This window comes from Miscanthus floridulus, chromosome 12, assembly GCF_019320115.1.
Source record: "Miscanthus floridulus cultivar M001 chromosome 12, ASM1932011v1, whole genome shotgun sequence".
Taxonomy (NCBI): Eukaryota; Viridiplantae; Streptophyta; class Magnoliopsida; order Poales; family Poaceae; genus Miscanthus; species Miscanthus floridulus.
The window spans coordinates 58595867-58738215 of NC_089591.1; the positions used below are offsets into that span (position 1 = coordinate 58595867).

The 142349-nt window shown below is 46.6% G+C and overlaps 10 protein-coding genes, 1 long non-coding RNA gene and 1 pseudogene across 17 annotated transcripts in view; 6 read left to right on the forward strand and 6 right to left on the reverse strand.

The window, feature by feature from the left end:
• The window catches only part of LOC136496594 (protein root UVB sensitive 2, chloroplastic-like), a 5489-nt gene extending 2578 nt beyond the window's left edge, over positions 1 to 2911 (reverse strand). The window contains exons 1-6 of the mRNA XM_066492312.1: positions 2182 to 2911; positions 1640 to 2030; positions 1382 to 1519; positions 448 to 536; positions 276 to 360; positions 55 to 114 (exon numbers count right to left, since the gene is read on the reverse strand). Coding sequence (XP_066348409.1) covers positions 55 to 114; positions 276 to 360; positions 448 to 536; positions 1382 to 1519; positions 1640 to 1651 — 384 coding nt within the window. The 5' untranslated portion in view covers positions 1652 to 2030; positions 2182 to 2911. The remainder of the gene's footprint in view (positions 1 to 54; positions 115 to 275; positions 361 to 447; positions 537 to 1381; positions 1520 to 1639; positions 2031 to 2181) is intronic.
• Positions 2912 to 4172: 1261 nt separating this feature from the next.
• Positions 4173 to 12383, forward strand: LOC136496593 (inositol phosphorylceramide glucuronosyltransferase 1-like). 5 transcript variants are annotated; one of them, XM_066492308.1, is made up of 11 exons: positions 4700 to 5285; positions 5722 to 5842; positions 5949 to 6134; positions 7108 to 7256; positions 7871 to 7978; positions 8087 to 8224; positions 8516 to 8653; positions 10487 to 10763; positions 10832 to 10955; positions 11488 to 11624; positions 12365 to 12383. In XM_066492308.1, the coding sequence occupies exons 1-10, from the start codon at positions 5046 to 5048 to the stop codon at positions 11621 to 11623; spliced, it is 1617 nt and encodes a 538-aa protein (XP_066348405.1). In that variant the 5' UTR covers positions 4700 to 5045; the 3' UTR covers position 11624; positions 12365 to 12383. The 5 variants fall into 5 exon arrangements, with proteins under 5 accessions (XP_066348408.1, XP_066348406.1, XP_066348407.1 ...); XM_066492307.1 differs by lacking the exon at positions 12365 to 12383 and adding an exon at positions 11728 to 11860; XM_066492311.1 differs by lacking the exons at positions 4700 to 5285; positions 12365 to 12383 and adding an exon at positions 4173 to 4359 and having other exon boundaries at positions 11488 to 11848.
• Positions 12384 to 21403: 9020 nt separating this feature from the next.
• On the forward strand, positions 21404 to 22908 carry LOC136496979 (phosphoenolpyruvate carboxylase kinase 2-like). The gene is made up of 2 exons (XM_066492761.1): positions 21404 to 22310; positions 22480 to 22908. Exons 1-2 carry the CDS (start codon positions 21455 to 21457, stop codon positions 22533 to 22535), a joined length of 912 nt encoding a protein of 303 aa, XP_066348858.1. The 5' UTR covers positions 21404 to 21454; the 3' UTR covers positions 22536 to 22908.
• A 16275-nt stretch (positions 22909 to 39183) lies between these two features.
• Positions 39184 to 51927, forward strand: LOC136495418 (uncharacterized). Its single transcript, XR_010768994.1, has 3 exons — positions 39184 to 39532; positions 50631 to 50789; positions 51790 to 51927. It is a non-coding gene; the product is annotated as an uncharacterized lncRNA (long non-coding RNA).
• Positions 51928 to 52314: 387 nt separating this feature from the next.
• Positions 52315 to 53971, reverse strand: LOC136496723 (F-box/LRR-repeat protein At3g48880-like). Its single transcript, XM_066492473.1, has 2 exons — positions 53466 to 53971; positions 52315 to 53375 (listed from the first exon to the last, which is right to left on the reverse strand). Exons 1-2 carry the CDS (start codon positions 53831 to 53833, stop codon positions 52907 to 52909), a joined length of 837 nt encoding a protein of 278 aa, XP_066348570.1. The 5' UTR covers positions 53834 to 53971; the 3' UTR covers positions 52315 to 52906.
• An 8282-nt stretch (positions 53972 to 62253) lies between these two features.
• Positions 62254 to 62975, forward strand: LOC136496726 (auxin-induced protein 15A-like). The gene has a single exon (XM_066492478.1). The coding sequence runs from the start codon at positions 62571 to 62573 to the stop codon at positions 62973 to 62975; it is 405 nt and encodes a 134-aa protein (XP_066348575.1). The 5' UTR covers positions 62254 to 62570.
• A 109-nt stretch (positions 62976 to 63084) lies between these two features.
• LOC136496727 (adenosine kinase 2-like) lies at positions 63085 to 67853 on the reverse strand (annotated as a pseudogene).
• A 774-nt stretch (positions 67854 to 68627) lies between these two features.
• LOC136496725 (adenosine kinase 2-like) lies at positions 68628 to 71038 on the reverse strand. 3 transcript variants are annotated; one of them, XM_066492474.1, is made up of 7 exons: positions 70724 to 71038; positions 70107 to 70160; positions 69741 to 69787; positions 69616 to 69660; positions 69422 to 69523; positions 69289 to 69356; positions 68628 to 69214 (listed from the first exon to the last, which is right to left on the reverse strand). In XM_066492474.1, the coding sequence occupies exons 2-7, from the start codon at positions 70138 to 70140 to the stop codon at positions 69106 to 69108; spliced, it is 405 nt and encodes a 134-aa protein (XP_066348571.1). In that variant the 5' UTR covers positions 70141 to 70160; positions 70724 to 71038; the 3' UTR covers positions 68628 to 69105. The 3 variants fall into 3 exon arrangements, with proteins under 3 accessions (XP_066348571.1, XP_066348572.1, XP_066348573.1); XM_066492475.1 differs by lacking the exon at positions 70724 to 71038 and adding an exon at positions 70272 to 70305; XM_066492476.1 differs by lacking the exons at positions 70107 to 70160; positions 70724 to 71038 and adding an exon at positions 69946 to 70079.
• Positions 71039 to 73289: 2251 nt separating this feature from the next.
• Positions 73290 to 74975, forward strand: LOC136498409 (L-type lectin-domain containing receptor kinase SIT2-like). The gene has a single exon (XM_066494342.1). It carries the CDS (start codon positions 73504 to 73506, stop codon positions 74698 to 74700), a length of 1197 nt encoding a protein of 398 aa, XP_066350439.1. The 5' UTR covers positions 73290 to 73503; the 3' UTR covers positions 74701 to 74975.
• Positions 74976 to 80802: 5827 nt separating this feature from the next.
• Positions 80803 to 83602, reverse strand: LOC136496600 (phenylalanine ammonia-lyase-like). The gene is made up of 2 exons (XM_066492320.1): positions 83135 to 83602; positions 80803 to 82821 (listed from the first exon to the last, which is right to left on the reverse strand). Exons 1-2 carry the CDS (start codon positions 83497 to 83499, stop codon positions 81075 to 81077), a joined length of 2112 nt encoding a protein of 703 aa, XP_066348417.1. The 5' UTR covers positions 83500 to 83602; the 3' UTR covers positions 80803 to 81074.
• Positions 83603 to 95115: 11513 nt separating this feature from the next.
• LOC136496868 (phenylalanine ammonia-lyase-like) lies at positions 95116 to 97932 on the reverse strand. The gene is made up of 2 exons (XM_066492636.1): positions 97407 to 97932; positions 95116 to 97263 (listed from the first exon to the last, which is right to left on the reverse strand). Exons 1-2 carry the CDS (start codon positions 97802 to 97804, stop codon positions 95517 to 95519), a joined length of 2145 nt encoding a protein of 714 aa, XP_066348733.1. The 5' UTR covers positions 97805 to 97932; the 3' UTR covers positions 95116 to 95516.
• A 41532-nt stretch (positions 97933 to 139464) lies between these two features.
• LOC136495953 (uncharacterized) lies at positions 139465 to 139998 on the forward strand. Its single transcript, XM_066491721.1, has one exon. It carries the CDS (start codon positions 139465 to 139467, stop codon positions 139996 to 139998), a length of 534 nt encoding a protein of 177 aa, XP_066347818.1.
• Positions 139999 to 142349: the final 2351 nt, after the last annotated feature.

Sequence of the window (142349 nt, forward strand, 5' to 3'; positions counted from 1 at the left end):
GTTTCATAGCAGTACCTGCTTAAACTTTTAGCATCTCTGTCATCGTATGCTTACCCAACTTACAGCAGTTGCTTGCGCCGGGGTAGGTCGTAAACCTGCAGCAAAAAGCAAGGACTGAGCCACAGCCCACTTGGGCAGTAAGTTGACGAGCATAAATTTTTCCATAAACAAAGTGAACAGAACTCAAAGATCTCAACATGCTTAGCAGTCTGTAATGAAGACCAACTGGAATTTATGGAATCAACGCACACAAGATATGAAAAAGATTTACTGACCTGTGTTGACAGCACATGTAGCATAGCACTAGAGAAATGCTGTAGTGCTCGGAATCTGGTATAAGTTAAGTAACCCTCATTCACACTGCATGATTAATAGCAGAGACTTAACACAATAGGATGTATCCCAGAAGAATTATCTAGAATAGCAACGAGCATAGGAACTTCATACCTGTATGGATAACCTGATGGAAAAAACTTGTTCAAGAAAGAATCAACAACTTTATCATGTATAGGTCTAGACTCCTGAATAACTTTTACCTGCAGGAAAATAAGAGCTACGGACTTAAAGAAAATTAAAAAAAAACTTAAGATATTGATGAAGTAAGATTTTACTAATTTCGCTACAGAATCATGCTTGCACACTTAGCTTATATGATTTTCATTTGTCCAAGCAAACATATAGAGGTTGTTTTTCAGGTAACAACTTGTACATTTCTGAGGTCTGAGGTACAGCAAGAGAAATCAAGTCCTGTAGATATGTGTGCCATTGTGGCAAATCATTACAACCATCAAAATAAACAGCCTAGCAGCTCAGATACTGTGAGTAGTATTTAGCTATCTCCATGATCTATAGTGCAATGTTCAAACTGCAGATGGCATAACCATACCGAAGTTATATAACTTATAAGAGGGGTGACAGGATACGGGTTAATCAACATCTTGAATCCCAGCTGTAATTCAAGCAGGCAAATCATTTGACTACCCAACAAAAAATGTTTGAACTGTTGAGATGGTGGTCTATCACAAGACTGATTGCAATCTGTAAAAAATTAAAGGTAAAACACCGACAAATCAAAAAACCTTTTTAACAGAAAACAACTGTGGCAATCAGGAGAATGCTAGTGCCTAGGTGAATCGCACTGGTGACTGGTCCCATTTCCCCCCTTTACTCTTCCATTTTTTTTAATAAAATAGAAGTGCTAGAGGGGAACACCTACTCTGATACATACTGAAAGAAAGTAACGCTTCTCAGCTGAAACTAGTGTGTTACGTTATCCCATGGGCAGATTTTTGTTCCCCCACAGGAACGATAAAGTCTGCGATACACTAGAACGACATGTGGTGGGGGATTCCGGAAATTCCAAGTAAAAGAGAAAGCTTACAGAGATGCTACCGCCACCACTACCAGCGGCGTCGAAGCTGCAGAGCCGTGAGACGGACTCCGAAATCTCCACCCAGCACACCGGCTGCGGGGGCCGCTCCGTGGCGGCCGCCCGGTCGCCACCTCCACGTATCCTCTCCTGTGGGATATTTCGCGCAGAGAGGGGGAAGAAAAAGTGCGGTTTCATTCAGCACGAGAAAACTATGCACGGCGAACAAGGCGCTGGAGCAACTGGTAGGATCGAGGCGCCTCTGCTTACGAGTATGTTCATCTAGGTTAGCTCGGAGCGCGGCACAGGAGCTCGAGCCTCGAGGTCGCCGCCGCTTCAGCGCTGCCTTGACGTCACCCCTTCACGGCTGGTGCCTGGTGGTTGTTGTTCTACCTCTCTCTCCGCCCGGTCACGGTGAAGACCGAGACGCCGCCGAGCTCGGCGGAAGGGATATGGGGGGTAGCAGCAGAATCACAAAGACGGCGGGGTGGGTTCCTCCGCCGACTCGCACGTCATCCGGCCCGGGGCCCGTCAGCCGCGACTGGATTGGGTCTGTGTGTTTCTTTCCTCCGAGGCGGCCCAGAGTTTAGTGAGTCAAGTTGGGCCGCGGGGTAGGAGGCCATGACGCGGCCGGGCAGCCCAGCCGTTTTCTTTCCTTTGCCTGAAAACAGCGAGAAAATTAGAATTCTACACCATTATAGAAAGTGGGGAGTGGGCTTTACTGTTCTGTCATCCCACAAGGCTTCGCGGGTTTACCGTTTGGTGACTTTAAACTAAAAAAAAAAAAAAATCTCTTCCAGATTTGCCCCCACCCTTTCCTTCTTCTTCCTCACTGCACACGGATGGACGGAACGGGGAAGAAAGAAACGGATCAAGCGGGCGCTCCTCCGCTTCGTCTTCTGCACGCCGGAGCCGAGCACCACGGCGGCGGCGGCGGCGCCACCAGCGACTCCCGCCGACCACCGCGCTTCTGACCCGAGCGTCCGGTGGACGGTATATTGAAGGATTTGCTGCCGGATTTGGAGAGGTGGAGTTCGGCGGACGTTGGCATCGGGGTGGTGGGCATGAGCGCGCCGACGCCGGCGCCGCCGTTCACCTTGCTGTTGGCGCTGCTCTGCTCTGCCGAAGCAGCCGTGACGGTAGTGTTGGCGCTCATGGCGGGCTCGCGGCGGACGACGAGGAGGCGACCGGCGACACAAGCGCCGCCGTGGAGGAGGCGGTGTTGGGCGAGCTGGCGTCGTCGCCTTCCAGCGTTGTTGCTAACTTGCTGAGATGAGCTACTTGTTGTAAGGAGGAAGGAAGGAAAATGTCCATGTGAAGCACAGCACCATGAGACCGGAAGCTTCGTAGCAGCTTGGAAAATCAAGAAAGGGAAGTTAAAGAGGAAAGAGAAAGGGAGAGATGCGTATGGAATATGGATGGATGGATGGCTATTTGACTCCCGTGGTGGGCGATGGGAGTCGCTGGCGCCGCCGCCGCCGCGGCGCTCGTCTCCGGCGTGGAGAGGACGAAGCGGCTGAGCGCCCGCTCGATCCGTTTCTGCTTTTCCCAGTTCCGTCCGTCCGTGTGCACTGAGAAAGGAGGAAAGGGCGGGGGCAAATCTGGAAGAGAATTTTGTTTTTTATTTTTTCTGAGTTCTAAAGTCACCAAATGACATTTTAGCGGGCTGCACATATTTTATAATGACAAAGCAGCGAAACTCAGGATGGCAAAAGAACAAAGCTCACTTCTCATAATGGCATAATTCCTATTTTCTCGAAAACAGTTGTGTCTGTCAACAACTCAAAATGAAACCATGGTGTGAATAAATCGAACATTGCAAATTGGAGCACTCTAAACATGGGTATCAGAAAGAAAATCGAATTTCAAACTTAGTTTGACTAGTGAGAATGAAAGACACTATTCAATTCAAATTGTAAGTCGTCCTAACTTTTCTAGTTATATTGTACTCCCTCAATTACAAATTAAAAGTCGTCTTGACTTTTTTGGTTGATCCAATTTACTATCTATCTAAATATATTATTATATCTAAATACATAGCAAAATAAATATACTAAAAAAGTCAAAGCGACTTATAATTTAGAACGGATGAAGTATATATCTTTATATATGTAAATAGACAACTTATATCTAGACATGTAATAAAAATTAGAGCATGTCAAGAAAAGTTTTTATTTGCACACTGCAGCCAGCAAATAACAGATATTGCAGGGCATCACTCAGACTTTCTTTAAATGGGTTCTAAGACAAATGACACCTGAAATGGAACCATCCTACAATGAAGAAACACTTCATGAGACACTAAGGACAGGAAAGGGCTTGAAAAAAGTACACTAGTTCAAAGCTCATGGTCCCAACCTAGAACATGCTTCCTGTCAACTCTAACATTCTGCTCAGCATTTTCTTCTACGGTAGCAAATTAAAAGAACATATTCTGCCCACCATTTACTCGACTACATGCAGCTCAAGTACTAAGATGAATATCACAAGCATTTTCTGAATATTATCAACGAAAAAGTTTCTTAATAAAAGAACACCTGGTGTCCTGGACGATGGAACTTGGGAGCACGAGTGCCTGTGCACTATGATCGATGGAAGCTGGACGGACTGACGGGAAACTGAATCGCCGAGCGCCATGTATGCAGAAGCTCTTCACCTTCCGCCTGGGCCTAGGGGCGTGCTCTTCCATCACGCGGACGCGGCCCAATAGGGCTAGCTGCGGTACCCCTTCGGCTTCACTCGTCCACACGAGGTTCGTCTTCCTCTGTCCATCTGTACTCGCAGAAAACAGAGAAACAGACTTAGAGAAACAACTGCAGATGTCGTCGGCCATGGCTGCCAGATCCGGGTGCAGGCGGGGAGGCTAGCCGGCGAGGAGGTCTGGCGGCCGCCAGAGATCGTCATATTGGTGGATCCACCCCTGATCTGAGCAGGCTCGCCCCTGCATTGATGGATCCTCTTGAAGAGATCCAATGATCCAACCAAAATCAGTAATATCCTTTCTATTGTTTGCTAGCAAAAATTCGGAATAGAAGATAACTTTGGATGACCATTTGAGTATAGTTTTTCACTACGATCTATATTGCTCACATTTAGGAAGGATACGGAGAGTATCAGAGTATCTTTAGACATCCTCTCACCGTTCGAGTTCCGACGACCTATCAACGCAAAGCTTGCACTTGGACTAGCCGACTTTACACAAAAGACCCGAGAGGCAGCTGCACCGGCCCAGCCCATTAGAAACTCTGACAGGCGCGACGGCGCAGCCTCATCATAGGCACTTTCGTGGTTTCTTCGATGAAAACGCGCACGCTTTGGTGAGTTTCGTCTAGAAATCCCGCCGGCCTCGGCCGCTTTCCTCCTTCCAGTCCCCCGCCCGATCCCATCTGTCGCGAAACGACGACCCGCCTGCCGCTCCGATGACGCGATGAGAGTTGAGACTTAAGAACTCCAAGTTGGACGAACCGTTTGACCGAATACTACTAATCATTCCAGCGCTCGAACACCACCTTTTGGGCGGCTGCGCCCATCCGGCCATCCCCCCCAAAGGCTCTTCCGATCTGATTCCGAGCCCCGCCAGGCGGGCGCCAGCCATCTCCCGCTGCGTCGCACGTGCGCCCCACCCCATACTCGCGCTCCCCGCCCTCTCGAGCCGCGATCCCATCCGGCGGCCCCGATGCGATCGCCGGCGCTCCTGGTCGCCGGCCTCCTCGCGGCGGTGCTCCTCGCTGCCGGTGCCGGGGTCGGGGTCGCGGCGGCCGCGACGGAGGAGGCCTACGTCACGCTGCTGTACGGCGACGAGTTCGTGCTCGGCGTGCGCGTCCTGGGGAAGTCCCTCCGCGACACCGGCACGCGGCGCGACATGGTCGTGCTCGTCTCCGACGGCGTCTCCGAGTACTCGAGGAAGCTCCTCCAGGTCTGCGGAAGCTCCGATCGTTATTAATTTCGTCTGGTTATTTTGTCTCTTTGGCGAATTGAGTACCTCCCTGAAGTGTCTGCGCTGGAGTGCTTAGCTGCGCGGGGTTATTGTTGAGGCTGGTGATGCTCATTTTAGAGCTGCTCACTGATCTCGCTGCCCAATTGGTTAGAATTTTGCGAAAACTTCTATTGAATTTTGTGTCACAAGTGCTGTGGAGCTGGATGAGGATCTCTCCTTTGTTCCTATTGATTTCATGATGTGATCCCCGTACATCAACACATACTTTTATCATCTAAAAAACATCAACACATACTAAAATTAGTTTCAGGACATTAGTAGCATTTATGTTTCCTTGAGTTTGGACATTCAAGTCATGTAGATCTTGTGCCAGTCTGATCTGGTAGCGAAGCTGACCTTGCGTATATTTCATCAGGCAGATGGTTGGATTGTGAATCGTATAACATTACTGGCTAATCCTAATCAAGTTAGGCCAAAGAGGTTTTGGGGTGTCTACACCAAGCTAAAGATATTTAACATGACAAGCTACAAAAAAGGTATGGTTTTCAGTGTCTTTTCTAGTTCATCGTTTTATCTTTCTGTATCACACATGGCTTTGATTTCGTTTTTGTTCATTGTTCTGATAGAATGCCGCTTTCCCAGTTGTTTACCTTGATGCAGATACTATAGTTGTGAAAAGTATCGAGGATCTTTTCAAGTGTGGCAAGTTTTGTGGAAATTTGAAGCATTCTGAAAGAATGAATTCTGGTGTGATGGTTGTTGAACCTTCTGCAACTCTTTTCAATGATATGATCAACAAAGTGGGTCAATTGCCTTCTTACACTGGAGGTCAGTGCTCTTCTTTTCCGGTTCTCTATGTTCCATTTTTTTGTTAACATAATTCCTTTATGAGAAGGCCATAGTACCAGTAGTCACTATTCCCTTTATTTAGTCTCTTCTGGAAAACATATTGATTAAGATTAATGATAAGCAGCTTTTTAAGTGCATCAAAATATAATAGTACATGTCTAAGAACTTATGATATGATGTTAATTGTTACAAGACATATTTTGTGGAGTATAGGAAATAGCTAATTATCTTCAAAGACTAATTACATAGCGATGATAGAATAAGCCATCACTGCTTATAGAACTGGCCTAAGGGCACGGCGGTAAATGAAAGTATGCAAGCACTCTACGGCCTGCCACACCAGCTTCCATGGCGATCTTTCTGCAAGCTTTCCAGTGGCAGCACTTCTTCAGACTTTAGCCCTCTGTTGTGCCATTGATGATGGAGAAACATCATTTCCAGTTATTCAGTCCATGGCTACACATGTACATTTTCATGCTTTAACAGAGCCTACATCCGTTGTTTTTATGCTGCTACGATAGCCACTCCTATCTTCATTTGTTCTCTGTCCAAACAGTTGCTCCAGGCCTGCTGGTACCAGACCGTTGCTCTGTTCTATTTCTTTCCAGTGACGCTGAAATCCCTGGGAGCCTGGAATTTTCTCTTGATCAATATCTGTCTTTCCTTGGAATTTTTTAGGACAGAGGCTTAGGGTAAGATGGATCTTTGAAAACAATATTTCACATGTCCATTTGACATTTGCTTAGACAGGTCTGTCTTATCTAGAAGACACTTATGTGGTGGATCATTTTGCTAGGGTTGAATGTATTACTTAGAAATTAGAATAGACTGGCTGTAGTTACAAGTTTACCACTTATGTATGGCTTGTTTTCTTTTATTGTTTTCAGCATGTTGGCAATTCAGCATTTTCAGTCCAATAGTTCTGATTTGGATTTTGGACTAATTCATGCAGGGGACCAAGGTTTTCTAAATTCATATTATTCTGATTTTGCCAACTCCCGTGTCTATGAGCCAGACTTGCCTTTAACTCCTGAACCGGAGACACAACGCCTTTCTACCTTGTATAATGCTGATGTTGGTCTTTACATGCTAGCAAACAAGGTAAGGCCTCTTATGTGTAATTGCATACTGATCGGGGCTCAGTGTATTGGCCAACTATCATGATTAAATGGTATATAAAAGCATTGCAATATGTTAACCCACTACATGATTGTTCCATTCACTTGATTTACCATCAGCACTCCTGTTTGTCAGAGCATGCCAACTATCAAGGTTAACTAAAGTTTTGTCAGCCTTGTACGTTGTCAATCTTATGCAAGTTAATCATCAGAAAATCATTATTTTTTTTTGTGAGAGAAAATCATTATTAATTGTATTGACCTTGTTCTGCCAGCCTTATCTAAGGAATATTACATTTAATCTACCTTCTTGCTCTCTCTAAACAGGACCACCCAAAATATGGTTACAAAAGTTTCTATTGCTTGTCTGGACTGTATTAGCATGATCATTTTAGCATTTCGAATTTATTGAAGGTCTTTAGTTTCACAACCCCAAACACCAGCATTTATTTGTGTTATTACATTTTGAAATAGTTTGGTCTTCTGTTTAGAGTACAATTTTCAATATTTTGAGTACCCTTTGATTGTTTATTTACATGTACTATAGCTTGGTGCTTGGGCCTGGTTATGGATCTGACTTTCTATTTTCTGTCATAGTGGATGGTTGATGAAAAGGAATTAAGAATCATCCATTACACGCTGGGCCCCCTAAAACCCTGGGACTGGTTCACAGCGTGGCTTGTAAAACCTGTTGAAACATGGCAGGTAATATGTCATTTTATAAACCGTTTCCTCACTTTCATACGCAATTTTCTAAGTAAAAAATAAATGTCAAGCATGTTAGCAATAAATTTATGCTCTCCATCGTTGCAGGATATTAGGCAAAAACTTGAAGAATCTCTTCCAGGAACTGGTGGGGGAAGGAACCCTCGTGACCAGCTGGTTGTCAAAATATTGTTCATTCTCCCATTTTGCTTGCTGTTATTTGGTTATTACCAGTCATGTTTTCAGGTTATATAATCTGTTCCTTGTAGAAATTATTTTTATTGAACATTTGTACACACATGAAGGGCGGGCCTGGTGCAAGCGGTAGAGTCTTACCGCCTGTGACCGGAAGGTCCCGAGTTCGAGTCGCGGTCTCCTCGCATTGCATAGGCGAGGGTAAGGCTTGCCACTGACACCCTTCCCCAGACCCCGCACAGAGCGGGAGCTCTCTGCATTGGGTACGCCCTTTTAACATTTATACACACTTGATTTTGAAGATTTCCTGCCTTCTCATTCGTCTATATGATTTTCTGACAGACAAACAAGGAGTTGATAAGTATAAGATCACTATGTGCATTTGCTAGAAGAGCTCGCCACAAATACAAGTCTGAAGAGTCACTTCCATCTTATTCAGTGGTGGGTTCATCGTCTGTATTTGGTATTTCAAACCAAAGGGTTAGCTCTCAACCTCTTCAGTGACAAATCTGCATTCCCACTTGAAATTTGCATGCTACTCAATGTTGTCAATGTGCCACCTTTAGGAACAATTATGAAACCTAAATACACTTTGTTTCATATTTTAAGTGCCTACTTCAGTCCTTATTCCACTGGCAGATCTAGCCCAAAGTTTAGGTAGGGCAAAGAGTTGTCATACAAAAGGGATATCATACAGTTGTTCTGTGATACACAACTTTACAAATATAAGGAATTAAGGATATTGCAGATATGGCGACCATACATGTACACTTAAAATTTGGAAAAAGGGGTTGTAAAGAGTTTAGAAAGGTCTATAACATTGAAAGCTGTGCCGTATGTATTCCTTGGCATGCTTCCTAATTTGAGCTCCAAACGACAATCAGTTTTCTCAAGTTTTATTACATGTGTCAATAGAAGGTACTTAGTATTCCCAACTTTTTCACCAAAGGCAACGATTGCAAGGGAGTTTTTATCACTATGGATCTGTTTGGTTGCCTGCAGTGTAGTTTACTTGTGTTTAGTTGTCTGCAGCACAGTGCTCAAAGCAGGTTTCGTGCAGCATTAGCTAGTATGGCAGATTTTGTGCACAAGCCAATGTGGCGCACAAAAATGAAATTTCTCACCTTCCCCACCTCTACTAGAACATGGCACAATGTAAGCAATCAAACGCAATCTTAAAAGACACAGCTTGTGTGTGTAGGACAACTAAACACAAAGACATTGCATATGTTTATGCAGGCTTGGGTTGTGCTGCATGCAAGCAACCAATCACACCCTATTTGTACTATCTCCAATTCGCGCTTGAAAAGTTTTCAACTGAAATCAGTATAATGGAGTAAAGACTCGGCATTTTGTCTAATTTTTTCTACTTAAGAAATACATTGGCATTTTCCCTAACTATTCAAGGGCAATGCACCAAACTGAAGAGATTCATTGTCACAACTAGAGACAAAGGCACAAAGCAAGTAGAATTTTTTTACATGTGAGCGTAGCAGAACAAGATGCTATCCTCTTTTGCCTACATGCACACCTTGTGCTAAGGCATGGCTGAGACTCAATTAATAGAATGGAATGAAAGCTATGAGCCAAATTTAGCCATATGGGGGTGCTGGCGGCTGAGGCGCTACTCTAGGGATATCTTTCAAGGCGAGAGCTACAGAGAGAGAAGTGGTTGTGTGCTCAGGCAGTACAACTATACATTTTGGCCCAGGCCCCCAACTCCCCAAGCACGCACCCTTCGATTCACGTGTTTTCTTTTCTCTCATCACCATCATAGTTTTTTTTTTGAAACAATGGTAGGAGCTCTGCCTTTCAATTGAGACGAATGAAGTTTATGTACAACAAAGGGTAGCCAAACGTGGTGCCTACCACCACGAAAGGCTAACTCACCCATGCGACGCGGCAGAGTACAACACAGCCGACCCACCCTACGATACCAGACAGACAGGCAGGACTACAGTGGTGCCTACCACCATCATAGTGGTGCGGTCTGGTGCTGCTTCTCCGCCTCCAGTGGTCCAGCCTGGGAGCAGGACTACAGTGGGGAGTGGGGACAGGGCCTTTGGAAAGAAGGGAGAGGGTCAGAGGGGTGTTACTGGTCGCCAGGCAGCTGGGGCTGCTTCCTGATCCTGTCGTAGGGGCTCCACCTCTGCTTGATTCTAATATTTTTTTACTAAACTTGGCTAGGAGGATGTCTTGTTCTATTGGAATTTTTAATTCTGGTTCTTTTTCATCTTTGTATGATCTCCTTACCGAAACATTATTGATTATACTATATTATATCGACTTGATGGTTCCTTGGCGTTCCTGCAGTTATCAAATGGAAATTTGAAGCTACCTTCTTATTTTGGGGCAATCGCGGTGCTAGTCTGCTTCATGTCTGCTGGTTTCTCTCTTGAATTTGCTTTCATTATCATTCCACGGCAGGTTATGCCATGGACAGGTTTGCTACTGATGCTTGAGTGGACCTTTGTGGCATTCTTCTTATTGTTTGGGAGTTATCTCCGTTTTGTCTACCGGTGGGGAAGTATCAGTGCAAACCATGTGGGCTTTAGCAATCCTGATGCATCAGTGAATCATATGGGTCCAGGTATGTTGAACTATGTAGCCGCTCAAAGGGTTTCATCATCCTAGTATTAAACAGTTGGTCTTTTGCAGGCCATCAGCGAAATATGTCTGACTGCGACATGGATGCAACATTTTACTGGATAGGGATGGCAACTATAGCTACTATTACTGTATCATTACCAACTATCTTGGGCATAACTGCATTGTTCACAAAGTAAGGCACCTGACTAGCCCCTCTGTATAAACTCCTGGCATATGATTATATAAAGAATGTAGGAAAGACTCAGCTGTAGTAGTTTCTTGAATATGTAGATATAGACCCTGTGTTCATCATTTCCTGTATTATGATGCAAGAGAAGGGGTCTGGAACTTAATATTGGGGATTGAGGCGATCTGAGGGTGTTGGTATGTAGGGTTTGGCCTATGGATGACGGTTAAGGTTGTACTTGTGAACTTAACACATCATATATTTAGTTAGGGGTCATATGTAATATGCTTAGGACAAACATTACAACCTAGTTTCAGAAGGTGAGTTTGCTTCTTCCATCCTTATGATGGCTTTGTAGTGTAGAATGCCAAATTCCAGATATAACTTAGATTCTAGCTTATGAATACAACTTGAGTCTAGTAACTAATGCACATAATTCGTCGAAAGGGTTGAGTTATGTTTGCCAGTAAATGATGAGACTTATTTGATTTTTTCATGCCGGTAAGTGATGAGTCCAATATGTTCTTTCCTTTGGCAGGCTAGGATTAATGGTCGCTGGTGGTATTGTGCTGGCATCTTTTATGACATATGCAGCGGAGCATCTTGCAATCTCAGCCTTCAACAAGGGTCAGAAAGATAGAAATGCGTCAAGAACTCGAAGCTTTTGTTTTTAACGTAAGTTTGTACACAAAAAGAATGATGATTAATTTTTAACACGTGGCTTCCTGCCCATGGCCCCTTTTGTAGCGCTGATGTCACGTTAACTTGTGGTAAATAGGTTTCCGACGTTGTTTCTGTAGCACAGTTGGCATGGAGTCACAGACCTGCACAGTGCATCTTGTTTATATTTCGGAAAAAAAAAAACATCATCTTGTTTGTAGAAGCATTCACCGCAATATATTGCTCATTACTCTAGTGTATTACTGTTATGTGGCGGCTAGGATTGAGAGGAGAGAGTTGGAGGGGAGCGATGGCGGCTGCCGCGCTACAGTACCGCAGCACTACAGTACCGTGTGTACTGTTCACGGCTAGGGCTGTGAGGGTGAGAGAGCCGGCCGCGGGGCGTTTGCCATGGCCGGGCAAGAGGGAAGGGTTTTCCTTCTTAATTCTTGCTTGATTAGATCGATACATCTCCTCTCCTTATATAGAGAGGTTTACTTGACTCCTAAGCAAGTGACCCTTATCTCTAATTAACCCTAACACTAATAGGCTATACATCCAGCCCAGGCCTAATAGGCCCCTACCATACTCTAACACTACACCCCATCTGGACATGTAGCTCGTTCTCGAGCTGCAACCTAACCAACTTATAACGATGTCTCGACACAACCTATCATTTAAAAACAAGCCTTTTACATCTCGGCTTATTTTATTATTATCAACTGAAAATAGATGTGAACTCTTTATTTTTGCAGCCTCTTCAATTGATGGCGGACACCAGCCCGACGCATAAGCTGCACGTAGACAACCTTGTGGATCCCATGGACACCATCTTGACGAAAGGGGTGCATGTATATGGCCACCTAGAAGTAGTCGCAACAACGGCCAGCGAAGGCGCCCTCGCGGTGGTCGGTGGCGGAAAGCGGCGGTGCTAGGCAGAGCGCTCCCGCCGGTGACACCATGCCTTCTCCACGCCGGACGGATGCTGGTCTGCACCACACAAAGAAGAGCGGATGGCTTTCGACGGAGAATGAGGTGGAGGGATGCGCCTCCCCAACTGCCGCCCGCAAGGAAAATAGCATGCCCGCCGTCCGTGGGGGAAACCGCATGCCCGAGATCCCCGACGCAGCGGATGAGATCGAGGTCCTCCGCGCAGCTAAGCACAACTGGCGGCGGGTCCTATGAGGAGGCTGAGGGCGCCACGCCTGTGCTGTCCAGCGAGGGTGACGTGGCGGAGAGCGTCGGCATCAGGTTGCCGCCGTCCACCCCGCCGTAGAGGACACCCGAAGCCGGGGCGCCGCCATGCGCCATGACAGCCCCGGTGGTCGGGAGCGGCGGTAGGTGCGGCTGGGTACTGGGCGTCGTGTAGATGGGTTTCGACAAACCGGCGATCCAAGCCGGAAGCGGTGGCGGCGACGGCAGCTGCTGCTGCTGGGACGTCAGCGGTGGGTTCGGCTGCGGCCCTAGCAGGAACCCATGAATCCCGGCCACCATCTTGCCGAGGTCAAGGACAGCCGCCGTCAACTGCTCGTTCGTCATGACGCCCACGGCGGAGGACGACGGGTGGACATGATCGAACCAGAGATCTCTGATACCAGATTGTTATGTGGCTGCTAGGATTGAGAGGAGAGAGTCGAGGGGAGCGACGGCGGCTGCCGCGCTACAGTACCCACGGCACTACAGTACCATGGGTACTGTTCACGGCTAGGGCTGCGAGGGTGAGAGAGCCGGCCGCGGGGCATTTGCCCACGGCCGGGCAAGAGGGAAGGTGTCGACGAAATATGGTCGGCAGTCCACCGAGGGGGGTGCCCGTGGTGGTAGATTATCGGTAGACGGTGCGTGTAATCAGGAACCAGATGGTGACACAAGGCGCAGAGACAGCGATTTAGACAGGTCCGGGCCGTCTAGTCGACGTAATACCCTACGTCCTGTGTCTTTGGTGTATTGTATTGAGATGTTTTTTAGAGGGATCCCCTGCTCGCCTTATATAGTTTGGGGGGCAGGGTTACAGATCTGGAAACTAATCCTAGTTAGTTACAATTGTCATATGTGGCCGGATAAGGATTTCTATTGTAACCGACCAGGATCCTGCCTGATCGCCAAATCCGCCTTGACTCTTTGTGCGGGACTCCAATCAGGTTGGCTAGGCCGCACGTCGTCTTTCGGGTGGACCGGACCCATCGATCCGGGCCGGCCCAAGCTTAGCCGTAAGGGTATAGGGGTTAATACGCCCATAGCTAGTCCCCGAGCACCATGTATTATGCTGAGACACGTTATTTTAACCTTCTCCGACAAGTAAGGCTTGAGTTCTTGACATTTCTGACCACCGTCATCGCCGGAGAAGTAAGTTGTCCGAAGAATGTATGGTGCTCTTAAGAAAAAAGAAAAAGATTTCCGTCCTGAGAAGTGTGCCCACTTGTATTTCTGGAAAGAAATGTAAGTGGTCTTGAAGCATAGCGTCCTTGAACGTCAGAGGCGTAGGGGTCGAAAAAACCAACACATTCACCGCAAGGTTAAGTGTGCCCACTTAGTCCCCGAGCCTGGTAGTAGGTGACGTAGGCACGTGGTGCCAGGGTCTAAAAAGAATTCCCAGTTAAGTTGAGAACCCAATTGTCGTACAAACAAAAATGAGATGCACCGGCAGATGCATCGTACCGACGTAGTCCCCGAGCTTGCTGGAAGGCGAGGTATGAGCCTTGTAGCAAGGTCTAAGTGCGAAAAAATATCCCCAACTGTATGCGAGTTGCCAGTCGCATGTAGTCGAGACGCAAAGTCCCCGAGCCGTGGTCGGAGAGTGGTCGAGGCAGTCCCCGTGCGTAGGTCGAGAAACGAGCGACGAAGTCCCAAAGCTGTGGTCGGAGAGTGATCGAGGTAGTCCCCGAGCACAGATCGAGGAGCGAGCGACGAAGTCCCCGAGCCGTGGTCGGAGAGTGATCGAGGCAGTCCCCGAGCACGGAGTGGTCTGGCGAGTCCCGGAGGGTCCCAGAGCACGGAGTGGTCTGGCGAGTCCCCGAGCACAAGGGTGGTCTGGCCAGAGTCCTCAAGCACCGTAGTGGTCTTGGCGAGCCCCAAAGCGTGAGCTTGTTGACCGAACTATGTTCCTGAAAAATAAACACGGAGAGCGGTAGTACATGATGATGTACGAAATATATTGATCTCTCTGTAGGAGGTGAAGTAAACACTTGGTGTTCGGTTGGCGATGAATTATACTTGGTGTAATATTCGAAAAATAACATTAGCTGTTTTTAGCCCTTTTTGTTATGTAGCGACGTAGCGCGATGTATTAACCTGTCCTGGAGAATGCGCCAGCCCTGGGCTAACCAATATCTCGTAGCGCGAGGTACGGAACACTGCTGCGCGTAGAGTGCCAGTGTTACCAGGGAGCGACTGCCGACTACCCGTAGCGCAGAGGGCGGACTCTCATGCACGCGTGGGGTGGAGCCGGAGACAGTGCCGGCTCTGGGATTCTCAAGCAGGAAGGAAAACGTATCGGCGAACCGTTGTAAAAACTTATACATGTTTTGGATTGTATGTATGGAGAAAATTCGACGCAGAGCGCACCCTTAGGGTGGTCAGCGGAGCTGTACGATGATCGAAGAAATTTTCAATTAAAAATAATACTTAGCTTTATTGACGACCGGTGGGAGTAGTCGGCGTGTTGTGATGTTCGAGAGATGGCTTGACGCGGCTCGCTTGTGGCTCGGCGCGGCTCGCTCAACGGCTCGACGCGACTCAACGCGGCTCGTCGTGACTTGCTAGACAACTCGGACGGCTTGTTTGACGGATCGACACGGCTCGCCGATGGCTCAACATGAGTTGATCGACGTCTGGCTTCCGAGTGCTCCAGAGCTCATGTACTTGGCCTTGACGTTCCGACCTGTGTCTGTACACCCTCTCCTCCAAGCTCCAGCGGCAGGCGTGTGCCTTGAGTCGATGATCCCATCATGCACGCATCTTGCTTCGGTCATCGCGAGATGCCGCGCGAGATGGTGCATGAGGAAAAATAAAAAGATTTGTGTGTCATTGAATAGAAATCAAGTAATAAATATTTAATTGAGAATTCACTTAGCTTTTGGGCGTGTGAACAGATCGTCTTGGCCTTCTGCCCAATGAGATGGCTTGCATGTATACTTGTGTAGATGTATACGCGTATATGCGTAACTCTTGGCTAGCTTGCGTTGTCTTCATGCTGCTGTGGATTGAGCCGACGCCTGGTCGGAACTTTGGCCTCATGACGGACGCACATGAGGGCCGTCGTGGACGATATGATGGAAAAAACCGCCGTCACAGATTGACGCCGAGTTGCCACAATTTTGACGAAACTCCACATGTCGTCGCCTTGATCTTGCTGGATTGCATGTCCGTCGTGCATGAATACGATGGATATACTAGTTGACGTCACCTCTTGCATGTATCCCCGGTACAGTGATCGTTGAACGCCTGCCGCGAGAAGCTGGGTTGCCGCGGATGGTGTTGTTGAGGAAAATTATCTTTGGATAGACATCTGGTTGGTCGCGATGAAGTTGTCCGGACCTCGAGCTTTTTGGCCTGTCGCCATGACTGTGGTCGCGATTGTCGTAGCGCCGTTCTTCGCGGCGATCATTATTGCGACGTGGTCTGGTGGCCGATGTGGTCGGAGCTCGGCGGAGCTGCTCGGGACGTGGTCGTGGTCGACGTGGTCGGAGCTCGGCGGAGCTGCTCGGGACGTGGTCGACGTGGTCGCGGTCGACGTGGTCGGAGCTCGGCGGAGCTGCTCGGGACGTGGTCGACGTGGTCCGTGGCTCGACGCGGCTCACCGTGGCTCGCTCAGCGGCTCGACGCGGCTGTCCAGACAGCTCGGCGCGGCTCGCCGACAGCTCGGCGTGGCTCGCTTGACGGCTCGAACGGCTCGCTGAACGGCTCGCATGGTGGCTTGACAGCTCCATGTGTGCGTGTGCACATGCAAGTGCCACAGCAATCTGTAGTTGGCCTTCCTTCCATGTAGACGTATATACGTAAGCACATACAATTAGCTTTGCATGGTTCTAGTAATTGGCATGCAGCGAATCGATCTCAGTAGACGGACTGGAATCTTGGAACCGCACAGCGGCGATCTGAGCTTCGCTTCGATTCACGTGCAACAGCAGCCAGCAAAATAATTCGTCGCTGCCTTCGGTACAGGTACAACACCGCGTTTGATTATCTGATCCGATCCGGTGGCTCCGTTGGAACTTGTCGCCGAGTAGCCGATGCACAGAACAGAAAGCTCCGAGTAGTAGACTGATCCTTGAACACGACGTTGAATTCGACATCGAGTCTCGTTAGGTTGTCGGCGGACGCCATCGTAGCAGACCGAGTTGCCTGCGTAGCAGATTGATTCCGTCGCCGACTGATATCGAGCCTGTCAGGCTAGTACACCGCCGCAGGAAGTCAAGTTGCCACGAGCGGCGTCGATCTTTAGATCCCATCTGGTTCGCCGTAGATCAGCGCGCACGATCCCTTAAAGGGGTCCCCTACCTGGCGCGCCACTGTCGACGAAATATGGTCGGCAGTCCACCGAGGGGGGTGCCCGTGGTGGTAGATTATCGGTAGACGGTGCGTGTAATCAGGAACCAGATGGTGACACAAGGCGCAGAGACAGCGATTTAGACAGGTTCGGGCCGTCTGGTCGACGTAATACCCTATGTCCTGTGTCTTTGGTGTATTGTATTGAGATGTTTTTAGAGGGATTCCCTGCCGCCTTATATAGTCCGAGGGGCAGGGTTACAGATCTGGAAACCAATCCTAGTCAGTTACAATTGCCATATGTGGCCGGATAAGGATTCCTATTGTAACCGACCAGGATCCTGCCTGATCGCCAAATCCGCCTTGACTCCTTGTGCGGGACTCCAATCAGGTTGGTTGGGCCGCACGTCGTCTTTCGGGTGGACCGGACCCATCGATCCGGGCCGGCCCAAGCTTAGCCGTAAGGGTATAGGGGTTAATACCCCCACAGAAGGGTTTTCCTTCTTAAACGCCCCGCGGCCGGGCAAGAGGGAATGGTTTTCCTTCTTAATTCTTGCTTGATTAGATCGATACATCTCCTCTCCTTATATGGAGAGGTTTACTTGACTCCTAAGCAAACGACCCTTATCTCTAATTAACCCTAACACTAATGGGCTATACATCCAGCCCAGACCCACTAGACCCCTACCACACTCTAACAGTTACTGTGATGGCAGTTTTCTGCAAGAACATAAATTGATCGTTGGTTACAAGTAGAATTTTGGAATCGTGGCCCGCTTTTACTCGCTTATACTGATGTTAGTGGAGACGTTGTAGTATTATTAAAAAAAAGGGACGTTATATCTACCAGATGAAAAGTGTTACATTACTGCAAAAATGGATCAAGTGCGGGTACCATCACAGACCTGAAAGTTAACTGCATATTTTTTTTATCATGTCAATTTCAGTAGTTTTTTCATAGTAACATCACCAAGCTATTATACACCCTCTCCTTCCAAAACAAAAAACAATTCTAGCTTTCTCTCAAATTAATCCATATCAAATTTATTAAATATAATATTAAAAATACAAATATTCATCCTACTAAATAATTATTATCAGATTTATTATGGAATATATTTTTGTAGTGTATATCCATATCTAGTCATAAATGCTAACATCATTTCATATAAACTAATAAACTTAGGGCACATGGCTAGTTATTGTTAAAGCTAAAAATTAGTCTAAATTAGTTATGGTTGGCTAGCTAGTTGGCTAACAACTGGTTGAAGACTTAGCTAAAAAAATTAGCTCACCTATTAGCCCTCCTGTTTGGATGTACTTAAGTTTTTTTTTTTGCTAATTTTTAGCTAGTTAGCAATTAACTTGGTATCCAAATAGAGCCTTAAAAAAGTTTGACTCAAGCTAAATTTAAACGTGCATCTGCATTTTTTTGGACAGAGATAGTATTATCAAACTATTTAGTATTTTTGTATAAGACGAAACTATGTAGTTGCCGAAGACCTTTAGAACCTAGCAGTTAGGTAGTTAACTAGTTATAACAATCGGTTACAAAAGATAAGCTGATATGATCTCGATGTCTATTATAGTTAAAAAAAAAGGATACGAGCCAATAAGATCTCGATATCTGCTTTACTAGAGTAACTAGAATCATATCCCGCACGTTGTTACGAGAATTACGGATTAATGAATTGCGTGGTACGATGACATGAACAATAAAATACTTAGTGTCTCGCTGACGTGGCCATTACAGTTATATGTGTTAGTAGATTTTAATTGTAAATGATAGTGCATTGCCTAGTTGCACAACTTGCATGAGTTGCTTAGTGAATTTTAATTGTGTGCGGTAGTGCACTGTCTGGTTGGACAACTTGTATGTTGAGATAAATAGCTAGTGGGGTTTTGCTTTATAAGAGTATGAGATAAGATAAGGGCAGTGTTCGGCTAACTGGTTGCCGGCTGGCTGGCTGGTCAGCCACCTCACGAAATCACTATTCACATCCTGTCAGAACAGTATTTTTCTCTCACAACAATAACAGTATTTTTCAGTGCTGGCCCAAGATTTGCATCATAAATAAACCGAGCAGAGCACCGCACTAAAGCCAGTTGCGTGAAATGTAAAAGGCCCGGATTCTTTGCAGCACTCGCGTACCGCGGGCAGCACGCCATCGCATTCTATGACGCGGACGAGCTGCTTATATCGCTGCACACCGGTTCGGCCTCCGTTGTCCGTTACCGTCACGTACGGCTGGCTGGCCGCGAACCGGGGAGTGGGGAGTGGGGACATGCGTGGTCCCGCTCCCGCGATTGCCGATTGGCCGGAGCTCGGACTCGGAGGCCCGGACGCTGGAGCCTGGACGCGCCCCCGTGCAATTGGTCGCCAGTCGCCGCCGTACCGTACCTTGGCTGTCCTGTAAGCCCCGGGCCCACTGGCCACTAGTGTGGCATAAAACGGCCGAAACGTTCCCCAAGAGCCAGAGGCGTTACGGTTGGGATTCAGGAGAGGAGACGAACACATCTGCAGCTCCGAATGGAGGGTCCTTCTCTTTACACGGGCCCCGTTGGGTGTCTTGTTTCCGAGGGGGGCCACTGGGCTTTGGAGCGGCATACACGGGCGGGCTGTGTTGAGGTGCCTGGTTGGGTGCTCCTGAAGGAGTGTGTGGTCATAATAGTTCAACCAAAACGGGACCGAAAGACCTAGAAATTGAAACCGAAAGAACCTGAACCAAAAGTTTGAGCCCTGTTCGTTTGTCGTTTGAGCCATACTGTTTCAGTGAAGGAATAATATTTTTCTCTCGCAACAAATAGCGAACATCACTTTGAAAGACCGAAATACATGAATTATACTTCACTTGTATTTTTGTAAGACTATGTCTTATTTATGTGTGATGTCTCATATATTAAATTGTTGTATATATTTGTGCCACTATATTGTTATTGTTACTTTATCAATTATTATTATCTAAAATATAGGTAGTGCAACCTAAATTTTGCTTCAGTATATGTATGTTTTTTTTTTGTCTTTACCTCTACTGAAAAAATAGGTTAGTTTGGTTAGAATCGGAACTGAACTATAATGCTCTGTTCCTGAATTTTTAGAACTGATCGGTTTCTATTTTCTAGGTACCGAATTCTTAAAAAAAAAGACAAGAAACCGAATGCCCACCCCTACCTCAAGTGCTCACGGACTAACAGTGGACTGAAAAAAAGCTGATTGAGCTGGCTCAGTGGCTCCTCTCAAAAGTGCTATGATTGAACTTGTTTTTTTTAAATGAAAAAATTGATTTTGAATGACTTTCAACTTTGGCTCAGCTCATTAAGCTCGGTTGAAGTTGGTTCTCAAATAATTCAGGAGACTGTGATAAATAAGATTATACAAATTTTGAATAGCTTTCATGGGGATTGTCTGCTTCGGATTTCGAACTTCGCTTTCATGTTTGCTGAAATGCTAGCAGGTATGCGTAGAGAAGCTCTTCACTTCTTCAAATTTTTACACTAAAAAACTTCCCAATGTCTATATTTTAGTGTAAAAATACAGAGTAGATATTCGTTGTGCCCATCTTAACATTCAGATCAAAATCGTATTCAAGCTTTTTTCAAAAAAAAAAAACTTGTGGACAAATAGGCCCATGATTGGAATATGGCTCAATTAGTCTTATGAATGGGATGTGTGGGCACCGACATGGACTACTAACTACTGCTTCGTTTCCGTTTCGAATTGTATGTTCTTTTGGCTTTCTAAGTACACAGTTCTTATTATATATCTAGATATATATTGTCTATATACATAATAAAAGCTATGTATCTAGAAAGGTAAAAAAAACTAAAATTTAGAATGTAGGTATAGTATTAAGTACTTCCTTTGTCACAAAAATATATCTCACTTTTAAAAATGAACTAATAAATATACAAAATACTACCATGTTCATTCCAAATTATAAGATGTCTTGACATTTTTAATTACATTGCTTTTACTATGTATCTAGACATGGTGTATATCTAAATACATAGCAAAAGCCATATATATCTAAAAATCAAAATATCTTATAATTTAGAATGGACAAAGTACTATTTATAATACTTAATAAATATATATATATATACACACACACACACACACAGAAAGAAAGATATTGATCCTATCTTTTATAATCTAATTAAATCTAAGAAAAATAAGTTTTTTAAGAACGAGATGTATATTTAATTTTAAAAATAAATGAAGGAGGGAGTAACGTTACAGGAGCAGTCTAGGGACATCCGAATATTCTGCGGTGCGTGCGAGGCGCCGTTAAATAGTCGGGCTCCCCACCTGCTGGTATGGAAGTATCCCGAAGAAACGAACGGACCGCGAAAACAGATCTATGAGTGAGCAACTGAAGCGCGACTACGAGATCGGCGAGGAGATCGGCCGCGGGCGGTTCGGCGTGGTCCACCGCTGCATCTCCCGCGCCACGGGCGAGCCCTTCGCCGTCAAGTCCGTGGACCGCTCCCTCCTCGCCGACGACCTGGACCGCGCGCTGGCCGAGCTGGAGCCCAAGCTGGCGCGGCTGGCGGGCGGGGAGGGCGACGAGAACCCGGGCGTGGTGCAGGTGCGCGCCGTGTACGAGGACGACGCCTGGACTCACACCGTCATGGACCTCTGCACGGGGCCCGACCTGCTGGACTGGGTCCAGCTCCGGCGCGGCGCGCCCGTGCCGGAGCCCGACGCCGCCCGCGTCGTCGCGCAGCTCGCCGAGGCGCTCGCGTGCTGCCACCGCCGCGGCGTCGTCCACCGCGACGTCAAGCCCGACAACGTGCTCCTGGACCTGGACCCCGCCGGCGAGGCGCCCCCGCGGGTGCGGCTCGCGGACTTCGGCTCCGCCGCATGGCTCGGCTCGGGCGCCGGCGCCGGCGAGGGCGAGGGCGGCGCGCGGGGCCGCCGCGCCGAGGGGCTGGTGGGCACCCCGCACTACGTGGCGCCCGAGGTGGTGGCCGGAGGCGAGTACGGGGAGAAGGTGGACGTGTGGAGCGCCGGGGTGGTGATGTACGCGCTGCTCTCGGGGGGCGCGCTGCCCTTCGGCGGCGAGACGCCCGCGGACGTGTTCGCGGCCGTGCTGCGCGGCAGCCTCAGGTTCCCGCCCGCGCTGTTCGCCGGGGTCTCGCCGGCGGCCAAGGACCTGATGCGGCGGATGATGTGCCGCGACGTCTCGAGAAGGTTCTCCGCCGAGCAAGTCCTCAGTAAGTCGTCGGATCTTTGCGTTATCTCGATTCCGTGCTGCTGCGTTGAATATTAGATTAGATTCGTCTTCTTTCCTATAGATTATTGAATCACAATCCTATTGGACGCTAGCACAGATCATGTGCCTTATCTAACATCCGCGGTTTCGTCGGGGGAAAAAAAATGCAGGGCACCCGTGGATCCAGAGCGGAGGGGGAGTCCGAGAGGTGGTGCGGCCAACCTGAGGAGCCCCAGTCCTCAGGTTTCGAACGAGACCTGAACCGATCGAGTATCATCGTAGCGATGCGGTGTGTAGTCCCGACGAGTTTTGTGCAGAAGACGCCTCTGTATATCCAGCAAGTACGCGGCGGCGGCGAGGGGTGACTGGAGATCGTCGCTTCGCCGCGCGGCGCCCGGGTGTGTGTGTGTGACGGTGACCTGGGCCGTTTTCCTCTTTTGGTTTTCGGGCCTTTTTTTTTGGACATGCGTTTCGGGCCTTTTTCTGGCCGCCCTCTTTGCTTGAGAGTAAAATGTAGTGCGACGATGATGTATGCACGTCGGTCTAGTCTAACCGTGCATGTGTTATGTGTACAAATGCATAAGTGTTGGTTTGAGCTTTCTCGATAATCTGATCAGTGTTGGTTGTGGGTCAGTAGTATTAGTTTCGAACAAATTCTGATGATACGATGATAACATATCCGAGATATGGGTTCTGTTCGCTCGAGCTTATTCAGAATTATTCAGAACTACTTTTAAGTCATCAAATATTGTTTTTCTCCTGCAACATTTCACACGATGATGGTGAGTTGGTGACCCACTCCTTTATCGGTGGCCAGTAGCCAGCCATTGCAAACGTTTTCAGGCTTGCCCGTTAGGTTGCTAAAATAACGAAGTGTTGGCAGCAGTGATTTACCTATTACCTTGTTCTCACCCTGAAATGGTGGATGGAACCTGACACCGCGGAATCACTCGACCTCGATTGCTTAGGTTTGGTTACCTAGGCTGTAATACCTCTGTTTTTCCATCGGTTAAGGGCCTATTTGGATTGCGGGAAAAAAAATTCATGTCCCTGCGTTTTTCATGTGAAATTCCTGCGTTCCAAACAAGCCCTAGACAATTATCAGTGGTGTCTCGATGTCAACTTCTAACATCCTCTCCCATTTCCACATCTCTAGCCTCCGTCCCCGCCACCGCCTGCCAGCGCACCGCCATCAAGAAGGGGTAAGGGAGGACCGTGTGTATCTCCAATTTCTGGGGATGGATATATAGAAAAATCACAGGATTAGCATTGTAAGAAACTTGCAATCTTATATGAATCTATAATGCAGGAAAATTTCTAATATAGGCTTTGGATAGAACATAAGAAAAATACAAGAACCAGAAGAGAGAGAGACACAAAGAAAAGTTTCCACCAGGTTCAATCTCATGTTAGTTTTCTTCCAAAATTCCTATGTGTTTCATGTATTCCATGACAATCCCAAGAAATTTCATAGAGTCCAATCCTTTGTTCTAAAGAGGTGTACATGAAACTTTCCTATAGAATTGAAAACCTCTAAAATTCCTATATGTTTCCTTTGATCCAATGGAGGCCTAAAAGAGGAATATTTATCTCTGAAGACGACTTCGCAAACAACGGGACAAAATTATATATCCCACTTCGGCGACTATTCTTAAAAAAAACTATATATATCCTAGGTGTTTGATTTTTTTTTTTGTTGTTGTTCAAGCAATATGTAATTTTTTTCATTGTTTATAGCTATAAAAAAAATTATACATTGCCCCTTGTGACTCGTTTTTTAAGTGTACTAGTTGCCTCTTGTGAGTTGTTGGCTGAAATTTATCAAAAAATCAGGGTTCCCTTTCTTTCTTTTTTTCTGGTGCGCAACACATTCCATCCTGATAAGCAACGCGGATAGGCAGCATGTTCGCTTGGTCGTAAATGATCGTAAATTTTTAGCCAGAACAGTATTTTTCTCTCACACCAAACCAAACAGTAGTAATAATCCACGATCGTATACGATCGTTTGAGCCCCAGCCGAAGAGGCTGAGAGACGGGAGGTAGCGATAAGAGGCGCTCTCCTACGCGCGTCGCGCGCCTTATCACCACCTTCCGTGCTTGCCTCGTGATATTCGCTCCCGACTACCCGCTACCCCCGCGTTCCTCGCTCTAAAGTCTGGAGGAATCCTGTGCCGTGTGGACCTTACCGGACGGCATATCCTCGGTTTATCCGCCGGCCTCGCCTCCGGACGAACCGTACCACCGGCGCACCCAGCTGCTTCGCTTGCTTGGTTTGCAAGCGATCCGGCGGAATGGAATCCACACGAGAAGTTGGCAGTGGTATAGTACTGGTATAAGCGGATAAGCCGGAGAGGAGAAGATGCCCTCATTGGAGGCTTCAAGGCTCGCGCGCGAATCTCACTGATCAGTGGTCACTGCAGCTTTGGGGGTGGTTGCTTCATTGGTTGTGTTTGTGCTGACGTTTAAAAATACCTGATACGAGCTCTTCCTTATGGGCCTGGCTTCTCTTATCTGGGCCATAGAGCACGGAGTACGTACTCGCTCTCTCTATGTATATGTAGTGGGTGGAGAATGTGATACCTGTCCGCCATCGGCATGGGGACCCTCGAACTGTTTCGACCATCCCTTCTACAGAGGCACCTTAAGATATGGACAGTGCAGAACGGGTGGGCCAATTACATTTCTTTCTATGTCCCATTACACTTAAATAGTTTCAATAATTGGTAGCAGTGTTAAAATCCGTAACAATTAGTTATTGCATTAGATATCCATCAATTTTCTAATATTTTTTTTGCTTATCTGATTATAGAAACAATTATAAATTATTAATTGTCGTCATGCCAACATAAATTGGATTCTATCGAGTTTATGGTTTTATCTAATGGATTTTTTATTTTTAGAACAAAAAATTACAGATTATGCCTACGAAAATTATAACGAACTAAAGCTATAATATTAATATAAAAGTTATACAATACCCCCTCCATCCTGGAAAACATGCAATTCTAGCACAGTGTCACGTTTTAGTATCTTAAGTTTAACCAATTATAGATAAAAAATGTATCAATATTTATGATATCAAACCAATATCATTAGATTAATTATAAAATGTATTTTCATAATAAATTGATTTAGAGCCATAAATATGAATACTATTAACTAAAAATTTAGTCAAATATGAACTACTTTTTCTGGCACACAAGCCATAGTTGCATGTTTTTATAGCCGGAGGAGTACACGGCAACTATGAAAAAAACTTGAATTCAGATACCCAATTTTTAGCAACTACGTACTCCGTACCATAAAAATAAAACAAGGACCACGGCGTTTCACTGCATTGAAACCCGAATCCCCACCGGCAGCATCCGGACACATGTTACCTACCTACCCACCACGTCCCGACGGGTACCATCACATGGTGCTGTCTCCTTTCTGCAGGCTGTTCAGTGTTCACTACTCGCGGTGTCGCGGCTGCACCGTTCGTGCTTCACCGTGGCTGCATGTCCATGGCGGACGAGCAATTCTGCATAGACGTGTCGGTGGTGCTGCGTTCATGGCCACCACCCACCAGTAAGATATGAGGCTGTGGTACGCTTCGCTGCTGCTGCTGCTGCTGTGCTACTCCGAGAGCGCTAGCTGATGGGGACCCTCGGATAGCTGTATGTTATCAGGACCAAACTACAGAGAAATAAAATGAAGCTCTCCTCTGATGGAGTCTTTTCTTTCTCCATATTACTAGGCCATATCTTGGTTGCCCGACCAGATAAAGGGCGTTCTACTTACTTTATGGGAACACATCAACAAATCTATACTACTCTATATTTGATTAAAAATAAAGTTGGATAATTTGTCCTAACCAACTGGGTAAAGATTTGCGCCCTATTCGCTTGGCTTATAAGCCATACTTTTTCAGCCAACGAACATTATTTTTCTCTCACAACAAATCAGTCAACAATATTTTCAGCCATGGCTTATCAGCCAAGCGAGCAGGGCATTAGTGGGTGCATCTATTACGCCTCCCGATTGATGGCGACCTTACACATACTCCCTCTGTCCCAAAATAGAAGTCATTCTCATTTTCCAAGAAGTCGGCTTTTTTAAACTTTGACCAATTATATATAAAAGAATATTAATAATTATAATATATAATTACTATCATTAGATAGATCGTTGAATATACTTTCAAAATAAACTTATTTAAAGATATAAATGTTACACGCATTTTCTACAAACCTAGTTAAAGTTGAGAAAATTTGACCTGCACTTGTTTGTGGCAGAGTTTTTTTTTCTGTACATTATATCTCTCTCCTCAATCGCAAGATCTAGAGCAAATAGTAAAACACGGAACGAAACTAGAATTACCTTGAGTGCTAGGAATTTCTTTGAGTGCTAAAACAAAACCCCTGAAGAATATATGCCCTTTGGCAAATTAAGTATGGTTCTAATTTTCTTGGCGGCTAGCTTCTAAGGAAATCATCCTTAGTGCCAAAACCACCAAGAAAATTATTTTCCCTTATCTCTTATTTTTGAGTGAGTTTGCTTGACAGTTTGTGGCCAATGATCATTTTCTTGGCGGTTTAAGCCCTTTCCTTGACGGTTTTTGGCACTCAAGACAATTCATGATTGTGGTAGTGAAACATGTATGGTGTGATGCATCATGCATGCATGTTGTTGAGGCTTCGCTCTCGGTCCATAAAAGAATGCAACTATAGTCTTGTTTGCAACTTAGGGGTATTTGGATCCAGGACCTAATAATTAGCCATTCTGGGCTAATAAGAGATAACGAGGGCTAATTGGTGGTGGAGTCCATTAGCCCATAATAGCTCTTGTTTAATCTATTTTCATAAAGTGGATTAATTTTTAGTCTTGTGATCCAAACAGGCCCTTATAATCGCTTTGATTATAATCATCATATTGCAAGGATTTTTTTTTTGATTCTCGATTTTCGATTGTGCTAGTTCAAAGTTTTGAAACCGGCGGTCCAAAGAATAAGAAATAATTGAAGTGTTTTGTGGTATTCTCGTTTTTTTTCACCGAGAATCGAATTATAAGCGGAAACAAACAGGACCTACGGGGTTTGTGTCAATCAAACTAGTTTAAGCTTGACTAAATTTATAATGAATAGCAGAATAGTATTAACATTTACATCTTCAGTTTACTATAAAAACATACTCAATAATTAATTTAATAATACTTATTTTGCATCATGAATGTTAGCATCTTTTTATATAACTTGAGTCAAAATTCAAACTATTTGACTCGCCTAGGATTCCATCTGTCGATCCCTTTTTATGTGTAGTTTTCACTTCTGGAGAAATCAAACGTACTCAACTTTAACGAAATATATATAAAAAATATAAATGTTTATAGTACATAGTTATCATTTGATAGATCTTTGAATTAGGCTTTATAATAAATTTTTTAAATATAAATATTTTAATTCTTTTTTCTATAAGCCAAATCAAACTTAAAAGGTTTAACCAGCACGCTTGTCACGACGACACTTAATTAGTGATAGAGGGAGTCCTACGTACGATCTCTTTGGCTGTTCTCGCAGGACAACGAAGATGAGTCGTGGCACGTCAATTACTGATTACTGACGGGTACTCAGCCGGTTCGTTTCGTCGTAAATGATAGTAGATTATTTACTGTTAGTTGATTTAGTGTGAGAGAAAAATACTATTTCAATTTATAATCTACGATCGTATACGAACAAACGAACAGGCTGACTACTCGTCTGGGACAAGTTCACACGACACGACTTGTCGGTGTGGCATTGTCGCATTGATTGATCCACGTACGCAGGCACACATCAGATTATCAGAAGCTGAGCACTACTGTCTACTGCTTCATGCTTGCAGTGGCGGATCTAGAATTTTATTGTAGGATATGCCGTACAAAAAAATTATTATATAATTTGGTAATACCATTTACGAAATCTGTAAACAATTGCAAATCCGCAAAATAATTATACATACATCTACTGAACAATATGACAAGTCTTAAATTCAAAGATTAAATCAGAATTCAGAAACTATTTCACAAATTGCGATGACATAAATAGTTCAAACGCAATAAAGATATAGTTAAAATTATAGGCATAAAAGAGAGTAAAATACTTACAATGCTAGTTATTTGACTTTTTTAGGTGATTTGCAATGATTTGAAGCGGTAGTAGTAGCCATCGCTGCCTTCTTGGCTGCGTGTTTCTGGAAAAGAGATATTATCTCCGTTTCTTTTCTTGAATAATTCTAAAAAAATATTGTAACTAATTATGTATGTTTAGAGATTATAAATTATAAAATAATTAAATCTAGCAAACCTATGCAGGTCGTCTGTTGAATTCTCGAAGTCTTTGCGAGTCTGCGTACTTTACAAATTACAAGTACAACAGTGGCAGCAGTAGTCCAAGTAGCTGCTGAATGCTTTCACGGCCAGAAGCCCAGAACGCCGGCAACAGCAGTTGGTCAGCTGGCCAGAACTGCAGAACGTAGGCACCGCTGTCCGCGCTAGCTTCTTTTCTAGGAACGAAATGTGCAGAATCACAGCCAGGACGAGATCGCCAGATCGCGCCTCGTGAGTTCGTGAGGCAGACCATAGACGAAGCGAGAGCGGCGCGGCGGCGTTGTTGGGGATTGGGATCGTGACTTCGCAACGCACCCGGCGGACTTAGCGGGAGGCAGGCAAAGCATCGTGTGTTTTTTTCTTTTTCTTTTTACATTATATACACAGATGTATTACTCTAGTTGGCTGGACTGCAGAGCATGCCGGTGCATACTAGGCATACCCTGTAGATCCACCACTGCATGCTTGTGCTTGTTTGCTTGCGCTACTCCCCTTTCTGTTGGAAGCGAACACCGTTTTGTTGATCTCTTCAGACGAGCTGGACAACGAGACAGGCCGTGACGGATATTAGGATATATATATACGTAGTACATACATACATACTCCTAGGTCCTAGCCTATGTGCGTTTGACGCGTTTCGGTTGATTGCGCTTGGAAATATTGGGTCGATCTCTTTGAGGGAACCGGACAAGAAGGACGCCAGCCACCAGGCGGCGATCATCGATCGATCAGCCTCCTCCAGTCGACGCGTCAGCAGCATCTTTTCGGCAGCGTGCGTGGCGACGACCCCTGGCCTGGTGCACGCGAGCACGCGACGGTGACGGCTCGGCCTCGGCGGCACCACGGTCCACGGCACGATCGGGAGGGGAGGAAACAGCCTCGGTAGTCGTACTCGAGCGGTAGCGCGGCGCCCGCAGCCCGGTAGACAACTGGCCGGGGCGCGGATAGACCTGCACCCGCCTGCTGCCTGCACGCGCGTGCCATGCAGAAGCGAGAACGTAAAACAGCTTGAATCCACTGCATCCAGATCGGATGAAAGAGCGGGGGAGTGGACGACGGAACCACATCAGAAACCTGCTGCTTGCCTGTTGCCTCAAGGTCTTTTTCCTCTTCTGTTCATCATCTCAATTGTGATTGTTGGGACACGGTTACGAGTCGCGGAGGCTAGAGTTCACAACGACGGTAAAGAACTAACAACTTTCCAAGTTTCATGGGCAACTTGCAGGGAAAAGAGACGGAGACCTCCGCTCGGCCGGTAGCTCCGGGCGAAGGCATCAAAGGAGACCTCCGCTCGACCGGTCGCTCCAAGCGAAGGCCTGGAGGTTGCGGCGAAGGCCCACCAATATGGGCGGAGACCACGGTCCGGGCAACGACAGTGGAGGTCCCGGTGAAGGCACCCCAGGCGGAGGACCCAGAACTGGCTCGGCAGTAGCACTGGCCCATGGGCCGATGGTGGGCCATCGGCAGTGTCCCGACGCATAAGGGCGGTTGAAGAAGAAGGCACCCATAGTACCCCTAGTGGCTTGTATTGGCATAAGAATATCTCGAGAGTGTACCGTGGCCGACAAGGGGTAAAGTTGTAAAGAGTAGTCTTAGTAAAACAGGGCCCTATAAAAGAGGGACTCAAACTCTGTACAAAAGGGGGTGGTTGAATACGTTTATGAAACCCTAATCAGGCTTGGGCCCACTTCCACCTTTCACGCCTTCGTCCGGGGCACTCGGCCGGTCGAAGGCCTCCATTAGTCCTTCCTTGTCTCACCTGCTGGAAATCCCCTTTTTCAACATTGGCGCCCACCATGTGTTGGCCGAGCAAAACCCATGATGGCAAGAAAGAGAGCAGCCTCCGCTAGAACTGTAACACCCTCGATGTTACACTGTACAATCTTTTGCTAAAATACTGCATGTGCATCATACTTATGTGTAAATGTGTGTAATATAGGGTGTAAAGCAATATACGTAACTTGAAACGTTCATCGGGAACGTGAAACGAATGTTATATTTCATGTCGCGTTTTATCGCTTAGAGTTCTAAACGAATTTTTATCGAACGAGAATGCTATAGAACGCACATATGAAACTTTAATAAAGTTGGTAGTACAAACTTCGTAGGTGGCGATGAAATACTTGCGGTCGAGAATGGGATTCGCTAAATAACTTACTCAATAGCTTGGAAACCGAAGTTGACGCGAATCCAAACAAAAACTTAGTCATTTTCTTAAGTCGAAAAACGGGTCGACGAAGCTAAGTTTGGGAGTTTTTATAGGAGAATAAGGTTAAATAGTGACGTGGTCTTAGGGTTTGTTTTAGTAATTTGATATACTATCTCAAGCGTAAAATACTTGGTTTAGCAATTGAAGCATTGAGGTGGGTTTTGGGGCAGCTTTAAAAGTCGTGCATGGCACGTTCCGGCCGGTGTCAGTGTCTGGACGCGGTCACTGTCTCGGTTCGGCTCGGCGCCGCGGCTCTGGCTTGCCTAGTCGCGCACCCGCACCACCATTGCTGCACTCGTGCAAGCACCCACACACGCACACGCACGCGCACGCCGCGCCCAGTGACCTGGCCGCTCGGCCATCCCCGCCGTCGTCGCGCGCTCGTTGCCCTGGCTCGGCCACTGGCGCTGCTTCACCGTGTTGCTGACCCCGCGCGTCGCGTGCACTGCGCTGCTGCTAGCCGTGGCAGCTTGTGCGAAGTCACCCGCGTGCGCTCTGCCACCGCCGTCGCGTCCGCCCGCCGCCTCGCGCTCACCTGTGGGGTGCCGTGAGCGCGTGTCCACATTTGGCATTGCCCACACGTCGCCTTGCCTAGTCTGCCTTGCCGTCATGTTGGCGCTCGACGACGCTGCACTGCTGCCTCCTTTGACCGGTGCCATGCCATTGCGGCGCGCAGAGCCGAGCCGCCGTCGTCGGTTTGCAAATTATGGCCGTGCGGCTCACCGTCCTGAACGCGTTGGCCGTTTCCCCATCGCCCTATAGCCATACACGATTGTGCACCGAAGTGACCGCCACGTCCCGCCACGACAGCGATGAGCCACGCCATGCCTATCTCCCCTGTTCTTCTGGCGCCGTGGTCGTCGGACCCGCTCCTCTAAATTCGCCATAGTGGAGTCACCTCAGTCCAATTAACCCCGTCTGCAACTCCGTCGTGTAGACAGCCAACCGTCCGAGCCTCGCCGTGCCATGCTCCAATTCAGAGTTTTCCCTCGCCGGGTCATTAAGACCACCATGGCACACGTCGAAGGCCAGCTCCCTATCCAGTGCAGCTCGTGTCAATTCGTCGCACCGCCAACTTCGCCTCCACCTGCTCCTCACTCTGCGCACCTTTGCCTAATCGCTACCACCGCCTAGCCTGATGAGGACATCACTACTTCATCGCATACAAGCCAAGGAGAGGAGGAGGTCTAGCATGGGCATCCAATTCATCTTTTTCGTGGTGGAGGCCCAGTCCAACTGAAGTTGGAGCCCATCTCGGGTTCCAGGACCAGTCTGCCTTAAACTGGTCACTCAGGACGCATTCGGACTCCGTTTTCGACGATCCACATATGGATGGAAAGCTAATTTGATAAGGAAGCCAATCCAAGTGGTTTCATGTCAAAAGCTATTCGGAATCAATAGGAATCATGGTCACAAGTCGGCGTCCAGAATCTGCCAGTGTGCTGCGACACCATCTTTTGGTCCGTTGGACCGTGTATCGTGTTTGGGCCCATTAGGGGTGCGTCCAGGGGGGTGACGCCAAGACTCTATAATTATCAGCCGTCACTCTCCTTAGGGTTTGGGTTTTGTTTAGTTCTTGATTTTCTCGTGAAACAGACATCGTTTTGCTGCAACTGTGCCACCAAAGCTGCTTGCTGTGAACCAGGGCCCCTGTTCTTGATCTTGTTCGCCTGTGGCGATTAGTCCTTTCGAATAAAGAATTGAACTCTTTTTCGTTATCTTAAGCCTCATATTTATTTTCAATTTCAGATTGCGTTCATCCCATTCTTACTTGTGTTCTCGATTCGCTTGCAGGAAAGCTTCTCGCGATGTCAATCGCGTTCGCGTGGTTGATAACCAATGGAGCTGTGGTGTAACGGTTGCGGGGTCCGAATCAGTCTTGGTTCGAAGCCTAGATCGTGAATATCGAGTCTCCTCCAATCGACGCTATCATACATTTCGGAAGATCGGGCTTAGTCTACATCATAGCCTCCCCTGACGCAGCCTTGCCACCGCCGTGCGCCACTGCATCATCCGTGCGCACGTGGCCAGCTCAGCCCGGGCCACCTCCGGCCGAACCACCGCGTCGTCTGTGTCCGTGGTGAGTTCCTTGAGCTCACTCGCTACCCTAAGTTCTCCGACGTTGTTGTAGCTCACCGGAACATTGTCGTTTCAGTGCAGGAGCTCCACCGCCGTGGATCGGCCTTACCGCGGCGTCTCTGCTCGTGCTTCCTTCGCCCCGTGCTTCGCGTTCAAACCTAGTAAGGTAACGGCTCCGTAGATAGGGCGGGGAGGGACTGGTGTGGCTTTTGATCTCTTCAAGATCTTTTATATATCCCACTTCGGCGACTATTCTTAAAAAAACTATATATATCCTAGGTGCTTGATTTTTGTTGTTGTTGTTGTTCAAGCAATATGTAATTTTTTTTAGCTACAAAAAAATTATGCATTGCCCCTTGTGACTCGTTTTTTTAAGTGTACTAGTTGCCTCTTGTGAGTTGTGGGCTGAAATTTATCAAAAAATCAGAGTTCCCTTTCTTTCCTTTTTTCTGCTGCACAACACATTCCATCCTGATAAGCAACGCGGATAGAGACAACGCGGATAGAGACGGGAGGAAGCCATAAGAGGCGCTCTCCTACGCGCCGTCGCGCGCCTTATCACCACCTTCCGTGCTTGCCTCGTGATATTCGCTCCCGGCTACCCGCTACCCCCGCGTTCCTCGCTCTAAAGTCTGGAGGAATCCTGTGCCGTGGACCTTACCGGACGGCATATCCTCGGTTTATCCGCCGGACGAACCGTACCACCGTCCACCGGCGCACCCAGCTGCTTCGATCCGCTTTGTTCAGAGCTTGCTTGGTTTGCAAGCGATCCGGCGGAATGGAATCCACACGAGAAGTTGGCAGTGGTATAGTACTGGTATAAGCGGATAAGCCGGAGAGGAGAAGATGCCCTCATTGGAGGCTCCAAGGCTCGCGCGCGAATCTTACTGATCAGTGGTCACTGCAGCTTTGGGGGTGGTTGCTTCATTGGTTGTGTTTGTGCTGACGTTTAAAAAGACCTGATACGAACTCTTCCTTATGGGCCTGGCTTCTCTTATCTGGGCCATAGAGCACGGAGTACGTACTCTCTCTCTCTCTATGTAGTGGGTGGAGAATGTGATACCTGTCCGCCATCGGCATGGGGACCCTCGAACTGTTTCGACAATCCCTTCTACAGAGGCACCTTAAGATATGGACAGTGCAGAACGGGTGGGCCAATTACATTTCTTTCTATGTCCCATTACACTTAAATAGTTTCAATAATTGGTAGCAATGTTAAAATCCGTAACAATTATTTATTGCATTAGATATCCATCAATTTTCTAATATTTTTTTTTGCTTATCTAATTATAGAAACAATTATAAATTATTAATTGTCGTCATGCCAACATAAATTGGATTTTATCGAGTTTATGGTTTTATCTAATGGATTTTTTTATTCTTAGAACAAAAAATACAGATTATGCCTACGAAAATTATAACGAACTAAAGCTATAATATTAATATAAAAGTTATACAATACCCCTTCATCGCGGAAAACATGCAATTCTAGCACAGTGTCACGTTTTAGTATCTTAAGTTTAACCAATTATAGATAAAAAAAGTATCAATATTTATGATATCAAACCAATATCATTAGATTAATTATAAAATGTATTTTTTTAATAAATTAATTTGGAGCCATAAATATGAATACTATTAACTAGAAACTTGGTAAAATGTGAACTACTTTTTTCTAGCACATAACCCATAGTTGTATGTTTTTATAGACGGAGGGAGTACGTGGCAACTATGAAAAAAACTAGAATTTAGATACCCAATTTTTAGCAACTACGTACTCCGTACCATAAAAATAAAACAAGGACCACGGCGTTTCACTGCAGTGAAACCCGAATCCCCACCGGCAGCATCCGGACACATGTTACCTACCTACCCGCCACGTCCCGACGGGTACCATCACATGGTGCTGTCTCCTTTCTGCAGGCTGTTCAGTGTTCACTACTCGCGGTGTCGCGGCTGCACCACCGTTCGTGCTTCACCGTGGCTGCATGTCCATGCCGGACGAGCAATTCTGCATAGACGTGTCGGTGGTGCTGCGTTCGTGGCCACCACCCACCAGTAAGATATGAGGCTGTGGTACGCTTCGCTGCTGCTGCTGCACGTTATCAGGAGCAAACTACAGAGAAATAAAATGAAGCTCGCCTCTGATGGAGTCTTTTCTTTCTCCATATTACTAGGCCATATCTTGGTTGCCCGACCAGATAAAGAGCGTTCTACTTACTTTATGGGAACACATCAACAAATCTATACTACTCTAGATTTGATTAAAAATAAAGTTGGATAATTTGTCCTGACCAACTGGGTAAAGATTACGTCATGTTCGCTTGGCTTATAAGCCATATTTTTTTAGCCAGCGAACAGTATTTTTCTCTCACAACAAATCAGCCAACAGTACTTTTAGCCATGGCTTATCAGCCAAGCGAACATGGCATAATAGTGGGTGCATCTTTTACGCCTCCTGATTGATAGCGACCTTACACATACTCCCTCTGTCCTAAAATAGGAGTCATTCTCACTTTTTGAGAAGTCAATTTTTTTAAACTTTGACCAATTATATATAAAAGAATATTAATAATTATAATACATAATTACTATCATTAGATAGATCGTTGAATATACTTTCAAAATAAACGTATTTGAAGATATAAATGTTACACGTATTTTCTACAAACCTAGTCAAAGTTAAAAAAATTTGACCTGCACTTGTTCGTGGCAAAGTTTTTTTTTCTGTATATTATATCTCTCCTCAATCGCAAGATGTAGAGCAGATAGTAAAACACGGAATGAAACTAGAATTACCTTGAGTGCTAAAACAAAACCCCTGAAGAATATATGCCCTTTGGCAAATTAAGTATGGTTCTAATTTTCTTGGCGGTTAGCTTCTAAGGAAATCATCCTTAGTGCCAAAACCACCAAGAAAATTATTTTCCCTTATCTCTTATTTTTTGAGTGAGTTTGCTTGACAGTTTGTGGCCAATGATCATTTTCTTGGGGATTTAAGCCATTTCCTTGACGGCTTTTGGCACTCAAGACAATTCATGATTGTGTTAGTGAAACATGTATGGTGTGATGCATCATGCATGCATGTTGTTGAGGCTTCGCTCTCGGTCCATAAAAAAATGCAACTATAGTCTTGTTTGCAACTTAGGGGTATTTGGATCCAGGACCTAATAATTAGCCATTCTGGGCTAATAAGAGCTAACGAGGGCTAATTGGTGGTGGAGTCCATTAGCCCATAATAGCTCTTGTTTAATCTATTTTCATAAAGTGGACTAATTTTAGTCTTGTGATCCAAACAGCCAACAGGCCCTTATAACCGCTTCGATTATAATCATCATATTGCAAGGACTTTTTTTGATTCTCGATTTTCGATTGTGCTAGTTCAAAGTTTTGAAACCGGCGGTCAAAAGAATCAGAAATAATTGAAGTGTTTTGTGGTATTCTCGTTTTTTTCTTTCACCGGGAATCGAATTATAAGCGGAAACAAACAGGACCGATGAGGTTTGTGTCAATCAAACTAGTTTAAGCTTGACTAAATTTATAATGAATAGCATAATAGTATTAACATTTACATCTTCAGTTTACTATAAAAAACATACTCAATAATTAATTTAATAATACTTATTTTGCATCATGAATGTTAGCATCTTTTTATATAACTTGAGTCAAAATTCAAACTATTTGACTCGCCTAGGATTCCATCGATCCCTTTTTATGTGTAGTTTTCGCTTCTCGAGAAATCAAACGTACTCAACTTTAACGGAATATATATAAAAAAATATAAATGTTTATAGTGCATAGTTATCATTTGATAGATCTTTGAATCTGGCTTTGTAATAATTTTTTTTAAATATAAATATTTTAATTCTTTTTTCTATAAGCCAAATCAAACTTAAAAGGTTTAACCAGCACGCTTCTCACGACGACACTTAATTAGCGATAGAGGGAGTCCTACGTACGATCTCTTTGGCTGTTCTCGCAGGACAAGGAAGATGAGTCGTGGCACGTCAATTACTGATTACTGACGGGTACTCGGCCGATTTGTTTCGTCGTAAATGATCGTGGATTATTTACTATTGACTGATTTAGTGTGAGAAAAAAATATCGTTCTAACTTATAATCCACGATCGTATTTAAACAGGCTGACTACTCGTCTGGGACAAGTTCACACGACACGACTTGTCGGTGTGGCATTGATTGATCCACGTACGCAGGCACACATCAGAAGCTGAGCACTACTGTCTACTGCTTCATGCTTGTGCTTGTTTGCTTGCGCTACTCCGCTTTCTGTTGGAAGCGAACACCGTGTTGTTGATCGATCTCTTCAGACGAGCTGGACAACGAGACAGACCGTGACGGATATTAGGATATATACGTAGTACATACATACATACTCCTAGGTCCTAGCCTATGTGCGTTTGACGCGTTTCGGTTGATTGCGCTTGGAAATATTGGGTCGATCTCTTTGAGGGAACCGGACAAGAAGGACGCCAGCCACCAGGCGGCGATCATCGATCGATCAGCCTCCTCCAGTCGACGCGTCAGCAGCATCTTTTCGGCAGCGTGCGTGGCGACGACCCCTGGCCTGGTGCACGCGAGCACGCGACGGTCCACGGCACGATCGGGAGGGGAGGAAGCAGCCTCGGTAATCGTACTCGAGCGGTAGCGCGGCGCCCCCGCCCGCGCCCGCGCCCGCGCCCGCAGCCCGGTAGACAACTGGCCGGGGCGCGGATAGACCTGCACCCGCCTGCTGCCTGCACGCGCGTGCGATGCAGAAGCGAGAACGTAAAACAGCTTGAATCCACTGCATCCAGATCGGATGAAAGAGCGGGGGAGTGGACGACGGAACCACATCAGAAACCTGCTGCTTGCCTGTTGCCTCAAGGTCTTTTTCCTCTTCTGTTCATCATCTCAATTGTGATTGTTGGGACACGGTTACGAGCCACGGAGGCTAGAGTTTACAACGACGGTAAAGAACTAACAACTTTCCAAGTTTCATGGGCAACTTGCAAGGAAAGGAGACGGAGACCTCCGCTCGGTCGGTAGCTCCGGGCGAAGGCATCTAAGGAGACCTCCGCTCGGCCGGTCGCTCCAAGCGAAGACATGGAGGTTGCGGCGAAGGCTCCACCAATATGGGCGGAGACCACGGTCCGGGCGACGACAGTGGAGGTCCCGGCGAAGGCACCCCAAGCGGAGGACTCGGAACTGGCTTGACAGTAGCACTTGGCCATGGGCCGATGGTGGGCCATCGGCAGTGGCCCGACGCGTAAGGGCGGTTGAAGAAGAAGGCACCCATAATACCCCTAGTGGCTTGTATTGGCATAAGAATATTCCAAAAATGTACCGTGACCGACAAGGGGTAGAGTTGTAAAGAGTAGCCTTAGTAAAACAGGGGTCTATAAAAGGGGATTCAAACTCTATACAAAAGGAGGGTGGTTGAATACATTTATGAAACCCTAATCAGGCTTGACCCACTTTCCACCTTTCACGCCTTCGCCCAGAGCACTCGCCCGGGCGAAGGCCTCGTTAGTCCTTCCTTGTCCCACCTGCTGGAAATCCCTTTTTCTAACAGTGATTGCCCTCAGAGCAGCACAAACTGGACCGCTAAATGTTCAGTCACTAATAACTAATAACAAGGCTCAATATTTCCACCTGCTAGGCTTTCTTGGATATGCTATTCAACTTCAACTAGCCCAAAGAAGCACAGAGGTCAATCAAAACAATTTTGACACGTACTCCATGACATTTTCACACCAGTTGTTTCTGTAAGACCCATATGAGAAGTTGATCTCAATCTAAAAAAAATATGAGAAGTTGATGCTTCTTGAAAATCATGATGACATCTGAGTATCTGACTTCGAGAAACTCAGATTGATTACCAAGATTTAATCACTCATCACTGTGTCAAGTACCTCCAGACTCTAGTCTCAGTTGCCGCCGCCGCCGCAGCGGCAGGTACCGAGTATGACTATGGTGGCCGCTGCATCAACCTACTGCATCATTAGCCGGGCCAGGTGACTCAGGTCAGGCCCAAAAAAACTCAGCGTTTTTGGCCCGCACCTGAACCGACCCGACCCAACCCAACCCGAGCATTAGATTGACAATCGTTGCCGGAGCCCACCCATCACTTGGTCCGATGTCCCGCGGGTTGGCCCGCTAGCCCGACGACACATCAGTACATCACATATCCATCCGTCCGCTGCGCCGCTGCTCCCTTCTCTATCGCACTAGCACAAGCCCGCAACGTCTCCTTGCTCTGCGCCGTCACCACCGTCGGGTCGTTCCTCTGCGGCGGGCGGCGGCCGTTTGGTTGTTCGAACCGCTGAGCAGGAGGACAGGACGACATGTGCTACTACTGCCTGCTGCTTGCGAGTTGCGATGGCTGAGCCATTGAGGTGCGCTTTGCGCTATCTCCTGCCTAGAGCAGTTCTGCTAGAGGAATGGGAGGGCCGGGAGTTAGAGGCAAAGGTCGGAGGCGATGAGCAGCTGCTGCTTGGTGTTTCCTGGAGAGCGGCGGCCACGAACAGAAGAGGATGAGGAGAGGTGCTAGGTCAGACCGTCAGAGAGTGGAGGGAGCCTATTTAACTAAGGTATGGCCTCCAACTCATCTAAACTAAGGTATACCCGATATTAATCCAAATGAGGTGTCCTAATTATAAACCAGTGATCCGGTTTTAAGCACTAAGGTTTAATATTTGGTAGCCAGAGCTGGGCTAGTTCAAGTGACCCTGATTAAGTTTGCTAAGCCTTGGGTGGACCTAAATTTAGATCTAACTAGCCGCGCCATCTTGATCACCGATGTTATTTTATTGCGCTATAGTTAAACAATAGAGCATTGAAGCTCAATAAGGAGCTCTAAGGTGTTTGATATCTTCTCTCGTTTTGTTTGGCTGCTGTGCTCTCATTCTGTAGTTCAGCAATGTCACCCTACAATGACAAATTTACAAAGCATAATAACATGATTACAGATGGATAGCATGGAGAGATAAATGTAGCTTATATAGCGGATAAGATCATAAGGGTACAAAAGCAGTGTCGACAATCACCCTGTTCGTTTGGGCTTGTTTGGCTTATAAGCCGTATTTTTTCAGCCAACGAACAGTATTTTTCTCTCACACCAAATCAGCCAACAGTACTTTCAACCATAACTTATCAGTCAAACAAGCCCAAACGAACATGGCGAATAAGTAATAAGAACTACATCAAGTATTTAGTAGAAAATAAATAAAGGTCAGTTGTTATGGCATTCTTCAATGACAATCTTCAATGAAATATTAGACAAAATAGCATATGTACTTACAGATATGACTGTAGTAGCAGCCAAAGACAAGCCTCTGATTTCTGCTGATAAACATGAGAATGCTGTTAAGAACTCAATTAAGTGTTTGCTATTGATTAGAAGGGAAGGTACATTGCAACTACACATTCAATCCACGTCATCTTCCTTGTACGTAATCAGTATCTGCCAACACTAACTTGGGAACGCCTCCCTATCGCCAGAGCAGAGATGCATTTGACCCTGTTGTTTTTCCTCCGACAAATCTGAGTGTATCCAGCTTTTATATGTCTCTTTGGCTTATGAGTGGCCAATGATAATACCTACAACTTTGAAACCATGAATTGAGACCAAGGAAAACACAGTGTCTAATCGTACCAAGATAAATGTGATGGAATGCCTTAGCTCTGGCTGTAATTCTTAACATGACTTCTGCAGGCTAAATTAACACATTCAGATAATTTTAGGCATGCACAAAGGTCATATTGCCACAAAGCTACAAGCATATGAAGACATATTATTATACTATATCCTAATCTGATAACCATTCAGGAACTCCTCTATCTAGAAGATTTAGCTTTTCACTTTACATAAGACTTTAGTTGATTTAATAAAGTTTGATGCAAAATATAAGTTATAACAGATTTGTTAGTGTGGATACAAGTTAATTTAATAAGTAATATAACATACTAATGCTGATAACCTACTTCTGGGCTCTAATTTACAGCACTGTGTATCACTACATTACGCAGCTGTTTGCATATCCTGATATCAATGCATTGTAAGGTCCAGATGTCCATGTGTGGCAATGCTCTCAAAAGCTGAAAAACATCAAATACTGTCTATTTAATAGATTGCCAGCACCTGGATGCATGATGCCCTTAGTTGATTGACAAATCATTTAAAATCTTCATTGCAATTTCAGATTAAAAAAAGTAATACTGTATATTTAGAACTTCATTAACAAAATTGTCAAAATATGACCTCTTGCAGTGACTGATTTTTTAAGTTAGATGTGCTTGGATATGATTAGTGACCTCCATTATCTTCATATCAAAAAGTCTATGTATTCAAGAAATCATTTTTTTCACCTCTAAACATGACAAGTCTCAATCTTGGCTGTCAGTGGCTGCACCTGAGTGCTATTTTGGCATTTTTTTCGTTTCTACAATAGCTAAAATTCAGATGCTTTTTTTAGTTAGAAACTGCAAGCAGGCAAGGGTGAAAGGCAAAACTTAGAAATATTAGATTAAATCAAAATTGCTTAGAGAAGGAGAAGGGAACCACACTGATTTAAAACTACGGAATCTGAATATGTACACTTTGAGAAGGGAACCAAACTGATTAAAAACTTCGGAATCTGAATATGTACACTAAAATCATTAAGAGAAATCCAGAGGTAACCAGGGACAGGGAGAAGGAAAGACACGGCCATTGCTAACCGTGACATTTGCTGAAGGCAGCGTTGGGCAAGTGGTATCCCCTAGGAAGCAGGAGTGATGGAGCAGAGGCAGTCCTTCACTGTCGATTTTGTTCATGTTCGAACTGAATAATTATCTCACAGAGGCAAATAAAGCATCAACCATTGAGTACTTGGTGTGCATACGTGTTCTGAATAGAACAGGCGGCACATAGTTCCTTGCCTGCGTGTGGGGAGAAGGCAACAGTAGTTAGAGACATGTGATGGAGAGGGGAGTGGAAGGCAGGAACATCGGGGAAGCGAGGGGCGATTAACGCCAGTGTCTTGTCGCATATGCAGCAGGACAAGTGGATCAGGCGGAGACGAATGCTGCGAGGATAAGCGGTACAATATGTGCCTGAGCTCCCATCCTACAGCTACAGGATTGAGTTCTCCTCGGACCACCCTCACTGCTCCACATCTTGTAAGCGCCCAGTTGCCACTGGATGGGTAAGACATGACCGTGTGGGGAGATGGAGGCTGTGCTGAAAAGAAATATGCTCTGCAATAATTAATCTCCAATCCAGTGAATCAAACAAGCGAAATGGAATAGGATTTCTATTGAAGCAAACACCTGCAACTCTACCTTCTTCTAGAACAGGATGTCAACAAATTAGCTTCCTGCCTTCCTGGGATTACCAGCTAGCAGAAACAAAATACTGAAAGGAAGAACAGAAAAAAAGCACACCTTGTGTTCATTTCATTGAACACCTTCAGGGCATCAGCATGTAGGTATTGATAGCTTTGTTGAGGTGCCATGGCTGTGGCAGCAAAAGCAGCTCACTCCAGAAGTGCAAGTGCTCCACGCCGTGTGGCCCTCTTCTCCACGTGAGGCAGCCGGATCGAGCTGCACCTCTGCACAAATCTACAGCGCACAGTGAGGTAAAGCAGATTCTAAATCTAGTAGGAGCCCGCACCGGCGCCTGCGGCAGTGTTGGTGGCCCGGGCCGTCCCGCTTACCACTCGGATTGCTCCCATGCCTCCATGTGGTTTGCTGGCTGAGCGCGCCATGTCGATGGTGAACCAGATCTGAGCCGTCGGCCATGTGCGCGGCCCGTGCTTCGCCGCACCACAGCCCCACGCACAGTAGTGTCCGCCGTACCACAGCCCTCCTCAGATCTCCGGCGAAGTCTGGCAGAGCAGAATGACCTGGTGGCGTGGTGAGCTCCGGGCGTCGTCGAGCCTCGGGCGGGAGCAGGGACGGCGGTGGCGCGACGACCGCGAGAGGAGGCTGGAGGAAGCTAGAGAAGGGGCGGTAGTGGACGCCGCGAAGACAGGGAACCGAGGCGTCGATTTCTGTCTCGGCCCTGCCCTAAAGGCATTGGATCGAGCAGGGACACCGCTCGGGAGCTGTGCTGGTGCCAAGCTCGACATCCGGAGAGCTAGCGGCTGCGAGCAGAGGGGGCGACGCCGTAGGGGAGGCGTCGGCTAGCAGCGCATGAGCAGCAGTCCGAGGCGGAGAGGGAGTCGAGTGGGTTCAGGAGCATTCGTGACGGCCCGCGTAGCTTAACGGGTAGGAGACCCATGAAGACCCTGATCAGACGGTCGACATCGTTTGTTTGCCAGATCGGACGGTCGGCAGGCTAACGGGTGCCATGGTCCTATCCATTAGCCTGCTTTTAGGTGCAGGATTCCTACATAGAGATTAGTGCTACTCCAAGTCTCTGGTATGTTTAAGTTTTGGCTTAAGGCATAATTGTTGGCTTTTGATCGTGTTTACGTACTAATTGTTTATGTTTTAGTCTAATTGTGCCACTGTTTAGTACTAATACCTAGATTAGTAACTAAGTCAATTAGCTTTGGGCCTAATTCACATCGTGTTAGTCAAATTAGGGCTAATTATGCCAGTGTTAGCCAAGGTTAATTGCCAACTCCTTTTAATTGTCTCGGATTATACATGACAACACCTAATGAGGGACTAAGGTTTCAATTTTAAGCATGTAGAAGGAGGGGGAAAGGCGTATTGCAAACTGTAAGATCAAATTCCCTAAATTTCGAGAACCTTGGATTTCGAACTTCTTTTTCCCCAGAATTTCCAAACCCTAAGTCAAATTCCGAAATATGTGAATCCTAAGTTCCTAACCCTACGTCAAAGGTAGTGGGCACTCACCTGTAGGGGACCGTGACGCCTAAGAGGGGGGGTGAATTAGGCAACTTAAAACTCTAACTCTAAACTATGGCCTCTTTTTCTAACCTTAACAAAACATATGCAAAAGATAGACTATCTAAATGTGCAACTACGGTTTTGCTAGTGTGTTGCTATCTCTACCGTAAAAGGAGTAATATAATCAATGTAAATGCGGAAGCTAAAGAGCAAGGTAGAGATATGCAAACTCCCGTCGATGACTCCGGTATTTTTACCGAGGTATCGAGAAGCGCGCAAGCTTCCCCATAGTCCTCGTTGGAGCCCCTCATAAGGACTCCCTCGCAAGGGCCAAGCTCCCGGTCGGGTAACTCCGTGGATAGCCTCGGGCCTTCCCCACGTGCAAGTGGGTCTCCGACATACCTTCCGGCAAGCCTCTCCCGGATGCTCCCCGCCGTCTTCACTATCAAGCTTTCGGTCGAAACGCCGTGGGCCTTGTTCCCTCCGGTACACGGTGGCGGCCACACCACAAACGCGGTTGTTGTGATCTCGCAAGACTACAAGCCTCTTCGATGTACAACAATGGTGCGCACAAGCACCGAGTGGTAAGAGGTATGCAAACCTCACTAAACACTAGGCCTAAACCTAGAGCAAGCGCATAAGTGGTGGTCTAATCAACCTAAGCACTTTCGCAAAGCACCTACGCTAATCACCTAATAAATCACTAAGCACTATGCAAGTGGAGATCACTAAAATGGTGTATCAACACCCTTGGTATGTTTCCTCAGCTCCACTCACTTCATTTGGCCGGTTGGAGTTGTATTTATAAACCCCACTGAGAAAGTAGCCGTTGGGGATGAAATCCCGCTTTTCTGCTACTGACCAGACGCTGATCACGTCCTGACCGGACGCCTCTGGCCGTCCCGACCGTTAGAGCCCGGATAGTCTTGGTGTCCACCCCTGTCGGTGTTTCGAACAAACACCGGCTAGTAAATTTATAATTATTGCACGTTAGGCCTGGATGGTGCACTAAAGGACATAAGGTTTATATTGGTTCGGGTTGAATGTCCCTACGTCCAGTCTGCTGCTGCTCGTGTTATTAGTACAAAAAAGGTTCGTAGTAGGGGGTACAAACGGTCGAGAGAGGGAGAGGTCCTAGGTCTCTGATAGAATGGTCGAAAGAGCGCCAAGAGCTCGGTCGCTGCTTGGCTGTATGTGTGATGCGTTGTGTGTGTTGAACTGGTCTGTCAAGAGTCAGTCCTTTTAGTGGGGAGCTCTGCCCTCCCTTTTATAGACCAAGGGAGGAGCAGGGGTTACAGATAGGAGAAAGAGAAAAATGCCGAAGGTATAGAAGGTCCTTTAAGGGAGCCGGGTCTTCCTTTTTCCCTGTGCCTGCCCTGCTTAACATGGCAGACCGTGTTAGAGGCGGCGTGTTCGCTGATCCTTGTAGGCCATGCACTGGCCTCATTTAGCAAGTGGGTGCGTCCCATCCTACGCCTGTGGACGGTGCGGCGTGCTGGAGAGCCGAGCTATGACCCCTCCGGGAGTAATAGGGGAAGTGACCATACGTCCGTCACTGTAGATAATGTGATTTATGTCTTGGGCCGTAGTGGTTGTCGTATGCCTGTGTTAGTATCTGCGCCCGAGGTCTGAAGGCGGCATCTACTACACTATGGGACAAAAGTCAACACCTACAATACTATTCAGGCATTGTTATGTTGGAAAGGGCTTAAAGCGCCCATCCCATCGTATCCTGACGGTACCTTTCTGCAGGCGAGCAGGGTGCGATCGTCGGGCGAGGCAGAGCCCAACCTTGGACGTTGGGCGAGGTGGAGCTCACCCTCGGACGTCGGGTGAGGCGGCGCCAGCCCCTAGCCATCGGGCGAGGCGGAGCCCGCCCTTGGATGTTGGGCATGATGGAGCCAGCCCTTAGCCATCAGGCGAGGTGGAGGCCAGCCCTCGGGGGTCGGGCGAGGCGGAGCCCGCCCTCGGACGTCGGGCGAGATGGAGCCAGCCCTTAGCCATCGGGCGAGGCGGAGGCTAGCCCTCGGGGGTCAGGCGAGGCGGAGCCTGCCCTCGGACGTCGGGCGAGATGGAACCAATCTTTCGTCGTTCGGGCAAGAAGCATAGTAGTGTTCTTGTCTGACTGAAAGCATCAATGTTCGATGGTCATTAGTCCCACCTCATTGGATACCCCGGTATTACGTCCCCGATGGTAGCCCTCGAGCCCCCGGGTGATTCGGATAGAATCGCCCGGGGGCTATTTTGATTCGCCAGAGGGTGCGCGCGAGCGCACCCGACGGGTGTAGCCTCCGGGTGATTCGGACAGAACCGCCCGGGTGGGGTATAATATAAATATTAAAATTGCATGAAACCCTAAGTAATGACGATTCTTAAGTTGAAAAAATTCGACTAATATATACCGAATCGACTTGAAAAAAAACTAGGAGGGAGCGAGGATACCTTGCTCTTGAAGATCTACGGATCAAATCAAAGTTTCCAAGGTCCAATATGCCGATTCGTGAGGTAGGGCGAAGTGGGGAGAGAAAAAACCCGAGAGGGAGGAAAAAGAAGAGGAAGAAGGCTCGGGCAGGAAGGTTGGGCGCCGGGTTAAAACACCACCTCAGCGCATAGATCTTGGCGCCGTTCTCGACGCCAATAACCACGGCGCCAAGATCTACGGCGCCAAGGTACCTACCAAGTCACCGTCACGTCTACGCCGAGCCCAAGTCAAAATTTATGGCGCCGAGACGTGTAAGCTCGGCGCCACAAACGATGACGCCGAGCTAAGGGTCCAGATTTTGAAAGCATACCTCCAGGGACATATTTATAAAAAAATTTCAAAAAAGGGCTAAAAAACAAAAAAAAAATCAGCTCAAAATCACCACCACGGAGGAATGGCTTGTAGAAGCCATCTTGGAGCTCCTGGCAGCTGACGTTAAAGCCTAGTGACCGCGAGCAGTTGTCACCGATGCCGAATGGGTAATGGATGTCAACGCCACCACACTGTTTTTGGCAACGATGGCTAGGAACCGCAATAGCAGGGGCCTCCTGTGCCGCCAACAGAAGTAGAAGGCCAACAGGGCCAAGATGTACAGAACGCGCTTCCATATTCTCCTTGTCTTGATATATACTGGTACTAGAAAGTAGAAACCATGATATTGCAATGGTCGGCTAAATCGGTGGACTCAATAATTACACCTAAGTCCTGTTCTGTGTACTTCTAAAAATCCCAACCCCGTGCGCTGTGGAAAGAACCAAAATATAACTGAAGTGTCTGTTTATGTTGATGATGTACCCAAATAATATCTTGATTCTTGAAGTCGAAGATATGAATTCCCCTGACCCGAGGAAGATTAGGAGTCAGGTAAGCACAAGATAATCCCATCCAATTTGGGGTGTATGTAAGTTGATTGTGCCATTAAAATCTTGAGAAATTTTACAATGATGTAGGTTTTTTGTTATAATCTTACAATTGTATTAAACATAGATTTTATGGGTTGATCGACCAAATTCAACGGTATATATGTTTTATTTTTCTAATTAATTTTATAATTTTTAGATTCTCTTGACCAACATGGAGCTCATTTTAACACTATTGTATATATACGATAGATACACCACGTACCCATGCATAAACACGGTTGATGGACTAGGTGTTTTTTATCACACTGATTTTAGGTGTGCAATGGTGACGGAAGCACACACCAAAATATTGACATCCGTCGAGCCGATATGCATCCAGGTGTCAACACCAAAAGTCCCTCCGAAAACAAAGGCCGGACTCACTTCTTGTGCAAGTGTGCATGTAACACCCCTGGTATTACGAACTTGTTTAGCACTGCAATTTAGGTTTAAGTAAAATTTTTGAAAACGGGTTTCTCGGATTTTTGGTTTAAAATATACTTGAAACGTTAAACGAATCATGTGTGACTCAGTTTTGGAGACTCAGATAAACGCCCAAGTTAAGTTACTCAGTGCGTAAAGATATTTAGGAATGTCGGACAAAAATTCTAGCCAATAGATATCGAACGGTTTGTTCTATTAGATTAACCACGAAAAGCAACTTTTATAAATAAAAGAAAATCCATTAATAAATAGAACAATATATATAGCTGGTGAATCTAATTTAAATTCGAGTTTTGTTGAAAATCTCCTTATGCCTAGATGTTGCTAATTGTGTATATATATACACACACATGTACTGTTTTGTAGCTGGCCGCAGAATAAGTTATTTTATGGTCACTTTGAGTTACGATAATTACTATACTAATTTACGAGATTATGATAACTCCCTCATAAGCGATTTTACTATAGCATTATGGTAAGTATCATCTTAAATTATAGTAACCTATGTATCATAAATGTGTATTGTCATTATCGTAAATTGGTACAGACATTATCGTAAATCAAGGTGGCTATAGAATAAGTTATTCTGTGGCCACCTATAGAATAGCATTACCGTGTGTATATAGACTCATTTTAGTCCCTACGATAAATTGGTAACGTACCTGCGACAACTGCCCATCTGGCCGCCTCATTAATTTAACGTGATTGGTGTGAAAGCACGTAACATGCGAGAAATAGCGCAGCAGCTTCATTTACTTTTCCTAGCGCGGCGTTCAGCGTACTCGCCTTGCTTTGTAATTATGCACCATCTCGTCTTCCGTCGTGGCTTTGCACCCCGACGCGTCGTTTGGTCTGCGCCACTATCCTTCACTCCCGTCGCTGCTCCCTCTCCCTCGCACCCTTTCTCAGAGAGCGTCCTAATGAAAGTTGACCTGGCTGCTGTGCCTCTGCTTGTCTTTGCCTGCCTTTGCTATCTGCATCTATCTTGTCTCTGCTCGTTTCTGTAGAGCCGAGCACCCAACATGTCTGCGCCTGCATGTGTGCCACCTTGGTCGCGCAGGGGTGTCTGTAAATGAGCACATGGTTCTGCCCCCCTGCTCATGTCGTGTCCTCTCACTTCCCTATGTTCGCGCTGGCGTGCCGTTGCCGGCCATGCTACGCCGTACTGCCCTGTCTCCCCCTCGTCGCGTTTATGTTGATGATGGCGCGCACACGGCTCAGTTCGCTCTCCTCCCTCTGCTTGACTCGGGCCGACGTGACCGTACCGAGCAGACCGGGCCACTCCATGCCGCTGCTACTGCCCCTCCCCTTGCTTCTTGAGGACGCCGAGCTGCTGCACTATGCTTTTCCTAGCCTCCGTCCGCTCTTCCTCTCTCTACTGCGCCGCTGGGCCACGGCCGTCACCACCCGCCCATCGTCTCTCCCCTTTCCCCCTCGTGCGTGCGCGTAATCCTTTCCTCGCGCTGGAGTCGCTGCCCCAGCTCCTGCTCGCCCCCTCTGGTCTACGCCATCCTCCCGCGCCTCTCGCCATAGCGATGTTTCTCCTTGCACTGTGGCCCCTTCCATGCCCTGCACGTCGGCGTCCCCCCGCCGCCTAGGCGCCCTCGTGCGCGCGTTGCTCATCCGCTGGCGCGCCCCCACCACAGGGTCGTTCGGTCGCCATGCCGCGCTGTGACCCGCACGACGTCACCCCACCTCCGTTGCCCAGTGTCGTGCTCCGCCGCCGTGCTGTGCCTGGCCTAGCCCGTGCCTTCCTCCTCTAGTGCGCGCACCACCGCTGCGTAGCCACCGCGCCTGGAGCGCCGTTGCCGCCATCCGTCCGACCGGAGCCACTGCTGCCGATGTGCCGCCATCGTAGCTCGCGCAGGCAGGCTGCCATGGGCTGGCTCAGGTCTTGCCGCGGTTAGGCCATGGTCGCGCGGTCTCCCGTGCCCCCAACCGGTGGGTTTCTGCCGCCGCCGTGCCTTCCCCGGCCGGGATTGACCGCCGGCCGGTGATTCACCGTCCGTGCTCTGCTTTGTGGATGAAGAGAAGGACCATGGGGTAAGGAATGATTATTTCCAGGGTGTTAGTTACAAAATACGTGACTCAAGTGAATAGTGCTCATGTCCTGTGGGCGGATTTAAGAAAAGTAAAGGGACCTCATCGCAAAACTACCACTGCCGTGCTGCCCTGGCCGCGTGCGTCCGCTTGTCGGGCCAGCTACGCCCGCGCGCTTGGGCTGCCCTGGCGCCGACCATGCCCGGGCCACGTGCGCACCTATGGGCTGCGCATCCGCTTTGGGAGTTGTTGGGCCGCTCGCGCCCAGTCCCGCGTTGGGCCGAGCCGGCCGCGCCTGGGCCGCTCTCACTGCGCGCGCCCCACCTAGGCCACCGCGCCCTTTGCCACACCGCTGGGTCGCGTCTGGCCAGTAGGCCGCGTGCGCGCCTGCGAGCCGAGCCAAGCCGCTGGCCCTTTAGTTTCTAAGCATTTGTTGATTTAGTTTCGGAAATAAACTTGTAAAATCAATATAAATTTGTGTAGTTGTTCAAAAATTATGAAACAAAGTTTGTTAAGTTTATAAAATCATGATTTATCTTTTAGTATATTTTATTCACCTAGTTTGATAATATTCTTGGAAGCTATATAATTAATTTGAGACACTTAATATTGTTAAAAGGTGAATTTGTAGGAATTTCCGTGATAAATCGGTAATAGTGTTGGATCTAAAATTTTTACAGTAGTTTTCTAGCAATATAAGCTGCTCACTGTAATTTTTGTAGCTCCAGAATAATTAGTTTGCGAGATAGATAATGATGCACTATTTCGAATAAAGGTTAAAACGATAGAATGCAATATTGAAACAAATTGGGTTGTATAACTAAAACATTGTTGGGAAATAACGCATTATTTGACAACATGGATACGTAGACCGACGTTAGAGCTATCTCATTAGCTTGTGAGACGTGATCAGATTTCTAAGCATTTCGGTTGTCGTTGATTATTTACATCTATGTATTTGCATCAATGCATATCATATAGGTACGATGATGGATCAACGGATCAATTGAAGGATGATTGGGAATCCGAAGATGATGTATGGTATTCTCTCCAGGAGATGATGCTATGGGCTTTCTATTCAGTTGATGGTGGATGATCTAAAGATGCAGATACTAACTTTTTAATATATATCTTACCCAGGCAAGCCCCGGTGCATAATCCCTACTTTTATGCATTTTAAATTATATTTGTGCATTAAGTTTTAAGGAATTGAATGAAACACACTTGTATATATATCTTTATCTTATAAGTCTAACTAGTATGGCAGGATCGTGTAGATTGCTATGCTACAGGATTCTGGTAGAAGTTGAGTTATTGTTTGTCACTCACGAGAGATAGGAAATATATTACTGAATTATTATCACTTAGAAAATATAAATGGTGGAAAGGAAAAATGGTGACCGGGTAGGGATGTGGTATTGGTATTGGTAGATGTAAGAGGTTGTGTCCTACGGCCATGGGGCATAGCTTGGTTACACTGCTTTCCCTGTCTGTGTCGGTTAAGGACTAGTCGTTGCATAAGACTCTAGGAAAGTCACAGACTTATTATGCCGAGCACATACTTGGGCGCTTGGAAGACTTGTTACTCTCTTGTCATGGGTTTCGGCTCTTTTTGGGTCGACTGTTAGGGTGGTTTTTGAGTTAGTAGGTCATTGCACCGCACTGAGTCTAGGACTTAGGGGCGGGGGCATGAAGTCGCAGTTTGGACGGAGACTTGGACCCCGTGACAAGAGGATAATGGGTTAGTCCTGCTTGTGCCTGGGGTACAAACGGGACGTGTGTTTTTGGGGTACCCAGCTGGGGGCATTGATTCACGAATCGCCGGACAATCCGGTACGTCTTGTTTTGGGGTCTAGCATCGTAGTAAGAACTAGAAGATGAAAGATGGTAAAAAGAAAACTGATTGCTTACCACCTGCTTGAAAGTAGCACATGTGCTTACATAGACTGATTGGTTAATGAACTAATGCACTGCTAATAAAAACCGAATATAAAGACACACGCTTAGTAATGCTTCCTGTAGATACAATAAACCCACCAGCCAGATAGCCTTGCATATCCTTGGAGTCTTTTTTTTCTCCTGTTGGGTAAGTCTTGCTAAGTATAATTGAGTACTCAGAGTTTCATTTTTCCTGTTGCAGGTGACAGGTAGAGGCTAGAGCTGACCTTTGTGTGTAGATTCCTCCTGGTGGGTTTAGAGAGGATTTCCTTTACGCTACGATCGTAGTTTTATTTATAACTCTCACTAAATGTTTTCTAAATGAAAGTTTCATAATCTGTTGTCATAGTTTATATATCAATTCTTCATCATGTCATGAATAGATATTTATTTCCGCTGTAATTCTGATAACATGTTTATATTCCGCTGTTAACTTAAATCGTTCATAACTTTGATAATATGATTACATTCCGCTGTTATAACAATAAATATTATACTCTGATGTTGTATTAAAAGTTATGTAAGAAATGGTCAAAAATATTGTAAGCTTTATTCTCTCATTTGTTATCCTGATGAAAAAATATGGATTCTAGGGTTCCGACTTAGGGTGTGCCTGACGGAACCGAGTAATTTGCGAAATATTCGGCTGACATTAAACCTGAACTGTAGCAGGCGGAAACACTGTAGCAGCTATTTTTTGTGAGAGAAAAATACTGCTCCGGTAGAAAAAAAAAAGGTTGCCAACTAGCCAAATGTGGCCAGCCGAACAGCCTCTTGGTGTTCTTCCTTGATACTTAGTCTCTAATAAAAGATGAGTATATCTATGAGACCTTAGATTAGACGATTCTGCCACGGTGTAACCCATCAAAGTACGTACTACTAGACTGAGCATTAATTATGTGTAGGATCTGTCACTAGCTAGCCGCCACCGTAAGCAGCCGGATGATGCAAGGACAGATATCAGATCACGTCAACATAGGACTGAGTCGTCGCCGGCGAGCTCTTTATGCGGTGTCTGTTTGGAACACAGAAATAAAAAATAATGAGTGTGGTAGAAAACAGAGACTTTAAAAATATAGAATTTTTTATAGGAATGAGTGTTTTAAATATAAGAATATAATAACAACATGTTTATTCCTTCGTTCTAATGAACAACGGTTTGCTCAGCTCTCCATTCACGTGTACGATTTTTTTTTATTTCCTCTATTTCACGAAGAAAAGCAAGCCTTTCTTTGTAAGAAAGAAAAACTTTGCTTCTCCGTTCCAAACACCATGTGATATGAGCAAATTATAGGGGTTAGATTCCTTTGAAATTCCTCTCAAATTCCTCCGATCCAAAGGAGTCCCAGGTCTTCCACCAGCTTGGACTTGGACCCTCCGACGTCGAACCGCTGGATCCTAGCCCCGCACCTGAGCACCTCCTCGTCCTCGTCGTCGAAGCCGACGCAGCTCCGTGCGCTGAACTCCCTCAGCTCCCTGCAGCCGGCGAGGATGGCGAGCAGGTGCTCCTTGGGCAGGTAGGAGCGGTCGAGGCAGAGGGAGCGGAGCCTGGGCAAGGAGCGCGCCAGCGCCGCGACGTCCTCGGGTTTGACGGCCCCCGAGGTCTTGAGGCTGGCGAAGCCCGGGCAGTGCAGCGCGAGCTGCGCGGCGAGCGCCGGGAAGGAGAAAGACGGCTTCGCCTCCAGCTCCAGGTACTCCAGCAGCGGCCACCGCGGGACGAGGTCCGGCAGGCGCGCCTCGTCGCCGGCCGTCAGCTGCGGGAGCGCCAGGCGCCGCAGCCTGGGGCAGCTGTGTGTGGGGTGGACATCGAAGCATGTGAGACGTGCAGTGCGTTCGTGTGATCGAGGTGACAAGACGTGTGCAGAGACACGCACTTACTGGAGGGAAATGTGGTCGATCTCGCCGGCCGGGTCGGCGAGGAGCGGCGGGAGCGCAACGTCCTCGGCGCACCCGCGCGCGCGCGCCACGCAGAGCCTGAGGAAGCCCGCGAGGGAGAAGCGGTGCACGGCGTAGCGGCGCTCGAAGGCGTCGGCGAGCGCGCCCCAGGTCATGAAGCGCGCGACGTGGTCCCGGCGCAGGTCGAGCGCGCGCCACAGGGACGGGTCGGCGGCGGCGCGGCGCCAGCCACGGCACACGAGCGGGGCCGCCACCGCCAGGTCCTCGAGGTCGAGGCGCGCGAACACGTGCATCAGGCAGTCCGTCTCCATGTCCGCCCACTGGGTGGACGCCGCCGACGCCGTCTCCATGGCTTGAGCGGTCGAGGAGGCTCCCGACTAGTTGGGAGAATGGTGGGACTCGACTCTCTCAACAGAAGGCAGCCGCCATTATAAAGCAGCCGTGGTGAGACCGGTCGCCGTGCTTCTGCTTTGAGGGCACCTCGCGAGCCATTCTTCGCCCCGTCGCTTTGCTACGCGTCCTAGTCATGGCGGGTGCTATATCACGAACGGAGATGCTAGCACTGGCACCACCGGATACAGGATATTTGTCGAGTGGCTGGGGAACTCGGCGAAGTCCAAAAACACTTACAAGAGGATTTACTGAGTGTTACACTCAGCAAATGGCACTTGACAAACTTGTTAACGGCAAACGCTAGTTTACCGAATGTTTTCTGTCGCCAAAAAACACTCGGCAAACTTTTTTTTCAAAAAAATAAATAAAAAAAGCACGACGGGGAAGAAGGGAGGGCCCCACCACGCCGCACCACCACCATCCACGCCACCGCCACCACGCCGGGGAAGAAGGGAGGGCCCCACCACGCTGCACCACCACCGCGCCACCAGCAAAGCCGCCTCCTCGAGCCGCTCGCCACAACGACGTCGTCCATCCGCGACCATCGCGGGCTCCTACTCGGCCACACCGCTGAGCTGCGACGCCCTCGCCGCGGCCACCTCTGCTCGTCGTCCCCAGGAAGCCACGGTGTCGAGCCTCCACCGCCGTGCCATCCACCTCGACGAGCCTCGCCCAAGCCCGTCCTCGCCAGCGTCGCACGTCGCCTGTTCCTTCTCGTGGAGTTGCGAACGCCGACGAGCACGCCACCGGATCCGCCGCTCCTCCCTCCGTCGCCGCCACCACGCCCTTCACCGCCGGATCTGGAGAGGGAGGGCCGGGAGGGGGGCGACGCCGTTGGATCTGGAGAGGGAGGGCCGGGAGGGGGGCGACGCAGCCGGATCCGGGAGAGGGAGGGCGGGCCGCGCCGGCGAGGGAGGAGGGGAGGGCGGGCCGCGCCGGTGAGGGAGGGGAGGGCAGGCCGCGCCGACGCCGGAGAGGGAGGAGGGGAGGGCGGGGCCGCGCCGGCGCCGAGAGGGAGGAGGGGGTGGCACGTGTGCGGAGAAGGGGAGGGGCCGTTGGGGGCGAGAGGAGAGAGAAGGGGTGGGGACGGGAGGGTGGGTGGGATGCTGGACACGGTTAGGTTAAGTAGATATTTTTGTTGTTTGCCGAGTGTCCCAGATGGGGCACTCGGTAAAGTTTTTTTTTTTTAATTTTTTTCTTCTCCTACTTTTTTTGACGAGTGTTTTAGATCCGTACACTCGACAAAGTTTTTTTTTTCATTTTTTTCTTCTCTTTCTTTTTCAGGAAAAAGATTTTATTTTTGTTTGCCGAGTGTATTTTTTTTAACACTCGGCAAACAACCTCTTTGCCGAGTATTTTTGTTTTGACACTCGGCAAAACATCATGTTTGCCGAGTGTTTTTTTTTGCCGAGTATTTTTAGCGCGGCACTTGGCAAAGAACTTGTTCGCCGAGTGTCCGAGGAAATACACTCGGGCCTCGGCAAACATAAAAGCACTCGGTAAATTTGAGGATTCCGGTAGCGTGGCACTTCTGCGCGTGCTAGCCCGTTTCCTCGCAACATATATACTGAAGTGACTGCTTGCCCTCGTCGAGGTCATGTGATCGACGCCGCCACCGGCACGCACCTTCGAGCTGCCTGCAGCACAGCACCTTCGCCGGCCCTTGGCCATGCAGCTCCTCAGCAAGCTTTTGTGGGTTTGATTGGTCAGCTACGGACTCGATTTGCCTAGCTAGGTGCTCAATTTGGTTTTCTGGATGGTTGATTTGGGCGGCGGCAAGCTCTATCCTGTGGTCAACGTCGACCTCCAAGAGTTTGTTTTTGGTTCGCGTCGATGCCCCGGCCCAGCACCTAGCACCCAGCAAGCCAATGACAAAGGCGGAAGCTCAGGGTGGCCTGCTCGCCGCGCCGCCACTGTCGCTGCAGCTGTGATAACCAGCAGCTGAACGACATCCCGCATTCCCGCGTAGGGAAATCATGTGGTATGTTGTTAGAGAGAGATCAAACATACAGTTATCAATATGCCCTCGGGAATGAAATTTAAACTTTATAAATAATCTTTCTCAATTAAATGCCCAATAAATAGAAAAAATTAAAGTACTTGGAAGTGCCATGGTACTTTTCCAACCATTGTAAAAGAGCTCCTTTATTGGAGTAGTAGTTGTGCATGGTTCTAGAACATTCAGATCCTGCCCACCAGGTGTTGATGCAAAATCCAGTAAGTTTAGGTACTAGGCTCCTCTTGATTCTTGGACATGTGATTTCGCATCAAATTTTGCAAGAGTTTTAAGAAAGTAAGTGACGCTTCAAACGAGCTTAACATATCACTTAAATTAATCTTGTGGCTATGTTTGCTAGTGACTATTAATCCTGAGACTGGATCGCACACATGTGTCTGGGAGAAAAATTGCTGTGACCGTTTGCACCTATTGCTGCTATGCCACTACAACCAAAACATGCGAGGTATGTTTGTATAGAATTGCCCATGTGCGAACCCAGTGTATAACCTAGTGTACAACCTGCAAAGGAGAATAAGGATGTTTCTTTTCTAAAACCAAATCATTTATTTATGTATAACCAAAATGACCAACAAGTAGCTTGCACCTCAGTAGAAGTAAAGGTTTTATATCTTTTCTAAGCACCTAAATCCAACTCCCAAATATATGTAAAATAGTATGAGGGGTTGGACAAGACTAAAAGTTACAGGTATGCAGCGCCGGACCATGGGCAAAACGGCATTCAAAAAGTTTATTTATGTGGCAGAAGCAATACTTTTGGCTGTCATGGTGATTACATTTTGCTAGGTCAGAGCATCTCGCTCCGACAGTATAAAAATATAAACTATAAAATTGGTTTTAATGCCTTTCTAATAAATTTTATAAGGGAAAAATAACTCCATCATTAACAGTTTCTAATAATTTACACCTAAAAGATAAAAAATCAAGCTCACTTGAAGATTTTTTAACGTTGCCAGTGCAACACCGCTGCCCTATAGCCAATCATCTCAAGCGCCTAAATCACACAAAGAACCCGCAAAACGGAATCTCCATTGTCGGTCCTACCTCCCGGTATTCTCAAATTCAAAAATAATGACCGGAGATTTAATTCTGGTGAACCTCCAAGCTGGGGCGATAGCGACCGCCATCCCTAGTGCCCTAATTCATGACTAGAACCTACAAAATGGAATCTCCATTGCCTGTTCTACTTCTCAGTATTCTCAAATATACAAATAGTAGCCAAAGATTCAATTCGAGTAAACCTATGACGGCGGCGGTGAGGCGACAGAGTGTCCGAGAAAAAAAATTGCCGCCCCATGATAAGGAAGTAGCAATTGTCCGTGTATCTTTACGCGTGGATGACTCAGTTTTTCCAAGCGCAATAGTTGGTAGTTGGGTTAGGGAACTACTGAAGGAGGATAAAAAGTTAAGATTGATAATGGCTGGACCAAACTATTGGAGATGCTCTTATCTCTATATCTTGCCCTGTTCGCTTGGCTGATAAGTCATGACTGAAAGTACTGTTAACCGATTTATTGTGAAAGAAAAATATTGTTCGTTGGCTGAAAAAGTACGGCTTATAAGCCAAGCGAACAAGGCATCTATCCGTGGAGACTATAGGTGGTTCCATAATACTCAGGTTATTTCTCCTTCCCTTTCATTCGTCGCAGTGTTGATGGTAAATCCAGTAAGGTACTAATGCCCTCCTTTGAAGCCTGAATTTCGTAGTAACAAATTTTGAATAAAGATTTTGTATTAAGAGTTTTGAAGAAAGATCTCACACTTCAAACGAATCATAAATATAGTCATTTTTGTATACTATTGCTGTAGCTAAACAATTCATTTTCCCGTGGTTACTGTATTTGTGAAGAGTTGTTTTGCTATCATAAATTCATAATTGAGCTGGAATCACACCTTGTCTTGAGGGTGACAGCGGTCGGCTGACATTGGAATCTTCCTGGAATCCTGTGCTGAGGGTGACAGCGCTGGAACTTTGAAATTGAAACAGTCGCCACTCGCCACTATGCCTAACATGTGGCTCAGTTTTACTTCTGTTCCTTTCGCTGGACGATAATGTAAAAGCGTGCTTGTAGAATGAAAACCCTCACCAGGTCACAATCTTGAATGGCCTTGAGTCTCGTGACAGCAGCCGGTTTACAAGAGCTGCAGGGGTGCATCGCAGGAGGACTCGACCTTCTTTAGAGTGTCACCTCTCTAGGTCTCCGCCCCCGAACTGCCGGGTCAGTCAACTTCGTCTGCGTGCGTGAGCGTGTCTGTGCCCGGCAGCGGGTATGGCAGTTTTCTGCCCCACGAGGCCACGAATTCGTTGATCAAATACACATGCTTCCAGCGCCCACCTCACAATCTCACTGGACATGGTCACATCACATGGAGTGTTTATCGGCGATGACGACTAACAAGTAACAATAGCAGAATAGTAGCAAACGTGGCCGATGGCGCAACTAGTCTGCAAGGCTGGATCGTAAAGAATAAAGTCCGATTCACACCCTCAAGTCTCAAGTAGTATTTAGCTGAATTTGAAAGGACGTCAAACTTTAATATCGGACAAAATACACACTTTAACTTTTTAAAACCAGACAAAATATCGACATTGACTATTTCAAAATAGTTTCTCAGTGGTTTTGCTGACATTACAGTAAAGCCCACTATCATTTGGTCTCTATCTGTCTTATATAAAAATAGAGTTAAAATGTATGAGCGGGTTCTGAACTAGTTAAGAGGTATCATTTAAACCCATAAACTTTGAAAATATATTTTTGGATCCTAAACTTGTTGAATGGTATACCATATTGGTGGGTATGATCCATAAATAAATTTGGAGTGTACCATTTAACTAGTTCAGAGACGTACGGTCCACCACTTAACAAATTTAGGGACCCAGAAATGTGTTTCCAGAGTTTGTGAACTTAAGTGACATCCCTCGATAAGATAAGGAGTCACTCATGCATCTAACTCTAATAAAGTCATAACTTTTTCATTGAGCTCGATACTATCTACAACTTTTCAATTGATAATTTTTTATTTAACATATTCTAGAGGACCAAATATTCATTTTAAACTACTAGATTTTAAAATTCAAATTTCTAAATTTTCCAAATGACCTCAGGTACTTTAAAATTCTAAATAATCTTAAATAAAAAAGTTGTCACCTATAAAGTTAGCATCATGTTGTCATCTACAACTTTTAGATCGTTTAGAAGTCTAAAATATCCTATATCATTTAAAAAAATAAAAAAAAATAGAATTGATAATATAAAATGAATATTTGAGTATCTAAGATATATTAAATAAAAAAGTTACCAACTACAAAGTTATAGATCGTGTAGAGCTCTATAACTTTGATATAAAATTTGTATTCATATGATTTCATATGAAAAAGTTATGCTTTTTTATATAAGATACATAAAGAGACCAAATGACAGGCCGGTGAGTTTCAATGCCACGTCAACAAAATCACCCTTGAAACCACTCTAAATGGATCAAGGGAGGTATTTTATCTAATTTTAAAGTTAAAGTGTGAATTTTGTTCAATATTAAAGTTTGAGAAGATCTTTCCAAATTCAGAGACTACTTTACGGAGTGAATCTGACTTTACTCATTGACAAATCATGCACTCTGGCGGAACAAGCACGCACATCCCACTGAGGCCACATTCCACAAGCTTGAACCAGTTGTGATGGGCCTCTACCGAATTGGACGACTATGTTATCTAATGGAAAAGGTTAATTTACTTTCCACAACTACTATGGTCATCCGATTTTTTTTCCAACTTTTAAAACCATTTATTTTTACACCTAAAGTGGTTATTGGTGGGAACGGGGTTCCTGATCTTCCGTTAGGTGGCGATAACTATCGATTTGGTTGGAGAGCGACACACCAATCCGATTTAAGATTGCATGACCCGAACCCTGTCACCTTAGCACCATATCTCCTCTAGTTATCAACTGTATCACAATTCGGTTGACCTCGCCGACATGGCTAATTCCTGTTGTGGATCGAAGAACACAAGCAAGAGCAATATAAAACACAACTCAAGTGAAGCGACAATTGTGGATATATGATTAAAATCTTGAATGTGGGGTTTCACAAGTCAATGATGATGGCCGTTCAATGACAGGTTGATCTAAAGCAAAACTCAAACCCTAACGTGGGCGACGACTACTGAATATATAGAGTAAGTGGTGTCTAAGGACCCCTATTCATGTCCCTAAGGAGTCCCAACACATTATAAAGCCCAAATGGCCCAAAAGATTGTGACGCGGCATCTTGACAGATTCTGGACACTGACTTGTTTCAACGATTCATGTTGGCTCCGATGGAATTTTGACATGAGACTAGTGCCATTGGTTAGTTATGAAATTATCTTTCCATCTATAGGTGGATCATCGAAAACGGAGCTTGCATACGACCTGGGCATCCGTTTTACTAAGGGATCCTCCTGGAGTCCAAGATGGACTCGAACTTGACATGGATTGGGTCTCCAACTTGGCCTGGATGCCCTTGATGGCCTTTTAAGAAGGTGGCCAAGGAGGAGGCGTCCTTTTTTCATCCTTGGGCTGTTCTCCATATGTTTAGGGCGTGCTCCCACTTAGGCTAGGGTCCCAAAGGTGAATAACAAGTCCATGACGATGTCGTAGTACCTAGCTGAAATAACAATAATTTGTTGTGATGATTTGAAGACCTTTATGACATGAAGTTGATGTGGGACTATATCCATTTCAAAGATTATCAAACAAGCTTTTCATCAAGTGCTCATCAACCTTAATCGTACTATAGATGGATGAGCTATGACCTTTCTAATGAAGCACTGTCGGGCTGCCGACGAACCGAATGTTAGGCTTAGTCGCTCAGATGAGTTTGCATTCCAATATCGGTCTTGCGCATGTTGTATTCATGTCCCATCTATTGTGGAGGCCATATAAAGTGTCTTTCCTAAGTTGACATCATCATCATCATTGTTCCTAAGTATATTGAAAGCAATAATATTAGGTAGCAACAAATTCTCATTTATGTCGTTGTGCAAACATAGGAACGAGCTCTCCTTGTTTGTAACTTCATGAGTGTATTCATAGGTGTTATGTACTCACCATCCTCCCTTTTTGGCAGTAAACCGTCCTTGGTTTGAGATTAGTTGAAGGACAGGTCGTAGATAATAGCCAACATTGCCTCTCTTCTTGTGACTTATGTTGTTTCTTTGAAACAAAACTAGAGAAATTCGACATGATAAGATTATAGCTATTGCAGTCATCTAGTTCATCATATTTTTGCACAATAAAATGAGATTTCAGATTTGAACAAAAGTAAGCATGATGTACTGTATACTTTTCTTTACGATTATACTTGCCCGCCAATAAAGTGATGTAAATCTTTTCAACCTTTCGACTGGTTGCCTGAATTCAGCAGCAGCAGGCTCCAGACAGTGAGGAGCAGCTCGAGAACTTCCGCCTTTCCAACGCCATGAAAGCCGTCGTCGCCCCGCCCAATGAGGCTGCCGTGCCGCCCGCAGTGGTCGACCCCATCCGGCCGGCCGTCACTCTCCGTACTCCCGCAGCCGAACGGCCTTATCCTCCTCCCAAGAGCTAAGCCAACAAGACCAAGGCAATGTGTGCAAGAATCTATAACTCCCTTGCCAACTTCGAGGCTGACGGAGTTCGTTTACTCCACTCCCATTCCATTATTGGACAGAGACAGAGAGAAGAAGGCCGAGATTCTTCTGCGTACGTACATGAATCCTTTGCCCGTACGTACTTCATTCCTCCCCGGCCCTTGCAGATAAAACGCTACTCTAGTCTAGCTACAGAAAGAGCTGCGCGCGCTGCCAATGCCTTTTCTGAACAGCAGCTCCATCCATAGTCGTCCCTGGGCCCTTCCCTACTGCGAACATGGGTCAACACATGCCGGCCGCTATTTTAATTTCGCGTCATGCATGCTGAGTGCTGACCCCAATGGTTTGTTCCGGTACACTTCTCCATCAACATAAGTGCAGCTTCATTGCAGCATGACAATATATTGGCCTTTTACATGCATGTCTCCCATTTGCAACCTTTAGTTTTTTTTTTATTAGTGTGCACACCATCCGCTATCGATGTCTTCGATCGGGCTGATGCTGAACGTGGTTTATTTCTCTTCTTCAAGATGACCAATGAACAGAGAGAACGAGTATTCCTACAAGCTAAGCTAGTACCCTCGAAATGACGTCCACCAGGAAGAGCTGCCCACACAACGATGCGTGTGACGAGAGGAATCCCCACGGTTGTTGAGAACCATCAGCAAGTTGCATGGCTAGACCTACGTGTGCATGCCATCTACTTCAAAAACACATTCAAACGACGCTCTGTGTTTTCGAGCTGTTATCCAAACCTCTCCTCTCAATCATGCATCACTCAAGTGTCCTTTCCAGCTCATCCTAACTATATAGCACAAACCTCGAGGCCAGTGGCGGATGCACGATGCGAGATAAGGGGGGGCTAAAACAATGGAGATGTTGATTTACATGAAAATTTAATGGTGAAATCAAGCTTTTGCTACAGTGATTAGGCTCCCTTTGGATCCGCCGCTGCTCGAGGCCAAACCGTCAGCATTTAACAATCCGTGCAAAATGGCATACGCCTTCTTGTCTGCTGTGTATATATACTGTGCCCAACCAAACATTGCCACATATACACACTTGGAGCTGGATGTTCACGAGCAGCATGAAGGCAGGAGCAGGATCCAAGGGGAGATTCCTCAACCTCAAGGCCTTCCTCCATGCGTGGAAGAAGCTCGCCGCGGCTGAGACGGCGACGGCAGGAGGCGCTGCTGGGTGGGCACAGCTCGACGGCGACGTCGAGGGCGCCATCCCCAGGGACGTGCCCAAGGGCCACACGGTGGTGTACGTCGGCGAGGAGCTGAGGCGGTACGTGGTGAGGGTGTCCTCCCTCGACCACCCGCTGTTCCGCGAGCTGCTCGACCGGGCGCGGGACGAGTACGGCTTCGCCGCCGCCGACACGAGGCTGTGCCTCCCCTGCGACGAGGACATGTTCCTCGCCGTCCTCTGCCATGTCGACGCCGAGCGCGAGTGGAGCCTGACACTGTGCAGCTGACCACGGTACCGGCCCGGTCGCCCTCGTCGTTGAATTTGACCGGCTGCCCTGTTCCCGTAACTCTGCTCCAGATGTTCAAAAGTCGAGCATGTTTACATGCTTGTCCTGTTTATAGGGTGTAGGCTGTAGAGCAAGCAAGCAGTTTGTAGCTCCAGTGGTCCATACCCATATTGTGCCCTGAATTTTCAAGGATGCACCGCAAGGTGCTTTGAATTGTTTCAGCTGCAACTGCAACCAGGAGATGCATGAACGCATTCCGGCATTCGAGTGCCAGGTCAGGGGTATACTGCCATTTTTGGCCCATATCGTGGCCTCGAGTATCTTCATGGCTGAACTTACCACCAGCAGTTTTCCTTGCAAGAGTTGACTGACGCATGCACTTGTAAAGTGACATGACACGTTTACACGCATGAACATTTGACATGTACGGTGGCACTAGAATGTACCGCAGACAGATCAAGACGAATCTGCTGACATGACGAATTATAAAGATCCGATGCCATAAGACTGCCCTACGGACTATGGTTATTCCTCTCCCAATTTTGAAATGGTTCTGGTTGAAGTCAGGCTTCTCAGGGTAAGTGCAGCCAGAACGTTGGATGATAACATTGGCGGCGTAACAGGCAGCTCTGACACGCTCATCGATGCTCTTCTCTTGAACCAACTGAGATAGGAAGCCTCCAACAAAGGCATCACCTGCCAGATATAATGCTTAAGTTTGAGGAACAAATACTTATGCGGAACATAAACATGAAAAGCATGTGCACCATATTCTTCTATTGGTATACCAAGTAGATTTTTTGTTTGTGGGGCATATATTTAATGAGTTTATTATGGTAGACTAGAGGATGACACAAGGAAAAGAAAAGGGGCAATGTACAATGCGATATTACTACCGGAAACTATCGAGTTTCAAGTACCTGCACCATTGGTGTCAACAAGCTTCTCCTTGGGCAAGAGGATCACAGGAAAAGTCTTCACCTGAAAGCATAGTATTTAAGATTAACAGGAACCAGGATAAACATTTGTCTCAAGTAGCCAAGGTCCAATAGACAAAAGATGATGTGAATGTTAACTTTATAAAGACATGTAGTTGCCGCAAATAATCCACATCGATATTATTTTAACAGAATGCAAATGTCACAACAGTCAGTGTAAAAATGCAGGACACTATAAGCAGGAGATTTACCTTCCCATCATCAGTCACAACTACTGGATCACGACCTTGAGTGATCACAGTAATCCTCTTGTGTGTTCCTGAAGCCTTCGGTAATTGAGAGATCTTCAAAGCAATCTCCTCAACATTCTCGGTCTGTAAATTTTCATCAGAACCTTTTAGAAACCTTATTAGCCTAGTGAAAATAACGAGGGACATATGAGTAATTACCTCCCAACCACGAACTTTAGCAAAGGTCCTCGCCTCAATTTCATTTCCAAAGATGTAGTCCACGTACCTATGTTTGGCAACATAATAAGGTTTTACAAAGTACAGAAAAATTGGAAAACCTAACATGCACCACGGTTGAAACAAGCTTTGCTCCACAAACTGAACATGTTCGAATAAAGGTAAGAAAATAAAGCATCATTACACATCAAAGTCACCACTACAGTCTGCTTGGTTGTAAACGGGCTTCTTTATCCTATTAATACAACGATATCTACTTAATCGAGAAAAGAAAAGAAAAGCTACGCCAAGGAGATTGCCGGCGGGTCGTTGCTGTGTGGTCGAATGGTGTTCAACGCTGGGGTCATCGTGGGCTGCCGAATAGGGGGGGTGGCATTGGCCCGAGAGGCCGGTAATCGCCAGCGGGTATAAGAGAGATGGGTCGGGGTTCGCCCCGGCTGAAGCCCGTGATCTCGCCGAGCTGGGCTTCCGCGCAGTCAATGGGTGCGCGAGATGACTCGCCCATGCCAGGTCGTTATCGCCAGGCTGTGCGCACCACATGCGCAACCTGCTTTGTGGAGAGTGGGCTCGCAATTTTCTCTCTCTTTCCTATCTTAATTGAAAGGTAGAGCTTCAGTCATATTTTTTTTTAAAAAAAAGAGAGAAGAAAAGCTACACATCCAGATTCAGTACTTATGGAAGAGCTTTCTCCAGGGCATCACGGTAAAACTCGCAGATAAAGGGAGCAGAAAGGTTCATCATAAACACCTAGAAATATTGCAACCAATGGAAATCAGACAACACTAGCAATTTTACCTTGTTAGTTGCAGCAGCATGCTCAGCAACAAGTTGAATAGAAATCGGGGACACCGTAAGGAAAAATCCAGCAATGTAAATATATTTTGCCTTCTCAACTATAATTAATGCATATCATAATCAGTAAAGACAATCCATGATAAAAAAGCATCGAGTGCAAACAAGTACAGTGATGCTATGGAAGAAACCACAAGCAATGACTTGGATAGATGGGTATAGGCTATGTGGTTAACTAGCAAACGAACTATAATGTTATGACAAGGTGCAATTTTGCTATTGCATCCGCGCTGCTCCAGAGAACTATGATGTGCATGAGAGGGAAAAATCAAAAGAAAAATGGTGCAGAAAATAGTAAAAAAAATATGGGATGCTTTATTTACTACTATGTAATATGCTAGATTTTATGGTGCGAACTGAAATATTGTCTCAATTGTTTGCACCACCTGCCCACTTGTACTATAATAGTACATAATAAACCCCAGAGAAATAAGAAGAGTTGGAGACATTTGTGCTAAACTGACCATCCAACGATGTTCATCAACTTAAAAAATGATGTTTGTTATTTTCAGAGCACAATGGACAACCACTCAACCAGAGCAATTCCAAGCAGAGCATTACCAGTAACATTGTGTCCAAAGTCTAAACAGCACGATGAACGGTATTTGTATCAAGAGAAATAAATGTGGAAATTCTTAAAGGTGCTCTAGTGGTTTATTTGCATTACCAAGTGCCCAATTCTCTGGTTTCTTCAGAAGTTCAGACTTGTAGCAGTTTGCCGCAGACAAGTTTGCAATAAGTGACCTGGTTACAGTTTTAAGGGAACTGATTAAAATTAAGACACGCTTGTTGAAGTGAAGATGCCGTAGCAAGCATACCTTTCTCCACCAACAACACAGACAGCACATGTGCCTGTTGGAGCATTCTCATCCTCATAATAGTGGGCCTGGTTGCATAGATGGCAGTGACGTATATGAAGAAGATAAAACAAGAAGGGAACTTGCAACTTACATTAATACCAGCAGCTTGTGCATTTTTCTTCATCTCCTCACCAAACTTATCCTTCCCGATGCAGCCTATGTAACTTGTTGCACCAGGAATTTGAAGCATCCACTGAAAAGTAATCAGGATTGTTACTATTTAGTTTAAGTAACCAATTAGGACAGGTCATAGGCTAATAGCTTTAAATATTTATTATGACTTATCTTAAGAGCTTGCTTGGGCAACCCTGATAGAGTTTTGAGTGGCTCCTGAAAGAAAAGAACACTATAAATAGAAGAGAGAGAAATGAATCATGAAGCAGTACTTCATTCATGTGCATTAACATTACCTCCAGCAATGTATTCGACATTGCTCTTGCTAGCCAATTCATCATACCTGGCAGAACATAGAAATACAGGTCATCATTTGTATATTTGAGCTACTTTTGTTATTCAATTTCAACTTACAGTCATAGAAGGAAATTTTTGTTATGACATCAGGAATGGGCAGTTTCAGATACTCTACTAATTACTAACCTCAAGCCATGTACATACCTGGCTATAAAAACTTAGAAGTCCTACTATGTTTCTCCTCGACCCATGGGTGCTTAATGTGACAATATCAAGAATATGTTTTCCATTCTCCACAGGACAAACAGCATCAAGTAACCAATATTTCAAACTGCAAGGGAAGTTAAAGGGGCAACGAGACTTACATTGGCAAATGCTTGTCCTCAGCAAGAATGGCATTGCCCGGCTTCACATCATACCTGGAGCACAGGTGCAGCGAGAAAAGTATTGATTAGTTCGCAATAACTTCAGGTGTAGCCTAACTACTCAGAACAAGGCAGCCGAGAAAGCATTGTCCCAATCCAACACACATCTTAGACAGGTAGTGAAGCATTGTCCCAATCCAACACACATCGTTCTGAGAAGGCAGCATAATTGAAGGCATATTTTTCGCGGACCCCAGCTTAGACAGGTAGTGAAGAAAGAATAAGGGAATACGATGTGCAAGCAAACAAAGTGAGCCCAAGTGGACACTGATGAGAATGGTACTGGTAGTAGTACTAGTACAGTAGTACTTCAGTTGCATACTACGGACTGGTTATTCAGATTCAGAGTTTCATTCAGTGGTAAAAAAAATGAAACTCAAAAAAAATGTAGAACCCGCGCCCATAAGCCCATAACTGCCGTTGGAAACAACAGAGCGGTGAATTGGTGACGCTCGAGCCCGCATCACATCACTGGCAAAATTACGTACTGAAACTCAGAAAAAAAAGTATAGGCGCAGTTGAGAGATCATGAGATGAGGAGAGAAGTGATCGGGGAGGAATCGAGTACTTGGCGAGGAAGCCCTCGTCGACGACAGCGGAGATGTTGAGGAGGGGGTTCCCCATCCCCAGGAGGATCCCCTCGTAGCCGCTGCCGGCCATTTTCTCCTCTCGAGCTCAAGCCGAGCGCGGCGTCGGCGGAGCGAGTTCGGTAATTGGGAAAGCACGGTCGGACGGGAGCACGGGGCGGCGCCGGCCGGAGAACTGGCGGAGAAAATCGTCACGGCAGGGAAGGAAGAGAGAACCCGGACGGATGTTGTATTTGGGGGGGATTCCTTCAAGTTCAACTGCTAGAGATTTTTTGTCCATCGGCTAGCTTCTTTGTCGTGGCAGCGTGCGTCGTCAGTGTCATCGATCATGTTCATGTGCGTCGTCGCTGCTGATCGATGGGTTCACGGACGGATGTATAGATAGCAAAGCATTTGCATGCCAAACGAAGAAATGCAACGACTTGCATGGTTGGCACGTACGTACCATTGAAATAAATTCGTTCTCTAGTCATTTTTGTCTGCGGTTACCAAGCATAACTTAATTTTGCCGTACATGTTCTAACTACCAACTTGATTGGCACGTACGTATGTCGAAATGAATCAATTATTTGGTCATTTCCGTCTACCCGAAGGAAAGCAAAATTATGGGTGTTTATCAGGACGGGGTCGTACGTTCTCGTTACGTTCATAGGGATTACATGGATATAGATGGAATCACATGCTTGACTCATGACCGACCGCTAGCACGTGCAAGACTAGCTTAGCACGTGGACGACTAGCTAGTAAGTTTAATGCGTGCCTTTTTACGTGTCAAACTACTCGATCATAATGATGACACTTCATTATATATAATAATGCATAGAAACTTGTGTCAAACTACTTCCTTCGTTCTTTTTTACGTGTCACATTAACTTCATCTTAAGTCAAATATTAGTATCTTTGACCAACCATTTTTAAAAACCTTATAGTTTTACAACATATAAATCATATTATATATTATGAAAGTATTTCTCTCATAATGAATCTAAAAACACAAATCTTATGACATGAATCATAATCAGTAAAGACAATCCATGATAAAAAAGCATCGAGTGCAAACAAGTACAGTGATGCTATGGAAGAAACCACAAGCAATGACTTGGATAGATGGGTATAGGCTATGTGGTTAACTAGCAAACGAACTATAATGTTATGACAAGGTGCAATTTTGCTATTGCATCCGCGCTGCTCCAGAGAACTATGATGTGCATGAGAGGGAAAAATCAAAAGAAAAATGGTGCAGAAAATAGTAAAAAAAATATGGGATGCTTTATTTACTACTATGTAATATGCTAGATTTTATGGTGCGAACTGAAATATTGTCTCAATTGTTTGCACCACCTGCCCACTTGTACTATAATAGTACATAATAAACCCCAGAGAAATAAGAAGAGTTGGAGACATTTGTGCTAAACTGACCATCCAACGATGTTCATCAACTTAAAAAATGATGTTTGTTATTTTCAGAGCACAATGGACAACCACTCAACCAGAGCAATTCCAAGCAGAGCATTACCAGTAACATTGTGTCCAAAGTCTAAACAGCACGATGAACGGTATTTGTATCAAGAGAAATAAATGTGGAAATTCTTAAAGGTGCTCTAGTGGTTTATTTGCATTACCAAGTGCCCAATTCTCTGGTTTCTTCAGAAGTTCAGACTTGTAGCAGTTTGCCGCAGACAAGTTTGCAATAAGTGACCTGGTTACAGTTTTAAGGGAACTGATTAAAATTAAGACACGCTTGTTGAAGTGAAGATGCCGTAGCAAGCATACCTTTCTCCACCAACAACACAGACAGCACATGTGCCTGTTGGAGCATTCTCATCCTCATAATAGTGGGCCTGGTTGCATAGATGGCAGTGACGTATATGAAGAAGATAAAACAAGAAGGGAACTTGCAACTTACATTAATACCAGCAGCTTGTGCATTTTTCTTCATCTCCTCACCAAACTTATCCTTCCCGATGCAGCCTATGTAACTTGTTGCACCAGGAATTTGAAGCATCCACTGAAAAGTAATCAGGATTGTTACTATTTAGTTTAAGTAACCAATTAGGACAGGTCATAGGCTAATAGCTTTAAATATTTATTATGACTTATCTTAAGAGCTTGCTTGGGCAACCCTGATAGAGTTTTGAGTGGCTCCTGAAAGAAAAGAACACTATAAATAGAAGAGAGAGAAATGAATCATGAAGCAGTACTTCATTCATGTGCATTAACATTACCTCCAGCAATGTATTCGACATTGCTCTTGCTAGCCAATTCATCATACCTGGCAGAACATAGAAATACAGGTCATCATTTGTATATTTGAGCTACTTTTGTTATTCAATTTCAACTTACAGTCATAGAAGGAAATTTTTGTTATGACATCAGGAATGGGCAGTTTCAGATACTCTACTAATTACTAACCTCAAGCCATGTACATACCTGGCTATAAAAACTTAGAAGTCCTACTATGTTTCTCCTCGACCCATGGGTGCTTAATGTGACAATATCAAGAATATGTTTTCCATTCTCCACAGGACAAACAGCATCAAGTAACCAATATTTCAAACTGCAAGGGAAGTTAAAGGGGCAACGAGACTTACATTGGCAAATGCTTGTCCTCAGCAAGAATGGCATTGCCCGGCTTCACATCATACCTGGAGCACAGGTGCAGCGAGAAAAGTATTGATTAGTTCGCAATAACTTCAGGTGTAGCCTAACTACTCAGAACAAGGCAGCCGAGAAAGCATTGTCCCAATCCAACACACATCTTAGACAGGTAGTGAAGAAAGCATTCTCCCAATCCAACACACATCGTTCTGAGAAGGCAGCATAATTGAAGGCATATTTTTCGAGGACCCCAGCTTAGACAGGTAGTGAAGAAAGAATAAGGGAATACGATGTGCAAGCAAACAAAGTGAGCCCAAGTGGACACTGATGAGAACGGTACTGGTAGTAGTACTGGTACAGTAGTACTTCAGTTGCATACTACGGACTGGTTATTCAGATTCAGAGTTTCATTCAGTGGTAAAAAAAAATGTAGAACCCGCGCCCATAAGCCCATAACTGCCGTTGGAAACAACAGAGCGGTGAATTGGTGACGCTCGAGCCCGCATCACATCACTGGCAAAATTACGTACTGAAACTCAGAAAAAAAAGTATAGGCGCAGTTGAGAGATCATGAGATGAGGAGAGAAGTGATCGGGGAGGAATCGAGTACTTGGCGAGGAAGCCCTCGTCGACGACAGCGGAGATGTCGATCGAGGAGGGGGTTCCCCATCCCCAGGAGGATCCCCTCGTAGCCGCTGCCGGCCATTTCCTCCTCTCGAGCTCAAGCCGAGCGCGGCGTCGGCGGAGCGAGTTCGGTAATTGGGAAAGCACGGTCGGACGGGAGCACGGGGCGGCGCCGGCCGGAGAACTGGCGGAGAAAATTGTCACGGCAGGGAAGGAAGAGAGAACCCGGGTTGCCTATCGCCCTGTTCGCTTGGCCGTACTTTTTCATGCAAAGAGAATTATTTTTTTCTCACAGCAACCAGGCCAACCGACCTAACCCATCAGACACCAGTGCATCAGGTCAGACTTGGGCCAAAGATTTTAACTCGACTATTTTTTTCTGGCTCGATCTGACCCAACTTGATATGATGTTTGATTAGGCCTACTTCTCACCTTCTCGGCAGTAGCAGCCAGCCAGACTCACCATGTGCTGACTTGGTAGTGGAGCAAAGCGATATGCCTTCCGTAATACCAGTCAAATGCGCTGTTGTCTCTGAAAGAAATGAGTAGCCTCAGGGAAAGGATATTATCTCTCCATTTCTGAATAAATCAATTTTAGAGTTGTCTTAAGCTAAATTTTTAAGTTGGACCGAAATTGTAGAAAAGAGCGCCAAAGTTTATGACACCAAATTGGTACCATTAGGTAACCATGAACTATGTTTTCATAATGTGCTCATTTGGTATCACAAATATTTATTTCTTTTCCATAAAATCGATTAAATAAAAAATTTACTCTATACAACTCTGCAAATTAATTTATTTAGAGACGATGGGAGTAATATTAACAGCCCAAAGACCATGGGGGGTCTGCTAGCTGTACCTGGCCATCGCCACGAATTCTAAGTTTCTAACCCTTGCTACCTGATGTATGCGTGGTGGTAAGTGGTATAATAAGTTTGGTTGAGCGATCCCATTTCGCGCTGGTTATTCTTTTAGCAGCAGTTGAGTTCAATAATACCACCAGCCGACCTGACTAACTAGCGGAGCGGTGGTTGGAACCAACTTTCGCAGGTGCAGTGTTGTAACACGGCCTCCGAGAGTGGCGGAGACCTACGCAGCCAGCAGTTCGCAGAGACGTCTCTGATCAACTACCTAAGAAAAGGCTCAGCTACCGCGCCTCCAGACCCAGAAAGAGGACGGTTTCTCAGACTGCTTGCAGGACGCTGCGGTGACCCTGGCGCAACCTCCGCCCGGTTAGCTCGTAGGCGTCTCCGGGCGGAGGGGGCGGAGGCCGCCCCGCTGCAAGGCTAATCAAGTGCCAACGTTACCTACGTGTGTGTGCAGGTAACTAGAGGAAGGCGCTCGTGGACGGCGCGGGCGCACCGGTTCGGCCTCCGCTCGTAGGGGCAGAGACCCAAGCAGGAGGACGGCAATACCGGGCGTCGGGGGTCTGCGGCCCCGGCGTCCCAGGGGCAGAGACCGACGACGGAGGCCCAAAGGCCCTTCGCCGAATCCTGAGGCCAGATGAGGCGGAGACCGACGGCGGAGGCCCAAAGGCCCATCGCCGAGTCCTGAGGCCTGATGGGCCGGCTGATCGCGCAGGCCCAGTACCTGAGGGCGGCATGACAAGATTACTCCCGAGAGGAAAGACGAGTAGTGGAATATTCCGAGAATGTACTGTAGCAGTTGAAGGGTACTATTGTAAACTCTGTAAAAGTGGTAGTTGAGCCCTATAAATAGGGAACACTTGTAACAGTACAAGAAGTTGGAGATTGAATTAATGAAACCCTAGTTTTGCGTGACATTTCTCTACACGCCCACCTGTCATGCCTGTTCCCCGAGCCTCCGCCTGAGGGCAACGCTTGGCGGACGGAGGCCTCTATCTCCTCCACACTGTCTGAGACCGCAAGTCTCAACATGCAGCGATGCATACATGCATGAGCCATATCCTCTCTCGGTCTCTCTCGCCAGGAAGGACACGCGCCAGCAAACTCCCGTCAGGTCCTCCATCACTAGCTAGTAGCTGCTAGCCCCTCTTCGTCTCCAGGTAGGGGCTTAGCTAGGCTTTGTTTGGTAGACGACAGCGATGTGCCTTCTCTCGTAGCTTTGCTTAAAAAGGATACTGAAGATGCAACGGCTTTCAGATCCCAGCCCGTTTGGCTTTTACTACTGATCTCATCTGTATCCGGATGGATCCATGCGACTCTTTTTCCAGCTGCATGCAGTTTACACGCACGTCTGATTGCTGAAAATAGCTGCACGGGTAGACTGACCTCAGAGGCAGCGGGTAAAACAGACGGAGTACGTTGATCCTGTCATCCGTCCTGTGTGTATCTCTGGGAATCATCAATCTGGCCATCCTTGCGGCACGCCACACCACGGCGATGTGCGCTGCAAGCCTGCAAGCGCGCGCGCTTGCATGCTCGCTCGAAAAGTGCCACATGACCATGCACGTTACGGATCGGAATAGCAACATGCCAACGCCCAACGCCCCACGGCTCACATGCGGAGGCTTTTATCTGTGTACCCTTAAAAAAAGATATCACACTCCTGCGTACCCCTTAAAAATTGGTCGTCACCTACATGCCCTCGCTCGAACTTTTCTTTTCCCTCACACCATTTCGTCGGCATTTGCTCCTAACGGTGGGTAACGGCTCTGGAGAATGACTCAGTTGCCCTTGGACTTGTATGGACGTCTGAACTTTTTCGTTTCCCCTGTGCCATTGCCAGGCCAATTGGCTTTGGCGCCAGACACATGGCGCGTACGAGGACCTCAGCAGCCACGGCATGGCGTTCGTGGTCGCCAAGAGCAGCAACTTCACCTCCGCGCTGCCGGGCCAGTTCATGGGGCTCGTCAGCTCCGCCACCAACGGCAACGCCACCAACCACCTGTTCGCCGTCGAGTTCGACACCATCCTCAACTCCGAGTTCAACGACATGAGCGGCAACCACGTCGGGGTCGACGTGAACGGGCTCAACTCCGTCGACGCAGACAACGCCGGCTACTACGACGACGCCACCGGCGCGTTCAGGAACATGAGCCTGGTGAGCCGAAAGGCGATGCAGGTGTGGGTGGACTTCGACGGCCAGACCATGCAGGTCAATGTCACCATGTCTCCCCTGGAGGCGGCTGCCCGGGCCAAGAAGCCCCTGCTCTCCACCACCGTCAACCTCTCCTCCGTCATCGACGACACCGCCTACGTCGGCTTCTCGTCGGCCACTGGCATCCTCTTCTGCCGGCACTACGTGCTGGGCTGGAGCTTCAAGATGAACGGCGCCGCCCCGGCGATGAACGTCTCCGCCCTGCCCACCCTGCCGGTCACGTTCCCGAAGCCGAGGTCCAAGACGCTGGAGATCGTGCTGCCGATAGCGTCCGCGGTGCTCGTCTTCGCGGTGGCCGCCGCCGTCTTCGCGTTCCTGCGGAGGCGGCGCATGTACGCGGAGGTCAAGGAGGAGTGGGAGGCCTCGTTCGGGCCGCACAGGTTCTCCTACAAGGATCTCTTCCACGCCACCGACGGGTTCAGCGACAGGCGGCTGCTGGGCATCGGCGGCTTCGGCAGGGTGTACCGGGGCGTGCTGGCGTCCAAGATGGAGGTCGCGGTGAAGAAGGTGGCGCACGGGTCGAGGCAGGGGATGCGGGAGTTCGTGGCCGAGGTCGTCAGCATCGGCCGCCTCCGGCACCGCAACCTCGTGCAGCTGCTCGGCTACTGCCGGCGCAAGGGCGAGCTGCTGCTGGTCTACGACTACATGCCCAACGGCAGCCTCGACAAGTACCTCTACGACCAGAGCAAGATCGCGCTTGGCTGGGGGCAGAGGTCCCGCATCCTCAAGGGCGTCGCGTCCGGCCTGCTGTACCTCCACGAGGACTGGGAGCCGGTGGTGGTGCACCGGGACATCAAGGCCAGCAACGTGCTGCTCGACAGGGAGATGAACGCCGAGGCCGAGGAAGAGAAGCAAGGCGAGGTGCGGCTGCATGGCTGCTAGTGCTGAGCCTCCCTCGAAAGCCAATTGGCTTTGGCGCCAGAGACGCCGCGTTGCCATTTTTTGCGTTTTGTTTTGGTCTGCGTTGCATCCCGTGGGGATGGGGCTCGTCGTTTGTCTGCTTCCAGTGGCCTCATTTTCTGCGGTGGTTGGAGCTCACTCAGGTCAGGGAAACGCGAGCCATCCTCAGGGCACCCATCAAAAGAGATTCACAGCGGCGTCTCTGGCGCCAAAGCCAATTGGCCTGACAATGGCACAGGGTAAACGAAAAAGTTCAGACTCTCATACAAGCCCAAGGGCAACTGAGTCATTCTCTAGAGTCGTTACCCACCGTTAGGAGCAAATGCCGACAGAATGGCGTGAGGGAAAAGAAAAGTTCAAGCAAGGGCATGTAGGTGACAACCAACTTTTGAGGGGTACACAGGAATGTGGCATCTTTTTTAAGAGTACACATAAAAGCCTCTCACATGCGCATCTGCATGTGTTATCAGGAGCCAGTTGAAAGGTACTCCTACCAATTTCAGTTTCAGAGCTGCATCGATCTGCATGCATGCGCGCGGCTCCATCTCCATCCAACAGCAGCGCTGGATCTCGATCTTTTGTCGTGTTCTCCACTTCGCGGGAGACTCCTCACTCCTCCCTCCTCACCCACTGTTCGACGAAACTGGAGAATCTTGCATGCATGGTATACTCAGCTCCGTAGCATATATAATGTTGTATTTGGGGGGATTCCTTCAAGTTCAACTGCTCGAGATTTTTTGACCATCGGCTAGCTTCTTTGTCGTGGCAGCGTGCGTCGTCAGTGTCATCGATCATGTTCATGTGCGTCGTCGTTGCTGATCGATGGGTTCACGGACGGATGTATAGATAGCAAAGCATTTGCATGCCAAACGAAGAAATGCAACGACTTGCATGGTTGGCACGTACGTACCATTGAAATAAATTCGTTCTCTAGTCATTTAATTTTGTCTACGGTTACCAAGCATAACTTAATTTTGCCGTACATGTTCTAACTACCAACTTGATTGGCACGTACGTATGTCGAAATGAATCAATTATTTGGTCATTTCCGTCTACCCGAAGGAAAGCGCAGAATTCTGGGTGTTTATCAGGACGGGGTCGTACGTTCTCGTTACGTTCATAGGGATTACATGGATATAGATGGAATCACATGCTTGACTCATGACCGACCGCTAGCACGTGCACGACTAGCTTAGCACGTGGACGACTAGCTAGTAAGTTTAATGCGTGCCTTTTTACGTGTCAAACTACTCGATCATAATGATGACACTTCATTATATATAATAATGCATAGAAACTTGTGTCAAACTACTTCCTTCGTTCTTTTTTACGTGTCACATTAACTTCATCCTAAGTCAAATATTAGTATCTTTGACCAACCATTTTTAAAAACCTTATAGTTTTACAACATATAAATCATATTATATATTATGAAAGTATTTCTCTCATAATGAATCTAAAAACACAAATCTTATGACATGAATCTATTTTTTTGAATCAATAGTCAAAGATACAAATGTTAATTTAATTTAGGACAAAGCTAATACGACATCTAATAAAAGAAACGGAGAGAGTACTTGCATCAGCGCCGATGAGCTGTACTTCGACAATATATATATAGTCACAACAACGTACTGTTCTAGTCAGCTGCAAATGTATTTCTAACCTGCTCGACCAAAATCGCCATCTGCTTACGAAGTTGCCGCCGTGATTCAAACATGTGAGAAGAAATCACACTATGTCCTAGATTCCGGTGGATTATTCGGCTCCAGCTGACACATTTCACTGTTTATTGGAGCTAGTTTTCTCTCTTCCCTCTCCCTCTCATAGAGCCCGTAAGAGCCGGTGAAGTAAAAAATTTTAGCTTTCCGGGCTCCTACCGGCTCTATGAGAGAGAGGGAAGATAGAGAAAACAGGCTTTAATGAATAGTGCTACAATAGTGAATGTGTCAGCTGAAGTTGGATCCACAAAAATCCATTCCAAAGACGCCCTACTCTTAACCCTAACTAGCCTATGTTACTCGCTGATTTTCTGATTGGCCCACTGTTTCTGGGTTTTGTCGCTAGGAAACTGTGTCTTCGGAAATGTGGTGATCTGGGAGCTTTATCCTTTCTTTTGACCATGGAATTGCTGGAAGAATTGCCGAGAACACTGTCTAATCCGCCCATAGCTTTTTGTTTTTTTCCATTGGATATGGCATGTCTTATTTCTTATGCACTACTAAAGTCAGATGGTGCTCGTTTTTTACTTCTTGCGTTGGTGATTGAACTGCAGTACTACGGTAGCTATCATGCATGCTTGGTGTGCAGCATTCAGATAGCGACCAAATCATCGAACTACAGTACTGTGGTAGCTATCATGCATTGGTGATCACTCTTTTTAATTTAGTTCTGGCTTCTAATTAAAAGGGCTGGATATGAAGAAATACTTAAGTATTACTCCCTCTGTTCAAAATTACAAGACATTTTGGCTTTTATAGATATATAGTTTTTGTTATGCACTTAGATATACATTATGTCTAGATAAGTAATAAAAAAGTTAATGTATCTATAAAAGCTAAAACGTCTTATACTTTAGAACGAAGGGAGTAGAAGTTTTGCTTACTGCCTATGACTAATAAAAATATTTATCTCTAGGCTCTCACTGTCCATTTTCTAATGCGATACCCCGAGTTTTCTCTTTAGACATGGTACCTACATGTGTCTTCAATACACATTTAGTTAAAACCTTTTGCCTAAATTATGGTGGCTCTTGTTATTATAGCTTATGTTTTGTGATGTCATGATTATAGATTTTGACTTTTAAATTTTGGTATTATAAGTTTTTATAGATTTTTTATCTACATGTTAAGTTCAACCTCTTGTGCTTTTAATGTACATTTTACTTAGAGCACCCATTTTTATATTTTCTTTAGAAAAACAAGGATTGCAAGTCTTAGATTGTAATCTTAGTTACTGTGGTGGCTTAATTGCTTAAATGGTCATCTAGACATACAGTACAACACACTGCTCAAGATCGTGGTGGAGTTTGGAGTGACATCTAAGATAGAAATGTGCTAGCCTTCAGAGGTTATTAATATCAGAATCTAACAATCATTGTTTACTCTAAATGAATTTCAAAAACCAAGGAGGCTGTGTGACGAAACCATAACATAGGGATATGTTAAATCCCGGGGTAGGAGGCTCGCGACCGAAGGACCCTAGACCGACCCCTTCAGGATCGCTCGGGGGCTACACCCATCAGGTGCGCTCGCACGCACCTTTCAGCCAAGGACTAGGCAGAACCCGAGCACGCCCTCAGCCTCTGCTCGGGGCTTGGGGGCTCACCCTAGCCCCAGGCTCCTGATCAACGGTAGCCCAAGCCTGATCCTTATCTCCGCCTCCAGCACAGGCCAAGGGTTGGGCTGAGACCCAGCGCCCCGAGCGCCCAAGGCTCAGGGGCTCCTCGGTGCCGCCCAATGGGCATAGCGCTATCATCCACTCTTCCGACAAAGTCACGCACGGGGCGTGACATAAGGGGACAAAACCCTTCCGTCGGCTTCAGGGGCTCGGGGGTTTTCGGGCGCGCTCGTTAGCCCCTCAAGCCAAACGCCTTTGCCACTAAGGAAGCCTCTAGAAGGTGCACCTGGTGGAGGCCGGTCCAAGTCGACAAGGCCTGACGGTCAGAGCGTCAGAGCAGAGGAGCCGAATGACGCCCTAGGCTTCTCCGACTCCACGACAACTCCGAGGTCCATCCACACCGCAACAGTGCCCTTCTAGACTCCGGTGCACGTAGACCATAGACTAAGCCTCCAAACCGCCATGTACCCAACCTACCTCAGTATATAAGGAGAGTACGAATCCTACAGAGGGGGAATGACGAACAGAAACAGAATAGATCATTCCATCCTCACGATAACTCGAGCTCTGCACCGAGAGCAGAGCCACCCCGAGAGGAGCACCAAGAGCTCCTCCCTCGCCACCGTCTTCTTCCTCTCCGACGAGGAAGAGACCTCACCGTCGACGAGCCTAGGATTAGCACCGAGCGATCTCCTGCCAAATCTCTTACACTCCTCGTTGTAACCCCCGATTTGGGTGCTCTTGAATACAAGGATCAACTACTGCTAGAAGTAGGGCCCTGATAGCCAGAACCAGGATAAACCGCTGCGTCCTCTCTGTGTTCTTTGTGTTCTTGAGTCCACCAAGACACCGGAGACCCACACTTAGTGACATCCGACAAACAACAACGCTTGCCCCGGTTTCGAACCCGCGACACTATGTCACCTTTGGATTACACTAACCTCATCTACCAAAGAAAATGTGTAGTATTACTTTTATTAATGAAGTGCTTACTGTTATAGTAGATATATCATAATGTTGAGCCAAATGTATAAATTTATCTAAAGTAACCACTGGCATAAATTTATTGTCATACTAATAGAATTTAAACGAACTGATAGTGTTACTGATATATGAATCGTTAAGCGAACATTTCCATGATTCCTAAAACATATAAATATATTTTTATCTCCCATACATGCATGTATAGTTGATTGGCGTGATATCATAATAACAACTATAAGTTAGTCTTTTTCTTTATGTTTTGGATTAATAGTGATGTAAGTGGGTAGTTCAGAAACATATATACATGTAAGCAAATGTTTAAAATTTAGATATAGATTTGATAGGATATTAGTTTATTTTTAATAACGACATAAGTCGGTAATTTAGATATAAATTTAAAGGGTTACTCATATTGCAGGGTGGACAGTTTAGATGCATATTTAGTGTGTCTTGTCAGAGTTAACGTGGATATTTAGATCTCTGATTAATAATAGTATAAGATAATACATGTCGGTTGTAATATGCGGAACAAAAGGTCCTCCTATATCGAAGAAGGAGAAATTGAACGGAGGGAGAGAGAAACCAAAATGGAACTGTATAACGTGACATGCAAGATCATTCACTTTAATTAAATGACTAATTCCCTCATGCAGTCAGTTCTTTCGGCTCCACTGACTTAACGTGGGTTAATGAGTCTATGGATTGCAGTCCTATACTTGCATTAGTCTTTCGTTCGGAAAAGGTTGAGACTTCATTTCTTACTTTTACAAACTTTTACAGTACAAATACCGACCATTCCGTAACTTCAGCCTGACCGCACCTACGTACAAGTCAAAGGTGCGCCACATGAATGTATAGCAGCCAGGATGGCATATGTTGGATATGGTTAAATACATTTCCTCTGCCCATTTCAGTCAACGAAGGATTTTGCCATGGCCAGTCAAAGTTTACTTTGATGATCTGCTAGACTTAGTTTAAACCAAAATAAAATAGTCTCACTGATGAATTCTAACGGTCCGGAACATTACAGATCTATAATGATAGATTAGAAATACATGGACAAGTCGTGCCAAAATATATTTCCCACCTTGACTGAATCTCTTCAGATAATGTTCCCTGTCCCATGACTGAAAACGAAGAACGTACTGAGCTGGTAAATAATTTGATATACTTTTTTGTTCATATGAATATTATAGCTAACCCCTGGTTAGTAAGTGCAGGCATCGCCAATTTATTGTCAATGGTTGGTAAGGTGTCGATAGAGTAAGTATCGATCGGTTCGTGGTGAATTGGCTAACAGGTAAAATTTCATATACCTATCCGCACTCGTAGGTAACATTCGGTAATCGGTACACATGTACATGTACCCATCAGGGCATCCATACTAACGGGTAAAACGACATATCCACACATGTATAATTCGTGAGTAGAATCTTATATCCGTACTATAATTTGGTAGCCACACCTCCTTCGGACACAATACCAGCAGATAACCACAGCCGACCCCTAATCATTGGAGACCATACCCTGATGGACATCTGAATTTCCGATGCATATCGAATCGTGTTTCGCCCAGGCCAGCAAGATCACGCGAGAGAGGACTTCTGTCACTCTCTGGACCTCTCTTGCCAAACGCGTTCCCCCCGTCACTATGAATTATGATGAGCCGATGTCCTGATGATAAATTAAACAGTTTTTTCATAGAGTTTGATCCTAACGTAACCAGAAGAGACAACATTGCGATAGAGCGAGGAGCACATGTACTCAATATAGTACTAGTAGTGCATTTTACTTCCAAAATAGTAGTGGTGCCAGGCCATGGCCAATATGACACGGCAGCAAGGTAAGAACAAACAGACAGACTACACGGTTACACGGATCACTGCTACAAGCTCAAACAGGACGAACACAGAGCAACAACATATAATCATCATCTTCAAATCGCAAACGACATGAAGCCTTGAGAATACTGAAATACTCCCTTCTTTATTTCTTTCTCGCGTACGGCCGGCCGGTGGCGTCCGTCCTGCTGCTTAGCAGATGGGCAGGGGCTTGCCGTCCCACTCCTTGAGGCACTCGAGCATGGGGTCGATGAGCTTGCCCTCGCTGAGGGCCAGGAACACCTTGTTGCACTCCTCGCCGGGGGACTTGAGCTTCTCGCCGGTCAGGTACACGGCGCCGAGGTCCTGGCGGATGAAGCGGTACAGCGGGTACGACCGGCTCTCCTTGATCCTGTTGGCGATGGGCGCGGTGCCCGTCTCGAACGCCACGCGGGCGGCCTCCATCTCCCTGGGCAGCGCCTCCCGCAGCGCCTCCTCGAACCTGTTGATCTTGGAGAACACGGACGCGCTGGCGTCCTTCTCGGCCTCGCCGCTGGCGAGGGCGTGGTCCACCAGCACGGCGCGGATCTTCTTCATCAGGGGCGAGTTGGCGCTGCAGGGGTCGTCGTAGTACCCGTACACCGCCTCGCGGTCGATGGCGGTGAGCAGGGCCTTCTCGCTGAAGCGCGCGCTGTGGAGGTCGCCGTCGAGGCTCGTGGTCAGCACCTTCCGGGCCACCGCCATCACGCAGTTCTTGACGGCGCTCTTGAGGTTCTCCTCGAGGTGGCGCAGGTCCACGGCCTGGCACAGCGCCACCATGTACGTGGACGACATCAGCTTGAGGATGTCCACGGCCTCGGCGGTCTTCCTGGCGGAGACGAGGCCCAGGGAGTTGACGTCCTGGTTGTGCTGCTCCGCGCTCTGGACGTGGTTGGTGATGGGGTTCGCCAGGTACTGCAGCTCGGAGCAGTAGGACGCCATGGCGATCTCGGTGCCCTTGAACCCGTAGTCCAGGCTCGGGTTGCGGCTGCCGGCCAGGTTGGAGGTCAGCCCGTTGTTGTAGAACTCGTTCACCAGCTCCGAGAACTGGGCGAACATGAGCTTGCCGATGTTGGCGATGGCGAGGCGGGCGTTGTCCATGGACACGCCGATCGGGGTGCCCTGGAAGTTGCCGCCGTGCAGCGCCTTGCCGCGGTGGACGTCGATGACCGGGTTGTCGTTGACCGAGTTGACCTCGCGCTCGATGGACTTGGTGGCGGCGCGGATCACCTCGATCTGGGGGCCCAGCCACTGCGGCGACGTGCGGAGCGCGTACCTGTCCTGCTTCGGCTTCAGCAGCGGGTCCATGGCGTTCACCTCCTTGGCGTGCTTCATGAAGGAGCTGCCGTCCAGGATGTGCTCCATGATGGCGGCGGACTCGATAGACCCCGGGTGGTGCTTCAGCTTGTGGGTGAGGTGGTCGGTGTACTCGGGCTTGCCGTTCATCACCTCGCAGAAGACGGCGGACAGGACCGAGGACAGGACGGCGAGGACGTTGGCGTCGAAGCACACCATGGCGGCGAGCGCCGACCCCACGGACGTGCCGTTGACGATGGCCAGGCCCTCCTTGGGGTTGAGCTTGAAGAAACCGCCCTCGATGCCGGCCACCTTGAACGCCTCGGCGGCGTCCACCTTCCTCCCGTCCACGGTGACGGCCAGCGCGTTGGGGCGGCCCGTGATGAGGCCGGCGATGTAGGACAGCGGGACGAGGTCGCCCGACGCCGTGATGGTGCCCCGCAGCGGCAGGCACGGGCTGACGCCGGTGTTGAGGAGCTTGGTGATGGCCTCGAGGATCTCGAAGCGGATGCCGGAGTAGCCCTGGAGGAGGGTGTTGATGCGGACGAGCATGGCCGCGCGCGAAACCTCAGACGGGAGCGTGTGGCCGTCGGAGCCATTGCCGAAGATTCCGGCATTGAGATGCCTGGTTCGATGCGTTGCAGGGGAGAAAACAGATCGAGCGAGCTTATGGCAGTTGTAATGTCATTACGAGTAGCATTCAAAATGTTCAGAGAATCTAGTATCGGCCTATCAGAATTAATGAGCTGCTGACAGGCATCATCGGCAGCAGCAATTGCAAGTTGCAACGGTCGGTCGTTGCCAGTGGGCACTCATCACTGACTCACATGAATCATTTGACGCTGCAACCACTCCGTTGACGAATATACTTTACTGGAACAGCAAGTAAGCAGAGACGTACACGTGGTCTCGTGAGATTGGCAGTAGTAGTACAGTACCTGAGCAGCTCGACCTGGAGCGCGGGCCCGTCCTTGGTGCGGCGGTGCGAGGTGCCGCCGAAGCCGGTGGTGACGCCGTAGATGTCGCCGCCGTGGGCGATGCAGTCGAGGATCCACTCGCTGCTGGCCTTGACGCGGGGGCGCGCCTCCTCGTCCAGCTCGACGGCCACGCCGGACGCGTCCTTGGCCGCGGCCACGGCCGCCACCTGGCCGACCCGGAGGGTGGAGCCCTCGATCTTGACGACGGGGTCGCGGAACTGCGCCACCATGCGCTTCACCTCGTCGAGGTGGCTCCCCGTCAGCTCCGCGGCCGCCTTGCCCCAGTTGAGCGGGTCGCTTTCGAGGATGGCCGTGTTGCTCGCCATTTGGACCGGGAGGAGGAGATGTGTAGTGCTAATGCAGACGACGGTGGTGGAAGAAGAGCTCGGGAGGCAGTGGTGGTGGACTCTGGAGCTCTTCTTGGAGGGAAATGGAGCGGGGGCGAGGAGGTTATATAGGTGGCATTAGATTAGCGATGGCAGCCGAGGCGAGGGGGTTTAGGTGAGGCCGGGTGTTGGTGGGTTAGTTGGCGACCGGGTTGGTGAGTTGAGTGGTGCGGTGGATCTCTGATCTCTCATCCCAGAGTGGAGTGACATTCTTTTTTTTTCTTTTTCTCTCTCTTGACAGGACAGAGTATGGTTCCGTTCGCGTTTTCTTAAATGATCCGCTTCTTTTTTTTTTAATTTGAAACGGTGTTTTTCTCTCATAAATTTTTTCACATTTATCTAAATTGTTTTAAATTCTTTCAGAATTTCAAAAGAACGGGGCCTATGTGCGTACAGGACTGTAGGTGACTGTGTATTGACGTTGTTGAGCTGATCGAGGTGCTCTGAAGTCTGATCTAGTGTGCGTTGGTTAGGCCTGAAGGGTAGGTTGCGATGGAGGCAGCCCAACTACAGCGTGACTCAGTCTCCGGCAGCCGTAGAACCCATTGACCTGATTGATTAACCCACGGGCGCCATCTGATCCTTGCAGAATCCATGCTGTTTCTTTAAAAGAAAAACTAAATTTCACCAGAATGTTTTAAGGCTTAATAAAGGAACTTTAATGTCATAGATTCATTACCTCAAGATTTGTGCTTTATGATGGTGAGCACATATGGCAAGGAAAATCAAGTACTCCTATTTTTATATCCTGTGAATCGGCCCTGTTTCGGGCAATTCTTGCATCAAAAGGCACTCTTCTTTTGAAGAAGAAATTGAAATCTTACCTCGTCAATTTCTCGCAATATTTTTTCTATTTTTGGACTCAACCACAAAGGATTCGTCTAAACCAATTAACAAGCTCTTGCTTCGATTTTCTAGGGTACCTTTCAAGTGTACCAATAAATACTTTGTTAGTAAGGAATCAAATGCTGGAGAATTGTTTTCTAATAGATACTTGAATGAAAAAAAAATCAATACCACAGTCCGTGCAACTCCCCTCATTGGGGTCTAAAGTGATCACTTTAGCTCTTGAGCTTCAAACAGGAGGTCTAAAGTTTAGACCACCTCACAAAACTTTAGACCACAGAAGTGAGCTAAAGTGGTCTAAAGTTTTAGTCTTCAACTTTAGTCACTAAACTTTTGACCAATGAATCCAAATAGGCCCTGACACATGAATATTTGTTTATACCATAGTTAGGTTTTTTAAAGAAAATATATCCTTATAGTACTTAGAAAAGTTATTACATTCCGGAGCAACTGTACGTTGCACAAAATCACCATAGTTAGTTACCGTTGGTTTACATTGAAATTATACATAATTTACACATATGTAGTTTTTAGTAAATATGGTGTAAAAATTGTGGTGTCATAACCTCTCCTAGCACTCATTGTTTTGTTAGCACAAAGTTAGACTTAAAACTAATTTGAGACAAAGAACTTAAAATTGAATGGCAATAAATAAAAAAGGGCAAAACACTGTTGTGGAACTTGTTTATTCCACATGAGATTTATGCAAACTTTACATTCATTTCATAGCATGGCATGGAAATGGACAGTTAAGGAAGTGAAACTGCATGCACGTGTGATTGGGGATGCATGTGTTAGCAATGCAAGTGGAAATAGCCCCTGCTAGCACTCAGCGCTCCTCTCCCTTTAGAGGTTGTTTGGCTGCACTCTACTTCATCCCAATTCATATAGATTGAGAGAAATTGGGGTGAAAAATAATCTCTTCGTACCCATGTGGATTGGGGTGAATTAGAGTACATCTAAACAAGCCAATGTATGCGCTCATGTGGATGACTTTTACATCAACATCTTTGGTCATATAGATCAGAAGTACTTTTACATTCACATCAACACTTCCGATCTCTTGTGGCTAAACATCATCTCAACAATCTATGGTGAGTTCCAATTCATAAGCTCACTCTCTTTTGTTTTGCAAAAGAAAAAAAAAACTCAATCTCTTTTGTAGGAGGTTTCATGTGCTTCTATTTATATGTGTGTGAGTATTGTTGGTCATCCTTGTCTTGGTGGTTTAGCTATGGATACCAATTTTCACTTGGTGAACCGGAGAAAAGAGATGCTAAAAGTTGAGATGGACACAACTTTCACTATTCCATCATGGACTTATATTCACTTTGGAGGGACTTCTAGAGCATTAGGTTTTGCGGTGCGTCTCTAAGTATTGGGTTGCTCTATGGTTTTGCTATGAGCATTCTTATTTGTATTGGGTTGCTCTAGGGTTTTGCTAAGAGCATTCTTGTTCGTCTATGGTACCTTGTGTTTTGTCTAGTCTACGGCGCCTTGTGTTTTGTCTCGTCCACGAGAGGCAGCAAAGTTCTCCGGATCTTAGAAGAGCTTTTCTTCAATGTAAGTTCTTTATTTTTTTCAGTTTGGTTCATATTTTTTGTGCACGAATGGGCCATGGTTTTTTAGCTCTAATACTATGGTACTCTCACGGTCGGGAAAAAAAAAAAGAATGAAAGCGAGCGAGCGGTCACGTTTGCAGGTGCATGCGCTCTCTCACCAACCCTCCTTCCAACCCCGGCCCGGTGTGGCGGTGTCACATCGATCAAACAAGCAGCAAGGAGTCTCACTCCCACGGTAGGCCACCGATTTCGGTTTGGATTGGATACCAGGTTTCTACGGTGGTATCACGGAGGCGTTGATTTTTGAACGGGACGCGCGGGGCACAGGCACAGCGCTGCCACTGGATCATCACCACCGTGTCCGTACCCGGTACCGGAGCACGTTCCGGTTGGGTGCCCCGTCGATCGCTGGCGCGCGCGGTCACGTAGCCGCGAAGCCAGCTCGGACGGACGCCGGCGGACGGGGATCAAGATCGATCCACGGGTTCACCAACCCAGAACGAAAGGGTACAACGGGCTGGCCGGGGGGTGGGTGGTTGTTGATGTCGCTGCTGCTGCTGCCCCGATCCCCTTTTCTCGTTGTCGCGAGACGGCCAGGGTTGTTGGGACCTCGATCGGGCGCCCGTAGCTAATAATTGTCCTCGTTCAACCAATAGGAGAGACACTGCCCTTTGCCTCGGTGCGTCGTGGCGGGCCTTTTCGTTGTCGGTCATTTCGTGACCGACTTCGTGCTTTCGCATATGTAGCGTCACGGGCCGCCGTCCTCGTCCTGCTACATAGTACTGACGGTCGACACTGGTGTTTGCTTGTCTGCGTTTAATGCCCCCCTTCTTTTTTTTAATTTTGAATTTTGGCCCCACGTGCTTTTAAACCCGGCTTAAACCGCTTTTTTTTTATCTAGGACAGTATTTTTCTCTCATAAATTCCTACAGCATTCCTCCAAACCATCCAAACTCCTCCAGAATTCCTCAAGCGAACAGGCCCAACGGGTTAGTTGTATGGAGCGGACGAGGTGTCATGCACATGCAGGCCAACCCGGCCGTGCATCACATGTGTATGTAATGTAACTGGTTGCATTGCATTGCATGTGTGTGTAACTTCGGAGCTGTGATGAATCGTATTGACGATCTATGTCCACATGTGCCACCACTAGCTAATTCACTGTCAACTGAGAAAAACCGCAGTAAAGCCACCAGGTATTAGCATTTCTACAGCTTACAGTGTACGCAGATACTACTATAACTTAACACAACTGAGAAGTTGGAAACTATATTTAATTTGCAACTTGGAAGTTGGAACTACTATAGCTGGGTTTAAAAGTTTTGGGTGAGATCGGTTCGGAACGAGACGCCTGCGGTTGGCCTACAAATTTGTAGCCGCGTGCTTTTTTGTTTCCACCGTGCGATAGAATTTAGTGACCATCCCTGGTGTAGAGCGTTGCACCAAACCTCTACTAAAGTACTAAAACTTTGAATTGAATAAAATAAAATAAATTACCAGCAGTAATCCCGTCTTATATTACCAACCTGGATTCTTAATCTTATTTTTTAACCAACATTAATTTGGTACTTACTTTGCAGTTGTTTCCATCTCAAACAGTGAAATGAAGACGGTAGATCTACGAGGGGCTGAAGGAGTAAACATGGGTTTATTGAGCATGTTCGGTCAACAATACATGGATCAACATTGCATAAAAAAAACAATACATGGATCAACATGCTCAAGAACGCACAAAGGAAAGTAGGTGGGCAACGATGGAGAGGGATTAGTCACTTTATTTTGTTTCTATTTTTCATTTTATTTGACTGTAATTATGGCTATTTTTCAGACCAGCTTATTAGAGTTTGCATTGAGCAAAATCTTGACATTACTAATTAGGGACCACTGATAGAGCATCTACATTAATCATCAAAGACGAGCTTAATAAAATAAATATAAATGCCAGAAATTCTCACAAAATCAGAAAGACAAGACGATCAATTCAGTAGACTCTAATCACTGAAAATAATAGCTAATGGATCTATTCTGGTTTCTACATAATAATAAATACACCACTGTCATTCTGGAAACAACATAAAGTAAGCATCTAGTTACATCTAAATTATCCACTCTATCATTATGATATATAATCTAAATAACTCCTTAAATTTACATCTAGATTACCACACTATTATGAAACATTATCTAAAATAATCACCTTAATTTGCATCTAAATTACCCACCTAGCATTACAATAGATAATATAAGTATGTCTTAAATATGCATCTAAATCGCCATTTATGCTATTATAAAAAAAATAGAACATCCTTGAATCTACATATATATAACTTACAAACATGTTATTAAAGATGTTTAAATAACCATAGATTATCTATATATGTTTTTAGAATTACCCAGTTCTATTAAGTGCACATGCATGCATAAGTGATAATTATATATATGTTGTGTTTCAGCAATCTAAAAATATTCCTTAATGACTCATATTGGTACAGTAAAAGATTATTTAAAATTATATTAATATATATTACAATAGTTTATGTATTTTTTATTTATATAAATTTAGGCATCATTTATCAACTTTCAAGTTCTTTGCCTTGGGCCTAGTATCTTTGATAGTTTGTTTGTTGCTAGAATAAGTGGATTGCATTGGTTATTATTGCCTGCCTATTCCATTTATACTCTCATTGGATCCTTTGTTGAAAAAATGTCACTTCCCCTGTCTCCCTCAGCTCTCAAAATCGTTTAAATCACCTTTCTATCCTGATTACAAGTGGTTTTCTATGTAGTTCCATCATTTTATAGTTTAAAAACTATAAAGCACAGTAAACAACTAAACACATGATATTTTTTTAACTCATGGAAAAATGTCTCTAAGCTTCTAGAATTCCCAAGAAAATCATAAAGGTACATTGCAACAAGATAAACCCCAAAAAATATTTATAGTTTGTGAAAATGTTCCTAGAACCTTTCAACATTTAGATTTAGCTCTAGAAAAATAGGAAAATATCCAAAAAATGTAAATGTGTTTTGAAACCTATCAATAATAAAACATAATACGGAGTACAACATACATTGATGTTGAATGTATTCATGGTATGCAATTATGCTAGTTGCCTCTCATGTATTTTTTTGTAAATTTTTCAAAACATTTTTAAACATTGACTATAATCTTTTAGTAAATTTTCAAAAAAAAAATCTAGAGTTTTATTATTTTTCTAGAGCTAGATGTAATTTTATGAAGCTTCTAGAGATATTTCACAAGCTCTAAACATTTTGTTTGGTTTTTATAATCTCCCAATACATTGCTAGGATTTTCTTTTGGAAAATTTTAGAAGCTTAAAACACATTTCATAGTTAAAAAAACTTATCAGATGTTTGTCAACTTTTAGCGAAAAAGAATAAAACCGTCTTGAAAACCGTTTCCAACAGGGTAGGTAAGCTGTACAACATATTGAGAGCTACAACTTTGGTGTAGACCACGTCGGCATCTGAGGTCGTTTGAAAGATTAAAAAAATGAATTTCAAAATTAGAGAACTTCAAATGAGTATTTGGGCCTCTAAATGATGCTAGATAAAAAAGTTATCAATTACAAAGTTATAGACCTTATTGGGAACTACAACTTTAGTGTAGACTATGTCAACATCAAAGGCCCTATGAAAAATAAAAAAAAATTTAAACTTTAAAATCTAATAACTTAAAATGAATATTGAGCCTCTAAAACATATTAAATAAAAATGTTTATCAACTACAAAGTTGTAGATCATATCAAGCTCTATAAACTTGATATAAAGTTTATATTCATACGACTTCATATGAAAAAATTATGCTTTCTTATATATTGAAAGAGAGAGGCCAAGTCATAGGCAGATCCCACTAGCATGTCAGCAAAACATCGAAGAAACCACTTTGAAATGATCAAGGTGTACGTTGTTAGGTTTTTAAAGTTAAAGTGTGTATATGTTGCCTCGTATTGAAGTTCAAGAAATCTTTTAAATTCAACGACTAGATTAAGGGGGTGACTCAGACTTTATTAATCTAAATACTTTTGAGAGCTGAGAGAGGTAAGGTGTTTGGTTTTATAATTTGACGAGAAAGTCTAGACTCCGCTTATAAAGTTCATTCATCAACAGGTAAAATCAACATTTCCCTTCCTTTAAAAAAAAATCCAACGTTTCCCTCCTATGTTTCTGCCCAAAATTAGGCCGACTGTGCCTACTAGGTCGAGATGGCGTTTTTTTTTGTGACAGCCTACTAGATGGCCTTGTCGGCTGTTATCTTAACCAGTTCTTTTCAGGCCTGCGTGGCCACGGCGACAACGCGAGATACGGCCCAGACGCCATGAGGCTCATTTCGACGGCGTCGGCGTGGCGAGGAGGTGCGTCCATACGAGCCTACGACTACGAGGCACGCGCTCCCCTGGCGCTGCCGGCTGCCCCCTGCCGTGGGCACACTGCACCCATGCCGCTGCATCGTGCGGCACGAGCGCCGGCGCGCAGGGACGTACGCCACCTGGGCAACGGATTCTCTGGTGCGCAAGATCCCTCCCTCGCCTAGAGCCCTAGACAACAACCGATGTTCGGGCAGTTATTGGAAGAAAGACATGCTATTTCGGCCACGAGTTGCATTGCTTTATTTTTAGGCCTAAACCATTATATACGGAGTAGTTTTAAAAGATTCCTTTCATTTTAACCAATAGATTTACCCGCTCCTTCTTGTTCTTCTTTGAACTCATTGTTCTAGCTCATCGTCACTCATTCGGTCGTTCCTCAGCAAAGTCACCACATAAAAGCCCCGTTTGACCGGGCTCCCGCTCCTGCACTGTAGCCGGGTGTTGGCCGCCCAGCGGCCGACAGGTGCCTACAGGAGCCGGAGCCGTGGAGCCAGAAAAACGAGCTTCTCCGGTTCTAGTTGTGTCAGTGAGAGAAGAAAGGAGGGGAGAGAAAAACGGCTCCGGTGAACGGTAACTGGGTGTCGGCCGCCCAGCGGCCGACAGGTGGGAGCCGGAGCCCCGCCAAACGGGGTGGTTCAAAGCCAAGAGACAAATTTCACTATCATGCTCTACCTCTTTATCCAAATTAAACATGCATCTTCTAACTACTTTTGGTGAAACCCGAAGCCTACTCATCTCAATTAACGGAACCATTAACTCGCTCAACTGATGAACTCAAAGAAATGCACACATTATTGCTAATGTTTCTGGCAATTTTATCATCAAATGAAAGGAACGAATTACATGCTAATGCCTGAACGTCTTTGGATAATCCCCGAGGTTGTTGCATGCTTTAAGTTTTGCCGCTCGTGAGATCCATTGGAGATAAAAACCACTTTTAAAGTCTTTATCTAGTTCCTTAACTCTCTTATATATTTAAATTTTAGATGATCTTGTTTCTTCTATTATGGACCTAATAATGCTTTACATGACTTGGCGCCATCCTTTAGGAGCCTAACACCACCATTTAGTTCTACGTAATCATGAGTTAACTTGATAGACAACTTATACAATGAATTGTCCTATTAGTTGTATCATGATAACTCACGTTCCTTAATTTGTGCATAGAATAGAAGAAACCTTGTGAGTTACACGACAATCATAACTCGGTGTCAGATTTAAAAGAAAAAATCTTCCGCTACTACTGTGCTCGGCTACCGGTGGGGTGTGTTTGGGACCGCATCCCAGCCATCGCGCTGCGCTAGATCTGTACCGCAGCCTCCTCCACCCTGCCGTAAAAAAATGCTATAGCTAGTTTAATCTCGTGACCTTTATCTTCATCGGTGGAAACAATCATCAATTCTTACGTAGTGTTTGAAATAGTGTTTGGCGGGATTTTCTGGATTCTTGCGGTGGGACGACCACATATTTGATTTTAGAGTTAAATACACCAGAGGTCCATTAACTTATGAAGAGGTTTCAGTTAGGTCCATCAACTTTTAAAGTGTCTTTTTGGATACATAAACTTTGTACGCCGTATCACCTAGGTCCATATCTCTCCACATGGGCTTCTCGTGCTGACGTGGCATGATGCCGTGGCCAAGCGGGCCAGCCGCAGCCCCGCGCGCGCGAGCAGAAGCCGGTGAGCTTGTATCTCTCCAACCAGGCGAATTAGACTTTGGCACTTTAAGCAAAGTTGGAGATCTCGCGTAGCTCTACAATATTTGTTACTACCTCTTGTGCCAAAACTAAACGGATTTGGAGTTAAGAGGAGACAAAGATTGATATTTCCGTGTATTTTTGCGGTAGTATTGTTACTTCCTTTCGGATTCAGAAACGAATGGCGCTGTTGTGTTCCCGGAGAGCTAGGTCGAGCGCCTTGAGGTCGGGCAGCGCGGCGAGCTGCGCCGGGATGGTGCTGGAGCCGTCAGTGTAGTTGACGGCGTAGCCGCACTGACCGCCTCTGGAGCAGCCACTGGCGTACTGAGCACCGAGCCGCAAGGGATGGAGGCGAAGGTGGACGACTTGCTCGGGTCGAAGACGGCGTCCTTCTGTCAATGAGCACGGTCTGGTGGACCGCCGGCGTGCCTAGACCCACGGTGACGACGTACTCCAGCGTGTTCACTGAGGTTCCAACGTCGTGGAGGTCCGTCGTCTACTCCTCCTCCTGCTCCCGGCGGAGTGGGACGACGACGACGGCGAGCATGGGCCGTGCCGATGGTGCAACGGCAACCACGTGACGTTGGAGGGCGGAGACGCTGCATGCATTCGTGCGAGTCGATCATCACAGCCAAGTTAGTTACAACAATTATTTGAAGGAGGAGTGCGAGCTTCCAATAGCTAGCTAGCAGCATTCTTACCCCTGAGTCCGGAGCAGATGCCGTGTTGCTTGAGCGAGTCTCCATGGCGAACTTCTGCGTGAGCAACCGCAGAGTAGTAACTGGCTGAGGGTAGGAGGACGAGTAAAATGGGCGAGACGGGTACCATTGCCATTGGTCGTCTCGGTCACTTGACTGATATGGTTATTATGACCTTACCCTACCTTGCTTAATCACATGCATGCCCACTGCCGACACATCGGTCACTTGACACATCGGCCGACACATCGGTCACTTGACACATCTGCCAGCGTGACGCGTGTCTACGGGATCAATCGCACGTTGCCAGAGGCCGGCTCGTCGGCAGGTCTTCACGCCACACGTAGCAGCAGCTCTCACGATTGACTCGTTGATCATCTCTCAAGAATCACCCATCACTCATCGATCACATATGGGCACATAACATGTGTTCGCAATCTCCAGCGGGTCAGCAGATCCCGGCGGGCGTCGAGGATCCGCGTGGCCTCGGCGTAGGCGCCGCGCTCGGCTGCGGCCCGCGCTAGAGCCATGTCCTCCGCCGCCTCCACGCGCACGCGCTCCCGACGTCCGCGTAGAGCTCGCCGACGTCCACCGTGGCGTCGATGCGTATCTCGTAGCTGCCGGACTTGACCTCCCGGACGCGCACGACGGGGTGCAGGCACTCGAGGGAGATGCACGCCTTCTGCACGGCGACGGAAAGGAGCCCGCCGATGCACTGCGCGAACGCGTCCTGGATGACGTCGTGTGGTTCTCGATGTAGGAGAAGGTGCCGCCTGTGACCTCCGAGATGAAGTGCATGGCCTCCGCGTCGTGGTCGGTGCCGAACCCGAACGTGTGCACCGGCGCGCATCGGTCGTCGCTGCCGGCGGTGGGCCTGATAGACGGTGGCACAAGGACGTCGTAGGTGTTGGCCGTGTTGAATCTATTGTAAGGACGGAATCCGGCATGCTGCCTGCTCTGGTTGTCTTGATCGTTGGAGAGGAGGATGACGCTGGCGACGGCGTTCTTGTGCCGGCGGCCGTCGAGCACCATAGCGGCCACGTCGAGTCGGTAGCGGATGTTGGTAGAGCCGGACGTGGCGAGAGACTCCACCGCGCGCTTGGCCGCGGCCTTCCCGTCCTCGGACATGCGCGCTTGGCCGCGGGCGCCTTGGCGTGCACGAGCACCGCGAACCCGTCGCTGCGCGAGCTGAGCCAGCGCGTGTCCGACGAGAGGGAGTACCGGGAGAGTGGCCGAGCTGCGCGAGCTGAGCCAGCGGCGCTCCAGCACCACCGGCACATATAGCTCCGACACCCTCACGATGACCTCCTCCGGCTCCGGCGGCGTGGTCAGCGGTGGCTTCACGTTCGGCTGCAGCCACTCCGAGCCGGGCTTCTCCGACCCTGACCGGACAGACGGGATCCTCGGGATTGGCGGCGCCGCGCAGTCTCTGGTGTCGCAGATCCGTAGCAGGCCATCACCGTGGCCGGACGGCGGCTCGACGTGGCCCCCTCCATGTTCTCCGCGGGCTCCATCATGGACTCGGGCACCATCATCACCCGGCCGCCGCCGACTGCGTACAGCGCGCTGCGGGCGGCGTTCGGGGACGCCTTCTTCGGCGCGCTCGCGGACCAGCAGGACGCCGCCGCCGTCGTCGGGGTGGACGGCGGCAAGGGTGGCGAGGAGGACGAGCAAGAGATGCGAGAGGCGTTCAAGGTCTTCCACGTCGACGGCTTCATCTCCGCTGCCGAGCTGCAGGAGATGCTCAAGAACATGGGACTCCCCGAGGCCAGCGGCATGGACTGGGCGGCCGACGCTCTCCCACCAAATCCAACCTGGACGTCACGATGGACAGCCACGTCAGCTAAAAAATTGAAACAAAGCGATATGGGTCGTGCATGCGCCACTAACAAAGATTATGAACCCAAAAACCTACTTTCAGAGTTGATGGACCTAAGTGAAACTAGAGCGCAAGTTGATGTACCACCTATGCATTTAACTCTTGATTTTAAGTGGTGCTAAACATGCCCAACATTGAAGACACTGCGTAGCACACAGTGAGCTAGCGTACGTTCAGCAAAACAACTAGGATTCCTTCTGTTCTGTAATCTGTTTATGGCTGCAACCAGCATCGGGAGCATCGAATTCTAAATTCGATGTCCTGGTGTATCTGGCGACATTTATGTTATGTTTTCAGTTATCACCTGCCAGTTTTTGTTACACTCCAGGATGGATGACCTGTTTATTTCTGGACCGCCAGACAGCTGCTTCACAGCTTTGTTTTTCATCCACAATACGAAATGCAGCATACGTTGCCAAATGCCAAGCTACGACTGGTTTAAAAGTATGATGCGCCTGTTCTGCAACAAAAACATAATTTTCAGTCGGAAACAAAAACAATAACTACAATGACAACAGTAGGTGCCAATGCACTTGCTGTACTAGTACTATCTGATTATCTGAAGAACCAGACAAAAGTATAGTACTATCTGACGTTGGAAATGCAAATTTTATGTCACGCAGTACCCTTAACTTACATGAACACTAGTTCCAGGGGCTGCCACTGCAAACATGGGCAATGGTGCTGCAGCCCGCAAAGAGCTTTGCAAACAGTAACTCCACACAAAAACAAGGAACAGGACAACTACACGCATCTGAACACCTTGAGGAGGACCCTGGGTAGGCCTCATCAATCAACACTTTGAAACTCGCTAGTATCTCTGTACTGTCTTCACGTCATCTCCTCGGGATCAGGAGCACGGCCACGGCCATGGCCCCTCTGTTCAGCAGATCGCCAGGGGCTCACCGTTCCACTCCTTGAGGCACTCGAGCACGGCGTCGATGTGCTTGCCCAGGTTCATCGCCACGAACACCTTGTTCACCTCCTCGCCGGGCGACCTCGTCTTCTCCCCGGTCAGGTACTCCGTGCCGAGCTCCTCGCGCACGAACCTGTACAGCGGGTACGACCGGCACTCGGCGATCCTGTTCGGGATCACGGCGGTGCCGTTCTCCACGGCCGCGCGCGCCGCGTCCACCTCCCGAGGCAGCGCCGCGCCGAGCTCCGCCTCGAACGTGGCGAGCTTCGCGAACACCGAGGTGTCCGGGTTGCGCTCGGCCTCGCCGTTGGCCAGCGCGTGCTCGACGAGCACCGACCGCATCTTCTGCATCAGCGGGTAGTTGGCACTGCAGGGGTCGTCGGCGTACGCGAACACCGCCTCGCGGTCGATCGCCGTGAGAAGGTCCTTCTCGCAGAAGCGCGCGCTGTGGAGGCCCCCCGTGGCGCTGGTGCTCAGGGTCTTCTTGGCCACCGTCATCACGCAGCTCTTCACGGCGCTCTTCAGGTTCTCCTCCAGGTGGCGCAGGTCCACGGCCTGGCACAGCGCGATCAGGAACGTCGACGACATGAGCTTCAGTACGTCGACGGCCTCGGCCGTCTTCCTGGACGAGATGAGGCCGAGGGAGTTGACGTCCTGATTGTGCTGCTCCGCGCTCTGGACGTGGTTGGTCACGGGGTTGGCCAGGAACTGGAGCTCAGAGCAGTAGGACGCCATGGCGATCTCGGCGCCCTTGAAGCCGTAGTCCAGGCTCGGGTTGCGCCCTCCGGACAGGTTGGACGGCAGGCCGTTGTTGTAGAAGTCGTTCACCAGCTCCGAGAACTGCGCGAACATGAGCTTGCCGATCGCCGCGATGGCAAGCCTGGTGTTGTCCATGGACACGCCGATGGGTGTGCCCTGGAAGTTGCCGCCGTGGAGCGCCTTGCCACGGGAGACGTCGATGAGCGGGTTGTCGTTGACGGAGTTGATCTCGCGCTCGATGGACTTGGTGGCGGCGCGGATGACCTCGATCTGAGGGCCCAGCCACTGCGGCGACGTGCGGAGCGCGTACCTGTCCTGCTTCGGCTTCATCAGCGGGTCCAGCTCGCCGAGCTTCTTGGCGAGCATCATGTAGGAGCTGCCGTCCAGGATGTGCTCCATGATGGCCGCGGACTCGATCTGCCCCGGGTGGTGCTTCAGCTTGTGGGTCAGGTGGTCGGTGTACTCGGGCTTGCCGTTCATCACCTCGCAGAACACGGCAGACATGACCTCGGCGAGGACGGCGAGGACGTTCGCCTCGAACAGCACCATCGACGCGAGCCCAGAGCCGACGGCCGTGCCGTTCACCATGGCGAGCCCTTCCTTGGGCTGCAGCTCGAAGAAGCCGTGCTGGATGCCGGCGATCTTGAACGCCTCCGCGGCGTCCACCTTCCTGCCGTCGGGCGCCACCGCCGTGGAGTTGGGCCGGCCGGTGACGAGTCCCGCAATGTAGGAGAGCGGGACCAGGTCGCCCGACGCGGTGATGGTGCCTCGGAGCGGCAGGCACGGCGTCACGTTGGCGTTGAGCAGCGCGGCGATCGTCTCCAGGATCTCGAAGCGGATCCCGGAGTAGCCCTGCAGCAGGGTGTTGATGCGGACGAGCATCGCGGCGCGCGTGGCCGCCGCCGGCAGCACGTGGCCGTCGTCACCGGTCCCGAACGCTCCGGCATTAAGGAATCTGTATAAAGTAACAAAACACACAAAAAACGTGCGACACAGGTAAGAAAGTCGTCTTATTAATGATTACATTACAGCAAATAATTTACCGTTGGGAGGGAGTGTAAATAAAAACTAAAAAAAAATCCTTGTCTGATTGCTTACCGGATGAGCTCCCTCTGGAGAGCGCCGCCCTCCTTGGTTCTCCGGTGGGAGGTGGCGCCGAAGCCGGTGGTGACGCCGTAGCTGTCGGTGCCGTTCATCATGCTGTTCATGACCCAATCGCTGCTGGCCTTGACGCGGCCGATCGCGGACTCGTCGAGCTCCACCCTGGCCTCGCCGGCGGCGGCCACGGCGGCAACCTGGGCGACGGTCAGGCTGGCGCCCTCGATCATCACCAGCGGCCTCCTGTACTCCTCCACCATCCGCTTCACGGCTTCCAGGTGGCTCCCGGTCAGGTCCTCGGCCGCCTTCACCCAGTTGAGGGGGTCGGCCGCCCGCGGCGTGGTCAGGCAGACACCATTGCCCCTGGCGGCGGCGACGTGTCCGTTCTCGCACTCCATATCGAGACGGCAACGAACTAGCACGGATGAGGTAGCAAGTTTTGACTGTGTCTGGAGGAGGCTTGGTAGCTGTGGCGGGCGTCTGGAGGAGACGTGGAGTGGAGAAGAAGAGCTCGAGTACCAGAGGAGGCGGAGGCTCTTCTTGGAAGGGAATGGAGCAGGGAGCGGCATTTAAATAGGCAGCGCAGCAGGCGCAGGGTGGGTGGGGGAGGGGGTTGGTGTGGACGTCGGAAGGGAAGGTGGGTCAGAGTTGCCCGCTGGGACTGGTGCGCCCAAGTCGGAGGGAGAGGGGGAGAGCACTGACTGCTGACCACACGGTGGCTGCCGGCTCCGGCTACGAAGAAGAGCTGCGCCGTGGCGACTTTACGGCAACCGGCCGTCGGAGTGAGCGGCGTGGCTGTGATGGGCCGCGCGGGTGGGACGGACGGGGGGTTGGTGAGGGAGGAGGAGCAGCAGAGCACGCGAGCACGCACGGCCCTCGTCTTGGGTTCACAAGACGTGCAGGCTTGCGTTTTTACCGTTTTCGGGACATTTCGTCCGGACCTTTGCGTTACCGTTAGTTGTGTTCTTGCGTGCCAGATGAAAAAAAAACGGTACTCTTGAGGTGGTGGTTGCGTTCAGATTTGCTTTTGCTAACAATTGACAAGCGAACGGTTATCCGTTTCTCCCTTTAAGCATGCGCACCGTGTTGAGAAGCCCGCACAATTTCGGAATCACCATTCTATCCGCTAGTGTTTATGTCTTGTTTTCTACAGAGTATGATTTACACGTACAAATGCAATGGGTTTACAGACTTGATTCGCATTGTCTTTAGCTATTACTACCTCGATCCGTGAAAGGACGTAACTACGGTATGCGTGCCAGTTAAAGTGTTTTACGTTTGATCATGTTTCTAGTAAATAGTATTCATATTTATAACTTTAAATTAATTTATTATAAAAATATATTTTGTAATTAATTTAATAATGTTTATTTGATATTATAAATATTTATATTTTTTTAACTATAATTGATCAAACTTGAAGTACTAAACCATGACACTGTTCTAGAATTGCATTCTTTTGCGGACGGAGGAAGTATGTGATTAGATGATCCTGAGTCAAAAAAAAAAACGTGAAAAAACCGTTTTATCCACTACGGCTTAGAATCTTGCAACATATATGGTCGTAACGGATTTTTACGCTTGTTCTGCGTTGTCTTCATTATATGTCGGATGGTCGGAAAAAGAGTGAATAAACCGTTTTATCCTATAGGGTTTAACTCATGCTACGCGACACATAGCTCTATTGTGTCGTTTGAGGAGGAAAAACTTACAAGCGTAGCAGATTTACACACTCGACTCGCATTGTCTTTATCCTGTCGCACATTTCCACACCTGCTTGAAAACGGCCGACTAACACAACACAACACAAATGACATTCTAGTAGTCATCATAAAAATTGTATATTTAAAAACATGATGCTCCAATCTTATGCTGAGGAACAACTTATATATATATACAGGGCCAGGACTAGCCAAGTTCCATAACATCACATGCAGCAATGATTTTGGTGATCTCCGTCGCAAATTAGTGTTTATAGGTAAAGGTAAGCCATGATATAGCAAAAGTGACATCAATAGCCTTTTAAAACAAAAGATCGATCCCTGCTTATATGAAGTGTACATCTTCAAAAACAGAGACCCACAAACGGCGCATAGTACCCTTTTATATTTTCTTTTCATGATTTCATATATGGATAATTTAGATTAAGATTAAAGGGTTACTTTAGAATAACTTATATAATAATCATCGCCGGATAATTTATATTGAGATTTAGGGTGGTTACAATAGAGTATTTTTATAATGATAGAGGTATGTATTTTTGTTAAAAAAGAATACATTTAATGATTATTATTTATCTGTATGATGGCATACCATATATATTTAGTTTAAGTTATTTTTACACATTAATAGTACCATAAGTGGGTAATTAGAGACATATAGCAATATGTTATGGTTATTTAAACAATTTTCACAATAATAGATGCTAGTAATTTAGATGTGGTTGGAGATAATATTAGGTTATTTTTAATAATGATAGAAGTGGAAATTTAGATTCAAATTTACGGCGTTACTTATATTATCTACCATCATTGCAAGATGGGTAATTATGATCCAAGTTCATGGGGTTACTTAGACCGTCTATCGTAATAGCAGGGTGGGTAATTTGGTACAAGTTTTACAATTACTCAGTTCATCTATTAAATGGCATATGGGGTAATTTAGATGTAGATTTGTTATAATGGCTTGTGTGGGTAGTTCAAATGTAGATTCAAATTTATAATGCTAGAGATGGTTAATTTTTTTTTAGAAAACATAATATATTGTGTGGCTATTATTATCAATCATGATTAGAGTCTATTGAATTGATAGCCAGATCTTTCTATTTTTAGGATTTATCTTCTTTCCTAGCATATCTTGTTAGGATTAATGTTGGACAATTAGTAATAGTAAGATAGGGGGCACATTTGAATCACATGCTGCTAACAAGTATATACTAAAGATTAATTGGTTGATGTTTTGTTTGGATCCTCAGCTAATAAATTAGCTAATCATCTTACCTACCATCTAGCTAACAATTAGTTAATAACTACTTTTTTCAACTAGTATAGCTAATAGTTAGTTGGGTGAAACCAATCAGGACCAAGGTCCCAAACTCTTCTATATGCTTCGTGGAAGAAAAATGCTGCCCAATCCCATCAAATAAGTTTACCGGGCTGTGCTTAGGCCGTGCATCGAGCCATGGACAGGGTTTTCAATTTTGGTATTGCAAAAATTTCGGCCACCACCGAAACTACCGAATTTCGCGAAATTCGGCCGAAATTTCAGCGAATTTTTTTTAGAGACTAGCACATGAAGTATGCTTTTTCTAAAAAAAACATTTAAATCTAAACAAATATTAGTATGATTTATGACTACACATCTATTGAATACAAAAATATGCAATATAAACAATAAAAATTTGAGTCTAAAGTTATATAACACATGTATTAGTGTATTACAAAATTTCGGATTTTTCTTTCGGCCACCACCGAAATTACCGAATTTCGTGAAATTTCGCCAAAATTTTGAACCATGGACGGGCCAGCCGGCCAGGCAAAATATTGATCTTAGACTATAGAGACGCATACCATGATTTAGGTCATGTACAGTAAAAGGTCGCGTACCCAAACCTTTCCCTCTCCAACCGCGCGACCCAGAAGCTTCCTACGGCCGGCCTCTCCCTCTCCTTCCCTGTACCGAGCCCCTGAGCTCCCTCTGTTCCTCGCAAGAACCCACCTCGCCCTCATCGATCTCCCCCTCCATGGCGCAATAGCTCAAGGTGAGCGGCCCATGACCTTCCCCTCGCCCTCCTCTCTCTCCCCATGCTCTCGGTTCCGGAAATGGAGGCCGGAGTCGCCGTCGGGCGAAGCTCCGACAGGCAGCCATGGCGGACGATGTCGGGAGTCCGACGTCCGTGCTCTCTGCCAGTCCATGTCTTTTTCTCTCTCCTTGTTATCTCCGGCGGCGGGGGAGCGGGTCCAGGTCCGGCAAGGCAGCCAAGGCCGGCGGCTCCTCTCCCCACCGGCGGCGCGCATCCTCCTGCCCCACCTGCGGCGGCGGACATGGCGACGGTGCTGCAGCGCGCCTCCCTCATCTCGCGCCTGCGAGCGGGCAAGGCACCCGGCCATGGTGGCCCTCCCCAGATTCGGGGCGGCGGTGGGGGCGCGGCGCGGATCTGGGGCGGCGATGCGGAGCCCCCTCGATGCTGGCCGCGGCGAGGCGGAGCTACCGCGCGGCCGCCGTGTTGAGCCGGCTCCGGTCGTCCCCTTCCCTCGGTGGTGGGCCTGGCGGAGATGCAAAGAGACCGAGGGAGGACGCTTTTTTGCCTTTCGCTTCGCCTCCGACCCAAAATGGGTGGTGTGTTTGCCTACTCGGTTGGAGGATGTTTCTCGCCGCTAAAGTACTGTGCGCGACGTATTTTTAGGTACGGGGTGCGTGATTGGAGACAGTCTTACGCTTCGTAAAACTTTTGGTTCACTTTCGAGTCGTGACCTTTTCAGACGTGCAGTGCAGAGAACTATCACAGTCCAGAGACCCAGACACCCAGAGTTCCCCATGTGTTTCACGAATAGTATGTAGTTGTACGTACATATATTATATGAGACGAGACACTGCGGTTGCAGTCAAGGCAAGCTTCCAGTCGCTCGTCACCGGACCAGACACGCTAATGCTGCAGTGGAAGCTTCTCATCAGGAAAAGGGACACACGACACAGAGCTTTGCTCGTTTCTTAATCGGCAGCTAGTGCTGCTGTTACATTCATGGAAATTGTGTGGGACTGAGCTCGAAATGCGAATGCACTCCGATCTGCTGAAGATTCCGGTCTGTGGCCGCATTATGAGCGCGGTCCTGCTGTCGTGTGAAGTTTTATTCTCGGTGCACACGTGACCTGACTGCCGGAGGAAACTTTGCTTAATTTTCTTGGAAATCTTACGCTGAGGTGTCCTCCGTTCAAGTAAAAATGTGGTCATCAGTAGTTCAGTACGCCAAAGACTGGACCAATAAGTAATGCACTCGAGATTACGGTGCACCTGCAGAGAGTTTCGGTGCTAAGACTGGATGCATTGATCAAGTGAGGCGAGTTGTGGCTGCAATGAGCCCGAAACTAGAGCATAACTTCCTGTGGTTTCAGGGTACACCGGCCAAAGCCTGCCACCACAGCCACCACAACGGAGTCCACGCCACACTTTGTGGCCAGGGTACCGTTTAGTTGGCAAAATTTTTGGCGACATGCCACTGTAGCATTTTCGTTGTTATTTGGTAATTAGGCCATGTTTAATTCCACTTCAAAATGCCAAATTTTTCAAGATTCCCCGTCACATCGAATCTTTGGACGTATGCATGAAGCATTAAATATAAATAAAAAATAAAACTAATTACACAGTTTAGACGAAATTCACGAGACGAATCTTTTAAGCCTAATTAGACTATGATTGGACACTAATTGCTAAATAACAACGAAAACGCTACAATGGCATTTCGTCAAAAATTTTGCCAACTAAACGGTACCTTAGTGTCCAATCATAGTCTAATTAGGCTTAAAAGATTCGTCTCGTGAATTTCGTCTAAACTGTGTAATTAGTTTTATTTTTTATTTATATTTAATGCTTCATGTATGCGTTCAAAGATTCGATGTGATGAAGAATCTTGAAAAAATTAATATTTTAAAGTGGAACTAAACAGGACCTAGCTTGGCTACCGCATCACGAGATGAGCAACCAATCACTAACTCTTTTCCGTGGTTGCCGAATTTTAGCCGTGGCTAGCTGTGGCTGGGAAGCAAACATGCCTTAGGACGTCCCCAACGGCAGTGAAATCGCTAGCAATGGGCAAATTCTATTGGCTGCTCAGGGGAGAGAAGAACGAGCTAGCGCTTCCGTGGGTCTCGCACGTTCTTCAAGGAGGAGCTCTCTCTTAGCCCTGCTGCTTCCCATGCCTGCACTTCCCACTATTCTATTTTTTTATTATTTCCAGCGCTAGCAATTTAGGCCCTGACTGGCTGCCTGAGAAAACAGCTAAGTCCAAATATTAATTTGTTGAGAGAAAAAACTATTATTATATTACTGAAATTATACTGTTGATAAGCTCAAACTAACATGCCCTTAGCCATCCCCGCTGGGAACGCCCTTAGCTTTTCTGATTTAGGCTTTTTAACAGCACCAGTCGTTCACGACTGTCGCTTCATTTTCAACAAAGGTACAGTGCCACGCGGAGCACTAAGCATGATCACAAAGGATTTTGGGAAGATCTGTAGCTTTGGCACCACCAGTGACCCAACGATATGCCATTTCTGCCGATCTGCCAGGTCCAAATCGAGCATACTAGCATTCTTGCGTTCCGTGTTTCCATGCGGCCGTGAGCCCGTGGCGGGTCGCGACCGCGAGCAGCACGGCGCATGTGGGTGCCATTAGGCTATCGTGTTTCACGGCCAGCAGGACGACGACGGTGATCCTCACTCCGGTCTCCAGTCCTGGTTCTTCACACGGCGGACAAGAAAGAAGAAACGCGAAAGGGGAAAGCGACGACCGGACAGACGAGCGAGTGGTACCTCTGGTCTCGCGCCGGGTGGTCGGTCATCTGCATGCACACTATGCATCCACCACCCATTCTAGTGCAAGAGAAATTACCTTGGCTCTGCTGTAAACTCACGCTTTTTTTTTGGGAAATTACTGGCTAGACTAGACTTGAGTGGTCAAGTCACCAGTCACATGTCTGGTCCAGTGCGCTCATCGCTCATGCATCTAGATCATCTTCTTCCGACCTGTCACTTGTGCTTGTGCCGGTGTAGGTGCATGGAATTCTAGATTCATGATGTCATGATAAAATTGCAAGAAAAAAAATCTAGATTCATGATGTCATGATAAGCAGACTTCAACAAGAGTTGATATAAATTAAGCTAAGGTTTCAACTAAACACATTTAAAGGGACATGAAGGTGCGGTCCAAAGGGAAACCTACGGATACTGATGGAAAATATATAGTGTAATCGTGAAGTTTACCACTACCAGATATAAATTACATAGTATCTATATATATCATAGAACGAAAAGTTAGACATAGTAGAGCTAGTCAGAAGCAACAATGTCGAACCTTGTATGAAAAATATACAACTTTTCTATAACTTTATACTTCCCCAATTCTAAATTATAAGATATTTTAGCTTTTCTAGATATGTAGATTTTGCTATGAACTTAAATATATATTATGTCTAAATACATAGTAAAAGCAATGTATTTAGAAAACCAAAACATCTTACAATTTGGAACACAGGGGGTGTCGGGTTCATAAACCCAGGGTCTCTCATGGACCGGCTTCCCAGCAAAGGCTCGACCCAGCAGACAACGTTGCGGACCAATGCGCAACTCTTGGGCCGGCCCAAGTACCTAAACGACGGGCCAGAAGGGCGATCCAATCTTCGACCGGAAGGCCTGGCCGAGGAGGAAAGGCGCCCGCTTCCGACTCCGGCCCGCCTCTCCGACCGGAGCGCTCGCTTCGGTCTCCAGCCCGTCTCCGGATGGCCTCTCCGACCGAAAGGCCTGGCCAAAACACCACTTCTTACTCCGACCCGCTTCTCCGACCAGGAAAACACATAACCCCTACTTACAGCTCCTCTCCGACTGGCGCAATCAGAGCCGACTGGGACTAACCGACCGGGGACCAGGAAACGGACGGAGAAAGTAAGGCAGGGCACTCAAGTCAACCGCAATACCAAGAACCGTACCCTGTACACCTGCATGACAGTACCCTACGATCGACCGAGCATGACAGAACCGAAGCAGTGTTGTAGACGCCGATATTTTTCCTACAGTGTTGTGGGTGCCATCAACTCCCATTCCAGACAAGTACGGTACGTGCCTCTGAGGCATCGACAGTGTTGTGGGCGTCGGTATTTACCGTGCTAGGCGAACATGGTAAAACCCCCTGTATGCCTCTCGGCATCAACAGTATGGCAGGCACCAACATCTGCCATACCAGAAGAAGACAACGCAACCTCACACGTGCATCTAACATTCAACAGTATTATGGGCGCCAACCATCATCTTGTACCCACTGGTGTGGGCAGCAAGACTTAGCAGCATACACACTCTCTTCCTCTCACTTATAAGGCTATCCCCTTCATCTATAAAAGGAGATGTATAGACACAGAATTTTTGTCCCGTACCGAGAACACATGCAGCAAGTCGGAAGGGTCTGCTCGATGGAGCTGTAGATCCGCCTAGCTTCAGCGCAGGGATGGTCGATCCTGCGCACTTCTCCCAAGATGTGCCAGTCAATTTGACCCTGTAATTGACAAGGAGAGAAAGCTTATCAATAATTAAGGGTGGAACTTGCCGCTGTTGCCAGGCAGTCCCGAATGTGCGGCTCTGAGAGCCGATATGAAAGGAGATCGACTAAACAGTCGATTCCAGCATATTCATGAGAATAAATCAGTTAAAGCTCATTGGGTTGTATAAGAAGAATCAGTTATCATTCAAGATAAATGTCGTTATTTGAGCAGATATTAATCAATGTCAATAAGATGTCAACAATGATTGGTTTATGCTGAGCCAATGATTACAAGCAACCAAACCCCTTTTATATAAAGAAACAATTCAACAACATTTAATCATTTAATAAAGATAAATCTAATAAACATGTTAGATCTCATCTATTGCTATGACCAGTGGAGCATGAGGCAGAATCATGCAGGCCATAGAAATAACAATAGACTCAACGACTCTAACTCATTACTAATATCAGTGGGGCATAAGGCAGAATCATGCAGGCCGTAATACAATAATAAGATCATGGGGCTAACATATCGTTCAACCTATCTTTACTTCAACGGTCTCATAATGCGAACTATTCGTGAAAGCACTCGATATCGGCTTAAACAGTCGATTCAGGCATAGCGCATAGTTAAAGTCATGCCTTATCAGGAATAGATCTACCGAATAACGATCCCCACTTCACGGTGCTAACAGTGGGGTGTGAGGCAGAATCACACAGGCCGTGATAACGGGCCATGGAATGATTTTCGCTAGCCAATAAATCTACTCAAGACGCAACATGCTTTAACCGCACGCTATGCACGATCAAGATTGCTGTAAAACAGCCGATAAAACGTAACTCATCGTTTAATGTATAGATTAGATCAGTTTTAGATTAACAAATGATGTGCTAAACAGGATATAAGGCCGATCTAGATCAATCCCAATCAGGCAGAGTGATATTGCTGTAATTTAGATGAATAATAAAAGCAATAAGCAATATCGGTAACTTAATGAATCTACCAAAGACTGTCATTCTAAGGTAGAGCCGATAACTTGACCTTCATCTAGTTCATGCAGTGGGGATCGACCGGATCAATGGAGCCATACTTGAACTAGGTAAGAATTGATAACTAACTTATACCAGAGTCGCAGTGGAGGTCGACCGGATCGATGCAGCCGTACGAACAGAGGTATAAGCCATGACGGTACTTACAACAAGCAGTGGAGGTCGACCGGATCGATGCAGTCGTACTTGTTGAAGAACTCATCGAGATCTACTCTATTCCTACTCCTAAGGGGTGGCCGGAGCCAAAAAAGTAAATGACTTGTATATTAGATTGATTGTTGTCCTTTTTACAAAGCCGGGGTTCGGTATTTATACCCGGAGTCTAAATATGAATCCTACTTGATCACGATTCGTTACAATCTTTGGTATAAAGGAAAACATTCTTAATTTAAGAAAACTTGGACTCTAATCTTTCTCTTTTTGTAGAGTCCATCATGTTTCGTCCTGGCGCCGATCGTAGCCTTTGTCATTATCTGCTAGCGCTGCCTGAAGAAAGCTGATTCCGGTGCTGCATTCGAATCAGCTAATTATGATCTGCACGCAATTGCTTCCTTTATAACATGATCTTAGGAGCTTTTAAGTCTCTGCGAGACTCATTCCAAATTTTGGTATAAACACATGCCCCCCAATTTTGGGATAAAAGTAATTTTATTCTAAAATTATCATGTCTGTATCCCTGATTTGTTCGCAGTCGTGGGCAGAGAATCTTGATCTCCACAATCATGAGTAGAGAATCTTGATCTAGGGTCTACTGTTTGTTACCGTTCGCAGCTCATGAGCCTATGCCTCAAAACTTTTACAAGAGCGTCACTGCTTCACGGGCACTTGGATTCATCTTTCTGGGCCGGCTATAAAATGTTTATCCGACCCTGGTGAGAGCAACTCAACAATCCAGCCATGTTTTTCTTCCATCTGCTCCCTCGAGTGCTTCTAGCTCCGTCGGACCCTCCGTGGTCTATTCTTTTACTATGAAGATCTTGAGTGGTTAGAAGAATCTTTATGCATAGGGTGATTGTGTCGCTCATTCTAGCACCTTGTCGAGCAAGAGGATCAGCTACTACAGCTAGAAGAAGTCTTGTGATATCACCTGTGTCTTCTCACCATGCTCGTAGAGCTATTCTAGTGTTTGCAAGGGCTAAAATGTGTGGACACCATCCCCTTGTTCGTTCCACCAAATGCCCACCGGAAAAGCCACAGGCTTCTTTCCCATAGTTTCCCAGCCATCGAGAATCAGCTGGGCACCTGTTGGGTGGCCTTTCCCCTTTTCCTGGCACAATTCTATCAACGGGCCGATGTGACTCGGTTCATAATGACCTTCGGCCTTGTGGGGATCTGGACTCCCTTCAATCCAAAGAAGTCTTGGTGTGTCGGTCTCTGGTCAATGTAAATTCTTCGTATCCGCCCCACGATATTTTGTAATTCGGGGAAGTAATAAGTCCAAATTTATTATTTCTTCGTTATTTGTCCCTAGAATTTTCGGAGTGTCGATCCATTTCCATTCCTGATTTTAGTTTTACACCCCTGATGAAGCCTATCTTCTTGCCTTCCTAGGCTATATATATGGGCCATGGCTCTAGATCGAAAAACCACCTGCTTCGTCTCAAACTTCCTGCACCCTTAGTATAGTTTCTGCTTTTTCTGTAGACTTGAGATCATGGAGAACAACAATAGATCTGCTGAGGAGGCTCTTGAAGAATCTGCATCATCACGCCAGCGCATCCATCATCAAGAGGGTGCACCTTGTGATGCTCCTGTCATTTCAGAGCATAGGGCTGACTCTGCTTAGCCTTTGGGGTCATCCTCAGCACCAATTTGTCACCAGCTTCCCCGCTATCTGAGGAGGCCAAGAGATAACAACGACTTGACCGCTTCCATTGACCGGACCAGCGAGAAACTTGCCGACTGCCTCCCCATTGTGGAGTCAGCTCTGGCCATAGTTCAAGGCCGATCACCCCCTGAGGCTAACCTGGTGCAGGAGACGCTGGCCAAGGCTGAAGCCAGAATCACTAGTAAGACATTTACCATAATTTTTTGTTTCATCTTAACTTTTGCCTCTAATACCCTGATCACCTCTTCCTTAAATCCTTTAGATCTATTGGCTCAGTTGGAAAGCCTCTGTTTAGCTGTGGACCATGCGGTGGGATTCGTTAATGCTAGGGGCGCTGTTCTGGTAGTTCACTTGTACGACATCCCAAACCACGTTAGAGAAGTTGCTCTTCATGGCGTTCATTATGGCGCTGCCATGGCGCTGGCTGTTGCACAAGTTCACTCCAGCCACGATCTTCGGCTTCTTCCCCGTAGAGCTCTAGCCACCGGATACCCTAGAGATTATGACCGCCTGGTCGAGGATTTCTCCGACACCGCCAACTCTATAGTCCTGACCTCCTAGGCCGATGATATAGTGAACAAAGTGTTTTCTGGTATATAGCCTGTAATAAGTGACATCATCTCCAATGATTTTCCTTTTACTTCATGCACCACTTTTTCCGTGTTTGCCTCACTCCTGCGGGCGACACGTATCGTATCGGCTTTTACCCTTCTGGGTTTATCTTCGTACTAGAAGCGATACCTTTCTTGTATCGGTTATTAGAACTGACAGCTGAGCAAATTGGCTGTCAAGTATTACTCCAAACATTAGGGTAACATTCTTTTAAATATTCCCCATTCTATTGCTCTGCCGAATTCCTCTTCTCCTCTCAGTGTTTCCTAAAATATAAATATTACCAGGCGCATAACGTTTGATCCGATAAGGTTTCTCCCGATTAGGCAACCATACCGGCTATCTCATTTTTGGCCGTCAAGGGTAATCCATCCCTAGCTTTCTCTAGAGTCTCATTGCCATTGACCGTCATAAATACATCTTCGAGAGCATCCATAGATCAGCCGAAGAAGTCAAATAGATCACGGGAGCTAATGCTATTCGACTTAGAAATTTTGAGAGCGACCCATGACATTCTAGACTTGAAATCTGCATGTCAACACGTATCTTGTGTAGAATCGATCATACTCTCCGTTATTTAATTACGCTTCTTTTTTGGCTAAAGAGCCGATTTGATACAGCCGATCTCAGACTTCTAATCCAATCAAGTCTAAAAACATGACTTTTATTAAGAGAACCCTTTGATTTCCTGCCTCCAGTTGCTCAACGCCGTATTCCCATCGGCATTAGTGAAGTGGCACTTCGCCTTCCATTAATTGCGGTTGCGTTTTGCGCGTCCTGGGGTGTCTGCCTCTTCGCTTCAGGTCTTCAAATACCAGCCGGTGGCTTCGGCCTCGAACACATCTCCACTCGCAACTGTTCATTTGCTCTTCTCCGCCTGCCGAAACCCTGTAGCGGTTTTCCTTCTCCCTCTCGTAGATCCAATCATCCCTCTTGGCCGGTGAAGACAACCGAGGCAAGTGCGTGGCGGAGGAAATTCTAGAGGATAACATGCTAATGAACCAGTGTCTCTGACACATGAGGTGAGATTGACATTTTTTGTTTATGATGATGAACAGTTCTGACTCGCCTATAGGTTTGTTGTGAATGATAGTCTCTATCCTCTTCCCAGGGCCGATGGGTCTTCTAACACTGCATCTTCTATGCCGGCCTCATCATTGGATTCTTCTGACTCCTACAATGGCGATGACGCCCGATGCTACCTTCATGAGTGGAGGATGGCTCAGAATCGTTATTCCGAGGCGACTTGGGAGAATGGCCAACTGGAGATTCGCCTCGGGGTGTCTTAGGCTGCCCTTCACATGACTAAGGAGGAGGCCAGCGCCATTCGAGCATGACTGGCTGAGTCTGACACCATAGTGGTGGGTAAGATAAATTCCAAGAAATGCCTCATTCTGATTTCTATTATCTTTATCTTGATAATCTTTTGTTCCTATGACTGTCAGCCCTGACGGTGCAGTTAAAGTCTCTCCAACTAGCGGCGAATGCGGCTGTGGACGCCGTCAATGCTAGGGGTTGCCTCATTGACGCTCGTCTCCAAGACATCCCAGCCCACGTCTAGGAGATTGCCCTTCACGGCATTCGTCATGGCGCGTCGGTGGCGCTAACTGCGACACAGGTCCAAACCAGGCATGATCTCCATGCCATGGAGGTTGACTTCTGGATTGGCGATAGCCCCGAGGGACATGAAGATTTGATAGAAGATTTCACCACAGCGGCGGAGGCCATTGTGGACATCACACCCGCTCAAGATGTGGTGAACAAAGTCTTCGAGTAGATTGTACTTAGGGGAACCAATGAACAAAGACTTCTCTTTCATGAATGCACCTCAGTGCAATACCCTTGTGTATGATTGTTTTTGCTTTTTGGATTTTGCTCTATAGGCGATACATATCATATCGGCTTTCATTGTCTTTAAAGATTTTCATTTTTTAAACTAGAGGCGATACCCTCCTGCTATCGGCTATTAGAGCCGAGAATGAATTAGCTATCTAGTGTTGATCAAAGGTTAGGATAACACCCTGTAGAACTTTTCATATCAAAAGGTCAAACGATTAACCAACCTAGGTCAAGCGTCCTATTAAGAGAAATAGAACTCCTTTGAGAAATCCATTAACTCTGAATCGCGCTTGCACTTTGACTCAGCATTCATATACGTCGGCCTAAATCCATCTCCAAGACTCAATGTTTATCTTTCCTTTAATCCAATGGCCGACATGAAGCCATGACTTTTCTACTAAAATAAACACTCAGAGCCAATCGCTTGGATCGGCTGTTGGCTTTCATTGCTGATCTTAATGAAGCCTCCTTTCCATGACTTGCCAGAAAAACATTCAAAGTCTCCTAGTTCCTAAAAGACTGGATCGATTGTTGTGATGCTCACAGACTCATCAGCACGAACCAGTTCGACATTATCTCCATGCCATTGAATCAAACACTGATGCATGGTTGATGGTATACAACAGTTCGCATGAATCCAATCACGACCGAGGAGCAAACTGTACGACCCTTTTCCATTGATGACGAAGAATGTTGTGAGCAGAGTCTTGCTTCCGATTGTTAGTTTGACGTTTATTGCCCCTGGGTCTTAGATGTATTACCTCTGAAGTCTTTAAGCATCATGTCAGTCTCCATTAGATCTTCTAGTCCTTTGCCAAGTTTACAAAAAGTAGTGTAAGGCATAAGATTGATAGAAGCATCTCCAGCCACCAACATTTTGTTCATCGACTTTCCATCAACAAGACCTTTCATATATAACGCTTTTAAGTGTCGATGTTTGACTGGTTTGTCAAATATTGCTTACTATACAATCGTGAACTTGGCAACTATCTCCTCATACTCTGATTCATCGAAATCCAAATAAACTTTTTGATCTACCAGAGCTCTAAATTCTGATGGTAATAGGAAAGCCATTTGGATATTAGCCATTGGTTGCTTTCTATCGACTGTCTGCTTGGTATGCCATACTTGAGGTTTACCGGATGCCTGAGCCTGTTCCATCTCTTTATTCCTTAGGCGTTGCACCCTTCTCTTCTGGCTTCTTGTTAAACCTCCTGGACACCATTGGCCCTCCTGCCAAACATATTTTCTTTCATTGCCTTTCTCTTCATGATCAGCCTAGTCCAGGTCAACAACTCTTTTTCTAAGCCGATCATAAACACTTTTATTTTTTAAGCGTCGGTCCATGTTATTATGATGATATGCATCTTGAGCATGGATAGACCGGTGGCTGGTTTGAAACTGCCTATACTCCTGATATTGATTGCTACATTCTAGACAGTCATGTCTGGTAGGCAACTTCAAACCTTCATTCCAGCAATATCTGAAGAAAGGACAATTTTAATGTAATTCGGCCTATTTCCTTTCATACCTCTCTTCTTTTAGTTGATGCTGGTACGCTTGATCCTTTAACCAATGCTGATAATCCTTTTCTTTCTGCCGCTGCCACTTATTCAACAGAATTCAAGATGTAATCCGCAGCTTTGTCATCTCTGCTTTTGACATCTCTCCCTACTCATATTGGCTCTTTTGCTTAGCACGACGTCTCCTAATCTCTCTGTACTCGTTAGCCGATATTTGAATCTTAAGATCGACTGTTCCAGCTTCTTTTGATTTGGTTGATGTTAGGATCTTAGTTTTTCCTTTGAATAGCCCAACATCAACCATATTTTGATATACTGGGAAATGATTATCATCAACTTTCATCTTCCAAGGCATATCAAATTTGAGCCTCCCCTGCTGAATAGCCCTCTGTATATGCTATCGGAAAATTTTGCATTCGTTGGTGGAATGAGAAGTAGCATTATGAAACTTGTAGAATTTCTTATTCTTTAATTGATCAGAGGGTAACATGACATGACCATCGAGCAACTTGATCTGTCCTTTCTCAAGTAAGAAATTGAAGAGCTTGTCTGATTTGGTGACATCAAAGTCATAGCTCTCCTCAAGTCCTCCTCCCCAAGGATTTGACACCATCACTATCTTTTTGCCCCAATCCATTCAGCCGCAGCAACTTCTTCTTCTTTGTCATCATAGCCATCATCGATTGAGTATGGATTATAAGCTTCGGCTGCTATGGTACTCTTCTAGAACCGAGTATCTCTGCACATACTCTAGAATTGGCTATTGAGTGTTGTTACTCCTTGAGCCAATTGACCTAAGTTGTCAAATTCTTGTCCTAGCAGCTTTTCTTTCCACATCGGCAGCATTCCTTGAACAGCAAAAGTAGCTAGTTGATCATCGGCTAAGTTTAAGGAGAAGCAAAAGTTCTTAGTTTTTTGAAACCTCTGAAGAAATTCAGTGACCGATTCATTAGTCTTTTGTCTTATAGTTGTCAAATCGGTAATCTTCTTTTCTCCAGTCCTGGTGTAAAAATATGTATGAAACTTCTTCTCCAGGTCAGCCCAATTGGCATTGGAATTGACTGACAATGATGAAAACCAAGTGAAGGCTAGCCCTGATAAGGACAGAGAGAAGAAACAGACTCGATGGGCATCCTCAACTGATGCTTCACCCAATTGTATAAGATACCGACTAATATGTTCTATCGTGCTTGTACTGTCTTGGCCAGAGAACTTAGCAAATTCTGGGAGCCTATAATTTGTTAGAAGAGTGACCAAATCATACCATTCTGGATATGAGCGTTTGTACGAAAAGGTCAGCCCTTTTAGCTTCAGACTAAACTGATTCTTCATCATCTCGGTCACCCTTACCAGTAATTCATCAGCTTGTGGATTTGGATTTCTTTGCACCTACTGACCCATCTGTGAATTGAAATCTCATGTGCCTTGGTATCCTTGATTTGGCATCATATGAAGGGTGTTATAATCTGTGACATAGTGATACCCTTATGGAATCTCAATCTACTAGGCCCTTTGCTGGCTTACTGCTTGAAGTCTCTGATTGTAGACATAAGGATCTATATCTCTACGGATCATTTGAATTGATGGTGCTATTTTTTAAGCCGATGACGGTATGTGGCCTGATATACCGAAATTGATCACCTAGTTCTGACTTTGCCCCATCGGCTATTGCACATGCTGCACTGATGGTCTAGGATTGTACTATATCTGATTTGTAGTAGTTCCTTGAGCCTGTTCAGATGAACCCTGAACTGTCTCGACATCACCACTACCAGTTGGTGCTGCTTCTTGATGGCTGGTACCGACTTGATTAGTCCCTTGGGTTGATAGATCTAAAATGTTGTAATAAGCTGGTCCGCCTTGACCAACTAGAAATCTATGAATTATCTCTCTCATGGCATTGTGGAATATGTCCATCAAAGCTTCGTTATGGCTTGATATGGCATCACGAACAGATTTGTCTACAACTTACTTAAAGAAACGTATGTCTTCATCTTCAGTTGTATCGGTTTGCCTATGTAGTAGAACTCTTGGTAGTGGAAATTTCTGAACAATTGTGTTGTCACGTGTTTTAGTGTAGGACAACAAATATTTGTTCTAAAACTCTTCTGTAGCTTTGCTGATGATACCCTTATTCCCATCAGGTAGATCTTTATAATCCAGCATAAGGATGTCATTATTGTTGTGAACTGCCATGACGATTGTGGGGTCCCACCGGGCGTGCCAGAAACATATGTCGACACAGAATTTTTGTCCTGTGCCGAGGACACACGTAGCAAGTTGGAAGGGTCTGCTCGATGGAGCTGTAGATCCACCTAGCTTCAGCATAGGGATGGTCGATCCTACACTCTTCTCCCGAGACGTGCTAGTCAATTTGACCATGTAATTAACAAGGAGAGAAAGCTTATCAGTAATTAAGGGTGGAACTTGCCGGTGTTGCCAGACAGTCCCGAATGTATAGCTCTGAGAGCCAATATGAAAGAAGATCGACTAAACAGTCGATTCCAGCATACTCATAAGAATAAATTGGTTAAAGCTCATTGGGTTGTATAAGAAGAATCGATTATCATTCAAGATAAATGTTGTTATTTGAGCAGATATTAATCAATGGCAATAAGATGTCAACAATGATTGGTTTATGCTGAGCCAATGATTACAAGCAACCGAACCCCTTTTATATAAAGAAACAATTCAACACCATTTAACCATTTAATAAAGATAAATCTAATAAACATGTTAGATCTCATCTATCGCTATGACCAGTGGGGCATGAGGCAGAATCATGCAGGCCGTAGAAATAACAATAAACTCAACGACCCTAACTCATTACTAATATCAGTGGGGCATGAGGCAGAATCATACAGGCCGTAATACAATAATAAGATCATGGGGCTAACACATCTTTCTACCTATCTTTACTTCAACGGTCTCATGATGCAAACTATTTGTGAAAGCACTCGATATCGGCTAAAACAGTCGATTCAGGCATAGCGCACAGTTAAAGTCATGCCTTATCAGAAATAGATGATCCCCACTTCACGGTGCTAATAGTGGGGTATGAGGCAGAATCACACAGGCCGTGATAACGGGCTATGGAATGGTTTTCGCTAGCCAATAAATCTACTCAAGACACAACATGCTTTAACCGCACGCTATGCACGATCAAGATTGATGTAAAATAGCTGATAAAACGTAACTCATCATTTAATGTATAGATTAGATTAGTTTTAGATTAACAAACGATGGGCTAAACAGGATATAAGGCCGATCTAGATCAATCCCAATTGGGCAGAGTGATATTGCTGTAATTTAGATGAATAATGAAAGCAATAAGCAATATCGGTAACTTAATGAATCTACCAAAGACTGTCATTCTAAGGTAGAGCCGATAACTTGACATTCATCTAGTTCATGCAGTGGGGATCGACCGCATCGATGCAGCCATACTTGAACTAGGCAAGAATCGATAACTAACTTATACCAGAGTCGCAGTGGAGGTCGACCGGATCGATGCAGCCGTATGAACAGATGTATAAGCCATAACAGTACTTACAACAAGCCGTGGAGATCGGCCAGATCGATGCTGTCGTACTTGCTGAAGAACTCATTGAGATCTACTCTATTCCTACTCCTATGGGGTGGCCAGAGCCGAAAAAGTAAATGACTTATATATTGGATTGATTGTTGTCCTTTTTACAAAGCCAGGGTTTGATATTTATACCCGGAGTCTAAACATGAATCCTACTTAATCACGATTCGTTACAATCTTTGGTATAAAGGAAAACATTCTTAATTTAAGATAACTTGGACTCTAATCTTTCCCTTTTTGTAGAGTCCATCATGTTTCGTCCTGGCGTCGATCATAGCCTTTGTCATTATCTGCCAGCGCTGCCTGAAGAAAGCCAATTCTAGTGCTGCATTTGAATCAGCTAATTCTGATCTACACGCAATTGCTTCCTTGATAACATGATATTAGGAGCTTTTAAGTCTCTGTGAGACTCATTCCAAATTTTGGTGTAAACAGGATGCACTCTCTCCTAAAATACAATTCATTAGAGATTGATCGGTTCACCTAGATTGCTTCACCCGCTGTAACTTTAGACACTCTTAAGTTATACTGAGCACATGCTCGAACACTTAGCACATAGCGGGGCTCCCGTCACTCTCGACCCTTCAGACCAGAGTCTGACCAGACCTCTTGTACCCCCCCCCCCCATCTTTCTCCTTCTTGTTTGTAACCCCATTGCAAACTTCGAGCACCTATGCTTAGGAATAAAGTCACCGATCGACTCAAATTGGATGTAGGGGACGTTGCCTGAACCAGTATAAACCATGTGTCATTGAGCGCTAGGCCATCTCCGATCACAACGTACAGCAAAACTACAAATATTTACATGTTCATCACTTTCTACATCGACAGTTGCCGCCATCCGTGGGGAAGACATTGTATGTTCAACACTTTTTGGTCATCAGATGGCCCACTTTTCCGCCACCTTCGCCGTGGTGGGCTCAAGCGATACGACTCGCTTTGGCTCACTGGAGTTTCTCACACTCTCACCTATTGGGATGTGGGTTCCACCCATCTTCGAGACATCCCAGGCCTTCCTCTTCGGAAGCCTGGACTACATCGCTGACCGACTCGGCGTACTACACCTTCGTGAGGAGGCACTTGTTCCAGTGCCTGTCGGAGGGGCGCCCTCCCTCAGCTCCGGGACGCACGATGACTTCAATGACGAGGCGCCTGTGCTTCATTCTGAGCAAACTCTCTACTCAAACCCCGCTGTGAGTAATGTACATACTGTTATTTTCTCACTACTTGCTATCTTTCATCGATTATCCAGAGGGACCCCGTTGTCCCTACCGTGATCGCCATGCAACCGGTTCCCCTATGGCCTCGCGTCCCTATGGACATGTACACCTAGAGGCTCTAAAGGATGCCAGCGCCGCCCCCTCTCATGTCTGAATTCATGGGGATGGCGAGCTATGCTCCCACCTGTTTCCTCGACCTCATGGATGACAATATTGAGAGTGATAGCTCTAGCATCAGCGACGTGGCACCTAGCCACCGTCTGTCCCAAGAGTGCGCTATGACGGATGCTCTAGGACAATCGCTGGTGGTAGCGGAGTCCTTGCAGGCTCACACCCCTCTAGACCCTCATGCTCACACGAGAGCACGGCGAGGAGCTACGACAACGACGGCAGAACCAACCACCACCTGTGTCGACGCGCTCGGCGCACCACACTATGCCCCGTGCGCATAAACCGGTGAGCGGCGCCCGAGGTCACGCCTGCCTGGTCTAGCGCAACATCATGGATAGGGGGAATGATCCCCCACAGTTCGCTCGGGCTGACCAGAACATTGCCGCTACGGTAATGCTTCTACGTGGCCTTCTCGAGCCAAACGACCCCCAGGAACAGGCGATCCACTAGAACCTCCGGGCACTGGTGGAAACCGCCACCGTTCAACAGGCGAAGAGCTCCACATCATGACACCGACTCATGGCCTCTCTCCTCACCATGGGAGTGGGGACACACCAAATGAATCGCTCCACCCGCTCACTGCTACAGCCACCGAGCGCGGCATAGGAGGCCGCATCTATGCCTCGGCTTGACTTGGCACCCGCTCCGCACCAACCGCCTGTACGCGAGCGGCTCAGGCCAAACCAAGACACTCACAGCGTCATCAGCAATCGGCGTCAGTCCTGGTAGGATTATGGCATCCATCGAGCGATGATGATGGCAGGCGACACAAACCCCAGCCGAACCATCGCGAGGAGTGGTGAAACACACCCTAGGCGCAATCACTGATCAGACGATCGGAGTCCCAGCCCGGATGGCCTAGGACCATGGGCCTTTGCCCGACGCATCTAGAGAGCCCCACTCCAACACTTCAACAGAGGCTAAGGCAAAGGCAAGGCCAAGCGCAAGGATCAGGACAAGGGCCCCTCCACGTAGAGGGGCAAAAAGAACAGAAAAGATCGCTGCCGATCGGCCAACTCCACGTTGGTCGCCATGGCTGATCACACGAGCAAGCAGCCCCAGTAGGGCCTTTTGGACCACTTCAACGAGCTCATGGAGAGCCCGTGCACCAACCACACCCACCCCATCAAACACCTCTACAAGGACTGCGAGCTCATCAAGCGCCTTCTATGATAGGCCAGTGGGCCAAAGGAAGAAAAAGGCGAAGAAGCAACGGCCAAGAAAGGGGGCGTAGCGAGCAAGGATCCAAATGACTAAAGGTCAAGGTGATCCGACCGGAGGCCTATCGACTGAAGGACGACAACGACAACATTCGCACCAACGCTTGTAACAGCTATGTCATTTCTTCCCCTAAAATTCAGTCTTACCAGTGTTTACTTAACGTTTGCTCCTATAAAAGCGCCCCAACCCGAACACTTTTGGCCTGGGTCGCTCAGGGGCTCCATGGGGGTGCACTACCACCTCTCTTTTTGTTTACTATCATATGGTAAAACTCCTTCCTACCCAAACAAAAGGGTAGTTCGTTCCTTTAAATTGCCTTACGTAGCTTTGCTTTAAATATTCCGACCGATCGCACCCCGCCTCTACCTACGGTTACGAGCAGCTGAGCCTCGCGGGCCACGCCCAGGCTGCTAAGGTTGCAGCTTACAGGACGAACGGGCAAGTGCAAAAATGAAAGAATAAAAAAAATTATGCTAAGGTAAAACTAAGGAACGAATGGGACAAGCTTCCCCGAACAGAGTGATTCCATCACAAAAAACAAAATTTATTGTGTTCATTGAGTACACATGAACGTTTACATGGGGCTCCCCCCATGAACTTAACTTTTTACATCTGCTAAACTACTTATACTTTACAAGCTATTGGGGCTGCTCGGCAGCATCTATTGTCGGTGCGACCGGCGAACACACGGGCTGCTCGCTCCCTGGCTAGACGACTTTTGGCTCTATCGGAGGTAGGGCGACGTTCATCTCTGACCCAAGCTCCATGCCATCCATAGGTTAGGCGATGTCCTCCTGACGCATGCTTCCAGCCATGTCCGCATGATGAGCATCCATCACCCACAGCATGGAGACTTGCTCGGCCAACAACTTTGCGTGTGGCAGCAAGCTCTCCATGAGTGACTAGATGTCCTCTGTGCTATAGCCGTCGGCATACCCACTGCAGATGGTGGCGAAGTCTAGGTCTAGGTGGTACGTTGCCACCGAAGTCAACACCCCCAATGCTCCATAGAATAGCTCGTGGGTGATGAGGGCCCGGACCTCATCCGGAACCTCCGCCAGTCGAATGGTGGGCGCACTAGTACTTGGCGCCGACCCAAAGATCTCCGAGATGATGAGCTGGGCAACATTGCATATCTGATCAAGTTCCCCCTCGAGAGCACATCGCTCTTCAAGGGACTTAGCTAGCGCCTCAGCATTCTGGCCAAACGTCGCCTTGGCCGTCTCCAGGTCCCACTCCAACGATTCCACCTTTCCACCCAGCTCTAGAAAAAGGACGACAAGCTCAAAATCAAGCTAAAGGAAGAAAGCAACACGTCAAAAGCAGAAAAAGTACTTATCGAGTCAGGTGTTCTCAAGGATAGAGAGTCCCTTCGCCTACTGGGTCACCTGCTCACGCAGCCGGTCGTTCGCCTCCCCTGTCCCCATCGCCCAGCCCCGAAGCATGAGCACTTACTGGTCTGCCTCCGACCGGGACTTTCGCTTTGACTCTAGGGCATTCTGCTCTGACTCTAGGGTCTACAGGGATCTTTAGAGAAATGCCTCGGTGTCCACCAGGGACTTCCACAGCTCCACCTCGGTTTCCGCCTGGTGGGCCTTGGCCGCCTCAAGCCCCCACTCAGCGATGGTCGCCTGCTCCGCCGCGAGTAGCTCCACCACCTGCACCTTGTTCACCTCTGTCGCCCTGTCTCGGGACTCATGGCGGGCGGACTCTAGCTCGCGCTCAAGCCCGGCCATCTAAGCGTGCTCCTCCTAGAGGAAAAGGGACTTGCGGCACGACATCCCCTCTAAACCCTACAAAGCAAGGAGCTAACACACTGAAGCAACCAGCAGCGAACCAATGAATCAAGGACAAATCACAGAGGACTTACCTCTACGACGCGGGGTAGGTCGACCATAACCGTTCGATGGAAGGAATTGACCCGCTCCAAGACCTCCTCAAGCCTCACCCTAGTTTGGGTGAGATTGGACTCCATCAACACTTCACTCTCCATCAGGAAGTGCCAGAGCGCCACCTCCTCCTCATCACAGAGGACAAACCGAGCCTTCCTCAGGTCACTAGGGTAGGGCCACACCAGATTACGGCTCACCCCGAACCCGTTGGAAGGCCTAGCCGATGATCCAGCCACTGCCAGCTCCCACAATGGCACCGGCGGCTCCACCGCATCATCTGCTGCACCATCGAAGGGGATCTCCAACACCTCGTCTCCATGGGCCACTGGCAGATGTTCTGGTTTTGGCTCGGCCACATCTCCCGACACCTTCGGCTCTGACCGGGAGGGTGAGCCATGCGGCCCTTCGCTCGGTGAGGCAAGGAGCCCAGTCTCCCTCTCCTCTTCCACCATAGCCGGTGGTGGAGGGGCCGCAAGGGTTACCTCCGACGCGACCGCCACTGTCACCTCCGTCGTACTAGCGACCGATCCGAGGGGCGCCGCCCCTAGAAGGGAAGGATCCACCGCCACCACCCTACTCTCCCTACCACTCGCCATGGCATGCTACAAGGTGGGCCTCCAAACCTCCTACATGGGAGTTGGGGCGATGCTCAGCCCCATCAGCATCCGGCCGCTGTAAAAAAACACAGGTTAGTCATACTCCAAAAAACTCAACAGCAAGATCGAAAGGAAACAAAAAAGGCATACCAGGATGTAAGTGGTATGACTCTAAAGCCTTGACCCGATGGCAATGGGCTCATAGGGTGAGGACCGCTCCCAGGCCATGACCCACACCCCCTCGCTTCAATCGGGGGAGTAGACCCAACCGGCTCCTGCACAGCCTGTGAAACACCACGACCTTCGGCTTAGGGTGCGCTGACTAGAGCAGCTGGCAAGGCATCCTCTTATTGTGGGTCGCATGCTGGCGGTGGCCCCAATGACACGTGGGTATGAGCCCGCTCCTCCGATCACCAAGCTTGTCCCATAGCGTCCACAACAGGCGGGGACAAGGCCGGCGACACCGCTGAAGGATGTGGTGACCGCGTCCGCTTTGCCTCCTGTTCGTCGATAGCGTCCGCACTCGTAGCACGCTTCCTCAGCGCGGGAGCATCACCATGCCACTCTGCCCCCTGCTCGTCGCCAGTGGGGGCGGCCATAGGATAGCGACGCTCCATCAAGGTCACAACGACCTCTCGGTTTTCCTCCTCCTTAGAGAAAATCATATCGTTCCCCACCTAAAAGCTATAGTTTGGTTTTAGTTAATTGATGAAACCCTAAGTGCTAACCTCATATATCAAAGTGATTATGAGATAGGTAGCACTACAAGTAATGAAGCAATGATGAAGATCACAATGATGGTGATGGCATGGTGATGATCAAATGCTTGAACTTAGAAAAGAAGAAAGAGAAAAACAAAAGGCTCAAGGCAAAGGTATAAATAGTAGGAGCCATTTTGTTTTAAGTGATCGAGACACTTAGTGAGTGTGATCACATTTAGGATCGATAGCCGTACTATTAAAATGGGTGAAACTCATATCGAAATACGGTTATCAAAGTGCCACTAGATGCTCTAACTCATTGCATATGGATTTAGGATCTAGTGGAGTGCTAACACCCTTGAAAATGTTTATGAAAATATGCTAACACATGTGCACAAGGTGATACACTTAGTGGTTGGTACATTTGAGCAAGGGTTAAGAACTTCACCGGTGGAGTGTGATCAGTTCACCTATATTGATTCACCCGCTGTAACTTTAGACACCCTAAAGTCATACCGAGCACACGCTCAAACACTTAGCACATAGCGGGGCTCCCATCACTCTCAGTCCTTCAGACTAGAGTCCGACCAAACCTCTTGTACCCCCCATCTTTCTCCTTCTCGTTTGTAACCCCACTACAAACTTTGAGCATCTGGGCTCAGGAATAAAGTCACCAACCGACTCAAACTAGACATAGGGCACGTTGCCTGAACCAGTATAAACCCTGTATCATTGAGTGCTAGGCCACCTCCGATCACAGCGTATAGCAAAACTACAAATATTTATGTGTTGGTCACTTTCTGCACCGACAAGAGTATAACAAAATAACTCCCTCTAGGCATAGCTTTTGCTATGCACGTAGATATACTATATGTTTAGATACATAATAGAAGTTATGTATCTAGAAAAAATTAAATCAACCAATAAATTGGAGCAAGAGGAGTATAGTATTATTACTATCCGATCAATGCAGCATAATAGTTGGGATAACACAACAATATTGCACTAACCTATTGTCTTACATACTCAATCAATGTGCAAACATCAAACTTATTATTGGTTCATCATAATGTTTGTAATGTATTAATATAATACTTATTTTCCATCACCATATATGAAAATATGCAAGATTTCAACTATTATGTAAAGTAAAGTATGTCCAAGCATATCACATAGGATAACAATTGAGATAACACAATAACATTGTAACAGTCTATTGTCTAGAGCACTAATAAGTTAAAGAACAAACATCAAACGTATTACTTGTTTATCATATAAAACTAGTTCGTCCATGTGTTGGTTTTTTAGAAAACCATCAGTTCACCCGGTTCAGTTGCATGACAGGTCTTTTTACCGTTTTTCACAAAACCATCGGTTCAACGTTTTTAGCTGCATGACTAGTCTTGTAACTAAATCGAATTAGTGAGGTTGTGGCTAGTTCGACAATTAATCAATTTAGTTGCAATATTCTATTGTGTTAGAGAATTGAATGCACATATATGTAGACAACATATATAATCATTTTTATTATTTGTAACTACTCAGTTCGTAAACCTAAAAACTTTGTGTAGTACTTCAAGTCATTGGAGTTGTAGAGTTGTGATGACAAGAAAGAATTCATTGTCTATGTGTTATGGGCTGCCATAGCAGTAGTACTAGTAGTGGGCCATAGTGTGTGTGTTGGGCCAGGCCCAGAGTCTGTATGCACCGGTGTTATATAAACCGGTGTCGAGGAGGGAAGAAGGTTAACAAAGAATAGAACTCATTCTCTATAACAAACTCGTGACGACAGTTACCGAGTCCCCAACCCATGGAATCCAGCCGTGTTCCCTCTGTTCTTCCTGGATTCATGCTATTCCCAGTCTCAATTCCCCTTCACCTATCCTAGATCATAACAATTTGGTATCGAGAGCTCGATTGATTGGGGGAAATTTTTTCACATCTCTAGCGCCGAAGAAGAGAAATCCTTCGAAATACCAGTTGGATATGGTCGACACCATCGAGTCCTTGAAGGCGACCATGGAGTCCATGGTGGCCCAGTTCAATGGCTTCCAGGAGATGATGGCGACATCCCTCGACAAGCTGAGCGTGCTCGAGGCATGGCGTGTCACCGCGGAGGAGTCCATGGGAATGTTGCTTCGGTGCTCCCCAGAGACGACGACGAGGATGGATGAGACAACGACGTGCATCAAGAGCTTGGAGTTCCGACCTTCTCCTCCGCACCCGCCTCCACCTCTGGTCCAGTGGTAGCTTCTTCATCCGCCGCCACCACCGCATCCACCTATGGCGGAGGATCGACCTCAATGTCGCGCCAGAGGCTTCGTCTAGTACGACGCCACATCGCGTAGACTCACCCATGGGCCCCGGGGCGGGTAGAGGTGTGCTTGGACACCCTCCGCCTTGAATCATCCATGGTACGCCCATGGGCTTTGCTCTTCCCATTCATACTGTCGATACTTCATCTTCCCATCATCCGCCATTTCCCAAAATGGAGTTCCCTAAGTTTGGTGACTCTAATCAGCGCTTATGGTGGGATCAATGCGAGGTCTACTTTGAGGTGTATGTGTTCGAAGAGATGATGAAGACCCATTTTGCATCTCTCAACTTCAAGGGATCTGTGGATACCTAGTTGCAGACTGTCGAACGTCGCAGGTGGATTGCTGATTGGTCCAAGCTCTGTGAACACGTGATGGCAAAATATGACAAGGACCAGTATCAGATTCTTCTCCATTAGATGGATTCCTTGAAGCAAACATCATCGATGCTCGAGTATCAGGCTGCCTTCGAGAAGCTGGCTCATGGTATTGTGCTTTACAACCCTGGCATTGATGATACATTCTTTGTTACTTGATTTATCAGTGGGCTGAGGGAAGACATTTGGGTTCCTATCATGCTCCATCGCTCGGGTGATGTTGATACTGCAAGTGCGTTGGCGCTTATCCAAGAGCAAGAATTAAACCAAGCAAAAGGAAAGAACTCTAGGAGGGATTTCACCAGAGAGTCAACAAAGCAGGTGCTGGTACCTAACAAGACTGCAACACCAGCCAAAGTCGCTCAATCTGATGGAGATGATAAATTAGCTTCTCTGAAGGCGTTCAGGCGTCGCAATGTTCTTTGTTTCAAATGCGAGGAGAAGTGGAACCCTAGTCATAAGTGACTCACTCATGTGTCTCTACATGTTTTGGAAGAAATTCTTGAGGCCATGGATGTTGCTGGATTATCTGGTGAAAATGAGGTGGATGTTTAGACACCAGCAGAGGATCAGGTAGTTCTGACGGTGGACCCATCCCCAATTCCACCAAACTACCATCGACAAACCCTAAAACTATTGGCTCATATTGAAAAACATTTAGTCCTCATGCTGGTGGATTCAGGTAGTATTGGGACGTTTGTCAGTGATCAGCTAGTCAAGTACCTACATATTCAGACAGCTCATATTATGTAATCAGAAGGTGCCATTGCTTACCTGGTCAATTCAGGGCCAAAACTTCAAGACTGAAGCAAAAGTCCTGCCTCTCACATGTTATGATCTCATTCTTGGGGAGGATTGGTTAGAAGAGCACAGTCCTATGACAGTGGATTACAAGTTGAAGTCCTACCTCTCACATGTTATGATCTCATTCTTGGGGAGGATTGGTTAGAAGAGCACAATCCTATGACAGTGGATTACAAGTTGAAGACTATGGAGGTTACTTGTGATGGGCAATGTGGTAGAACCACCTAATCTAATGCCCCCCAAGAGTACTTGTCTTCTATTAGACACTAAGTACTCAAGAGAGTGCACTAAATCATGTTGTTCCGTCGAGCACACCCAAGGGAGAACTCAAAAATCCACATTTTTCTATCAGGATCATAAATGAGAGAATAAAGTTTACAAAATTCTTAAGTCATTTCTTATATCACTTTATTATAGTACAGAATATTACCTCAATTTATTATAACGGAATACAACAATGTTATCAGAGTTACAGAGGAAGCAAAGACTAATTTAATGACATGGTGGAGTATTAACATAGGGGACATTTATATACAAAAGCTGCTATCATATTTTACATCTTTTCTTGTAAAAACATTTAGTAAGGGTTATAAATGAATACTACGGTCGTAGCGTGAAAGGAATCCTATCTAAGCCCATCAGGAGGTTTCCACACACAAAAGTCAGCTCTAAGTATTCTTCAATCACCTGCAACATGGGGAATAAAACTCTGAGTACTCGATTGTACTCAGCAAGACTTTCCCGACAGGAGGAAAATATAAGACTTTAAAGATATGCAAGGCTATCTGGCTTGTGGGTTATTGCATCTGTACGAAGCATTACTAAACGTGTGTCCTTATATTCAATTTTATTAGCAGTCATCATTAGTTCATTAACTAACCATTCTACATAAGCATCTATGCTACTTTTAAGCAGGTAGTGAGCAATCAGAACCACTTTACCATCTTTCATATTCCACTTCTTACTACGGTGCTAGACCATAGCCAAGTCGGTACCGTCTCACAGAAATGGTGATTCGCCAATCAATGTATCCCAGCTAGGTATCCTGAAACACACGCCTCGCTTGTACTCTAGGCACAAACAAGACCAACCCATTCTACTCCTGTCGAGGGGTCCAGGTCCCCGTCCAAACTTGGACTTCAAGCCCCTATACTTGAGACCCTGTCTCAGTATGGTGCTTGGACCTCCACCTTTCCCCATCTCCAATCAGCCGGTCCGAAAAGAGCCAAAACCCATGACAAGATCGTAACGAGCCTTTTTGCTCTCATAAGCAAGTATGTGCTCAGGATAATAAGTCTATGACCTGACTACCATCCACAGCAACGGGCGGTCCTCAATCGACACAGACAGAACATGTGCAATCCGAGCCTTGCTCGAATGCCTAACCAAGTCTAGATCCAAAGTATCATTCCGTCCGGTCTCCAATTATCGTTCATATATATTCCATGTGATAGTAATATAATAATAACCATAATATCTTTCCTATCTCTTGCGAGTGACAGGTAATCACTCGACTTCTACTAGATCCTATAGCATAGCAATCTACATGATCCTGACATACTAGTAGGACTCATAGGATAAGTATATATATATATGCAAGTGGATTTTATTCAACTCCACAAAACTTAATGCACGAGCATAAAATAAAGTGCAGAATATTAGAGATTATGCACCGAGGCTTGGCTAGACAAGATATAACCAAAGATTAGTCATTCCATTGATGACACAATCATCATGGCACCATCTTTTCAGCTACTTCGGTCATCTCCATGATCCATCATTGTTCCTAATATGATATACGTGGATGCAATGTAGAGATGTAAATAATCAACGGCAACCACAACTCTAAAATACGATTACGCTCCGCAAGCTAACGAGCTAGCTTTAATGACTAATGTACTAGTCTACGTATCCACATCGTCAAGTAAGGCTTTGTCTCCAAAAAAATGTTTTAGTCCTACAATCTCAAAGGTGTTTCAGTATTTTATTGATTAAATATATATTTTGAACTAGGGCTCATTTAGCTACCTTAGCAAACTAATTATTATGGAGCTACAAAAATTACAATGAGCACCTAATAATGTTAGGAATTTATTGTGAAAATTTCAGAGCCAACACTATCACCAATTTATCACAAAAATTCCTTCAAGTTTATATCTTAACAACATTAAGCATCTCAAATTAATTAGATCACTTATGAAAATATTATAAAACTATATGAATAAAATATACTAGCAGATAGATCATAATTTTATGAACTTAACAAAATTAGTTTCACAATTTTTGGTTAAGTACATAATTTTATATTTAATTTACAAGTTTACCTTAGAAACTAAATTAGAAAATGCTTAGAAAAGGAAAAGGGCCAGTGGCAACCATTTGGCCCAGCAGCCCGGCGGCCCAGCGCGGGGCGTGACCCACACGCGAGACGGCCCCTGGCGGGGAGCCCGCGCTGGCACTTTAGCAAATGAGCCCTCGGACTTTTCCTTGAACCACGACTAGGTCCTAATACTATTTCTTCCCTTCTTTGACGAATTCACTTAAACCCCCTAGATTTTCCAAATTTCTCTACGCGCACCCCCAGCCATCCCATGCACGGCGGCGCGACGAGCGGCGGCACTGGGCGTCCACGCCGTGCAAACCCATTTAGCGGGTCGGTCGCCATCTACGGCTAAACGCGCTAAGATGGCTAGCGGTTAGAGACTCGGAGGTGTACTGTCATGGGCTGCATCGGTGAGCGGCTATCCGTGGCGGCGGCATGCCAATTCTGACGAGCTAGAGCCGCCAGAGGACTAACGCGTGAGCAAGTGAGCATGAGAAGCTTACAACGAGCTTGCCCGCAGTGACGGTTTGGTCAAAGATGGTCCAAATAGTGCTGGCCACATGCGACCGAGCAGGGCGGCGATGCTTTGCGATGGACACCGGCGCATCACCCCATCGACGACAAGCACCCTGGGCAAAATAGCGTGAACACCGGATGGAGAAAGTCAAGGCGAGCTCAGGGTTACGAGCAATTGAACTGCTACCACTCCTACATGCCTTACCTCCCGACCTACTGGTTCGGCGGCGCACATGACCGGTGGCGGGTAGAAACCAAATTCAACCATGACAGACAACGAATGGACTCGGTGTGAATGGGGCACCTAGCTAATTTCCTCTGCTACTCACTGACGCGGGGAATTAGACTAGGAAGCCTCGAGCTGGTGATTAAGAAAGGGGAAGGGAGAGCGGTGCACTACCACCACCACGTCGCGGGAAGCAGCCCCCGCAGAGGTGGCCCGGCCACGATCCGACGAGGCACGGTAGCGTGGGGATATGACCGCACGAGCGAGGGCAAGGTCGCGTTGTTAATTGCTCGGGTGGAGCCTTTAGGGGGTGCCTGTGCGGCCATGTGCACGCGGCAGCGTGACCTCGCGACGCGGCAAGTCACGCCACGGCACTGAAAACAGAGCTGGGGTAGGTGGGTTGAGTGACGGAGGGCGAGCGCTACAGTAACCGAAACGACAAGAGGACAAGACGCAGCCCTGCATGTGCGCTCGGACAGCGCCACGGTCGGCAGCGTGCAGGTAGTCAACGACGGCGCGACACCGGACGCGGTGTCCGCGTCCCTGGGCCCGAACGGCCGAACCACGTGCTTGCACGATTTTTAAAGCGAGCCAAAAACTACTTAGCGTCTCGATTAAGACTCAACTAATTCCACTAACCTATAGCTGGTGCTAACAGCTAACTAGCGAAACAATGCTTACGACCAGAGGATGGCCCAAGAGAAAGATGGAGAGATACCAAGATAAGATCGTCGCGTTGAACGCCGGTTCGCGAAACGAGCACCAAATCATGGTTCACATCGCGTTCTAAGGAGGTTTGGGCAATTTTTACGAGAGCAACGTGACATCCAACACAACTTCAACCTACGCCATGCTCAAGTGCTTACTTAGAAGCAACTAACAGTACAAAAATATGAAACTAGTGTTTAAGTATTTTAGTTAGAACTTAAACGTCAAAATAGCATTGTCTAACACCCTTCCATACTTAGAAAAGTTAAAGGTTTTTAGTTGGGACTAAGTAACTATTAACTCTTTTGTTACAATTTTAATGGGTCTAAACCTTGTTAACTTCAACCAACAAATACCTTATACAATAGTGCATACCTTATACTAACCCATAGGAGCAAAACATTTAAGCACCATTTAACTATTTTTCTCAATATAATTCGCCAAAAATAGTATTTTAACAATAGTTCAAGTGTTTGCCAACCTAACGAAAAGAGCTTATCTTAACGTCAAATTTGATTTTTGAGCTCTCAAGAACACTAGTTAACAATATTTATTTTCTAAAAGTTAAAGTTGCATTTCCATCTACTAAACTTGTACTTCAATTTTTATTTAAGTACTAAATACAAGTTATGTTTTATTTTTGTTTGTAGAAAGTGATTTTCGTACCAAACAATTAAAACAACTTACTCTATTCTTCTTGTTAGGATTTTCATTGGCACTTTTATGCACCAAGTAAGTTAACTTGGATATTTATTTGAGTCTACAAAAGCGAGTCACATAGGATTCGCTTATCATTTCACGTGCATTATAAATTTTAAAAACCCAAAAACTTGTTTGGCTAATTCCTCTCAGACCTAAATCTCGGTGCTAAGCAAGCTCGTAACACCAGGGGTGTTACAGGCAAAAAGGTACAGCTACAAGGGGTTGTGGATGATACATCTAGTTGCTTACCTCTCTCAGAAAGCAAACTGGCAGGTCTGTTGAGACGTGGAGCCATATCCCACTGCATCCAAATGACTGTGCCTACAATGGAAGAATGGATACCTTCAGTTTGTGCTATCGAGCATTCAGGTTCAGATAACATACCAGCAGCAGTATCAAATCTCATTCGGCAGTATGATCATCTCTTTGCTGAACCCAAAACATTACCTCCAAGAAGGACTGCAGACCATCATATTCCTCTAGTACCAGGAGCCTAGCCAGTTAAGGTGAGACCATATAAATATTCTCCCATTCAGAAATCTGAGATTGAGTCCCAGTTACAACAGATGTTGGCTCAGGGTGTGATTAGGCCTAGTACTAGTGCCTTTGCTTCACCAATACTGTTAGTGCGCAAAAAGGATGGGAGCTGGCATTTTTGCATTGATTATCAACATCTTAGTGCTATCGCTTTTAAGCATAGACACCCAATGCCTATCGCCCTGTTCGCTTGGCTTATATGCCGTACTTTTTCAGCCAACGAACAGTATTTTTCTCTCACAACAAATCAGCCAACAGTACTTTCAGCCATGGCTTATCAGCCATGGCTTGATAGTTGGTGCTAGATGGTTCACAAACTAGATTTTCGGTCAAGATATCACCAGATCTGTATGGCTGCTGGGGAAGAGCACAAGACAGCTTTTAGAACTCATCATGGCTTGTTTGAGTTTCTGGTAATGCCTTTTGGTCTGACCAATGCCCCTGCAACATTTCAACGCTTTATGAATGAGATTTTTGCTGCATTACTCAGAAAAGGAGTCCTGGTGTTCATGGATGACATATTAGTGTATTCTGCAACCTTAGAAGAACATGTTCAGTTACTCTAGCAGGTTTTCAGTATTCTGGAAAAGCATCAACTCCTGATCAAAAGAACCAAATGTTCATTTGCTAAGAATTCTGTTGATTATCTGGGCCATGTCATTTCTGAGAAAGGGGTGGCCACAGATCCATCTAAGGTGACTGCAGTACAGCAATGGCCTACACCTTCCACTGTGAAGTAATTGAGAGGATTTCTGGGGTTAACTGGTTACTATAGAAGGTTTATTAGGCATTATGGTATGATCATCAAACCTCTTACTGAGTTACTTAAGAAGAATGTGTAGTTCTTATGGAGACCTGCTACTGAGGAAGCATTTCAAATTCTCAAACAGCACTTAACTCAGGCTCCAGTATTACAAGTACCTGATTTCACAAAGCAGTTTGTAGTTGAGACAGATGCTAGTGATTTTGGCATTGGGGCTGTGCTCATGCAGGATCAACATTCAGTGGCCTACCTCAGTAAAGCCTTGGGACCCAGGAATCAGGCTCTCTCTGTGTATGAGAAGGAGTGCTTAGCTATTCTTCTAGCCATTGACAAGTGGAGGCCCTACTTGCAGCATCAACAATTCATTATAAGAACTAATCATAGAAGCCTATATTACCTTACTGATTAGAGAATTTCAACCAAGTTACAATAGAAATCTCTTCTCAAACTGATGGATCTTCAGTATACTATTCAGTATAAGAAAGGAGCTAACAATGCTGCTGCAGATGCTCTTTCAAGATGCATTTCAAATACAGATATCAATGTTGTGTCTGAATTGTGCCTACATGGATTCAGAGGCTGAAGGAAGGTTATGAAGATGACCCAGAAGCTCAACAATTGATGACTGAGTTGGCTATTACTGGTACTAATGCAAAGGGTTATTCTCTAGTTAATGGAGTCATCAGATTCAATGGAAGAGTTTGGGTGGGCAATAATGTAACTGCTCAGCAACATATTTTGACTGCCTTACATGATAGTGGTTTGGGGGGCCATTCTGGAATAACAGCAACTTACATTCGAGTGAAGCAGCTATTTGCTTGGCCTGGCATGAAACATATGGTCACTGCATTTGTCAACCAGTGCCAGACCTGTCAGCAGGCCAAAACTGAGAGGGTCAAATCTCCTGGGCTGCTAGAACCATTGCCTATACCATCTCAGGCATGGGAGATTTTTAGCTTGGACTTCATAGAAGGATTGCCACAGTATGACAGGCACAATGCCTTACTGGTTATTGTGGATAAGTTCACCAAGTATGGTCACTTTCTTCCACTTACTCACCCCTTTACTGCATTGACAGTGGCTCAGTTGTTCATGGACAACGTATACAAGTTACATGGGTTGCCCAAAGGTATTATCTTTGACAGACCGAGTCTCTACAAGTGCAGTTTGGCAGGAGCTATTCTGACTGTCTGATACAAAACTATTGATGAGCTCGGCCTACCATCCAAAGACAGACGGCCAGACTGAGCGATTAAACCAGTGTTTTGAGGCATTTCTTCGTTGCATAGTTCATTCATGACACAAGAAATGGAGTAAATGGATTTCTGTTACCGAATTCTGGTACAACACGACAACTCACTCGGCTCTGGGAAAATCTCCTTTTGAGGTGCTGTATGGGTATTCACCTCGACAATTGGGAATATCCAATCTGCAGTTATGCTCTGTGCCGGATTTGGAACAGTGGCTACAAGAACGCGAGTTACTGTTGTTAGAATTCGTAGGACTCAATCGAGTCAAAATCCCAGTAATCAAGGATCCTAATACACGATCTACAGAGAGGGAGAGAGAAGGGGAGTGAGAGGTTGCAGACCATCGAAGGCCGTAGTGGTCGAAGCACCGGTCGGGATCTCGTTCGCTGATGTCATCTGCGCACCGGCAGCGATGTTCGGTGGAGAGAGGTGTCGGTGCAGTGACGTCCTTGGCGGCGGCGTATGCGTCGGGGTGGCGTTGCCGGCGTCGGTGGTGCTTTCCGTCGCTGGCAGCGCCCCTTCTCAAGATCGGGTTAGGGTTAGGATGTCGGTAGGGTGACTGGCGGCGCGGTGAACCTCGTACTGCGAGCCCCGGCCCCCACCTTTCCTTTATAGCGCTGTGCGACAGGGGCCCACCAACCATGTAAGGTTGGGCGCCCCCAATCAGGGCGTGAGAACAAGGCCCAAAGGCCATTGGGCCTAATTGCGTGGGAGATCAATCCAACATTCTCCCCCTTGATCTCTCATCACTTTCTTCGTTCTTTAATTCTTACTCAAAACTTTCGATTCATATTTTTCTTGCTTCCATCCTATTTCATTACAGATTAGTGCATAGAACTGTCCCATCGTCACAGCAATTAGTGCCGTTAGACTAACAGCCACAATACACTTCTCTGTTTTGAAATGTAAACTTTCTTTGGGCCCTTCGTATGTTCGGGAATCATAGGCTTTCCCTTAAACCCATGCCGACTACGTTTTCTCTGAACACGTTGGGTGGTAAGACCTTTGTGAGCGGATCCGCGAGCATTTTCTCTGTACTTATATGCTCAAGATTTATTATATGATCCCGAACTTTATCTTTCACAACATAGTACTTTATGTCAATGTGTTTAGCAGCACCACTTGACCTATTGTTGTGAGCATACTGTACCGCTGGATTGTTATCACAATACAATCTCAGTGGTTCATTTATATTATCAATCACTTTCAATCCGGGTATGAATTTTTTCAGCCAATTCACCTGCCCCGTTGCCTCATAGCATGCTACAAACTCGGCATACATTGTCGAGGATGTAGTTACGGTTTGTTTGGAGCTTTTCCACGATATAGCCCCTCCTGTGAGAGTAAATACATATCATGACGTGGATTTTCTTTCATCTCCCGCATAATCAGAATCTGAATACCCCTCTATCTGCAGGGTATCAGATCTTCTATACGTAAGCATGAGGCCTTTCGTACCCTGCAAATAACGCAGGACTTTCTTCACTAATTTCCAATGTTCAATTCTTGGATTCTTTTGATATCTGCCAAGTAACCCTGTAACAAAAGCTAAGTCAGGGCGGAGCATATTGTAAACTTCCAACAGCTGAAGCATACGGTACCGCTTTCATTCGGTCAACTTCATATTGATTCTTGGGACACTGATGTTCTCCAAATCTATCGTCCTTGACTATAGGAGCAGGTGAAGGACTGCACGTATGCATACTAAATTTCTTCAGGACCTTTTCTATGTATGCCTTTTGCGATAATCCTAGAACCCCCTTTCTTCTGTCTTAGTGAATCTCTATTCCCAAAACGAACGAGGCCTCACCGAGATCTTTCATATCAAAGTTTGAGGACAAGAATTTCTTCGTTTCCATTAGTAGATTGATATCACTACTAGCAAGCAAGATATCATCCACATACAAAATTAGGAATATGTACTTTCCATTCTTGAACTTTGCATAAACGCAATTGTCCTCAACATTTTCTTTAAACCCAAAACCTTTTATCGTTCTATCAAACTTCAAATACCACTGTCTTGAAGCTTGCTTCAATTCGTAGATTGATTTCTTCAGGCGGCATCCCATATTTTCCTTTCCTTTTACGACAAAACCTTTCGGTTGTGCTATATAGACATTTTCTTCCAAATCCCCGTTTAGGAAAGCCGTCTTTACATTCATTTAATGTAACTCCAAATCATAGTGGGCTACAAGTGCTATTATAATTCTGAAGGAATCTTTACATGAGACTGGAGAAAATGTATCATTGTAATCAATCCCTTCTCTTTACGTGAAGCCTTTCGCCACAAGTCGCGCTTTAAATCTTTCTATATTCCCTTGGGAGTCATATTTCGTTTTGTAGACCCATTTACAGCCTACTGTTTTGGCTCCTTTAGGAATATTTTCTAAGTCCCAAACTTTATTGGTACTCATTGATTTTAATTCATATTCCATGGCCTTAAGCCACTTTGATGAGTGGTCGCTTCTCATGGCTTCTTCAAATGAGGTGGGATCATCCCCATCTAAAATTCTTCTGTTTCATAAACTTCAGTCATCAGTAATAACTGATCTTCTTATTCTTTGAGACCTTCTCGGTGCCTCTGGCACTTGTTCCACATTGGGCTGTTGTTGTTCTTCCTCATGTGCAACATTTGGTTCTATAGGTTCCTCAAGGATAGGTTCCTCAAGGACAGGTTTCTCATGTTCATTCATTGTCGCCACGGGGGAACTTACAACATGTGTTGGCACTACAGTGTCCTGCACTGTTGGTGCAATAGCAGCAGGTAGCATGAAGAATGGTTCTTCAACCATCGGAGTGGGTACATGTACCCACTTTTCCTGTAGGCTGATTTCTCGTGCTACCATGCTCCCTCTGATCATGTTATCCTCCAAGAACACAGCGTGTCTTGTTTCTACAATCTTCGTATGTCTATCAGGACAATAGAAGCGATATCCTTTCGATCTTTCTGGATAGCCAATAAAATGGCAGCTGACTGTCTTGGAGCCTAACTTTCCTATATTTGGGTTAAACACTTTTGCCTCAGCTGGACAGCCCCACACACGCAAATGGTTAAGTGAGGGTTCTCTTTCTGTCCATAATTCATACGGTGTTTTAGGCACCGATTTATTTGGTACTCGATTAAGTATGTGAATGGCGGTTTTCAGTGCCTCCATCCATAAACTAATTGGTAATGTGGAGTAACTCATCATGCTTCTTACCATATCCATTAAGGTACAGTTACGTCTTTCAGCCACTCCATTCTGCTGAGGCTCCCCCGGTGTGGAGTACTGAGCAACTATGCCATTTTCCTGTAGGAACCTTGCAAATGGTCCAGGAATTTGGCCATATGGGGTATGTCGCCCATAGTACTCTCCACCTCGGTCTGATCGTACTATCTTGATTTTCTTATTGTGCTGATTTTCAACTTCAGCTTTAAATATTTTGAATTTATCCAATGCTTCCGATCTTTCTTTAATTGGATAAATATTGCCATAACGAGAGTAGTCGTCTGTGAATGTTATAAACGAGTCATAACCATCCACACTTTTCACAGGAAAAGGACCACATGTGTCTGTGTGGATTATTTCTAAAATTCATGTGCTTCGTTTGGCATCTTTCTTAATTTTCTTGACATACTTTCCTTTGATACAATCAACACATTGTTCTAAATCTGAAAATTCTAAGTGCGGGAGAATTGATTCCTTAACCAATCGTTCTATTCTCTCCCTCGAAATATGGCCCAAGCGATAATACCATAATTTCAAAGAGACAATATCAATTCTCTTTCGCTTCTTAGTTACATTCGTAGATGGGGAATCATTCACATTCTCATCGCATACATTGTTCGCATTCTCAGCAAGAGATAATAAATAAAGCTTGTCTTGTCGAAAGGCAAGACCAACACATTTATTATCAACCAGTATCTTACACTTGCCACCACCAAAGTGGCAATCAATTGCATCATCATCAAGTTTCAAAACGCTTATCAAATTTCTATGTAAAGAGAGAACATAAAGTACTTCTTTAAGTCTAAGTACAAAACCATTATTCAATTCTAAAGAAAAAACTCCAATGGCTTCAACATTGGCTTGCACTCCATTTGTAACTTTAATCATTCTTTCTCCTCTTTGCAAGGTTCTCGTCCCACTTAACCCCTGTAAGGAATTTGCAACATGAGTAGTTGCTCCTGAATTAACCCACCAAGTGAATTTATCATAATATAAATACAGGGATTCATCTACAAATATAATAAATTCATCACCTTTCTTTAGTAGAGATTTCAGGAAGTCTGGACAATCCCTCTTGTAGTGTCCCTTCTTAAAGCAGTGCTTACACTGATTTTTTTCAGATCCACCATACTGCTGATTCTCAAAATCTTGGGGTTTCTTTCCCTGTGAATTGGAGGAAGAGGCCTTATCCCACTTAGGTTTCCCTTGTGGTTTAGAATTCTTGCCATTAAAGTTCTTTCTTTTGTTATCCTTCACAAAATGAGCGGATTCACCCTGTGAGGACTTTATCCTCTCCTCTTCTTGAGCACATATTGAGATGAGTCTTTCTATGCTCCATCTTTCAGGCTGCATATTGTAGTTCACAATGAAGGTGTCATATTCTTTTGGCAAAGAAGAAAAATCAAATGAATCAGAAAATCCTCCTCCTTCAAATTCATTTCCTTTAGCTTAGATGTCGTAGTGTTCATCTTCAAAATGTGCTCTCTTATGCTACCACCAGTGAATTTCTCATTCACAAGCTTCTTAATCAGTGAACTTGTTGTGGCCTTGGTAGACCCAGTAAACTGACTCTTGATTTTCTCAAGATATTCTTTGGCAGTAGCACATTCAGGGATTGAGCCCCTTATCTGTTCTTCTATGGTGGCCTTGGCCACCAACATGCACTTGCGGTTGGAGAGAGTCCATTGCCTATGTTCAAGGTCATATTTCATTCTTATTTCAGCATTATCACGCTTTCGAGCAGCGAAATCAGCGTCAGATTCATTTTCACCTCTCACTGGGTCCTCTGGCTCAGTAGGACACGGTGAGGTGATGGCAAAATCAACCTCTCCCAACGCAAGTTCCAATTCATACTTCTCCCGCCACACACGGTGATTGGTCCCATTAAGTGTCGGGATGTTGGCAATGTTCAAAATGCATTTGCCTCCTAAAATCACACCAGAGTAAGTAAGAAACATTTATACATAAAATTTCATGATTTAACTCAACGTTGGTCAAATTAAAACTTATAATTCATCCATGCAAACATTTTACATCACCGTTGGACAGAAGTAAAATTAATGCACAATTTCTCATGGATCAAAATTATAATATTGTTATTAATAACGTTGGTCAGAAAATAACAACATCATAATCTCATCAAAATTATCAGAAATTCATCACTTCTCTTAAAATTAAATTATCCCGTTGGTTCAAATTTAATCAAAGAGAACAATAATTATCATGCACAGCGGAAACATTAATAATCTTTCATATTATTATTTTCCAGAAGCACTGAGTACTTTATTGTTTTCTGGCAAAATATCATTGGATAATATTTGAACAAAAAAATTGTATCAAAATCATTCATATTCATAAAAAATTATGCATTAAAATTGCTCTTGGAAAAATAATAACAAAAAAATTTCTTATTACTTCAGGCCAGCGCAGCCCAGGACGGCAAAAACCGGTTCAGCCCATCTGTCCGCGCGTGCACAAGCCGCAACCTGGGCCTGGGCCGGCAAAGTGCCGCGCGCGCTTGCGCCCGCCTGGGCCGGCGACGGCCCGAGCATCCGTGGCCGTTGGATTCATCGGACGGCTGCGCGCCGTCTTCGGGCGAACAAAAACAGCCCCTGGCCGCGTCCTCCCGAACCCTAGAGGCCATTCGCTCCTCCCTCTTCTCTCTCTACTCTCTCTCAGCCGCAGCAGCGAGGCGAGTGCAACCGAGAGCGACTCGAAGGCGGAGGAGCGGACGATCCATGGCACCGTCGCCGGCCCCCTCGCCGGCGCGCGTGCTCCCCAACGGGTGAGCACGCCGCCGTCGAGCGGCCTGGCCGCGGCGCCCCCTTGGCCGAGCCCGGTGAGCGGCTGCCCCCCCCCCCCGGCTCGGCCCCTCTTCTCCCGCGCCAGCAAAGGGAGATCCGACGCGCGGTGAGGTAGACTTTCTTCTCCCTTCGAATTCGATTTCTATCTTCTTTCTTTTCTTTTCACTCGTTCACCCGAAAAGGGGATCTAGGGTTAGGGTTCGGTTGAACCCGATTCGTGTTTTTTTTGTTTGATTCTAGTTCTCCAAGATTATCCCATTTCCCCTCTTCGGATTTGGGTCTGATTTTCTCTTATCCGAAAGGATTTAGATCTAGGGTTCGGGTTCCAGTCCGGCACGTCGGCGAGGGCCGATGGCTCGGTCTTTATCCCGCGCGGTGGGGATGCCGCCGGCGGGATGAGGGCCCAGGTAGGACCCCATTCATCCATTCATGTTAGAGTTAGGGTTAGGGTTCCGACCCTTCTTTTTCTTTCTTTCAATAGACCTGGCTCCAATGCCATTGTTAGAATTCGTAGGACTCAATCGAGTCAAAATCCCAGTAATCAAGGATCCTAATACACGATCTACAGAGAGGGAGAGAGAAGGGGAGTGAGAGGTTGCAGACCATCGAAGGCCGTAGTGGTCGAAGCACCGGTCGGGATCTCGTTCGCTGATGTCATCTGCGCGCCGGCAACGATGTTCAGTGGAGAGAGGTGTCGGTGCAGTGACGTCCTTGGCGGCAGCGTATTCGTCGGGGTGGCGTTGCCGGCGTCGGTGGTGCTTCCCGTCGCTGGCAGCGCCCCTTCTCAAGATCGGGTTAGGGTTAGGATGTCGGTGGGGTGACTGGCGGCGCGGTGAAGCTCGTACTGCGAGCCTCGGCCCCCACCTTTCCTTTATAGCGCTATGCGACAGGGGCCCACCAACCATGTAGGATTGGACGCCCCCGATCAGGGCGCGAGAACAAGGCCCAAAGGCCGTTGGGCCTAATGGCCTGGGAGATCAATCCAACAACTGTCGCTGCTGATCAAACAACAGTTAACTCGTGCCCAGCAACGCATGAAATCACAGGCGGATAAGCAACGTACTGAACGGGAATTCAATGAGGGTGATTCTGTATTCCTGAAGTTGCAACCATACACTCAGTCATCTGTTGCATCTCGGACCAATCAGAACCTTTCATTTCGTTTCTACGGTCCATTCAAGATCATCCAGAGGATAGGCAAAGTGGCGTACAAGTTGGATCTTCCTGAGGATTCACGCATTCACCCTGTTGTCCATGTCTCACAGCTGAAGAAACATGTTCCAGCAACGATGACTGTCAGCGATGACCTCTCATCTGTTGGTGTGGAACCGATAAAGGAGTTACAACCACATCAAGTTCTTCAGGTGCGCACTATACTGCGGGGAGCTCATTCTGTGCCACAGAAGTTGATCCAGTGGACAGGCTTACCTGAAGCTTTGGCTACATGGGAGGATGATCATACACTCCTAGAGAAGTTTCCACAGTTTGCAGCTTCAGGACAAGCTGGAATTCAAGGCCGGGGGAGTGTTATGGGCTGCCATAGTAGTAGTACTAGTAGTGGGCCGTAGTGTGTGTGTTGGGCCAGGCCCAGAGTCTGTAAGCACCGGTGTTATATAAACCGGTGTCGAGGAGGGAAGAAGGTTAACGAAGAACAGAACTCATTCTCTGTAACAAACTCGTGACGGCAGTTACCGAGTCCCCAACCCATGGAATCCAGCCGTGTTCCCTCTGTTCTTCCTCGATTCATGCTATTCCCAGTCTCAATTCCTCTTCAGCTATCCTAGATCGTAACACTATGCTTGGCGTACATTGGAGTCGGTAGCAATGGCCTTCTTCGCTTGCCAAGGGTAGCCTTATGTCTTTAGGATTACACAAAGTAAGTTTATTATTTAGTGTGTGAGATTGTTTTTCTTTTAAGCATTTGTGTCCCGTAATAATTTAGATCTTTATTCCTCACTTGTGAGGATGAAGCCGGATGTTCTTCTACAGTATTATCTAAAAAAATTATACAGTGCTTCTAATTTTAATGTCCCGTAACAATTCTAGCATGTACTCCTTTAATGTCCCATAACAATTCTAGCATGTGCAGGAGTACGGAATGACGATGCACTATTATTAGCTAACTGAACTATGACATGCTTCACGATCTCAACCATTGTATCAAGGAGTATAGCAAGGAATTACCATGGAGAGTCGATCATAATTGAATGTCAATTTCAGTGGAATTTATATATATGCTAGGTGCCGTTTGGATCTTTTTATTTTGGGGGAATTGGAATCTACTTAATGGATTAGACTATTTAGCTTGGAATTTGACATTCGACAACTTTTCTAAGTTCATATATAAGCCTATCTCAAATTCATAGAGTGAGAGATGACAATTGATTCTATATATCACCATGCTATATGTTTCTACTTTGTAACTTATAGCTCGCTCTTTAACTCGCTTCCCTACGGTAGAAATGCAATATATAAGTATATCCCTTGTATGGCTAATAATAGTATACAAATATATTCCACATACAACCATATTAGCTTAATTAATCTATGCCTAAATAATAATTATTAGAATGAATTTATTTCCAATGGTCCAAATAGGGCCCGACAGTAATTTGGTGGAAATGCTAAGTCTTTGATTGTCATACACATATATAGTGGAAGATTACTGCATTCTTTTATCCTGTTGTCTTTGGTAGTTGGGCACAATTTTCCGCAAGATTCTCCTGGCTGCTAGGAGTATGACGGTCATGCATGTGCACAATCTCGATTCAGTTCGTGTTTATTTTGTCTTGATTTTTGACCTGAACAGTGATCGCCAACCACCCGTTTTGAAAAACTTGAAAATCACCATTGTTCAGTCAACATCGTCGTTCCTTCCCCGCTCGTCACCACACGTGTGGTCAAACAGTTGATCTTGGAATATTGTTTATACGTGCGGTGGCCAAACACTCGGAGACAGATTAAAATTGTGTTTCGCTTATATATAGTTGCTTGCTATGAATAACTAAACTAGCTAGCTCCAACGCTCCATATATACATATGCAATTTGAGCATTATGGACTATGTCCCTGTTCGCTTGTCTTGTAATTCGTACTTTTCGGTTAATCTTTTCAGTCGGAATAGTGTTTTTCTCTCACAATAAATCCGTCGAAACAGTATTTCAGCTTGTTTTTTCAACGAGCTGACGTATTTCAGCTTGTTTTTTACCAACCGGCGTAGTTCGTAGGCACAGGTCTCGGTCTCCCCAAGAAACACAAGCTGCGCAGTAGTGGTCATTTCCTGCAGGTGCAGTGGGTCCGTGAGACAAGCGTGTTCACATCAGCAGTGGCATGGGTTCAGCGCGATCAGCGGCGTGCTGACTACCGCCTGCTACTGGCATGCGAGAGAGGACGCGTGTGGGACCTGGTCTCCGCGGAGGATGCAACCAATAGCGAGCATTGGATCACACGAACGCTGTCATGTGTACACGCTCAGAGAGACCCATCCAGACGATCGAAGCATGCATGCACCATGTAAAAAAAGCAAATAGCAGACACGCATTCTACTCGTGCATAGTTCACGTGTGTCAAGATCAATCGATCGCGCCGGTCATAATCTCACGAGTCACGAGTTACTTATTGCAAGTCCTAGCTAGCTACCCAGTAGCCACACACGCGTGTTTCATGTCTCCATCGATCGACGGCGATGCTCGATGCATCCAGCTCCAGCAGGGTTCAGGCTCCCATCCCGTTACTGCAGTCTCGTGCGGTTGTGGTAGTAGTGCAGCTCCCATCCCGTTATTGCAGCTCCAGCAGGGCAAGCTGTGGCGTCTAGGCTGTCGAGCCGGGGCACGCAGCCGGCGACGTCGATCGTGACGTCCCCCCTAGCCACTGCATGCGCGCCCGCAGGCCGCAGCAGGGGTGTGGTAGGTAGCGCGGCG

What these genes read in the sequence shown, in the direction of transcription:
- LOC136496868 (XM_066492636.1), bottom strand. Translation starts at nt 97,804, where the DNA reads ATGGAGTGCGAGAACGGACACGTCGCCGCCGCCAGGGGCAATGGTGTC. An exon ending in CTCCAGAGGGAGCTCATCCG is followed by an intron (nt 97,264 to 97,406) that starts GTAAGCAATCAG and finishes TACTTTATACAG; the next exon opens with ATTCCTTAATGCCGGAGCGT.
- LOC136496593 (XM_066492308.1), top strand. Translation starts at nt 5,046, where the DNA reads ATGCGATCGCCGGCGCTCCTGGTCGCCGGCCTCCTCGCGGCGGTGCTC. An exon ending in ATTGCCTTCTTACACTGGAG is followed by an intron (nt 6,135 to 7,107) that starts GTCAGTGCTCTT and finishes TAATTCATGCAG; the next exon opens with GGGACCAAGGTTTTCTAAAT. An exon ending in AGTGAATCATATGGGTCCAG is followed by an intron (nt 10,764 to 10,831) that starts GTATGTTGAACT and finishes GGTCTTTTGCAG; the next exon opens with GCCATCAGCGAAATATGTCT.
- LOC136495953 (XM_066491721.1), top strand. Translation starts at nt 139,465, where the DNA reads ATGAAATCACAGGCGGATAAGCAACGTACTGAACGGGAATTCAATGAG.
- LOC136496726 (XM_066492478.1), top strand. Translation starts at nt 62,571, where the DNA reads ATGTTCACGAGCAGCATGAAGGCAGGAGCAGGATCCAAGGGGAGATTC.
- LOC136498409 (XM_066494342.1), top strand. Translation starts at nt 73,504, where the DNA reads ATGGCGTTCGTGGTCGCCAAGAGCAGCAACTTCACCTCCGCGCTGCCG.
- LOC136496725 (XM_066492474.1), bottom strand. Translation starts at nt 70,140, where the DNA reads ATGCCATTCTTGCTGAGGACAAGCATTTGCCAAT. An exon ending in GAGGACAAGCATTTGCCAAT is followed by an intron (nt 69,788 to 70,106) that starts GTAAGTCTCGTT and finishes ATGTTCTGCCAG; the next exon opens with GTATGATGAATTGGCTAGCA. An exon ending in TGTGTTGTTGGTGGAGAAAG is followed by an intron (nt 69,215 to 69,288) that starts GTATGCTTGCTA and finishes AACTGTAACCAG; the next exon opens with GTCACTTATTGCAAACTTGT.
- LOC136496723 (XM_066492473.1), bottom strand. Translation starts at nt 53,833, where the DNA reads ATGGAGACGGCGTCGGCGGCGTCCACCCAGTGGGCGGACATGGAGACG. An exon ending in ATCGACCACATTTCCCTCCA is followed by an intron (nt 53,376 to 53,465) that starts GTAAGTGCGTGT and finishes CCCCACACACAG; the next exon opens with CTGCCCCAGGCTGCGGCGCC.
- LOC136496600 (XM_066492320.1), bottom strand. Translation starts at nt 83,499, where the DNA reads ATGGCGAGCAACACGGCCATCCTCGAAAGCGACCCGCTCAACTGGGGC. An exon ending in CTCCAGGTCGAGCTGCTCAG is followed by an intron (nt 82,822 to 83,134) that starts GTACTGTACTAC and finishes GCATCGAACCAG; the next exon opens with GCATCTCAATGCCGGAATCT.
- LOC136496979 (XM_066492761.1), top strand. Translation starts at nt 21,455, where the DNA reads ATGAGTGAGCAACTGAAGCGCGACTACGAGATCGGCGAGGAGATCGGC. An exon ending in CTCCGCCGAGCAAGTCCTCA is followed by an intron (nt 22,311 to 22,479) that starts GTAAGTCGTCGG and finishes AAAAAAATGCAG; the next exon opens with GGCACCCGTGGATCCAGAGC.